The 121,478-nt window shown below is 60.0% G+C and overlaps 4 protein-coding genes and 2 non-coding genes across 21 annotated transcripts; 5 read left to right on the forward strand and 1 right to left on the reverse strand.

The window, feature by feature from the left end:
* The first annotated feature begins 1,960 nt into the window (after positions 1–1,960).
* Positions 1,961–27,227, forward strand: PFKL (phosphofructokinase, liver type). 2 transcript variants are annotated; one of them, XM_045776355.2, is made up of 22 exons: positions 1,961–2,109; positions 7,642–7,715; positions 10,613–10,690; positions 12,430–12,619; positions 13,190–13,355; positions 13,853–13,897; positions 14,151–14,259; positions 16,243–16,338; positions 17,245–17,337; positions 18,975–19,100; positions 19,394–19,458; positions 20,071–20,134; positions 21,401–21,547; positions 21,899–21,969; positions 22,478–22,565; positions 23,296–23,448; positions 24,841–25,005; positions 25,281–25,342; positions 25,600–25,711; positions 26,257–26,356; positions 26,456–26,561; positions 26,789–27,227. In XM_045776355.2, the coding sequence occupies exons 1-22, from the start codon at positions 2,025–2,027 to the stop codon at positions 26,934–26,936; spliced, it is 2,343 nt and encodes a 780-aa protein (XP_045632311.2). In that variant the 5' UTR covers positions 1,961–2,024; the 3' UTR covers positions 26,937–27,227. The 2 variants fall into 2 exon arrangements, with proteins under 2 accessions (XP_045632311.2, XP_045632312.2); XM_045776356.2 differs by lacking the exon at positions 7,642–7,715 and having other exon boundaries at positions 1,979–2,109.
* A 4,777-nt stretch (positions 27,228–32,004) lies between these two features.
* CFAP410 (cilia and flagella associated protein 410) lies at positions 32,005–42,073 on the reverse strand. 2 transcript variants are annotated; one of them, XM_045776376.2, is made up of 8 exons: positions 41,831–42,073; positions 40,534–40,552; positions 39,431–39,543; positions 39,125–39,171; positions 36,560–36,789; positions 35,497–35,668; positions 34,532–34,622; positions 32,005–32,446 (listed from the first exon to the last, which is right to left on the reverse strand). In XM_045776376.2, exons 1-8 carry the CDS (start codon positions 42,071–42,073, stop codon positions 32,315–32,317), a joined length of 1,047 nt encoding a protein of 348 aa, XP_045632332.2. In that variant the 3' UTR covers positions 32,005–32,314. The 2 variants fall into 2 exon arrangements, with proteins under 2 accessions (XP_045632332.2, XP_045632331.1); XM_045776375.2 differs by lacking the exon at positions 39,431–39,543 and having other exon boundaries at positions 41,831–42,031.
* A 9,070-nt stretch (positions 42,074–51,143) lies between these two features.
* On the forward strand, positions 51,144–106,044 carry TRPM2 (transient receptor potential cation channel subfamily M member 2). Of its 14 annotated transcripts, XM_045776363.2 has the most exons (34): positions 51,950–52,041; positions 52,655–52,723; positions 54,835–55,107; positions 55,801–55,889; positions 64,448–64,616; positions 65,198–65,378; positions 67,036–67,202; positions 69,542–69,722; positions 70,885–70,946; positions 71,930–72,130; positions 75,831–75,933; positions 79,091–79,212; positions 79,432–79,785; positions 81,931–82,068; positions 83,380–83,509; positions 83,661–83,806; positions 84,295–84,407; positions 84,969–85,182; positions 85,945–86,063; positions 86,660–86,792; positions 87,218–87,389; positions 91,594–91,777; positions 93,023–93,204; positions 93,377–93,509; positions 95,179–95,266; positions 97,128–97,215; positions 97,895–98,052; positions 98,683–98,759; positions 98,965–99,114; positions 100,384–100,470; positions 101,030–101,135; positions 102,740–102,841; positions 104,366–104,482; positions 105,064–106,044. In XM_045776363.2, exons 3-34 carry the CDS (start codon positions 54,943–54,945, stop codon positions 105,187–105,189), a joined length of 4,557 nt encoding a protein of 1,518 aa, XP_045632319.1. In that variant the 5' UTR covers positions 51,950–52,041; positions 52,655–52,723; positions 54,835–54,942; the 3' UTR covers positions 105,190–106,044. The 14 variants fall into 14 exon arrangements, 12 of the variants coding, with proteins under 12 accessions (XP_045632322.1, XP_045632317.1, XP_045632321.1 ...); XM_045776366.2 differs by lacking the exons at positions 51,950–52,041; positions 52,655–52,723 and adding an exon at positions 51,144–51,488; XM_045776361.2 differs by lacking the exons at positions 51,950–52,041; positions 52,655–52,723 and adding an exon at positions 51,144–51,441.
* Positions 101,089–101,185, forward strand: LOC123778790 (Z6 small nucleolar RNA). Its single transcript, XR_006776011.1, has one exon. It is a non-coding gene; the product is annotated as a Z6 small nucleolar RNA (small nucleolar RNA).
* On the forward strand, positions 102,739–102,779 carry LOC123778789 (Z6 small nucleolar RNA). The gene has a single exon (XR_006776010.1). It is a non-coding gene; the product is annotated as a Z6 small nucleolar RNA (small nucleolar RNA).
* Positions 106,045–116,307: 10,263 nt separating the features above from the next.
* On the forward strand, positions 116,308–119,849 carry LRRC3 (leucine rich repeat containing 3). The gene is made up of 2 exons (XM_045776357.2): positions 116,308–116,455; positions 117,172–119,849. Exon 2 carries the CDS (start codon positions 117,333–117,335, stop codon positions 118,104–118,106), a length of 774 nt encoding a protein of 257 aa, XP_045632313.2. The 5' UTR covers positions 116,308–116,455; positions 117,172–117,332; the 3' UTR covers positions 118,107–119,849.
* Positions 119,850–121,478: the final 1,629 nt, after the last annotated feature.

Genomic DNA, 121,478 nt, shown 5'->3' on the forward strand with positions numbered 1-121,478 from the left:
CAGATGATGCAGCCACCCTCATGGGAGATCCTGCACCGGAACCCCCAGCAGAGCCACTCTCTAAGCCCTCAGAAACCATGAGATTGTAAGTGGGTGTTGCTTTACAAGCCTCCACATTTGGGGGTACACGGCGACAGCATCTCACGATGCCCGCTCTCAGGGAGACCCGGAGAGCATTCCGTTTCTGCGAATCCAACAGTGGCAGCAGGGGCCTTTCCTTGCCCGGTGACCTTTGTGTTTGCCACTTGCAGCTAAACCATGTGTTTTTAAGCACACGCACGCACAGGCACACATACACATGTGTAAAACTAGAAGAAAAGCAAGAAAATGGTGAACGACGACACCGGCATATTGGTTACCCCCGAGGGAACATCCGGTGTCTAGTTCACACGCTACCCTGGACACAGCACTTGCTGCGTCCTTACTCTCTGTGGTTAAATAGGATGCACGGTCTGTGTTCACACCGCTCCCTGCTCCCGGCCCCCGGCCCCCCGCCCCCTGCCAATCCCAAACCTCTACTCTTTCCCAATATTCCACACAATGGAATGGTGTTTTTTTTGGAAAAAATTTTAAATGTTGTTAGTTACCCTCTTTATTCATTATTATCATCATTATTTATGATAAAAAGACCTAGCATAAGTTTTTTTTTTTTTAAGATTTTATTTGTTTATTGGAGAGAAAGCATGCACTGGGGTGGGGGGGAGGGGTAGAGGGGAGGGAGAGGGAGAATCCCAAGCAGATTCCAGGCTAAGCATGGCGCCTGACGTGGGGCTCAGTCCCACCACCCTGAGATCATGACCTGAGCTAAGACCAAGAGTCAGCTGCTCGGCCGACTGCGCCATGAGGCACCCCAGCCGGAGCTTTCAGGGTTCACTGCAGCACCGTGAGCGGGTGCCCTGCAGGACAGTGGAGCGTACTCATTCACCCTGCAGAACAGACCTCTGCCCCCCTTTGGCTAATACCTCCCGTTTCTCCCACCCCAACAATGGAATATTTTCAGGCAAACCTTTTATCAGAACATAACACATATAAAGAACCTGCACAAATCACAGGCGATCAGCATGCTGACTTTGCATAAAGCGAACAGGCCGCGTCTCCGCTCAGCTCGGGAGACAGAACGTTACCCGCATCCCGGGACTCCTCGAGGCTGTCTGGGCCTTCCCAGTCGCCAGTTCTGGGTCCGGGCTCCTGCGGGATGGGCACTTTTCTGGGGAGCCCTTGATTTGTTTCACAGGAATTCTGGGGACCAGCCTCCCTGAGGGCGGGGGCCAGGCTGTTCTGCTGTCCCTGCTGGTCCCTGCTTCTGGGGTCCTGGCTCACAAGAGGGGCTCCATCATTCCACCTGACTGACCCATGGACCAGGCAAGGTAGAGGCCATTATCCGGATCCAGGTCCCACCCCCCACGTGACGTTGGTGTGCAAGTTTTCCAAGGGTCCAGCACATACTCCCTGAAGCTGGTTTAAATGAACACGTGGAGGCTGGCTGGTTGTGCTCTAACCCCCCTCGGCATCTTCATCAGGCGGCCGCACCCGCTCGGTGGGCCCTTGGCTAAAACCTGACGGCCCTCTCTGGGTGCTGAGTAAGAGGGAGGGGTACTCGGGCTCCTGCAACCAACTTCTTGAAAAGCAAAGCTAAAACAGACAGGCGGGCCTACAGCTGCAGATACTTGGCGGGGCTCGGCAGGGGAGCGGCCGTCTGTAGCGCACTTGGAGAGCTTGGCTGCAGGTCGGGCTTAGTAGCCCCTGCACTGCTGGCACGGGCTGTCCATTACTGCGCCGCGTTTGCTGAACTGAAACAACGTGGCCCGGTGGGACCGAGGTCGCAGACTCCCTCGCGGTGGGGATGCCGCCCCGTGTCATCGGACCGGGGCCGGGAATCGCCTCGCGGCCGCACTGCCCGCCCCTGCCCGCGCCCCCGACCGGTGACCTCACACGTGGCGCGGGGCGGGGACAGCGGCGCGGGGCGGGCCCGGCGACAGTGCGCGGCCCCGGCGGGAGCGAGCGCGGCCCGTCTCGGCGCCGCCATGGCCACCGTGGACCTGGAGAAGCTGCGAATGTCCGGGGCCGGCAAGGCCATCGGCGTGCTGACCAGCGGCGGGGATGCTCAAGGTGGGCGGGGGCGCGGGGCCCATCGCTGGGCGGCGGGACGGGGGGGGGAGGAACGGGGAAATCTGCCTGTCCCTGGGCCCCTCCGGCGCGCCCGCCCCCTCGGCCACGACCCGGGAGCTCGCGGCCGGCCGGCCCTGCGCTCCATCCTGCGCCCCCAGTGCCGCTCCCCCGGCCGCATGCGGGCCCCTGTCCGCGCCGGTGCCCGCCCCCTCCCCGCCAGACGCGCCCCAGCCGCCGGCGGACGTGCCGCCGGCCACGGCCTCCGTGCCCCGCCCCCGGCCGCCCGGGGGTGTGTCTGCGCGGCCGCGGTGGCGGGACGCGCGCGCGTGGCGGCGTCACACCGGCGCCCTCGCCCCTCCGGTCGGCCCCGGAGCTCCCCGCGCCCCTTTCCGGGCAGCACATGTCAGGACCCCGTTTCCTGGAGGTCACGCTGAACGGAGGTCGCCCGGGGCTGGGCAGGTTCCTTTCCGTAGGCCCGGGAGCCCTGCTCTTCCTGGTTTAGACACAGCTACCTGGGGCCGTCGTGCATCCCCAACCACCGTCTCCCAGCCTTCAGGCTGCGCCCCTTCCCTGTCCCGTCCTCCCTCCGGGCCGGCAGGGCTGGGAGTGGCAGACGGACCCAGAACAGCCCTTCTGTTTTGAGGCCTAGGTGGGGAAGAGGGCTGGATGGGAGGTGCGCTGGTTGGGGCTTGGGGAACTGTCTTGCGCTTGGACCTGTTCTCACCCCCTTTGTACAGGGGAAGCCAGCTTCCTGGTGGCCTGCTCCCCGGGGGCTCCCGCAGCAGGGGCCTGGCAGAGCTGGGCCAGTGTCTCTCCCCGCAGCCTCGTCTCTTCGTGACTGCTGCTCTCCAGTGCCTCTGGCCTGGGGTGGCCAGCGCAGCCATGCTGCGTACCCTGAGCCCCAGGAGCGACCTCAAGTAGACCAGAAGCAGGCTGCTGCAGGGACAGGTGGGGTTGGCCTCCTTCCAGGTCAGGAAGTGCAGACACACATCTCTGCTTCCATCTCAGGCCCCCGACTCCCCATTCCCCGTTCAGAAGCAGGGAAGAGGTAGGAGGAAGAGGCCTTCACGAGCCCAGGAGGGCCGAAAGAGCTGCTGTCCGCGTGCTGCCCCTGCACAGGGGCCCTCTTGCAATTTGTGCCGTGCCCTCTGGGCCTGGCGTGGCCGGCGGGCAGCGTGCCCTGCTGCACGTCCGCAGCCCCTGGTGGCCAGAGCCCTTGTTCGTGTTGGCTGGGCAGTGGCAGCTCCCTGGAGCACCCAGGGCAAGGGGAGCGGCCTTGGCAGGTGGCCCTGGGGAGGCATCGTCCCAGATCAGACCATGGGGAAGGCCAGGTGTAGGCGAGGGTAGGCACATCCCCAGACTCCCCAGCTCCTGCAGGCACAGCTGTCTCCACCTCACGCCCCCGTGCGCACAGAGGAGACTGCAGCACCTGAAGGGCTGGAGAGGGTGAAGCAGTGCGCACTTAGGAACGGTGCAAAGCCGTGTGGGTGGCATGACCCTGCCCTCTCCTGGCGCAGACCAGGCAGAGGATGGGGGGTCAGGGCGGTGGCTGAAGGGTCAGGGAGGAAGGGGTCTGGCCATCAGGGTGCTGCCAGCGCAGACAGGTGGGCCAGGTAAGAGCAAAACCTGTGTGAGCTGTGGGTCTCCACGTGGCCAGCGTGGCCCTGGAGTCTCGCCCAGAACGGGCTGTGCTTCTTAGATGTGGCTGGAATGTGGCTGAGCCCCGCCGCCTCGCGCCTTTCTCTGCAAGTGTCTTCACTTCCCAGGACCCCTGGCAGTTCAGCTCCTCTCTCTCACGTAGAGACAGGCTAACCTTGGAGCTGCCACGGAGGGTGACTGCACAACCTTCCCAGCTCGGGGCTCAGGGCCGATGCTGGAAGGAAGATGCAGGGGCCAGCTGGTATTCTGGGGGAAAGCAGAGCCTTCCTGGTGTGTGATTCCTGCAGGCCCTGGGCTGGCTCGCCCTCTTGCCTGCTCTGCCTCCACGCCCTGACTCCCGAGGGTGGGTTCTCCGTTTAGGGGGCCCCGTTGCCTTCGGAAGAAAGGCTGAGCTCACGGGGACCCGATGACACGTGCCCTCCGGTGCGGGTGCCGGGCTGTGGGGTGCGTTTCCTCCCGGATGCTAAGTCTGCATTTGTTGGGATGCGCGAAAACCACCCCCTCACGGAGCGGAGGGCCGACCTGTCATGACCTGCTTGCTGACTTGACCCAAGCACTTCCCTGGGCCGTGGTTTCCCCTTCAGTGAACAAAGGGGAGGGGGCAGAGCAGCCTCTGCAGCCTCACCCTTCCTGTCGTTCCCCCTCCCCCCCCAACGGGAAGGCAGCAGGGGGTGGACTTGGTGCAAAAGTAACAGAAGACCATGAAGTGGTGGGACCTGCCCCCCGTCCCCACCCGGGCTCCCACTCTTGAGGCTCTGCAGGCGGTGCTGAGCTCGCCCCCCGCCCGCACCGCCTGTTGTCCCAGCTGGGCTCCCAGCCTACAATTAAAGTGGTTCCTCTGAGCCCAGTGTCACTGCATGGCCACCACTTTCTCACACATTTGTTTTTCTGGGAGCGGATGAGGAAAAGTCACGTGAGGAACAGCCGCGTGGACTTCAGACAGCCCTTCGGTTGCTGTCTCCGTGGCCCATTGCAGGGTCGAGGGTCGAGGGTCAGAGCTCAGGGGTCGGGGGTGCTGGGGTGGTCGGGCAGCTGGGAGGCCGAAGCTCCTCTTCTGCCTGCTCTCCTGACCCTGCCCAGGGCCTGGGGCTTGTGGCTGCCGCCTAGGGTTTATTTTGAGAAAGAAAAGCAGATTAAAGGACAATGAAAAGGCTCTTTGAAGAAGCAGCTTACAGTGAGCTGTATAGGGAAAGCCAGCCCTCGCTGTCCCCACGGCAGCTGGGACAGCCCTGTTCTGAAATTCACGCTGTCCCACAACATGGTCTGAAGAGGGTAGCATGAGCCTGGGGCCCCTCTGCTGTCTGGGGCCCCTGACAAGCCCGCTGTGGGCTGGGGAGATGGTCATTACCCCGGGGCTGGCCTGCCCTGCGGCACACACAGCTGGGGGCGACCAGACAGACCTCTGGTCGGACGGTGGGCCTGGGTCCCTGGCTACTGCCCTCCCACTCCACCAGTCCCCACCTGTGCCCTCTGTCCTCACCTCCCGGGCCAGAGGTGGGGCTTGGACCTTGAGTCTGCAGTGGTCCAGAGTGGCCTTGCCCCAAGATAGGAGAGAGTGGAAAGCCTGGGCTGGCTGGGGCCCGGGGGCGGGGTGGGGGTGCAGGGGTGGGGGCGGGGGAGGCTTTGCTGCTATCTTATCTCCCTCCCCACCCCCACCGTGGGCTGGGCGCTGGGCTCCTGGGGCGTCCGGCTGGCGCGTGCGCTGCCCTCTGGGCTCCTGCCTGAACTTCATTCTCTGCAACCCGCTTCTCCCCCTTTGGGGGTCACGACACATTTATGATTTCTCCAGCAACGGGATTCTCTTGCTGAAGTCGAGAGTGTAAGCCCCGAGTGGCCAGCTCAGGTCCCGGCTGGCCTCTGTGCTCTGTCCCCGCGACGTCTGCTGGGCCTGCCCCTGGAACCCCTGGCATCGGACCTCGGCAGCAGGACCCTTGGCAGCTGGGTGGGGACAAGGAGGGGTCGGGGTCCATCCTGCCACTGCCCTCCCCCATTGGGGCTCCAGCAGGTCCCCTGCACTCCCTGTGGGACCTCAGCTTCTCATCTGCGGGGACAGTGGCACATGCACCATCTGCTCTCCCGGGAGCCCCATGCTTTGAGCCCATGCATGGAGACGCTGTCTGCTGGGCCCCTGCTCAGGTGCTCGGTGCAGCCCTGGTTGTCTGTGACCTGCTCTGTCCCCCTGGGCCCTGCCCTCCCAGCCTGCAGACCTGGGAGACTTGTGTCACCAGGGTAGAGGCCCAGAGTCCTCCCGTCGGGGTCCCCAGGTGCAGCACACGCGCGGTGAGGGACCCGGAGGCCATGCGTTCCTGCGGGACACCGGAGCCGATAGGCCCTGCCTCCTCCCCCAGCTCAGGGAGACCAGAGGGCGGGGGGGGGGGTGAGGGGGGTGCGGTCAGCCTTCCAGGGAGAAGGCTCCGTAAGCCTGCGACAGAGCACAGGATGTGCGTGTGCGCTCCCAGGCCGGGCCTGCCAGGAAGGCAGGCAAGAGGAGCAGGTGGTGGTCCTCTGGGGGAGACAAACGTAGGGCACCTCTGCGATCTGGCCCTCCAGACCCAGCGTCAGAAGATAGGACCCAGCACGGGTGGCACTGGGGCCACTGACCAGGGTACATGACCTGGCGGCGGCTCTGCCGTCTGGCTGCTTGGAGGCTCGCTCCCTGGGCAAGGTCCTCCCGTCAGAAAGCAGCAGCAGGGGACCGCTGTGCAGGCCGCTGGCACGCCGTGTCTCTCACGGGGCCGCCCTGGAGGGCTTGGTTCAGGCCTGTCTCATGAGCACCTACTGTGTGCCATGTCCCCGAGGACAGGGCGGGGACCTCAAGCAGACACCTTTGCCCTCTGTGGGCTGCAGTCTCAGAAGCAGCCGTGAAGAAGGGGGCTGAGGCTCCTCCAGGCTTGGAGCGTTCCCGCACACTGCCCCTTCTCCTGCCCCGCGAGGGCTCGTCTTTCCAGGGTGGCTGCTAGGGCCTGGGGCTGGGCGACCTGCTGGCGTCTGGTGGCTTCTGTTGGCGTGTGTGGGCTGGAGGGCAGGTGCCGGAGCCCACCCGAGCTGCGCTGCCTGAGGCTGCCACTCCCCCCTGTAGCTGCTGGCCCTGGGGGGCACCGTCTTCTGTCCCACAGCGCCCTCCCTTGAGGGTGGGGGAGCACGGGGCTCAGGCCTCGGCCAGAGGGCACTGTCCGCAGTGTGCTTCCTGAGCTGCCCCTGGTGTCGTGGCCTGGGAGTCGGCCGCAGAGGGTGAGAGGTGGGTTTGGAAGGTGCTGCCCCCGCGGGCCCCCCTTTTCTTTTTTTTTTTTTTAAAGATTTTATTTTTATTTATTTGACAGAGATAGAGACAGCCAGCGAGAGAGGGAACACAGCAGGGGGAGTGGGAGAGGAAGAAGCAGGCTCACAGCAGAAGAGCCTGATGTGGGGCTCTATCCCATAACGCCGGGATCACGCCCTGAGCCGAAGGCAGACGCTTGACCGCTGTGCCACCCACGCACCCCGTGGGCCCCCCTTTTCTATCTTGGGCCAAGCACTCAGCTCCTCATTCTCGTCCCCTGCGGGGCAGGGTGGGGGCTCTGCTGAGCAGCCGGGGCTGCACGGGGAGCAGCGTGCAGCGGATGAGGCCGTAAAGGGCCTGGAACATTTGCACACGCCTGGTCCCAGGCTCAGGCCAACGCAGGCCGGGCGTGGGTGCTCCTGGTTTAACCCTAGGGGCACCTTATTTCTGAATGCTCAGAAGCTGAAGCAGCCCTGTGCTGGTTCACCCTGTGCCTGACCGGTCCCCCGGGGTTGGACCTCGAACTCCTGGCTCGGTGCCCCCTGAGCTGCAGGGGGTCCCGGGTCCCAACACGTGTGTGCCTCCACTGATGGGTGTTGCCCCGCCCCTCGCAGGTATGAATGCGGCTGTCAGAGCTGTGACGCGCATGGGCCTTTATGTGGGAGCCAAAGTCTTCCTCATCTACGAGGTAAGGCACGGGGTGGGGTCGCAGGCCCCCCACATGGCGGCTAGGTGGGCAGTGTGCCGGGGCCCGCGAGGTGGGGAGGGAGGACGGACACCTGACCGCTGCTCATGGTTCAGACAGCAGGGATGGGGACATGGAGGCCGGTCAGGATGTGATGGGCGGGGAGGGGCTGGGCCCCGGCTCTGGGGTGCGGGTGGGGAGCCCACCCTGGGTGCTTGTGGGGCCGGCCACGGCCCTTGAGGTGCAGGACGGGGGGGAAGCTGTGGCCCTCGGAGGCCCAGGACCTCATCCCCTCCCATTGTCCTTCCAGCCCCGTCCTCCTTGGACCCCAGCCCTCCTGCACCGTGCCGCACAGGGGTGATGGTGTCCGAAGTACCCACAATAACAGTGGGGCGACGGCATTCTCGCTGTCTTGTTCTGGCTGAATGCTGCCCCCTTAGCCTTGCCCCCCACCCCATCCCCGTTTCAGATTGAGGCTGACCTCCAGCCTGCGGGTTCCCGCACCCACACGTGGACACCAGCTCACACACACTTGTGCAATGTTGCCATGTGGGTTTTTGGCTGTTGTGTTACTTTGTTTTCACTTCTGACAGTCTGTAGCGAAGTCCAGTCTGCTTCCCCAGCTCCTCTTGCCTGAGGCTGTCCCTGTCCCGTCAGCCTGGCCCCAGCTCAGGCCGGTGTGCACCCGGCCCTTGGCTGCGGGGGATGTGTGACTGGATGAACCAGTGAGCAGGTGGGCAGGCCCCCCTCCCAGCAGGCTTGCAGAGTCTCAGGAGCTGGACAAGTGGGGCCCACACCTGGTAATGGTCTAGAATCTTCTAGGGGACAGGGGAAGAGTCTCCAGGGACTGGCTAGTTCCATGGGCAGGGAGGGGTGGGTCCCGCCCGGGCTCCCTGAGCTTACATACGTGTGCCGGCTGTGTCCTTCACCTCTGGGACCGTGACCTCTGTTTCTTCTGCTAAGCGGGGATGTTAGGGCACATGAGCTATTGCAACATCGTGAGTGAAAGCACTTTTCACAGTCCTGATACCCGGAGGGTCAGGAAGCGGGCCTGCTGACGCAGAATCGGCCCGGGAGCCAGCACCGGACCTCTGCGCTCAGAGGTGACACTGGGAGCTGCCGCAGGGCTGGGCCTGCGTGAGGGGCTGGAGAGGGAGAAGGGTTGGGGGGGTGCAGGGGGACACACCATGGGTAGAAGTATGCAAAGACATTCTAGAAGTTTCCAAGGCTAGGAAAGGAGGGCTGTGCCTGTCAGACTTCTACTCCAGCTGAGCTGACCGGCCACGGCCGGGTCTCCGGGGATGATGGATGGCAGTGGGGCAGGGGCCAGGCCGGCACTGTGCTTGGGCTCTGCGCCCAGTCCTGGGCGTCCGCAGACGGAGAGCTGCCTGTTTGTAGCTGCTTGCTTTGGGCAGTGTCTGCTGTGGGTTTTCAGGTCATTTTCTTGCTTTTTCTGGTGCCTGGGTTGGGGGGAGGGACTGGCTTGTGTCCTAGTAGCAGAAAATTCCTGAGGGAGGCGGGGAGGGGAGAGGGGAGAGGATCCCGACCAGACCTAAGCGGGAGAAAGCGGCCTGGTGGTCCCTCCGGTCCCCCTGCAGCCCCGAGAACCCTCATCTAGTTCCAGTTCCTGGCAGGGTAGGCACCTGCCCTCCCACCTCCACCGCCAGGAGTGGGAGCCTTTGCCCTGCCTGCCCCAGGGCCTTGCCACCCAGGACTCTGCAGGCCCAGGTGATGGACAACAAGGGTGAACTGACCCAAGGGGCGGAGGCAGAGCGGGGGAGCAGATATCCAGAGCCAAGCCGGGCTCCCGCCCCAGGCAGGACAGTGGCTCATTCACTGCTTCACTGGCGGGGCTGGGAGGGCTGCAAGGAGGAGGCAGCCTTGCTCCTCTGCACGGTGGTGCCATGTCTTTTCACTGTTTATAAATGCACATGCTTTGTGTCCAGACTATATGAAGAACCCCTACAGTTAAGAAAGGGGTAGGCCACATGGTGGGAGAATGGGCAAAATGCTGGAACCCGCCTCCTCCAGAGGCCATCCAGGTGGCCTATGTTTTAGGGAAATTCCAGTTAGAACCACCTGCAGGGACCGACACACCCCCGGGAGGGAGACTGGCATGGCCCAGCGCTGTGGGAGGCGAGCGCCCAGAAATCCCAGCCACGTTGCCGGTGGGCAGGGAGGTGGCCATGAGCACATGGGGCACTGTCAGCGGCTCACACACTCAGTGACTGTGGAGCCCCTGCTCGGACACTGTGTGTTCTTAACAGCATTATTTGTAAGCTTCAAGCTGGAGACTGCACAAACGTCCATCAGCAGTGGACAGATCGCAAGCCGGTGGGGCCGCCTGATGACTGTGGCACAGCAGCGGCCACGCACCCCTGCATGTGGCCGCGTGGGGCCCCGCAGACCCCGGGCTGGGCCAGACACAGAGCAGACACTCTGGCGTCTTTTCCACGTCTGGTCAGCACCCTTACGAGGCAGGACAGCAGCTTCCTTGGCGGGAGCCTCCTGGGCCGAGGGCCGCTGGGCGCTGGGCGCTGGGCGCTGGGCTGGTTGTGTTTCTGTCTCAGCGACCTGGCGCGTGTGCCTCGGGGACTCATCAAGCAGGGGCCTGCGAGCTCTGCCATATGCAAGCTCTGTAGTAAATAGGGTCCCAAGCCCTGCAGAAGGTCATCTGAAAGGGCCAGTGGGGGGCCCTGGGCCTCTCCCTCTGATAGCCCGTGACCGCTGGCCAAGCCCAGCTCTGTCACCCAAGGCCCTGGGCGTGGGTGAGCCTCGGCGGTCGGGACCCTCGGGCGGGCTTCCAGCCAGATGGGGTTTGGGCAGAATGTCCAAGTGCCCTGCTCGCAGCCGACAGTGCTGTGGGCGCCTGGCTCACGCCTGTCCCCCTCTGGTTTCAGGGCTATGAGGGTCTCGTGGAAGGAGGCGAGAACATCAAGCAGGCCAATTGGCTCAGTGTCTCCAACATCATCCAGCTGGTAAGGCCCGCGGTGGGGCGGCCCTTCGTGCCTGTGAGCGTGTGTATGCACACATGCACACACACACACAGAAATACACACAAACACCGTCCCACAGCGGGCGGGCTCCAGGCTGACCCGGCCATGGGCTGCTCCGGGTCATGGGGACACGATGGCTCCAGGATGTCTCTGCTACGAGGTCACTCTCAGTCTTCAGTCGTCAGGATGGGTAGGGAGGACGAGACCCTTTCGGAAAGGTGTGCCACGGCCTCCGAGTGGCCTCTCCCACCCTCCCTCCGCCTGGTTTCCCCTCGGTCATCACGCTGTGCTTTCCAGTGACTGAGGCAGCCGGCAAGCTGGTGTCTTTCTCCAGCTTGCAGGGGGCAGGGGCGGAGCACCTTGCTCGGCCGGGCTTCTTAGGAGACGGGGTCTTGGAACCTCGCCTTCCCCCAGCGCCGGGTCGTGTGGGCACTTGTCACCTGTTTATCCCGGCCACCAGCTGATGCCCTGTTTGTTCAAGTGGCCGGTCATCACTGTAAGCCCCCGATGGGTCAGCGAGAGCAGTGGGGGGTGCCCAGGCACGGCCGACCCTGTGGGTGCTGCCCCCTCCTCCTGCCCAGGGCAGGCGTTCCTGATGGACCCCGCTCCCCCAGGCGCCTGTGGGATAGGGCCACTTTGCTGTCCCTGTTCTGGTCAGTCCACTGGGACATGGATGACCCTCCTTCGTGGGCTTCACTAGACCCTCCCCACCGTGTCCTGGAGTGGGGCTGTGACCTGGTCACTACCTTGTCCTCCACCCCAGGGGGTCTAGGGAGGCGTCCCTCAGGCTGCAGACCCCGATCTGGCCATTTGCTCTGCTCTACCCCTGTGTCTGAGGATGGTGGTGGCCTCTCTGTTCTGAGCGAGTGGCCCTGGCGAAGGGGCTTTGGGCCACGTCCTAAGCTGGGCCGTGAGGCAGCATGGAAGGTAGGCAGGTGCAGCGACCCAGAAAGAGCTGGCGTTTGGGGAGGAGTGGGGAGCCCGAGCATGGAGGCAGGAGGAGGAGGAGGGGACAGAGGGGCAGGAGGGGCCCGGGGAGGAGAGCTGAGCATTTTCCTGAGGGCCACCGCGAGGCCCCCTGCCGTCCCCCCTCCCCGGCCCTGGAGGCGCTGTGGGGGGCAGAGGAGGGAGGATTTGGTCCCGGCCTCCAGGGTGGTGCCGCTGCGCCAGGCCCACTAAGTCTGGGGCCCGGGGCCCGGCCTAGCAGGTCTCACGAGCAGCGTGGCGGGACACAGCACTGTGCTGTCCAGGTCTGGCCGGAGCACAGTGGGCTTGCGGGTGTGTGCCGTGGGCCGCGTTCTCAGGGAGCCCCAGACCCAAGCTGGCCGGGGCCGAGCTGCTGAAGGCATGCTTCTCTGGCGGCTCAGGGAGCCGCCTGCGCTGGCGGCTGGCCTGTGTGCGTGCGTGCGTGTGCACGTGGGTGTGTATGTGTGCACACACACGGGTATGTGCGTGCGTGTGCGTGCGTGTACGTGTGCACGCACATGGCAGGTTCCGGAGCCTTCTCTCTGCAGCACCTTGTTTGAACTTCCTGAGCCTGACACGAGGGCATTCTTTTCCTCGTTGTAAGTGCAAGGAGGACCCCAAGAGGTGGGGACACCTCCCAGGCATCCAGAGAAGCCCCTGGACTCCTTTCTCTCTCTCGGGTCTGCGAGGTCCGCTGGTCCCGGGGTCCCCCTGGTGCCCCCGCGTACACCAAGGCTCCCGTCTCGTCCGTGCAGGGTGGCACCGTCATCGGCAGCGCGCGCTGCAAGGCCTTCACCACTCGGGAGGGACGCCTGGCAGCGGCCTACAACCTCGTACAGCGTGGCATCACCAACCTGTGCGTCATCGGCGGGGACGGCAGCCTCACGGGCGCCAACATCTTCCGTAGCGAGTGGGGCAGCCTGCTGGAGGAGCTGGTGGGGGCAGGTGGGTCGGGGGCCCGGCGGGAACAGGCAGGATGAGGTCGTGGGGACCTGAGGATGTGGGATGCGTCTGGCCGCTGGCGGGGAGGAGTGGGCCTGGCCCAGCCCAAGGTCAGGGCATCCCTGGCCGTCTCCCGGAGCGCTAGGCGGGTGTGGCTAGTAGTGAGGACGTTGGTGTTTGAGCCCAAGGCCTCTGGGGACACAGCGTCAGGGACCCCCAGGCAGCTCCGTGCTCCTGATGGTGGACAGCAGTTCCCGGGTGACATCCTGCACCGCGTGGACACGTCCTATCTGTAATTGATTCCCGGACATGGGTTAAGGACCTTGTCACATTGAAAATGCGGAGTCCCAGTGTTGCCAGTTGGAAACTGACCTCTTGGACCTGGAGAGGAGAGGTGCACTCTCCCAGGCTCCCCGGGAGTCTCTGGGGCTCAGCCTCTGCGGGTGAGCCGCCCCACCCCTGCTGTAGGACCTGGGGACTGAGCCTGGGACCTGCTGGGGCCCCATACCTGGGGGCTGGGGGCCAAGGGAGCATGGCCGGCCGACGGGGCCTCAGGGCTGCCTCCTCTCCCAGGCAAGATCTCGGAGAGCACGGCACAGACGTACTCGCATCTGAGCATCGCGGGGCTGGTGGGCTCCATCGACAATGACTTCTGCGGCACTGACATGACCATCGGCACGGACTCGGCCCTGCACCGCATCATGGAGGTCATTGACGCCATCACCACCACTGCCCAGAGGTGAGCGAGGCTGTGAGCCCCCCCCCGACCAGGCAAGCGGCTCCCAGGGCTGAGGCCGCTGCTGCGCGGGGTTGGCAGGGACCCTAGCTTTGTATGCGGTCTTTGTTAGGCTGCCCGCCGGCCCCGGGGTAGGGGTGCACCCCTCAGGAGTCGCTCAGACTCCTGGCCAGGGACCGCCAGACCCAGGCAAGGTGAGTGGCCCTCAGCCGTGGGAGCAGATCCGTGGAAACCGGCCCAAAGGCTGGGGGTGAACCCGGGGGGGGGGGTGGCCTTTCGTGCAGAGACCCGGCCGCCCTGGGAGTGGGATGGGCTGTCTGTCCCTCGGCTGCTCCTGAGTCTGTTGGGTCGCCAGGGCATTTCCATGGCAGGGCTGGGGCCGTGGGCAGCGTGGCCCTGCTCCCATGCCCCGAGGCTGCTTGTGCTAGGCCGGGCCGGGCCGTGCAGACAGCTCCCCGGGGTGCAGCACTGACGCCTTCCTCCCCGTTCCGTGTCCACAGCCACCAGAGGACCTTTGTGCTGGAGGTGATGGGACGGCACTGCGGGTAAGGGGGGCTGCCCTGGTCAGTGGGGGAGGGGCTGTTGGGGCGTAGCCGTGGGGGTGTGGCCCCTCCACGGAGCCTGGAACGTAGCAGATGCTGACCTCATGCTGTAGAATTGAGAGTTCGGGGTGTGGCGAGGCCTGGTTTTGGGGCTGGATGTGGCTCAGAGCTGTACCTCACATGAGCCAGGTTTGGATCGTGGTGCAGGGCTGCACCCCACCGCCCACTGTAGCCCCTGACCCTCCTGCTTTTCCAGGTACCTGGCGCTGGTGTCCGCCCTGGCCTCAGGGGCCGACTGGCTGTTCATCCCTGAGGCGCCCCCCGAGGATGGCTGGGAGAACTTCATGTGCGAGCGGCTGGGGGAGGTGAGTGCAGACGGCCTTCTTGCGGGGGTCCCTGGCGCGAGCCGCTCGGACGCACGGGGCCGGTGTCCCCCAGGGCGCATCCTTGGGCAGAGGAGGCAGAGGGGGCCGATGCTCGGGACGGTGCCCTGGGCTCAGCTCCTCGTGGTCAGTGCTGACGTGGGGAGCGGGCAGTGGGTCATGGTCATGCTGGCTTCCCGGGGGCCGAGGCCACTGAGCCTGAGCCAACGGAGGTGTCCCTTGAAGATGGGTGGATGGGACACGGGGCAGTGGCCCCAGAAGATGAGGCCCCCAGCGGGCCGTGGAGGCAGGAGAGGATGGAGAGGCAGCTGGGGGCTGAGGCCTTGTCTGGGGGATGAGCGGAGTGCCTGGGATGCAACTCTGGGCCCCTCAGGGTGGAGTCGGGGTGTTGATGCAGACCAGGCAGACACTGTGCTGGGGACCCCCAAGATGCCCCAGCCAGCACAGGTTGGCCCCCCGGCCAGGCCGGGGCTCAGAGGTGGACAAGAGGGCCCTGAGGTCGGGAGGGGGCCTTCAGATCAAGAGGCTGTGGTCTGGATTTAAGGTGGGGGTCCCTGAGATTGAGCCCCAAAGTTTACACTCAGGCTGGGGCTGCGCCCCCAGGGTAAGCACTGAGGCTGTCCAGAGGCTTGGCGCTTTCTTCAGTTCCGAAGCCCTGGGGCGTCAGTGCCCAGGCCCTCAGGCCTCTCGGGGACAGGTGGGTGGGCTTGGGGCTGGCGCTCAGTGTCCCTGTCCCCATGGGGTGGTGGCAGCATCAGTCCATCCGCTGCCCATGCGCCTGCCCGCCCCTTGCACTGCATCTGTGCCCAGGCCAGCGAGGCCAAGGGCAGGGCCACGTGGAGCCCAGCGGGCAGGGCTGGCCAGAGGCCATGTTCTGTCCTTGGGTGGAGTCCTTTCCTTCAGCGGGGGCCCCGTGGCCTTGACCATGTGGAGCGGGGCTTGGTAGCGTGGTCCCTGGCTGATCTTGGCCTTGGCTCACTCGCTGCGAACCTGGGGCCGGGCCTTTCTGGAAGTGGCCTGCACTCAGGGTCTTTCCTGCTCTGTGTGAGACCCTTGGACGCTCCCTCAGCTTCCCTGAGCCTCAGATTCCTCACCTGTGAGGTGCAGAGGTTACCCACTCTCTGCACCCCCCCCCCCGGCTCTTCTCCATTTGCAGCCCTGTCTCAGATCATCTGCAGCAGTGTCCCCTCCTTCAGGCAGCCCTCCACTTCCACCTTGCCCTCCCACTGCACTGGGGCTCACAGGAGCTGCTCTGGCCCTCTTTCTCTCTGAGGCTCTTTGGATGCTGCGGGGCAAACACGGCTTGTGGGCCAGAGTGAATAGTTTGAATATTTTTGAATAAATAAATGACTGGAAAGGGCTTTCCCCAGAGAGCTTTGGGTTTGCGATGATTAGTCCTATCCAGGGCTGGTGCAGGTGGTCCCTTCGGCGCCACCTTCGACCCTCATGGCCTGGGGAGGAGAGGGGGTCTCACTCCAGGGGTGCGGGGCATCCAGGAAGCCCTGGCTGGGGGCCAGCACTGTGAGGTCACCCCATTCTAAGGATAAGGAAACTGAGGCTCGGAGGTGACCTCAGGGTCCCAGGTTAGTCGCTGGCAGGGTGGGCTCGGATAGCTACGTCGAGGGCCCCTCTGCCCCTCCGTCCCTGCCGGCAGCCTGAGTCCTGGGGAGGCCGCAGCGCCACGTGGCCTCCTGCCGTGACTGCTTTCACGGGAGCACCTGCACCAAATCCCCGCCGCGCCATCTGCCGGTGCCCGCTCCCCTGCCGCACCCCACTCGCCAGCCCTCCTCCAGCCCCTCCCCACCCACAGGAGGGGCAGCAGGGGCCCCTCCTCTCAGTCCACCCCTCACCCCTGTTCGTGTGGACGGTGGGCCCCTTGGCGTGGACCCCGGGACGTGTGTGGATTGCAGCATCGGGGGCAGGCGACCGCAGGCTGGCGGCTGAGCCCTGCGGTCTCTAACCTAGACTCGGAGCAGGGGGTCCCGACTCAACATCATCATCATCGCCGAGGGCGCCATTGACCGCAACGGGAAGCCCATCTCCTCCCGCTATGTGAAGGATGTGAGTTTTGGGGAGGGGGTTGGGTCACATGGGATGGGTGGGGCCTCGGTGGGGGCGGACACCCCTTTATCTCCAGTCCGCAAGTGCTCTTGCTGGGGCCCATGGACAGCAGGCTCCTGGAGCCTGCTTCCTCGTTCCCGATGATAGCCAGATGTGGGGTGGGCATGCCGGGGGACTCCCCGAGTGGGCTGGGCCCCCACGTCTGTTGGGAGCCACCAACCCCCCCGGGTTCTAGTCTTTGTTCAGAATATGTTCCCTGCAGGGCAGGCCCACCCCCCATCCCCAAGGCCGAGTCCAGGCCCCACCAACATCGTTGTGACAGGGCCCCGCCCCTGCTGTCCCCTTGGTGACAGTGACCCCCACCCAGTGCCGGACTCACAGCCGAATAACTGACTCTGTGGGGAGTCCTTCTTCCTGTGACCTCCACCCACTTGCTGTGCTCCACCCCAGGGCCCTGGGCCCCTGGCCTCCTGATAGGGCACAGCCCCGGGAGCCTCTGTACCCTTTCTTAGGCTGTCCAGCCTGTGTGTCCCTAGTCAGGAGCCAGCCCGTCCACTGAGTCTGCACCGAGGGCCCAGAGTCATAGGCCTGGCGAAGCCTGACCCGATGGGTTAAACCATGACAAGCGGCGGCAGCCAGGACCCCAGGCTGCAGGGATGCCCACACTCACTCACACGGCCGTGCACGTCCACACTCACTCACACGGCCGTGCACGTCCACACTCACTCACACGGCTGCACACGTCCACACTCACTGTGGGCCTGAATCCTGAGCTGGCTCTGCAGGGACCCCGGGGGAGCTGACACCCCAGCATCCCTGAGGATGGGGAGGGGCGAGGACCAGGGTGGGGGGCCCGTGGGGTGGGCACTGAACCCACGGGCCCCCCGACTCTCTCCCGACGAGCAGCTGGTTGTCCAGAGGCTGGGTTTCGACACACGTGTGACTGTGCTGGGCCACGTGCAGAGGGGAGGGACCCCTTCGGCGTTCGACCGCATCCTGGTAGGTGGGGCCTGGCCCTGGCCCTGGGTGTGGCCCTGGGCTTGGGGGTGAGTGTGGTGGGCATTTCCTCGCCGCTGTCGCTCTCACAGAGGAGACCGACGCGTGGCCCATTTCTCTGCGTGGTGGGAAACGCGGGGCGGGGGTCCTGTGTCTCGATGGCACCCATCCCCGCTGCCTCAGCAACCTCGGCTCCCAGCCCCCCGGCAATGGCTTTCGGCAGGTCTCTAGGAAAGGGGGGGCTGCACAGAGGGCAAGGTGCACGGCTCAGCCCTTCTAGGGTCTGACGTCGGTTGGTTCTGAGTCCGGTTCCGCAGCTCTTAGGGCCTGGGGAGGCGCTGGGGGTGCAGAGGCCTGGAGTGTGGCCTCAGCGCCATCACCGTCCTCATCACTGCTGGGTCCCACCTGGTCTTCTGCCAAGTGGGAATCCTGTGCCACCAGTGGAGACAGGGTCTGGGGGTCCGGAAAGGCCCCAGGGGGGGTAAAGTGCCCACCCAGGAGGGCTGGTCGCGCTGGGCCTGGGGCCTGCGGCGAGCTGCACCTGCCTTCCCCAGGAGGCCCCCAGGTGGTGTCCCCCCCCAGTCCCACACGGAGCAGCAGGGACACTGGTCCACCCGGCTGGGTGCTTTCTGCCCCCTCATCTGCAGGTGAGGCTGCAGGGGTGCGCTCAGGAGAGCCTCCTGAGGGCCAAGCACTGGCCTTCCACCGAGCCTGGGAGCAGAGGTGTGCGGGGACGGCTCTCAGTCTCCCCTCCCTGCAGGACAGCAGGCTGGGCTGCCAGTCTGTAGAAGCTGGTGGACGGCGCGAGACGCCTGGGTCGGAGACCGAGGATGGGCAGGGCGGCAGCATTCTGTGCTGGTCCCGAGCCCCGTGCCCACAGGGCCACTCCTGCACACGGCGGGCGGCACCGCAGGCGCGGAGCCTGAGCTCAGGGACCCCGGATCTCCCCAACGAGCTGTCTGTGCCGTGCTCCTGAGAGCACGGGAGCTTGCTTCCCCGGGTGTTCCTGACGCAGACCCGAGCAGTCGGTGCCTCCCCTCGCAAGGCGCAGACAGCCTCGGAGCCCAGGAGCACTGTCCGCGGGTGCAGCTGAGGCAGGGTGGTGCCCGCCTTGCTCACTGGGCAGGCCACTGTGACCATGGGCCTTGCTTTCTCGTGCATTGTCTGTTCCCGTTGGCTGTGCCGGGGTCTGCCTGTGTGATTTGTCCCCAAGGAGGGCCGTTCCTACGTGTTCTGGCTAGCCTGGCTCCTCAGCCCATCTCCATAACATGGAGGCCCAAGCGAGAAGCCTTGTTATACCGGAAAGAGCCCTGGAAACAGGCTCCGGCTTCCACCTGCTGCTGTCAGGCTGTGACTGTGGGGGGGACGAGCCTGCCTCCCAGGGCTGTCCGAGCCCCCGGCAGTGCTCTTGTGAGTGGTGGTCATATGATGTCCTTTCTGGTGCCACCTGTTCTAGAAGCTTTGACCAGTGTGTGTGTGTTGGGGGCGGGGCCTTTGAAAGCTGAGGGTGAAGGGACGTTGGGTGCATGGCGTGGGGGCCGGCTCAGTGTGGCCCCAGAGCCGAGAAGGGTCATGCGCTCGTGGCTCAGGGAGGGGCTACACCTGCTTGAGACCGCCGGCCTGCCCCTCTCCCCGCTCAGAGCAGCAAGATGGGCATGGAGGCGGTCATGGCGCTGCTGGAGGCCACACCGGACACGCAGGCCTGCGTGGTCAGCCTCTCGGGGAACCAGTCCGTGCGGCTGCCCCTCATGGAGTGTGTGCAGGTGGTAAGTTCTGCCCTGCCCCAGGGGGCCAGGTGGGGCTCCCAAGAGAGGCAGCCCTGCTCTGCGCTGCTGGGTCCCGTTCCCCACAGGCCCACCTGTCCCTCCAGGGCCTCTCGGGGCCCCACCCAGTGGGCCTGCTGCACAAGTCCCTCCCACCCTGTCTCCCTGGGTCCTGCTGCTCCTGTTACCTGCGGCCACCTCCTGTCGTGGCCTCGGGGTGTCGGAGGCTATGGGTCGGGCGGCCGCTGTGAGTGTGCACCAGGCCTCCTGCAGTCTGGGTTTCTTGTTTCGTTTAGACAAAGGAGGTGCAGAAGGCCATGGATGAGAAGAGGTTCGACGAGGCCATCCAGCTCCGCGGCAGGTGAGGGCCTCGCAGGGCCTGGAGCCGGAGCGGCGGTGTGTTCGGCGGGCCCACGGCAGACTCCCGCGTGGCTCGCACACGGCTGTGCCTGGAGATGTGGAGGTGCACGTCTCCTGAGACCCTTCCTGCTGAGTGTGTGGCCAAGCAGCATGGAGTGGAACAGCAGGAACGGGGGCTCAGCGGTCCCTGCGACTGGGAAGCTGGCGGGCTGTGGGCAGGAGCTGCCGTGCAGGGCGGAGCGGAGAGGCCGTCCGGTGGGGTCGTCAGAAGGAAGCAGTGGGAGCAGGCCTGGCCTGGCGGCGCCGGCGCTGGGGGACTGGACCTGCAGCTGTGACTTCCCTAGCCCTGCCTCCTGCGCCCTCCGGGCCACCGACCCGGCACAGGCTGGGTGTGGGGCACTCGCTTTTGCTGAGGGGGCGAGTGGGCCCCGCGTTCTGCAGGGCTGTTCTGCCACCCGGCGACGGTGCCCAGCCAGCGATTGTAGCCACAGAGTGGGGTGGCGGGCGGCGCCCGTGCCCAGCTTCTCCGTGGCTGAGCGGCAGGCCATGGGCTGTGCTGAGCGTGTGGCCGTGGGCTGTGGGCTGCATGATGCATGACCGGCTTCCTTTGCAGGAGCTTTGAGAACAACTGGAACATTTACAAGCTGCTTGCACACCAGAAGGTCTCCAAAGAGAAGGTGAGGTGGTGTGAGCCGCGGGACCCTCGGTCACTCACCGTCACCGCCTCGAGCCCGCCCCCGCTGCCGGGGGCTGCCCACCTGCGGGGTCAGGGTGCGCCCAGGAAGCAGGGAGCTCGGAGCTGGCCCAGGGAGCCCGGGGACCCTCTGTCTGTCTGGGGTCTGAGCTGTGAGCTGAGAGGCATGGCTGTCGCTTGACCAGCCCGCCCAAACAGCCGGCGTCTGGGCCCGGGGGGGACCTTGGCCGCTTGCTGAGCCAACAGCTGAAGGAAATTGAGTCAGGCCCACAGGTTTAAGTCAGGACAGAGCAGATTGAGCTCTTATGAAATGTTCTAAAGTAGCTGAAAGCCTCGTGAAAGGGGCTTTTTTCAAAATAAGGATGATAGCAGGACTTGTTTCTGAAACCCTGGGGCCAAGGGAAGGGTCCCACTGAGACCGTCCCGGACAGTGGGGTCCTGGCCGCCATTGGTCCCAGGAGCTAGTCAGGGATGGGCCGCACCCCCAGTCCGGCAGAGTGCTCTCCCCTCCTGGAACCGCTGCGGTGTGACCGCGTCTGGGGCGGCAGGGCTGTGTTCCCAGACCCGCTAGAGCCACGCTGCCTGGCAGAGCTGCTGGCCGGCCACATGTCACGGAGCACTCGGGATGCAGCTGCCCAGCACATGCTGGGCTCTGGGGACACGGTCTGGAAAGCGGGTCTGAGAGCCCATGGGGAGTTTCTCATGCTGATCTGAGGTTGAGGTGATATTTTGGTTTGTCACGTTAAACCAAACCTACTACTAAAACTACTGTCACCAGCTTCCTTGCACTTTATTAACGTGGCTCCTAGAGAGCTTCCGCGACATCCGTGGCCCCTTCGCTGTGCATCTGTGCTGCTCACCAGGCACTTGGGGCTCCGGCTGCCCTGAGCCCGGAGTGCGGGGTGATTGCTGGACGCTTCCAGACAGGCGCTGACTCTGGCTGCACCCGCACCGCCAAGCCGCGCTTGGCTGAGGGCCACCAAAGTCCTGCTGACGCCTTTGGCCAAGGCCCTGGCAGGTCATGAGCCGAGCTTGCTCCATGGCTCCTCTGGGTCTTGGCCACACACTCGTGGAAGTTGTAGGGCTGACATATGTCGTTCCTAGGGGAGTCCACTCGCGGGACAGTGCAGGCAGCCTCGAGACCCTGGGCCCGGTTCCGGAAGCTGCGCGCTCACTGACTCCCGTCTGGGTCCGCTGGTTGCTCCCTGGCCCCGTGCTCACCTTCCTGTCCCCTTTGTCTTCTCTGAAGACCAACTTCTCCCTGGCCATCCTGAACGTGGGGGCCCCGGCGGCTGGCATGAACGCGGCGGTGCGCTCGGCGGTGCGGTCCGGCATCTCCCAGGGCCACACAGTGTATGTCGTGCACGATGGCTTCGAAGGCCTGGCCAAGGGTCAGGTAGGTGCGGCTGTGCCGGCAGCGGGGACGTGGCCCGGCGCCTGCCGTGGTGGCGCGTGTGTGTCGTGGTGTGACCCACCCCCAGCTTGCTCACAGCGAACAAGGACCAGGGGCTCACGGTATGAGGTCCCAGGCGATGGCCCAGGTCAGGTCCACAAAGAAGGCAGATAACAGGCCCTCAGGAGAGGGGCCAGCCCCCGTGGCATCTACAGTGCACTGGTCAGCGCCCGGCACAGCCTCTATCCCCTCTCGGATGTACTCGCACTGAGCACAGGGCTGTCACCTGAGGAAGAATGGGTGAGTGCCCCTGGCCTGTCCCCCTGAGGCTGCACCCTCCTCCCGCCCCCACAGGTACAAGAAGTTAGTTGGCATGACGTGGCTGGCTGGCTTGGCCGCGGCGGCTCCATGCTGGGGACCAAGAGGTGAGCTGCTGGCCGAGCGCCCTGGCTTGCTGGCCACCGTGGGCAGCTGGGGTGGGAAACCCAGAGAGCAGGCTCAGGAGGGGTGGGAGCTACAAGGGGACACCCACCCCACGGCCCTGGACTGGGTCCCCGCTTCTGGCTGGTGGCCTGCCCAGAGCGGGCTGCAGACCTCCTGCCTGCCCCTTTGTGGCTGGGAGCTCGCTGAGGTCACCTGTGCAGAGGAAAGCTGCCCGGGTGGCCCCATGCCAGCGGAGAGCATCGTCTCGGGCAGGAAGTGGGCTTCCGGGCGGGCAGGAGGAGAGCACCCCACCCCACCCCTCGCCGGTGCTCAGGCCTCCCCGTCCCACTGCTGGCCCCACATGTCCGCTGGCACTGAGCCTCTGCCACCACCTCTGAAGGGAATCACACCCCGTCCAGGGCCCGCTGTCCCCGCGTCGGCTGCCGTGTGGACGCAGGTCCTTGCGGCCTGGCGTTCTGCCTGCGTTCATCCGGTCTGTGCCCACTGCAGGACGCTGCCCAAGAGCTACATGGAGAAAATCGTGGGAAACATCCGTACCCACAATATCCACGCCCTGCTGGTCATCGGTGGCTTTGAGGTGAGGGCCCTGCAGGGGACCAGGGCGGGGCGAGGACTCCGGAGTGTCTGCTCTGCTGGAAACCCCGTGTGCAGGGAAGTCCACGGGCCAGCCGGACGCATGGGGGCCACGGGGTTCAGTGTAGCTTCACAGAGTTTAATGATGCCGGCAACTGGGTGCTGGTGGGGGGGCCGCAGGGGGATGGAGGGGAGAGGCAGGTGAGGCGCCACGCCTCCTGGTGGGGGTGGGCAGCCTGGGGCGGCGAGTCCCATGGCTGCCTTGTGTGTTCCCTCGCTGCTCTGGCCTGTCCCCTTCCTGTGAGGTGGGGTCCCTGGTGCAGCTTGTGGCGGCGTTCTGAGCATCTCCGTCCACCCCTGGGGTGACACTGGTGCTCGGTCAGCCCCCGTAAATGACACCTGCTCGTTCTTGCCCTTTCCCGGTGCGGGGGGCAGCCCCCTGCCGCCTGCCCCAGTGGATGGGGTCACAGCAGGGTGGGCCTCCTTCCTGTCCTTGGAGTCCGGCCTCCCTGGCTGACGGCGGCACAGCTAGCTGGGCGGGGTCCACCTGGTCACGGCCCGGGGGCGGGAGCAGGTGGGTCCCGGCACCCCACCCCAGGCACATGGCGGGTCAGCAGGGGAGGAGGGCCGAGGGCGCCTGGCCTGGGAGCCCGCTCCTCCTGGTCCTGCCTCCTCCGGGTCCCAGCCCAGTGTGGCGGGCAGCCCTGAGCCCCTGCCCGCCCGTGCACCCCCAGGCCTACGAGGGGGTGCTGCAGCTGGTGGAGGCGCGCGGGCGCTACGAGGAGCTGTGCATTGTCATGTGCGTCATCCCCGCCACCATCAGCAACAACGTCCCGGGCACCGACTATAGCCTGGGTTCCGACACCGCCGTCAACGCCGCCATGGAGGTAGGACGCCAGGCCCCGCTGCCGCACTTGGGTAGGACATGGGCGGGCCTGGGGCGGCCCTGGGAGCAAGGGGCACAGTGGCGAGCTCCCCGAGGGGCTGCCGCGGGGGGTGAGGCCTTGTGGGTGGCAGGCAGGGCTGTGGCTCTGGGGTCACCGTGGCGTGAGGACCTGGGCTGTCTGGGCCGGAACCGACGCAGCGGGGCTAATGCCCGTGTGGACGGCAGGCCACGGTTCTGCCCAGCGAACAGCCACACGTGGACACGGGAGAGCCCAGGCCCCCGGCTGGGACATGGAAGGGTGGGTGCCCGTGTGGGGCTCATTGGGGGCCTCCCCATGGCTCTCCCACCCCGCCTGTGACCCCACGTGAGCCCACTGCCCCCAAGGGGTCAGCACCTCTGTGAGTGGGGGCCTCAGGAGCTGAACCTAGCAGCCTCTGCGTGATGCTAGAGAAAGGAGAAAATACGAGTAGGACAAATGAGACTTCGGGAGACCCCCCCCAATCTGCTGACCCGGAGACCCCATGATCGTACAGCCCCACCCCTCCCATCTCACTGGCTGTGGGCCGCCCGAGGCTCCTCTGAAACTGCCCCTGACCCTCCTGGGCACCAGCACGGCCCTGTTTTCTTTGTCTCGACGGGAAGAACGATGCTGTGTGTAGTTTACAGCTCGAATTCCTGGTGAAGTTGAACTTTTTTCTTTATTGCCAATTTGAGGGTTTTATGGAAAATCACCTTTTCCTGTTTTTGCCCGTTTTTCTCCCGGTGAGTTTGTTGTCTGTGAGTGCTGTTTACATATGTAGGGCATTGATCCTTCGGCAAACAGTGGAGCAGTTTCCTCCACTTGCCGGTTGTCTCTTACTTGGGGTTTAACCTTATGGCTCAGACCCCAGTAACCTGCTGGTCTCATTTCTCTTTTCTCAAGTCTTTAATGCTATAATTTCTTTTCAAACTCTGAACCTTTTGGGTTAGAACTATCCTGTGTCACATCATTGTTGGCATCTGCAGAATGTGGACTTCATGTCACCCGGTCCCCTGTTCCCGTGACCCTGCGGCAGCCGGAGTGTCGCTTGCCCGGTGACAGATGAGAAAATGAAGGCCCAGTGTTTCCCTGGCCTGACCTCAGAGCCTCTTAGCCCCATCCCTGGCCTGCACCCACCAGGTGCTGGAGACACCCTGCTGTCCCGCGGGCACACAGTGGCCCCGGGGGAAGACCCTGAGTCAGAGGGCTCTGTGCGGAGCACACAGGGAGGACCGTGACCCCCTGGGCACGGCGGGGCACGGGGCTGTCCTGGCCTCTGCCCCTCCACTGTCTGCTCCGGGGAGAGTCCTGGGTCCCCGGGCTGCAGTGGCCCCCTGTGGCCCAGGGAAGGCCCTGACTGCCCCCGTCCCCCAGAGCTGTGACCGCATCAAGCAGTCGGCCTCGGGGACTAAGCGCCGTGTGTTCATTGTGGAGACCATGGGGGGCTACTGCGGCTACCTGGCCACGGTGACCGGCATCGCGGTGGGCGCCGACGCCGCCTACGTCTTTGAGGACCCTTTCAATATCCAAGACTTAAAAGTGAGCTGAGCCCCCAGCCCGTCTCCCACTGCAGACCCCCCCAGCGGGGCACACACAGGAGCCGGCCTGGGGCCCACGCGGTCCCCCCACTCCGTGTCTGTGTTGTGGCCACCATGGCCTCCTGCGCCGTCAATGGGGCCCTGCCACGAGCTGCAGCCTGCAGGCTTCCCCGCGGCCCCCGGGTCACATGGGCTCCAGGGTGGGTCAGTCTGGGGGTTTCCTGCCCACACAGCCGGCTGACTGCGGCTCACACTGCATGTCCCCCGCGCCCTCAGGCCAACGTGGAGCACATGACAGAGAAGATGAAGACGGAGATCCAGAGGGGCCTCGTGCTCCGGTGAGGCCGCCAGGCGAGCCTGGGCCAGCGGGAGGGGCTCTGCCTGAGCCACGCTGGGGCTTCGGGACCGGGCTGTGGGGCAGCTGGGCGGAGCCAGGCCTGACGGGCCTCGCCAGGGGCGGATGGGGCTGGGCTTTCACCAGGGGCGCCATGCCCTCCTCCAGGACCGGTCTGTGGCCTGGCCCGGCGGGGGCTCCGTGTCCAGGACGAGAGCCCAGCCGGCTGCCACTTAACCCAGGCCTGGTCCCTCCTTGCAGAAACGAGAAGTGCCACGAACACTACACCACGGAGTTCCTGTATAACCTGTACTCCTCCGAGGGGAAGGGCGTGTTTGACTGTCGCACCAACGTCCTGGGCCACCTGCAGCAGGTCCGGGGTGGGCAGCGTGGGTTCTGGCCTCTGCTTCCATCTCTAGCTGGGCTGAGGGGTCCGGGAGGAGGTGGCAGGATGAGGGCCCCTTCCTGTGCACGGCCTCATGGGGCACGCGGTCGCGGGGCACCGCCGCCCCATGCTCATCACTCCTCAGTGCAGGTGAGGAGGGCGAGACTCCCGTCCTGCTGAGTCCTCAGCACTAGGAAGGGACAGGCCCGGTCCCCTCCCTTCTTGGCCTCCTGGTGGGCCTGCAGGGAGCCCGAGCTGTGTGGTTTCCCAGCCGGAGGGCTCCGCTCTGGGGGAGTACGTGCTCACCGGTGCTGGGCCGCGCCTGCCGGATGCGGGGGCCCACAGAGGCCAGCCTCTGGAGACGGTTCTCAGGCCGGACTGGGGTGGAGGAGGAGGGGACAGACTGGAAATACGGGGTGGGAAGGGATGGGCTGTCAGATGCTGCCCGGGAGGGCTCAGCTGAGGTCGCAGTGGGGCCAGACTGCTGGGCTCCTGGCAGCACGCACCTGCCACCTCACCCGTGGCGTTTCCAGGGCGGGGCTCCGACCCCCTTTGACCGGAACTATGGGACCAAGCTCGGGGTGAAGGCCATGCTCTGGATGTCGGAGAAGCTGCGGGCGGTCTACCGCAATGGTGCGTGGCGGGGCGGGGTGGGGTGGTGGCCCTGGGCCTGACCTCGCCCTCTGCCAGGGCCCGGGGTTCAGGGCTGCCAACGAGAGTCTGTGTCCACAGGGCGTGTGTTTGCCAACGCCCCCGATTCGGCCTGCGTCATCGGCCTGCAGAAGAAGGCGGTGGCCTTCAGCCCCGTCACCGAGCTCAAGAAGGACACGGACTTTGAGTGAGTGCCCCTGAAGAGAGGGGTGGACTGCCCTGAGCTCACAAGGCTGCCCCGTCCCCACGCCCAGGGCCATCCCCGTGCCTCCCTCACCCAGCTGGCCTGTGCCGAGCCTGTCCTGGGGGCAGGCGCGGGAGGGACGGGCCCGCTGCCACCGCCACCGCCAGGCTGCACTCCAGGGCGGGGTCCCCAGGGGGCTGCCCCTGAGCCCTGCCCCCGCCCCGCCGCAGGCACCGCATGCCCCGGGAGCAGTGGTGGCTGAACCTGCGGCTCATGCTGAAGATGCTGGCGCATTACCGCATCAGCATGGCCGACTACGTGTCCGGGGAGCTGGAGCACGTCACCCGCCGCAGCCTCAGCATCGACAAGGGCTTCTGAAGCCGCGGCCGCACCCGCCTCTCCCGGCCCCTCTCCTCCCTCCCTGGAGCCTGCGGGCGGGCGGGGGGCTGGGCGGGGGCTGCACGGGGGCTGCGGCCCCCTCGGTCTGGCTGCACCCCCGCTGCCTCCTGGGCTCTCCTCCAACACGGAGCCCCCTGGACACCCACCTCCTGGCCCCGGGGGCGTGGGGGCACCCGTGTGGTGGTGCCCTGCACGCTCCTGTGTGCGCTGGCCACCGTGCAGCCCCGAGCTTGCCACCTTTTCTAGAAATAAAATCACGCTGACTGTGGAGTGCGGCCAGTCTCTGGACACAGGCCCTGTGGAGCCTCCCAGGAGGCTGGGCGGTCGCTGGGAGCCCCCGACCTGCACACACGGGCCTGGCCTCCCCCAGTCTCAGGAGGGTCTCTGAGCCTGGTTCCAGGCTCTGAGTCTAACACTGCCTGGACTGGGGTCTCAGAAACAGCAAAGATCCTGGGGCAAGTGGCTGCTCTCGGCGAGCACTGCAGGGAGACCCTGGTGGGGGGAGGGCGATGGGGGAGGCCGTCAGAAACACCACCCCTGGGAGCCGAGGGCCAGTCCGCCACCAGTTGTGGGGGTGACACAGCCTTGCTCGGCAGTGTGGTGGTGACACCAGGGTCCCCAGGAGGACGAGCTGAACCTCAACCCAGCTGCCCTCTCCGAGGGACCCTGTCCGTCCTGTGCTCGCTGCACAGTCCACTTCTGTTCCCACCGTGGTTACCTGGGCACTCGGTCCCAGGCTGCTCCTGGCCTGCGCTCCTGCCCTCAGCACCTGCGGACGCTCAGGGGGAGGGTCTGGGACCCATGAGGTTTTGTGGAGCCCCTGGCCTTGGACGCTCACAGGCCACATCGGGGGCTCCTGGCAGGGGTCTCCTGGTTGGGCCTAGGGACCAGGCTGGGGCCCTCTGTCCCTCCAGCTGTCTTCACGTCTCCAAGAGCTTGCCAGGGTGCCTCGGTCACTCCAGGGGAGCAGCAGGCATGGTGGGGGCCCAGGCCAGGGGACCACACCCTCCTCACTGCGTGCGCCCCAGAGCCTGAGGGCCCCTCTGGTCTACTCTGCCTGCCATGAGTGTGGGTGCTCCTGGGGCAGGCCGAGGAGGGGACAGTTCCCCAAGGAGAGGGTCCCAAGTGTCTGAACCTTGAGACCAGGGACCAGTTCTGAGTCCCAGAAAGCTGAGTGGCGGCCCGAGATAGCTGGAAGCGGCCTCTGCGTTTCCCAGCGTGTGTGTGCGTGGGCCTCTGAGCATGACCCCGGAAGGCTCTGGACAAATGCTGGAGGCGTCTGTGTCCGACAGTACGGACGCTGTGTGGAGTCTGCTCGGGAGGACACACAGCCAAAGGCTTGATGTGTCTGCCTGTGAGCCCGGTGCGCACAACGTGGATGGAAGGGAGCCCACGGCAGGTCCCTGCTGTGCGGAGATGGGGGCGGGCATGCAGCGGGCCATGCCCGGGACGGGGCTGCTGGCAGGTGGCAGGGGCTCCGGGGTAGGCTGGAGTTCCCAAGGACTCTGTCCCCACAAGGAGACTGTGCTGGTTTCCTGAGAGCCACCGCAAACAGCATGTTCCAACACCCCCATCTGTGACCTCACAGCTCAGGAGTGTGCGCACAGCCGGGTCCTTGGCTCACCAACGGCCGTGACTGAGGCGTCCACCAGTCATGGGCTCCCCTGGACCTCAGGCCCTTCTGAGCTGCCTGGTGGCAGAATTCTGGGGGCAGCAGTGGGCGTCTGCTGCTTCTAGTCTCTGAGCTCAGGGAAAGAAGGCCCAAGCCCTCTTCAGCCCTAATTGGTTGGTACCTGTAAAGGAGGGCTGAGGGGGCTCCCTGATTAGGCCAGGCCCACCCAGACCAATCTCCCCTCTGATTAACTCAGGGAGCTGGTTAGAGACCTTAAGTACCTCTCTGAAGCTCCTTCACCTTGGCCATATATGCAGGGTATCCATCATATTCACAGAGCCCCCGACTTGGGGGTGGGGGTCATAAGGGGCGTGCACACCAGGGGTCTGGGACCTTGGGGCCACCTGAGAATCCCACAGACAGCAAGTCCCGGCCTCAGTTGCAGGAAAGTGTGTGCCGAGGGGGTTCTCAGAACAGGGTGGGGGGTGAAACCAAACACAGGCCTCGGGAGCGTGGCTGGGGAACGGGGTGCTGTAAGCCCCAGGAACGTGGTGAGCAAGGGAGTGGGCATTGCTCTCTGGCTGCCTGAGGCGGGCGCAGGGTGCTGGGAAGGGCCGGTGGGGTCTGCTGCAGCGTGGGCGCTGGGCAGGTGTCCACACAGTCCAGAGAGCAGAGCCGTAATTCCCCCTGCCTTGTGAAGCAGCCCCACCCCCATGGCTCCCCAGCCCCTGTTCAGCCCCCTGGGCTGAGGCTGGCCTGCTGGGAAGCAGGGGGAGCGCCTGAACCCAGGGCCAGCTCTGCACCTGGACGGCTGTCCCCAAGGTGCAGGGCGGCCCTGGAGGGCAGCTCCCCGAAGCCCCTGTCCCTCGTGTGGAGGAGGGTGCCGTCCCCCCCCAGCTCCCTGAGCCCCTGGCTGCCGGAGGCTCTGGGACCAGGTGACCACAAATGCATCCTTCCTCCGTCATTCCCGCATCCTGTGCCGTTATGCACAGACGATCTCAGGCCCTGGAGAATACGAGTACTTCTAGGAGCTTTGCAGGGAATGAAGCCCATGAGTAAATCTTACTGGGTAACGGGACCCCAAGAAGCACCCACCGAAGCAGGAGGCCTGTGTCTGGCAGCCTGAACACTTCCTACAATTCTGCTGCTGACAGGGTCTGGGGAGCGCTGGGAAGCGTTTCTGGGAAACCGCCCAGAGGCTCGTGCACACAGGTGTGCTCACGGCAGGAGCCGTAGGAGAGGCTCTCCTGAGGGCCTGCATGCCAGGAGGGGGTGGGCAGCAGCAGGCATCAGGGCGCCGTCCCAGCCCCCCAACCTGGCCCCCCCAGTGTGCTCGGTCCCCCGGCTCAGTAAAGACGCTCACCACGGGGACCCGCGGCTGTTGGGCACGTGCGCGCAGCGTAGTGAACCGCAGTGTCCCGGTTTTCCTGCTTGAGGACATCCTGAAGGGAAGGGTGATGTGGACGCTACACCAGCGGCCTGGGTAGTGTTCACAGGTTTCTCCCAACCCTGTCCCCACCCCCGCACCCCCCGCCAGCCCCTGGGGAGGGGAGGGCACAGGTGGGGCTCCCCGGGTGAGAACCGTGGCCACCAGCCCCCGGAGAGTGCCGCCGCGACGGGCAGCTCAGCCCTTTACACACAAGCAGTATTCCTCCTCACACGAAACCTGACAGCCCTGCAGGACTTGAACAGCCAACCTCCCGGGAAACGTCTAAGATCCGGCTACGTGATGTGGGAGCACAGCACCCAGCAAGTGTGGGGTCCATGTGCCCACGCTGGTCACGGCCTGGCCGAGCGCGCACTAGAAATGCAGGGGTGCGGGTGGCGTGGGCCAGCAAAGTCCCCTTGCAGGACGTGGATGCCCAGCTCCGCTCGACTCTGCGCGGCCACTGTGGGGTCCACTCCCAGCCAGGCCAGCGCTCCCTCAGCTGGACAGAACTCCCCAAATGTGTGCTGACAGCCCATTTCACAAGCCCGGGCTGCCCCCAGGCTCTGGCGGGGCCCCCCAGGACCCCGGGCTCCCCAGGGCACCCCTGGAGCCCGTGTGTCTGTTCTTGGAGAATGCCAGCAGCAAAGACCCCTGGTCTCGTCTCTAATTTCCCCAACTGATTTGACTCGAGAACCCCCACGGGGGACCAGCGAGCATTTCTCAGCCCCCTATGGGGGGACGGAGGCTTCCGTGGACGCCTTCTTGGAGCACAAGCACCGGAGAGAACCACCGGCCACCCGGAAGACTCCTTCCCCAGCCTGGTCCTCCTGCACATCGCCCCCAGTCACCAAGATCAAAGGACACCTCGAAGTGCATCTTCCCCCAAACTCAGAGCTCCCTGGACACCCTGTGGGAGCAGAGGCGGGAGGGTCTCTGGCTCAGCAGAGCTGTGGGGTGCTCGGGGCCCAAGGTCCCCAACTGGGGTGCAGCTGGTGATGGCGCAGGCTGGAAGTCGGTGTGAGCCCCGCCAGGTGGGTGGGGAAGGGCGGGCATTCTCAATTTGACAGAAGCACCCCCAGCTCGCTCTAACAGAATGCTTTATTGAGAGTCCGACAACTGTCCACATGTACAGCAGAGAGCGCACGGTGGCTCTGCGGCCACTCCTCCCGGACGCCCCCACGCGGTGACGCCTTGCCTCTGCCGCTCGTGCACCACAGACTGCAGAGAACCAGAGACGTCCCAGACAGAAACCCCCGCCAGGCACCCAGCGGCTGCTCTGGGCCCCGGGCAGTTTGAAACCCACTGGCCTGAGTGCAGCCTCCCCTTCAAGGGGAGCGCCGTCTCCCGGGCACTGTCGCCCCGTCTGGATGCTTGCACACGGTGCGCAAGTCACCCCTCTGCTTGCACAGTGACGGACATGTTACAGAGACTGGGTCCCCATCACCCGGAGTGGGGGCGGAGGGAACCTCCTCTCTTGTCCCAGCCACATCAGCACCAGCGGCTACGGGCTCAGACACCACGCCGCTCCCCGGACCGTGGAGGCATCGTCAGCTGCTGGGGGGGCACTAGGAAGGCCCCCCAGCCTGCAGCACTACCAGTCAGGGCCTGTGCGTCAGAGCAAGGCCCGCGGCCCTCCGCACGGGTGTCTTCCCCCACCCAGCTGCCTCTCCCTCGGCTGCACCTGGATCCGACCGCCCCGGGCCTCTCCCCGCCCTCCCCACAACCCTCTGCACCCTGCGGGCTCTTGAAGCGGCAGAGAGAAGAGGAAGGTGCGTTCTCCAACCCTGCTGGTCCCACAAAATGCCCCCGTGGCAGCCGGCAGCGGTGGGGGCCGGCTGATGCGAAACCGCTCTGAGGGCTGCACCATTCTGGAAGTCGGCCGTGGCGGACAGTCTACCCCACAACTGGGTCAGAGAACTGACAGGGGAAACGCACGTGAGCAACCGCCCTCACCTTCACAACGACATCAAGGTCACGTCTGTCCCCAGGAAACGCCTGCTTCCAGATCGGACTTGGAAAGATATTTATTAGGGACCGTGGCAGCCAAGCCCAGGTTGCCCCCTGCGCAGGCCAGCATGCACCTGGGCCCCGCGGGGGAGGCACCCAGCAAGGTGGCCGACGCCCTTCCTGCTTTTGCTGGGGCGCCCTCCACACTGAGGGCTTGGCTTCCTCAGGCAGGCCTGAGCTTCCTGGGACACAGTCCGCATGTCCGGACTCGGCTGGGGTCCAGAGGAGGCGTGGCTGTGGCAGGGACCCACATCTCCGGGTGCTTGGGCACGGGGTCGCGGGAGGAAGGCGTGGCAGCCCAGGTGGCGGTCACTCCACATCCTCCTGCAGCTCCTGCCTGTGCAGGGCCTGGAGCCGGCTGACCACGGTCTGGTGCACGGCCTCCAGCCCCTCGGCGTCCAGCTCCCGCAGCAGCAGCAGGACGGCGGTCAGCACGTTGCTCTGGGGGCAGAGAGTCACTGGCTGAGCGCCCCCACCCTGACGGGGATATCATGGCGAGTGGCCTGCCAGGCAACCCAGGGCAGAACGGACAGAGACTCAGGCAGACGGAGCTGCAGCTGAATGCAGGGACTGCCCAGAGAGGCTAAGCAACTGGCCCTCCGTCACACAGCAGGGATGAGAAGGGGCTGAGTGGTCCAGGACAGCGCTCAGGAACATGCGATCATACACACACACACACACACACACACACACACACACGTGCACGCGCTTATGCGTGTTAATGCATGTGCATGGGGTTTTTGTCTGCACTGGAGCAAGAAAGGACTGTGCACGTGGGAGCCACTCGAGCTGGCTCTTCTCGTGAGGTGACAGGAGAGCTGGGTGTGAGCTGGGGCACACAGCAGCAATGTGACATCTGCTCAGAAGGTCACACCGGGGCTTGGCAACAGAGCCCCTGCCCACCCCACAGCGCTAAACCCCAAGGGTCCTGCTCCCCCCACACCCCTACACCGGGGTGGCCTCCCTGGCCATCTACATCCTCCCACTCAGGCTTGCAGGACCTTCCGTGGGAGGACTGAGCCACATTCCACATTCAATGTAGAGCCAGGGCCTTCCTTTCTGTGGCCGGAAGCAGCTGTGCCCGCTCCAGTGGGTTCGACGATTTTCGGTTTGCGTGTATGGCAGGCACCGAGCTGGATCAGTGACTCAATCTCGGGGCCACCCCCCACCCCTGGTGCTCTGCAGAGGAGGGAGCTTCGGGCCTCGCCCTGCCGGCAGAGGCTGACCTGCTCCAGGGGCTGTGTAGGGGGGCGCTTCCTGAAAGGTGCTGGGGAAGCATGTGCACGGACCTTGCAGGGGACGGTGACCTGTGCAGGGAACGGGCCACAGGCCCAGTTACCGCTGCCGAGACTGGCCTGCAGCCTGCAGTCACTTCCGTCAGCGGCTCTCGGGGGACGCTTTTCCCAGAGGGCAGGCTGGCCCTCCCCAAGGACAGGGCCTCCGTCCATCCCCCTCCGTGCCTCCCACAAGCTTATCAAGTTCCTCAAGGGGGTGCTGGCAGCTCCCAGGCCCGACTGTGGAGCCCTTCCCACGTGAGTCTCACTGGTCCCATGGCTCTAGTCGGGCCCTGCAGCCGGGGGTTGGGAGCAGGCTTCCCTCCCTCACCGACGCCGGCTCTGCTCAGGCCGCCCCCCTCCCATCAGGAGGCAAAGTACCCACTGGGCCAAGCTAATGGTGGTGACACCGTTCTTCTGGCCAACGACTGGCTCACACTCAGGACGTAAGCAATTCCAGCTGATGAAGCCAGTCCTGCTGGCTGGGGGGTCCACAGGGAATCTGCTCTTCCTGTTCCATGAGATCACACATGGGAAGAAACGGCCCCTGTCCTCTTGGGTGTGAGGCAGGATCAGACAGCCAACCCAGTGACCAGGAGTGAACAAGCCCCAGGACAGACCAGAATATGACATAGGAGGCAGACACTTGGAAAGGTCCAGCATCCTTGACAGAGCTGCCCACATAACCCACTTCTTGAACCTGTTACTCCTTAGGGACCAACAGGAGCCACAGTGCCACGGAAACTGCCCCGCCACGACAGGGAGGCCTCCCCGCCAGCAGCGCCCCACTGCAGCGTCAGGTGCCTCCGGAGCCACCTTCCCGCCCCCGGGCCAGATGCCGGGAGGACCCAGGCTTCCTCCTGCAGCTCAGCCTGCTCGGCCTGCACGGTCCAGCCCCCGCATGCTGCGCCGAGCTGCTTGTGGGCTGTGGGGTGGGGGGTGTCTCCTCTCTCCCCGGGCCGCTACTGCTCTGTACCCAGGGCAGACCCAGGCCCGTGCTGCGCCGAGTTGCCTGCAGGCTGCGGGGTGGGGGGTGTCTCCTCTCTCCCCGGGCTGTTACTTCTCTGCTGGCGCAGACGCCTCCTCTAGTGCATCACTTCTAGTGCAGGTCAGAGCCAGCTTCCCACCCTCTGGGGCCCGGCTCGGTAAGTCCCTGGGTGTCCGCAGCCTGTCCCCCCCACCCGCACTCTCCACGTTCTGGGCAGAGGGAGTGGCGGCCGCCTCCAGCCAGGGCTGTCTGCATCACACTCACCCTGTTCTTGGGACTGCTCGCGGCGTCCCTCTGGGAGAAGGAAGGAAACCGGTCCCGGGAATGTGGCTTCAGACCGAGCTGGCTCTGGACGCTGCAGGTAGGAGGGGGAGCACAGGGCGGGTGAGGCCTGACCTGCTCGGGGCCCCGTCTCTGACCCCAGAGCCTCAAAGCACAGTGAGGAAGGCAAACCGCCGCTTGGTGACGATGCTTCTGGAGGAAGGGAGCACTGCACAAGCAGGCGGGATGAAGGATTTCTGGCCTAGCACATCTCTCTCTGGCCCCCCAGGGGCCCCCTCGCTGCAACTGTGCTCCCACCAGGGTTGGGGGCACTGAACACACAAATGGGAACGCAGAGCGGTGGGCAGCACCCGGACGGCCTCCTGCACTGGCGGCAAACAGAACAGCTGGCTTGGCCGCCAAGCAGATGCAGCCTCACAGCTCCACTGGGCTCCACTATTTCTACAACATTCCCTGTGCTCCACAGCCGCTCAGAAACATCCATGAGAGTCTGCAGCCTGCCCCCAGAGGCTGCTTCAGCCACGTCTGCAGTGCTGTGGGCAGGGAGGGCCCCTCCTCGGGGCCACACACTCCTCCCTGCCCCATGGCAGCTCAACTGGCCACGGCCACGTGGCTTTCCCAAGGGGGACTGCAGTGCTGGGCCCAGCAGTGCCCACAGGCCCGCTGGCCCACGTCACCCGCCCCACCTCCAGCCATGTGGGCCAGCTTCATACCCACACAAGCCCCAGCTCCTGCTCTAGCCACAAGGGCCAGCTCCATACCCACACAAGCCCCGGGCCCTGAGCCTTCCAGACGCAGAGCTGAAAGCGGGCTGGGGGTGACTGAGAGCCACAGACGGCAAAGAACCACCGTGGGCAGCTCCTTTCCCTCCGTCCCCAGGAAGGTCCACCGACTCCACAGGAGGACCCCAGGGACAGGCCGTCAGCCCCCGCCCCTGCCAAGCTCACCTGGTCTCCTCCTCGCCACAGCTCAGCGAGGCCTGCTGGGTCCCAGCAGCGGTGTCCATGGCGCTCAGGGCGTAGGACAGCTCAGGCCCGCCGTTCCCCGTGCCCTCTCCGCTGGGGGCTGTGACCTCCTCTCCCTCCATCAATGCACGGGACAGCTCCTCCTCGGTCACAGCTTCAGAGTGGGGGGGGCAACAGCATGAGAGCAGACTCGCCCCCACAGAAGCCCCCCGGACCGCGGTTCTGCCATCGCGGCCACACCCGGCACATCTGCTGTAGACGAAAGGCGTGCGTCTGTCCGCAAGGCTGGCCAGCCCCTTGAGAGCAGGGCCGGGATCCGCCTGTCACCTCCCTGTCCTGGCACATGCTGAACATATCTGAATTCCAGCCCCCACTACAAGCAAGTGTTCATAAAATGCCGAATTAAGGCTAGTGTTAAAAAGGAACACAGTACACAATGTGAGTCTGTTTCACTCCCATATGGCTTCATTTCTCTGTGCTAACTTACATTACACCTGTTTACTGGGGGAAAGAGCTGTGCACGTGTGACCAGGGCCAGGGACTGGCGCAGCGATGCCAGTGGCCTCGCAGAACCCAGCACAGCCCCTGGAGAACAGGTGGGGAAGGAGTGGGTCAGAGCTGCAGGAAGGCGCCCTCGGGCCTCCAACAGGAAGAGGCAAACAGCAGGGGACCAGCGCTGGGAGGGCAGGGGGCCACGGGGGCGCCCTGACCTGCGCAGGGCCACAGGGGCCAGCACGGACGTTGCCAGCCCGCCCGGACCCGCTCACACGCTCACCAGGCCACTCGAAGTGTCTGGAGCAGAGTCCTGAGCAGGAACAAAGCAGAGGCGGCAACCGTGTGTCCAGACAGGAGGCGGGTGAGGAGTGCGAGGCCCACCCGAGATCCCGCGCCCTGCGTGGGGCCGTGCCCGGGGCGTCACTATCCGGTCACACTCTTGAAACGAGGAGCAGCCCGGGGACTCCCCGCGCAGAGACCATAGGGCGGGCGCCCCTGCGCATCTGGAAGGACCAGGAACGCGCAGGGTGTGGGCGGCGCTGACGCCTACCCTGATTGTCCAGTTTCTGCAGGTGCGGCAGGTTGCGCAGGACGGTCATGCGGTAGAGGTGGGGGTCGGTGCCACAGCACGGGTTCTCCGCCAGCCAGAGCACGCGCAGGCGCGGCAGGCCCTTGAGGTAGAAGAGCTCCGCCAGGCTGGGGATGCGGTTCTTCCGCAGATAGAGCTCGCTCAGCTGCCGGCACTGGCTCACCGGCTCCAGCGTGGACACGCTGTTGACGCTGCACGGGGACGGCACAGTTAGCACCCTGCTGCTGAGGGCGGCACCCCTCCACACCACGCCTCTCGGCTCAGCTGCGAACACGGGGGAAGAGCACCCCGGGTCGGGCCCATTCTGCCGTCTCCTTGGAAGGGGGTCAGAACCGGCAGGAGCGAGTCAAGGTCAACAAGACCCCCCTCCCCCCCCCCGCCCCGGGGCCAAGGAGACAGTGTAAGGACGGAAAGCCCCTCAGGAGGGAAACACGAGCAGCATCCTGGCCTCCTGCTCAGCTCGGGCCTCGTGGGGTCAACTGGAAATTGGAGGTCTCAGTTTCCCTCGCGGGATGGGAAACCAGCCACCAAGGAACATCCCTGTGCCCCGACGTCGGCAGTGGCCAGAAGAACCCACAGCAAGCAAGCTCCACGTCAGGCAGAACTGAGCGCCCAACCTCCCCAACCCCACGCTTAGGGAGAAACAGACTATGTGGGTTTAAATTTTGCTCCTCAGAACTGTGAACACTCCAAGACAGAAAATCGTCCGGGCCTCCAGGCAGAGACCCTCCAGGTTTACACGGACACAAGCAGAAACCGTCCCACCTCCACGAAGGCAGAAGGACCGCAAACGCATGCTCAGCTCGAGGGCAGGTGCCCAGGACTGCGATGCCCGGTGGGAGCCCCGCACAGGCCGGGACAGTCCTCCTCCGCAGCCCTGGGGACACTGAGGCCCCCTGCACGCTGGAGGGCATGGCGGGGGGGGGGGGCACTCCAAGCAACACTGCCCGAGGGGCCAGACCTATCTAGACCATTCTTTGCTGGAGGCTGCACTGGTGTGGGCAGCCACGTCCTAATTCCTCCCTAGGGACGGCACTGCAGCGGTGGCCCCACTTACTAATGCGGTTGCCAGTCTGCAGCACTGCGCTCGGCACGCAGCTTGCTTCACTCGAGAGCCGGGCATGCAGTGGGCACCCAGAGCAGGACTTAGGCTTTGCCATCTCCAAGTCTGAGGAAGCTGTCCGAGGCACAGGCTGGGGTGTAACGTGAAGGCCCGAGCCTGCGCCCAGCCTGCTGTCCTCTGGCTGGTCCACTGGGCTAACTGTTGCTGCATGAGTATGTGTCCCCCCAAACTCCTATGGGGAAACCTAACCCCTAAGGTGACGGGGTTTGGAGGAGCCGGGGAGCTGTCATCCTGCACCAGTGTCCTCACGGAAGAGCCCCCGAGCTCCCTCGCCCTTCCCCCACGCAAGGCCCCAGTGGGAAGAGGGCTCCCCAGACACTGAAAATGCCAACACCTTCACCTTCGACTTGCAGCTCCAGGTACAGGAGACACAAAGTCTACCGTCCACAGGCTGCCCGGTCTGCAGGATTCTGTGACAGCGGCCAGAACAGAAGGAAACAGCCCACCTACAGGCGAGGCTCTGAGACCCAAGGGAAGTGACTGCACCCCAGGAAAGGACTTGGCGCCCTGCGTTCACGCAGCGATCTACACGGGTTCCAACGCAGCCAGCCACACGGGCACGGGGCACCTGAGCTCCGTCAACAACACTGGGCCTCCCGTCCTTTCTCTGAGCTGTGAGCATGACAGATCCTGCAGCGCGGGGAGGCCCAGCGACTTGCCCCAAATCACTCCAAGCAGGGCGGAGCCAGGGCTCTGGCTACACCTATTTTCAGGAATGAAAGGCAATCCTTTTACTCGTCAGGGAAGGCTCTCTGGGCTCAAATCTCAGCGTCACTGATAATCCTAACAAGTCAGTGACACACAGACAGCTGACACATGCATGCTCGCCAAGCGCTCTGTTTCCCTGCCTGCACCCACTCCTCGCTGCCCGCATGTGGGCAGGTGCTGGTACTATGTCCGTATTACAGAGAGGGAAACCGAGGCCCAGAGAGCTGAGCCTTACCCAAGGTGGAAGAGCCAGCAAATGGCAAGCAGTGGCGACTCCCAGGCTCCCTCCTTCAGTCCCCAGGGGGCAGGAGGGAGTTCAAGGGCAGAGGACGATGCTCCCTCCCCCGACTCTCCAAACTGTCCAGCTGCCAGAAATCCTAACGGCCGCATTTGGTTCGTGCACGGTTTCCCGAGTCTGTTAAGATGCCAACGCCCCCGGCAGAGGTAGCTATCATCAACGAAAGACCATGGGACACAGAGACATGGGCAGAGCTCCTGGCAGCGCCACAACCAGACAGCAGAAGTGGTGGGGGCGCTGGGGGCAGACACGGCCGCCATCACGTGGGGGCTGTTACCCATGATCGCAGTGGGGGTGGGCAAGGACACAGCAGCGTGTTCGAGTGGGACAGCCAGGCACCCCTGCAGACGGGCAGGCAGACCAGCCCCGTGACAGAGCACAGCAGGCACACACGTACCTGAGGGTGATCACTTCCAGGCTGGGCATCTCCCGGCAGATGGAGACCTAGGAAGGAAGGAGGCTGATGGGGCGCACTCCGCCGGGCACTCCCTGCCAGCCCAGCGCAGACCCGGGGTGCGCCACACACGGCCCCGCCTCCCCCGCCGAAGCTGAGCCTCGCCCGCGCCTCACTGGGGCTGCCACACGCAAGAGCACGCGGGCTCCGCATGATACTCAGTTTACTGCACTGTCCTCGGGTTCCCGCCACCCGAAGCAGAAACATGCGCACTCTCTCGCTGCCATCAAACGCAGCCGGAATCCCTACCCTCGATGCCCTCAGAAGACGTTCAGGTAAGGGGACCTCTGTGGCTGCTAGGCTGGACAGAGAACCTTTGTCTTGCTGTCCCTGAGGCACAGGAGAGGGCTTGGCCAACAGAGCTGGGCCAAAAGAGAGACAGGATTGAGACTGGATCTCATACCATTTTAATACTGTCAATTCAGGGGAACAGACCAACAAGGTGCTTGGCTTGGTCCACAATGGCTCCCTAACCTGTGAGGCCCATGGCGGGGCCGTCCCCAAGTGTCTCTGCACCTGCCACGCCAGGCATCGAGCCAGACGAGGCCCTTGACCTCAACAGGCTCACGCTCTGCTCAGAATGCTTCACACGTGCAAAGGATTTGTTTTCTGTTACGGTGGCATTTTTGCTTTTTTAGGGTTGTTTTTGGCTGCTTGGACAGGCTGCATTTTGGTTACAGCAGGAGGTGGAGTCAAGCCCAGTGTCTCAGCAGCATTTCTGGCTCTGGTTTCAAGGAAAGGTACAGTTCGAGTGACAAAAGTAAAGAAAGAAAGAAGACAGGTACACGATCCCTGTCTAAGTCAGGGACATTCATTCTAGGAGCGAGAGAAAGGGAAAGAAATCTGTTCACAGACCCATAGCTCAGTGCAGGGCTCTTCTCCCTGACCCCCACCCCGGGCCCCATCCCCTCCTGCCACGCCCTGGAGGTGGCGGGGAGCACACCACTGGATCCCAGCAAGAGCAGGAGCTGGAAGTGAGCAGCCTCAGTGACCCGCAGCCCAGGAACCCGTGAGAAAAGCCTCCCAGCACAGCACACTTCTCCTGAAGTAAGGTCGGCCCTCTGGCATCCCTCCCCAGCTGAACTTTGGATCTGCTCCCTCCTCTGTGACACCTGGGACATGCAGCCTTTCGTTGGCAGGAGAACACTTGAAGGAACTCGGAAAGAAACCTGGGCATTTGGAATATCTCTTTCCTTCGTCGTTCCACATTACAGAACTGCTAAATGAACCAAGTACCAGATTAGCGGCTGAACTGAATGTGCGCAGTTCTGCAAATTTAGCGATCCTCTTGGGGGGGCAGGATACAACTTTGGGACCAGAGAGCATTAGGAGATGACCAGCGTAATACTTACATCTGTGAGGCGGCTGCCCCTAGGGAAAGGAAAGACATACGTACTTTAATTTTTTTAAAGTTGAGTAAAAAAATATTAGAAACAAAAATTCCAAAAATTAATGACAAACGTCTACAAACTAAAACTCTATGATATCAATGACAAAGTCAGGGACAGCCTGTCCAGATGACAGACAAAGGTGTCAAAACTTGTTGCAGGACTATTTGCAACAAAACTCTCTATGCTCAGGGCTCGAGGGACGCTTCTCAGACTGCGGAGTGGGCGAGCCAGTCCACTTGGAGGACACAAAGATCCACTCATTCCCAGGCTGTGGCGAGGCGCGACAATGTCCCTCACTGATGTAAGTGAACAAGCAAGTCCTTGTGAGGGGCCAAGTTCAAAGGCTGAACATGCAGCTCACGAAACAAACGCTGGAGAGCCTGCATCAGGGCCCTTGTCTCTCCCTGATCAGACAAAGCCTGGCCGCCTCATGCAAAACAAAGAGCAGCTTTATTGGGAACAAGTGTCAGGGCCAAATGTCAGAAGTGCCACAGGCAGAGCTCTCTGCAGTCCATCTGCCGACACTTCCCGGGAGGAAGGCCGGGCTCAGGACTGAGCTCCCCACACCCCAGCTCCACTGCCCAGTGTACAGGGATGCGTGAAGCCTTGAGTCCCCAGTGAACACCTGTAGATCTTTCAGGAGTTCCTGAAGTGCGTCCGTCCTTCCTTGGCCCAGCCAGACCTGGCCGCCGACCCACAAGCTCCTGTATCCTGTCCTGTCGCCTCCCCCAGACAGTGAGGCACCTGGGGACAGCCCCTCCCCGGCAGGACTCAGTTACAGAAATGTTACTCTGGAGTCTCAGTTCTCTATCTTCCCCACTAGGACCCGTGCTAATCACCTCCATCTCCCACCTTATTAGTAGGCTTGGCTCCCAATGACCCGCAATGTCAGAAAACAGACCCTTCCAGAAGGGAACCGTTTGCCTCACTAATGCTATCTAGAAGGCCGACAGGGAGACTTCTAGACAATCCCCACTGTTTCAAGCAAAGACAGCATGTTTGGAGCCTGCGTCTGAAACACAACCCAGAGCGGGTAAACATTCTGGAATGATCTTTGGCAATGGCCACCTGGGTTTGTGCAGCACGTCCCGCCGGCTGTGGGGCCCTGGCGCCTGCTCCCTTCCACCCCGAACCGCCCTGTGGCTCCTTCGCAGGCCCTTCCCGCCCCCCAGCCCAGAGCGGAGGTGCGGGTCCGGGGCCGCTCCACCCGGGCGCGAGCGCCGGGCGGCGGGGACGGCCCCGGCCTCTGGGTCCTTACCAGCAGTTGAGCTTCCGCACGCTGTGCAGCTCCGAGGCCTTGGCCCGGGACAGGACCATCTTCCGAGTCAGCTTCATGGCGGAGCGCCGCGGGGAACCGAGACCCCCGCCCGGCCCCGCCCCCGCCCCAGACCCCGACACGGACCCAGACCCACCGCCAGCTAGGCAGGAGGATCTCCGCTCCTCGGCGGCCGTCTCCAGGGGGCGGTGCCCGCGTCGTCAGGGGCGGGTCCTGCGAGCCCATTGGTCACCCGTGAGGGGCCGGAGCGGCGCGAGCGCAGTGAGGCCACTAAAGCTTGCGCTCCGAGCGTTGGCTCCGCCCCTCCTGCTCCGCCCCGCCCCGCCCCGCCCCTCGGGCTGTGCGCCTAGTCCTGCGCATGTGCAGCGTGGGGACCGGCCTCGACGCGGTTCTCCTGCGACGGGGTGAGGAACTTCTTCCCGACCGAGCTCCCGAGCCCCCGAGCCCCCGAGCCCCCGAGCCCCCGAGCCCCCGCAGTCCCGAGCTCCCCAGCCCCGATCCCTCGAGGACCCCAGCCCCCAGCCTTTGAGCCCCCGAGCCCCGAACCCCCAAGCCTGGAGGATAGAGGTGACAGTTTCTTGACTCCCTGAGTAACCGCGATTTAAACTGTTGGATAAACTATCGGGGACAGTCCTAGGGCTGTGTGGATTCCCTCCCTCCCCTTGAACATTTAAGGAAAGGTGGCGTTTCAAGTATTAAGCCTTTTAGAAATCAAAGGTTATCAAGGGTGCAGATTACATTGACAAGCATTTGGGATCTCGGAGCTGGTAGACGTGACAAGACCCCGCTTGAGTCGTCCTCCTCTGATAGCTTTTCCACTAAGCCCCTTCCCGCCTGTGGCCTGCCCAGCCCAGTCTCAGCAAAGCCTGCTGAGTTGCCCCCACCCCTGATGTCTGATCACCCCCACTAGCTCATTAAGTTCCTCATCCCCCAAGTGGGGTCTGATCATCCTGGCGTGCCTTTAGCAAGACCCCCTCCCCGTGACATCTCAGTACTTTTCCATCCACTGGCCCCCCAACCCTGCTCCTTGGCTGTAAACCCCACTTGTCCTCTTTGTATTTGGAGTTGAAGCCAGCCTCTCTCCCTTATTGCAGTAGTCTTGAGTAAAGTCTGCCTTACCATTTGAAGGGGTGTCAGAATAATGTTTTCTTGAACAGAGGTCAGACAGAGGTTTCTTTCCCAGGGCACTTGAGATTGGTGGAGGACCAGGCTGGACAAGGGCCCTGTGGCATGATGAGACGTGGAGACTGAGTGGGGGAGAGCAGGATTTTACTGCAGGATCTCCTGTCCCGCTCAGCCCTGCCCCTTGGATTACAAAGACAACATGGGGAATTCCACACACAGTAGTTTAACAGTTGCTGCTGCTTTGAGTTGTGTCCTCGTGCTGTATTTTGCCAGGCCACCGGCCATGGCATGCCATGAGTGGTTTATCAGTCAGATTCTTGTCCTGAGCTCTCTTACCAAGGCATGGGTGAGGGGGCCCCCCAAAACAGTGTGAGTCTCCTCAGGCAACAGAGAACTTTGGTGTTCTTCGAGGAGAAAGAAGACTCACAAACAGGGCCAGTCAGAGCTCTCAAACCGACACTGGCTTTGGTAGCAGCCCCTGGGGACCGTCCAGGTCTCAGGGCAGGACAGAACATCTCTCATGGTGGAATCCTGCAGTCACAAGGTTTGGGTAGTGGCCTGCAGGGGCACTGTGGGGCCATCCCATGGAAGAAACAGTTCAGGAATAGGATGGTCAGGAGGCTGGGGAATGAGGGAGGGTGCTCAGGGTGGCCATGATTGAGTCAGTGTAAGATTTGGGAGCATAGGGGTTTCAGAGCAGCGCATTCTGAGTTCTTAGCCTTCGAGCAGGCAGAGAATGATGTAACCAATGAGGCTTGACCTAAGAGAAATGTAGACACGAGTTCAGCCTCACTGAGTGGCAGGAAGCTTCCAGGAGGCCCGGGCTATGGGAGCTTGCAGAGGGCTTTTGGCTGTCCCAACTTGAAAGCCACATCAGGTGACAGGGACAAAGCAGGGGCTGCCAGGAGCTGTGAAGAGCAGGCTGAGCCAAGAGGTGTGTAGAAGCACCCAGAGAGTCTGCCCACGCTGTGGACGACGGTGCTGCCGCCAGACAGAAGCAAGTGTCCGCAGAAACTGGTTCTGGGGAAGATTGAGTGGGCTCGCGGCTGTATGTTGTATCTTGTGGCTGTGAGCCAGTGGCTGACGGGAAGGGGGCTTGGGAGTTGCTGGCCCTGCTGGCCCCCACCTGGCTGGGGTGGCCCCTCCCCCTCCTACCCGGACCAGTATGGTCCATGCAAAGGGACCAGTCCAGGTGGGGTGTGAGCCATGCCAGGTAGGGCTGTGAGACAGACCCCGGCTCTCAGGACAGGGCTGCACCTGGAGTTTTCTGTAGCTGATAGGGGTGATGGGGGAAAGAGGTGTGGAGACCCTGCGAGTCTGCCTGGAGTAGGTCAAGGCCCTCAGGTTCAGGGTGGTGTGGATTTCCCTGCACCAATCACTGGGGAACAGGAAGCACTTGTCCCTGAGTCCAGGCAGCCTGGGCCTCTGGCAGGAGACCTCTCAGCTGAAGGGGAGGAGCGGCACCTGTCGGGCACCCTCACAGAGGGAAAGGGGGCGAACTGTGCTTACAGCTCTCTAGCCTCTGGGGGCCTCTTCAGCCCCTGCCACCTCTGTTTGGCTGTTCAAAAGGGTGACTGGGGTGTGAGCCAGTTGACAATCCCGGTGACTCAGGTGACACTTGTAAGGTGAAGATTTGATAAGTAGAAGTGTGGTGGTTTGGGTTGTGTCATGGTGCATTCCCAGAATTCCCTTCCCTGTGTAGCTCGAGGCAGGACTGGACTCCAAGACATTCACATGCACTTTGGAAGGTGGAAGAGGAGCAGAGAAGGCCGTCCTGTGCAGAAATGGAGAGAGATGGATGGATGCAGAAGAATGGGGTTGAGGGTCAGGGGTCTTCCCCGAAGTGTGTCTCTTCTTCCCGACAGTGGCCCTACCCGCCACCAGCATCCTTTGTTGCAAACTCACAGTGGCAGAGCTCTGAAGGGGCCACTGCTTTCCACGGACCTCTCCATCCACCCCCCTTGTGGTCCCACTTGCAGAGCTGGACCTGCCCAGCTCCCCAGCTTCCCTGCAAGCTCCCTCCTTGGCACCTGCCTCCCTGGGGAGGGCTGCTTATTGCCCCCCCCCACTGCATTTCTCCGGCTTTTCCTGGATTTCCATGTCCCTAGCTCCCTTCCACAATTGTGTAAAGTTGTGACACATTTCATATTTCCTCATGCTCATAGGGCTTTTGCTTCTTGGAATGAACCTGACAGGCAGAAATGCAACACAAACTTGCTTAAACCGAAAACGAAACGTTGGTTCATGTGACCAAGAAGCCAAGGGGAGTGGCTTCAAGCGGGGCTGGATCCAGGACCTCAGTCTTCGTTACCACCCTCCCAGCCCTCAGTTGCCCATGTCGGATGCCGTCTACCCTCTGCTCAAGTCCAGCAGCCAGAAAGCTTTCTCCCAGTGACTTGGGTGCATGTTTGGGTATCGGCCTGGCATTGCCCTGTGCTACCGTGATCCCAACTACGCCTGGCTCTGCAAGGCAGACTGCTGGCCTGAGCCACATGCCCGAGGCATGATGGGAGGGTGCATGATGGGAGGGGAGGTAACCCAGAGGAACACCCGAGAAAAAGAGAACCTGCTGCTTCGGGCTGGTGGTGCCGCGGGAAAGATGACAGCCTGCATGCACTTTGCCTTTGGCTGGTCACCACATCCTTCCTCGTGTCCCCTGCACACACTTCCTTATTCCTGGGGAAACTCCCGTCTCTCAGTGGTCTGTCTGGGGTCTGCTCACAGGGTGGTCACGCAGCTGGTGTCCTGGGGTTGTCATGGTGGCCCCAGCTACAAGAGCACAGTCTCCTCCCTCCACCCCCCTTCCCTCTTGTTCTAGCTGAGCTGAGTTCTGAACTTCGTTTCCGCCAGTACTGTATGCCAGGCCCACGTGGCTCTCCCAGAACTCCCGCAAGCTGCCTTTCTGGTACCCACAGCGACAGCGCCTCCTCCTTAGGGCTCTTTGAAGTCCTCGGCTGGAGGGGAATGGGAGGGCCTTCCAGGGGCTGGAAGTGCGGTCATCCCTCTGCCTGGGTCCTGGGGCCCTGTGAAGTTTTGGGGATGGCACTCCTCTAGCAGGGGTGACTAGGACCCAGGGTAGGGGCCTGCTCTCCTCTCTACAGCCCGACAGCTCAGGCTTCTTCCAGGGGCCTGCCCCACAGTGGGTAGGGACTGAGGCGCAGGGGAAAGTTTGGGGCACTTGGGCTGGACCATGGGGCAGAGAGGAAGGTCCTGGGGTGTGGAGGGTGGAATGTCCTCTAGGCATGAGCTCTGCTTCTCCAATGGCAGCAGAAACTCACTAGTGAACAAGGTGACCCTGGGGTGGACAGTCCCCAGGCCTGCCTGTTCTCCTCCTGCCCGGTTTTATGTTGGAGACTCACCCCCTCTGTATTTCAGCCACTCTGCCTCCAGACTGCCCTCAGCTGAGACCCTCCCAGGAACTGGCCCTCTGCAGGGGAGCTGCCCCGCCCCAGGGCATGGGCCCTGGCCTATCACTGGTGGGGGGTCCAGAGGCAGACCCCTGGGGCTCAGGTGCACAGCTGGAGGGCCACCGGCCTCAGAGCTCCCTGTGGGCCCCACTCCCGGGAGAGCACAGGACTCAGCCTGGCCCAGAGCTGCTGCCCAGTCTCCCGGGGGCGCTGTCCAGCACTCCCTGCTGTGGGGAGTCACCCGCTGGTGTGGGCAGGGCTGCCTCTCACGAGTACTGCTGAGGGCAACAAGCTGCTGTCTGTGCTCTCCTCGATGCCCTGGGAGGGAGACTGCATGCTGGGCCCGCTGGCCACGGTGTTCTGACCACACAGGGCCTAGGTGATGACCCAGACCTGCCCCAGGCTCTGCCCCAGCTTCCCCTGCCCTCCGTCTGCCCTCCCCCGGTTCCACCATCGAACCTTTCCAGCTGTATCGGTTACCGTGGCTGCATAACAAACAGCCCCAGATGTAGCAGCTCACAGCTGTAGAGGTTACCATCTTACCGCTCCCGAGGGGTGGGGGTCTGGGAGCCGCTGGGGGCCTGGCTTGGGGCCTCTGCAGAGGTCAAGCTGTGGGTCAGGGCTGCCACCTCTGGTGACCCAAGCGGGGTTTTCCAAGCTTGTTCACGAGGCTGTGGGCAGGAAGCTTCACTTACCACACGGCCTCCGGGGAGTGAGTGGTGAGAGAGGGGGAGAAATTCAACACAAACTCAGGGATGGAAGCCTGGGCACCGTAGCCCGTCCCCTTGGAGGCGACCCGCCGTCCGTCATGCACAGGGGACAGCACGGCAGGACCAGTGGGGGCCCCCTTGAGCCGCTGCCCCATGCCAGGCACTGCCCTCAACTCCACATGGCTCTGGGCTCCTAAGCTGGGGGTGCCCTGAGCCACCCCGCCAGAGGCTCCTGTGGGAAACAGCTTCTCCCCGGCTTCTGGGTGTGCTGGGGCCACAGCCCTCAGGTGCAGGCTCCTTGGGGTGGCCTTCCAGGGGCCGCCCCCTCCAGTGACGGACTGATCAACGTGGGGCATCAAGGCCTAGCCCCTCACTCGACTTGGGGGCCTCTGGGGTGCAGGCAGCCTGCTGTGTGGGCCATACAGAGGTGGAGGGAGGGTAATAAGCCTCAGTAGGAAAAACACCCCACAGTGTTCTGGAGCAAGTCTGTGCCATCTGAGTGGGGGCTATCCACACTTTGGAAGCCCTGGTAGACACTGTGACCAGGCGGCCAGCCCCATCGTGCCTGGGTGTGCATGAGGCCCAAGGTGGACCAGCTCCCCCCACGGAGCACCAGCTTCTCTGCTCTGTGGGGGAGGGGACGAGCACTGACATCAGAGCATGTGTGGAATCATGGCTGGAATGGTCTGATGCTCTGGTGGGGGCCCAAGGGGAGGAAGACTGGAAAACCAGGGGCAAGGGGATCTGGAAGAGACACTGGGAGTGGGCAGCAGGGCGGAGATCCTCCTACCCCCCGTTAAGGCCCACCAGGGCATCCACCGTGGACGAGGTGCTGGACAGCTCGGGAGGGAAAGTCCTTGGCCAGTTGGTGTCCATCAGCATCTGTCCTGAGCCGGGTCTGGGCTGTGGGTGGATCAGGAAGGGCATAGCCACGAAGGCCCAGACAGAGGCCACACACCACAGCAAGGAACAGGACGGCAATGCTTTCCCACAGAACGGACACATTCTGGGTCTGAGCTTGCCCTTCCTGCCTGTGGGGCCTCAGCCAGCACTGTGGTCTGAGGGCCCATGGTGGTTTGACCCACCAGCACAGGGTCCCAAACAACATTGTGTCAGAGAAAGGGACCTGCTTCCCAGCCAGGAGGCCCTTCAAGGTCTGGCCCCTGCTTTTGCCTCCCCTCATCTCCTGCCATAGTCCCCCGGCACACTCTGCTGGCCATGGTGGCCTTCCTGTTCCTCAAACACACAGACTTGAGTTCACCTCAGGGCCTTTGCACCTGCTCTTCCCTGACATTGACTCCCCTTATTCCCCAGCTCCTGCCCTGCTGAGTTCATCAGATTTTATGACACACAACCTGAAGCTGTCGATGCCACTCTCCCGTAGAGACCTGGGCTCCCGTTCTTCCAGAGCCCGTGCCCCTAAACAGGATCTGGGCACCATAAGGCTTCAGGAGATGCCTGGGGATGGGCTGAGCAAGATGAACGCTGGGTCTGCAGGTGCCTTTGGACCCTGTCAGGGGTCCTTGGAATGGTCCTTAGTTTCCCCGAGTCACAGATCCCTCATCAGGGAATGGGCATGAGAAGGTTTCCTGGCACGTCACATTGTGAGGACCGCAAATGTGCATGGGGCGCGTGGTGTGGTTCTTGGCACGGAGGGTGCACGCTAAGTGAATAAGCCTCGCTGACCCCTCTGCTGGAGGGTGCCCCCGGCTGGTGCTGAGAGAGGTCAGGAAGGACGGGCCGCAGGCATGTTTCAGATCCCCGCGGCTAACCACAGAAGATGCTGGCAGAAAGAAGAGTGGCCTGTGTGTGTTCATCTCATGCGGTGACCGGAGAGGTCCTGTGGGGCCCGGGGTCATCTCCAGCTCGGTCCCCATCACTGTTTGCTCAGAAACACCCAGGCTGCTCTGGCTCTCGGGGAGGGCTGCAGAGACCAGGAGGGCCGCGGCCGCGCTCCTTACTTGCAGAGTATCTGCCCGCGCACCCTGGCTCCCAGTTCACCTTCGCATCTCATGGGGAGCTCTTTTCCAGGAGCGTTTGGGAGTGCAGCTGGTCTGTTGTCCTCAGACACGAAGAGGTGAAGGAAAACAACGGTGTTCCCAGCAGGAAACCCACCTCTCTCCGTGCTTGCTCTAGACCAGGGGTCTGGAAACGCAGCCGCTGCCTGTTTTTGTCAATAAAGTTTTATTGGCACACAGCCACACCCATCCATTTACCTGCGGCCAATGGCTGCTTTCCGGCTGCAGGGGCCAGAGTTGAGCAGTTAAGAGGAGATCCTGGGCCGAAAAGGCCTGAAATCTTTACCAGGTGGCCGGACAGAAATTTGCAGCCCCTGCCCTAGACCCTGGCCGTGTTGTCTCCCCAGCCCTCGGAGCCGCGCCAGGAGCCCGCAGCTGAGCTGCTCTGCTCCTGTGTATTATTCATGACCAGAGCAAGCCGATGCCAAGCGGTCAGGCTGCTCCCTTTTTCACGGATTGCGGTTTTCTTTCTGCTGCTGGAGGTTTTATCTCGGACATGTTGTCCATGTCGGAAAAAGTCCTCTGCTTTGCATTTCCTTTATCTGAACTTGAGACAATGCGCAATCAACATCACTCACCCTTGCAGGGCTCCTGCTTTATGGTCAAATGCCTTTTTATTTTTACGGGAAGGATGTTTCATAAGTGCTCTTGCAATGGCGTCCTGGCAGATGGAACGTGGCCTTCTTGTGAAATGTGTGGTTTCTCTTTAGAAGGGAAGGAGCCACATGGGGGACAGCACGAGCACAGATGTCGGGTCAGCAGCCCATTCGTGAACGACTTCCCCTCAGCGACGTTCCCACAGAGGCCCTGGGATACTTGGAAGCACACGGCAGTCCGTCCGTGCCGCCCGCCAGACTCGGCAATCGCGACTGTGTCATGAAATATTAACACACACCCATGCACGCACACACACACACCGCGTGCTTTTAGTCCATGAGATGGCTCGCAGGCCCGACGGCACCCGGGGAAGGAGCGGCGGACGGGGCTCTGGACACAGCCGCACACGCTGGTGGGTCTCTGCTTCCTCTGCTGGTTACCTGGGGCCTGAGACCCCTCTCCAGGGCAGCGGCAGCTGTCAAATGCCTGAGCTGGCTGGCTCGGAGTGCCACAGTGACAGGCGGGCTGGCCTCCGCAGGTGTCTCGGGCCCGTGGCGGCCACGCTCGCTGCTGTCCGCTCTCCGCCTCCGCGGTGCTCAGCTTCGGGGAGCAGGTCTGTCAGCGCCCTGAGAAATCCCTCAAGTGCCGGCCTATATGAGCGGCTCTGGTGGGTTCTGACACCTTCTCCAAGCTGCACAGAGACCTCCAGAGGGTGGGACAGTGAGACGGGGTCCCGTGGACCCACAGCACTGTGGCTGGTTCCGTCGTGGAGACGCAGGGGTAGATAAAGGCCAGGGGTCTTCCAGTACAGGGTGTTGCGGGCAGGAATTTGGACACTAGGTCAGCACGGCCGGGGAGGAAGTGAGGGGGTGGCCAGTCAGCCAGGGGTCAGCCGGCAGTCCCCCGCCCCTTGGTCAGAGAGGCCCAGGGCCTGGGAGTGGCTGCGGGACACTGTGGGCTGGTGGCTGGAAAGGAGAGGGCAGTGGCCTTTGTGAGGTGAGAGCCCTGTGAGGATGGTGTGGACCTTTAGGAAAGCTGCTATCAGCTTTTTTTTGGTGGGGGGGGGGTTCAGAATTCCTTGTCGTTCCTCCAGTCAGGAGGACTGAGAAGGGCCAGGGCAACCAGGGTGGAGTTCAGACATCTGTGGGGCCCCGTGGCCGGCACCTGCCACATGGGTGCTCTGTGGTTCAAGCTTTCGGGCTCTTCCTGCCCTCCTGGGTCCTGCCTTACTGGGAATGATCTACTGGCTTTGGGTCCTGCCGGGAGGACTGGGGGGAGGGTAGCGTCTGGAAGCTTGGTGGAGGAGGTTCTGAGGCCTGTAGGGAGGTGGCTCACCCAGGCCCCAGGCCCACTTGGGTCTCCTGCCTTGCCTACCACCTGTGCCCCCCACCCCCGCCTCCCCTCCCAGCCCAGCGTGGTTTAGGGCTTGGGGAGAATTGCTGCCGGCCAGCCTTTCAAGGAGAAGCTGGCCCCTCAGGAGGCAAGCACCTGCCTAAGAGCCGGGTCTAGGGGTCTCTGGGAAGGCAGAACCCTGCAGACAGGGCGTCTCTGAGTCCCCATGTCCTTGGCTCTCTTGCTGGCGCGGGACTCTGCAGGCTGAGCTCTCTGGGCCAGTGACGCAGAGCGTGCTGCGCGGGGCGCAGGCTCAGCCCGAGATGCGGGCGGCCCCACGGGGCCAGCTGGCGGTCGTGCACAGCGGCGCAAGTGAGGTGGGGACAGGGACCCGCTCCCAGCAGGTACGCATTCCCTTGCCGGGACGGACGACACCGGGGTGCGGAGACAGGTAGCAGGACTGGCGCAGGCGGGTGGAGGGGAGCGCGGGCGGGGGGAGGGGAGCGTGCGCGGGTTGGGAGGAGGGTATCCCAGGATCCAAGGGCGCGGATCGGGCTGCAGGCACTAGCAGAGCGCAGGCTAGGATGCGTGCGCCACCGGCTGCGGGGAGCTGGTGCGGGCGCGGGGCCCAAGCTGGGGTGCCGCGGGGATGCGGGGTCGAGGGCAAGCTCCGGGGAGGGGATGCAGGCCTGGGCGCGGGCAGGAGCGTGGAGTGCAGGGACCCAGGCTGCAGGCGGGGTGCGGGCCCCCGCTGGGCTGCGGCAAGGCCAGGGCGGTCTGTGGGGGGCGACTTACCCGGCCTGGGAGATCCGCAACTTGGCCCATCTGGGACTTAGGCTCTGACCACAACTTCCCCACCCCCATCCCCCAAGGCTATGGGGCCCAGGGCTGTTGGCTGGCACTTCCTTCGTCCTTCATCCAGTGTATGGCTGTTTTTAGTCTTCGAAGTGTTTTCACAGCCTGGATTTCAGCGGGCCGCTGACCTGGGGAGCTGCAGGGAACAGGTACACGGTCTAGAAAGAGAAGTAGAGAGGCGGGTGGTGGGGGCCCCTGGCCAGCCTGTCCTCATAGCCTCACCGATGAAGTCTGTTGGTTGAGCCTTTCGGGCTGGGGTGGGTGGGTGTGAGGAGGAGACCCTGTTTCGGTGATTTCCCACGGTCCCGGCCCCAGGTGGCCGCTCTAAGCCGCGGTCCTCAGTACTTTCACTCCGTTTGGACCTGGTGTCTCCTCCTGATGCCACCAGGGGCACCGTCTTTCAGGGCACCCCCTGGACCGCGGGAGCCGGGGGATGAGGGGCGCTGCCGTGGGGCTCCCTCCCCGTGCACCTGTGCTTGTGGCCCACGGCCCCATCTGAGGATTGCTTGTGGCAGGGCTCAGATTTGGACATCGGCCCAGCTCGGCCCGGACCGTTCAGGCCCGCTCGCTCCGTGGCGACAGCTTCGCGTTCCATCTGGGGGCTGGTACCAAATGACATTTATAGAGGTGCTTTTTGTGCATTTCAGAAACATTTATATAGCTACCCTGATTCCATATATTTATTAGAATTAGTGTTTATACCATGATGTTCTACTTTTTGAGTCCATTGATTGTGTTTGGGATGTTTTCCTACTTTTTAAGGAAACACTTCCAAACTTTCAGCAAAGTGAAGTTTTACCGCGAGCACCTGCACGTGCACTTCGTGCCACAGTAAGTGCAGCCCGTGCGCTGACACCATCTGTGTCGTCCCGCGTCTGCGCGCCTGCCTTCTTGGAAGTCCTTTCCCTTCAAAGTGTTCTTAACACCCCCTGTGCTGTTGTGCATGGAGAATCAGACTGCGAACCAGGGTGACCACAGCTGCTTTCGGGGGAAATGTGAAGAAAGACTGATGGGCGGATTTGGGGGAGAACCTCAGAGAAGGCTGGAGGGGGGACTCTGTAAGGTCATGGTCAGCCCTGGGTTTCCAGACTCTTCCAGGGCTCAGACTGTGGGGTGGGGGAGGGGGGAGGAGAGGTGGGGAGGAGAGGGAGGGTCGGGCCACTGTCACCAGGCGCAAGCGAGGCGGGGGGGGGGGGGGAGGCTGCCCAGGGCCCTTCGAGTCTGACGGGTGCTGGGCAGGGGGCTGGTGTCGATCAGTTCTTGGGGTCTGAGGGCAGCTGGGGTTTGGGAAAGTCTGCACGGGACCCCAGGGGGAGTCTCACAAAGGGCCTGTGGAGGGAGCGGCCGAGAGTGTCTTCACGCGGAGGCCTTCACAGCACGAGCCCGCAGTCTGAGCACCGGGCACCCTATCTGGAGGCGGGAAGCCCCTTTGGTTCAGGTCCCTGCAGACTAGCGGGCGGACCGAGATTTCCGAGCCTCGCTCTCCTCTTCGGTCACTAGGAACATTTCTCGCTTAACTGCTTCCCTTGGAAGCTGGTTGTGGGGCCCGGTGAGCTCCTCTTTAGGACTGCCGATGGCCCTGTGGAGGCCACGCTCGGGTGAGGCATGGTAGCCACCGCGAGGGCTGGCCAGAGGCCCCGGGAGGGACGGCGGCCTATTGCGGCTTGGCTCAGCGGTGTGTCCGTCTGGGCTGCTGTACCCACAGGACCGGCAGCTGGTGAATGACAGTTCATTCTCACAGTGCTGGAGGCCCAAGTCTGAGATCAGGGTGCCAGCACAGGTGGTGGGGACCCCCTTCTGGGCCCTCACAGTGGGGAAGGGGCAGGAGGGCTCCCTGGGGTCTCCTTCCTAAGGGCACTCACCCCCATTATGAGGGCTCCCCCTCCTGCCCTAATCACCTCCCAAAGGCCCAGCCACCTCCTGCCATCACCTTTGGGGCTCGCCGTCAGCCTATGAACTTCAGGGGAGCACATTCAGACCCTAGCATCCCACTCCTGGCCCCCCCAAAGTCATGTCCTTCCGCATGAGAAATACATTCACTCCATCCCAACAGCCCGAGTTTTAACTCATTCCAGCCTCGACTCCAAAGTCTGAGTTGGAGTCCGATCTAAATCTCGTCTAAGTCAGGTGGGGGAGACCCCAGGTACGTTCGTGCAGGGGCAGACTCCGCTCCAGCTGCGAGGCTGTCCCGAATGCAACGGTGGGGCCCGGGACAGACATTCCCATCCCCAAGGGGAGTAACTGGGAGGAAGGATGGGGTGACGGGGCTGACCAAACCAGAAACATGAAGGCCTTTGGCCTGGTGGTCCTGCCAGACGTCTTGCTGGACATAGCCCCCTGCAGCCCCCACCTGCTGGTGGTTCTACTGGTTTGGGGTCGTCCCACCCCACCGCTCCACTGGGCATTGCCCCAACAGTGGCCTTCTCCCTGGATCATGTGCCCAAGGCTCCGGGTGGCCCCATCCTTTAAAGTCTGGGTGGAGGTGGCCGTGATGGTACATGGTGCCAGGTGCCACCAACCTGGGCCACAAGGGGCCCGCTGGGGCGGCACCTGGGACTCTTGCATGGCTCGCTGCTGGAATCAGAGAAGCGAGCCCAAGATGGGAGGGGTGCAGGGCAGCTGCGGCTCCTCCTTCGAAATCGTTCTGCCCCCTCCCCCGCCGAACTCTGGGCCCGTGCAGGAGGGCAGCCCCATGATCTCCATGCTAGGAGCAGCAGGGGTGGGGAAACAGTTTTTTCTTGGGACCTTCGTGGTGACCTGAAGTCACTACCATTACAGATGGGCACCTGGGCCCTGGGCTCGTGCGAGTGCTTCCAGACCGCCCAGGGATCCCAGCTGGGGGACAGAGCGTGGGCGACAGGATAAGTGTGCAGACCCATGAGGGGAGACACATGCCTGCTCCTCTCAGACACCTGCCTCATTTCCTCTCTGACCTATTCCAGCAGCCGTCCATGATGTCCTTCCAGAATCTTCAGCCTCGTGAGCTGGAGGAAAGGCTGTCCTGACGGGGACAGGAGACCGAGGAAGCTGGAGTGGGAGCAGGCCACAGGATGGAGCCCCCAACCCTGAGGAAAGCCGGCTCCAAGCAGGAGGAGGGCTTTGGGGTGCAGCCCAGCAGCATGGCTGACCTGGGCATGGTCCCCAGTCTCCGGCGCAGCAACAGCAGTCTCTCCAAGACCAGGAGGTTGCATCACTTGTTCAGCAACAGTGCAAAGGTAGGCTTCTGGGGGTTAGCTGGTCCCCCTCGTGCAGGTCCACCAGAGCCCTGTGGGGCACCGTGACCACCAAAGAGGGCTGTGTTTCCCACCTGGGCAGAGGCTCAGCGGAGCTGGGGGGAGGGGGCCTGGAGAGAATGGTAAGCGGCCAGGTCTGTCCCCTCCCATGGACGGCACGACCCCTCCATGTTCTTGGTCTGGTTGGGAGGGTGCTGGGTAAGCACTTCGGTCCTGTCCGGGGCCAGACTCACGGGAAGCCGTCACCCCTGACCTCCCTGATTTGACTGGGAGGGCCCTGAACACTACCTAAGTCCTGGATCAGATTCCTGGAGGCCTGGGACAGAACTGTGCACAAGGGCGCCTTTGACATGTGCAGCCCCTGGTCATATCGGCTTGCTGTGTCGCCAGGACGGAGGCAGGTGTCCAGACGCTTTCTGCCGCATGGCTCTGTTCTCGAGGAAGGCAGTGTTGACAGAGAAACTGAAGTTCTGGGATACTCGAGTGGGGCTCGGGATGAAGTGGTCCCCCTGTCAGCACCCACACCTGAGAGCCTCGGCCAGCGCCCCCACCCCCGGGAAGAGGCCCCCGAAGCTGGACAGGGAGCTCAGCAGTGTCTGGGAGCAGCGTAGGGTGTGCTCCCCCGAATAGTGCTGTGATTGCTCAGAGGTCTCAAAGTGCCCTTTTCATCCTCAGCAAGAAAATCTCAGCTCGTGGGTCCCGCAAAGTATCAAGAAGAAGGAGTGTGTGTACTTTGTGGAGAGCTCCAAACTGTCCGACGCCGGGTGAGTGGCCTGGCACAGTCGTGTCTGTGTGGCTTGGGTGCCCGCGGCATTTCCGCCTACCCCTGGAGCTCGCTGTGGGGGCGCAGTGTTGCCCCATCCTGTGCACAGAGGAAGCACAGAGGGCTTAAGTGACCCGTCCGGGGTCCTAATGGGGCCACCCTGCGGTGGTGCTTGGACTCGGATCCAGTTGTTTGGGCACCACGGGGCACGCCTCTAGAATGTTCGTTTCCCCCTGGAGTAGAGGGTGTCACAGGGTTCGGGGACTGTAAGGGGACTCGGGGAAGGCCCACAGCCCGGGCCCCTCACTGGGGAGGGTGCTGAATCCAGACAGGGCCCCCCTCACCCCAAAGCCCCACTGCACCACCGTTGTCGCTCCTTCCCATGGAGGCTGTGGCTCGGTGCGGCCTCCACGACTACCTCCACGGGCAGCAGCGGACATGTTGCCTCCACGCTGCGGGACATTTCACTCCTAAGCCCCTGGCTTCCCGGTGGGGCCCCCCACAAGTCAGGGGGAGCGTGCGGGCGGCTTCACAGGAACCTCCCGGAGGTGTGGCGTGTCTTGAGGACGTGCTTCCCCTCCAGCCACACTCTAGTGCGTGCTGTGCCACAGACAGGCCACGTTCTTCCTTACTTCTTCCACTCCTTCCTTGTCACCGGCTGAACTCTGGTGGCCCACGCTGCCTCTGCTGAGCAGCCCTCCCTGACTGCACTGGGAAGGACCCTCTCCCTCCCCCCCATCCAGGTACTTGTCTTTTATTCCAGTCGGTTGCACACGGTTGTGTGGCTCTGTGGGGCAGAGTCACTTTCTCAGTTCCCACCGTGGACAAGTAGCGTCCAGCTCACATGTGTCGCCTGAGGAGGGAGGAGCAGCCCCTGTGGGGGGTCCTGTGTGGGGAAGGTGGAGAGATGATGACATGGAGTCAGGCAGGAGTGGCCCCCACGATGGTGCCGTTCCCGGGGTCCTGTGGCACGCCCCGGTGTCATCACACCCCACGCACGTGTGGCGGTTCACGCCCCTGCTTGGCCCCACTTCAGAGAAGAGTCCTCACGTCTCAGTGCTGGGAGCAGATCCCCAAGCCAGAGGGCTGCCGGCATGTTCCAGAGCACGGGGACCTCTAATACACGCGGTGGGGGGTTTCCAGGCCACACCGCTCTGTCTGACAACATACAGAGAGAACTTTGCGTTGAGGTTTCCGGTGTTAGTTATGCTAAAACAGGCTCATGAACAGCCTCAGAGACACCTAGAGCCACCCGAAGTCCCCGTACAGGACTCACAGGCCGCAGAGGCTTCTGAGACCTACCACGCCTGGTTTCCATCTTGCGGGGGCTCCGGGCGCCCCCGATGGAACCCCGGAGCCCTTCTTTGCTCTGAGTTACGACCCCTGGAGAATGTTGACAGGGGTCAGAGAGGGCTGGGGGACACAGCTTGGGTTTGAGGTACTCCTTTTGTACCCCTTTCCCCACTTTGGAGAAAAGGGCTCAGGATGTGTTTGGTACTGGAAATTTCCAGAAGCACCTTTACTAGCATCGGGTTTAATGCCGGGCGTGCCACAGGGAGATAGCAGGTGGAATGGCTTGTTCACTCGGGTGTTACGTTGAGGCCTGGGGGCCACGGGACCCAGGGAGGGCCAGAAAGATGGGGGACACCGAGAGGTATTTTACTGTGAGGACGTGTCAGTGTAATTGGTTCATAGCAACTAGAGTGAGCAAGTCCACCGTTTCCTGATTGGCCACGACTTATTAACGTAGTTCCCTAAATTGTGTTTCAGAAGCTTTAAATGAGTGTGAACTCGGGGAGAGGGTTTATAGCTGGAAAGGGGAAGCAGGCTTCTGGAGGTCCTGGGGAGAGTGCCAGAGCCCGGGGCATCAGGAACCTCAGGGAGGGTGGGAAGCTTGGCGAGGCGCAGCTGCGGGAGATTTTCCGTCCTCCGCTAACTGGGAACTCACCAGGCACGTTGGGTGCCCTGGCAGCGGCCAGGGTCTGGGTCATCGCCCGGAAGCACCTGTGGCCCTCAGACTGTGGGCTAGAGCCCATTTATTGAAGAAGAGGGCACCCTTATGATCTCCTAGTTTCCTTCTCGAAGATTTGGGACCACACGTGGCAAGAGTGGGGTCTGCGGAGTGGTGGGGTGCCTGTGGTTGGGGCCGTGCGGCTGCCTGGCACCCTGGTAAGCATGCAGGAAACAGCGTGTCACAGCCTACTGCTCGTCCGTGTGCTTCCCACAAGGAGGTGCTCCCTGCGGGTGGGCAGGCCCCAGGGAGGAAGGGGGGCTGATTCCAGGCAGAGGTGGGCGGTGGAGGCTGGTTTCCGGGGGTCCTCGAGGCCGCCCTACGTGTTCAGTGATTTGCTAAGACTTCTAGGACCCAGCGACAGGCTGTCACTGCACAAGGACACACACCAGGCTCAGCAAGGGAAAACACAGGAGCAGGGTCCAGAGACCCCCACGTGCAGGCTTGTGACGCTCTCCCCCTCCTGAGGGGCATGCCCAGAGGGAGAAGGGCTGCAAGCCATGCGGCGGGTCTCTGCCCTGCAAAGCCGTTGGGGACTCCGTGCCCGGGGTTAGCCCTGTGAGCTGGTCCCATAGGCGGCTCTGCCTAGCACCCCCCAAATTCCAGGACCCGAGGGAAAGCAAGTGTTCCGCACAGATCCCAGCGTTTGCGCGGTCGGGGCCCAGGGCAGAGCCCACGGGTCGGGGACAGCAGAGCGCTCTGAAAGCCGGTCGGCAGGGGCCGGCAGGGGCCAGCCGTGTGACCAGGCCCCTCTGGAGCCGGCAGCGTCAGGCCTGCTGGGAGCGCGTCCTGCACAGAGCCCTTGTCATCTGGCCCATCAGACCGGTCCCTCCAGCGGATGGCAAGAGGGCGTGGAGGACTTGGTCCTCCCCGTCACAGACGGAGCTTCAAAACAGATGTATTTCTAGACTTTAAACATTTCCATCAAATGCGCTAGGGTCTCCCCCACCCTCTTCCAGACCCGAACCCCCTGCCCCCCACCATCTCTGGTTAGTCCCACGTCCTGAGGGTCCTCCTCGGCTCTGTCCTTCCCTCCGCTGCCGCCCCGGACTGTCCCCGTATTCTGTCACGTTTACGTCACGGCCTTGGCGTATTGGTTCTCTTCTCTGGAACACCAAATCCTCCTCCATCAAACGCAGAGACTGAAGTGGATGCTTCGGAAACTTCTCTCAGGACGAGGCGAGCGCGCCCAGTGAGACAAGGCGCCTCTCCAGACCGCAGGGAGGGACGCAGACGGAGAGACCGCGCCTCTGCGGGGTCCGTCCTCCCACCGGGGCTGGTGCTGGTGCTCCCGTTTATGCCTGTCTGGGCCACGACCTCCACAGAAACTCTGATTCTGTAATCCTGGGCCAGTGGACTGGGTGCCGTTTCCTGCCCCGGGTCAGCCTGGGGAGCCGCATAGATGAAGGTCCAGCAGAGGGGCCGGCGCAGGGACCAGCTAAGGAGCTGACCCATCACAGCCTGTTAGAGACTGAGGAGGTCTGGGGCAGCACTGGGCCAAGACGAAGAGCTGGGTCCTCATCCTGGCGGCTCCATCCCTGCCGTGGACCATAGGTCGAGGAGGTCACACAGCACACTCACGTGCACCCCGAGATCACAGCAGGTGTGAGAGTGCCTTGCGTCTGTCTTAAGGGGTCTGTGGAGGGGGTCGGAGGGCACGCCCTGAGCTCACCACAGGTGGGCCCTTGTGCTCCGAGCACTGGAGGCCCCTGTGTCACTACACACAGCAGGAGGGGCAGCCCTGAAGGAGCCCAGGAGCACGGGGAATAGGCAGGCTGTGAGTCTCTTTTAATTTTTTATTTAAATTCAATGTAGTTAACACATAGTGTTATTATTAGTTTCAGGGATAGTATTTAGTGATTCATCAGTTGCATGTAGCACCCAGTGCTCATTACATCACGTGCCCTCCTTAATGTCCATCACCCAGTTACCCCACCCCCCTTCCCTCCAGCAGCACTCCTTTGTTTCCTAGAGTTAAGAGTCTCTCATGGTTTGTCTCCCTCTCTGATTTCATCTTGTTTTATTTTCCTCTTCCTTCCCCTGTGATCCTCTGTTTTGTTTCTTAAATTCCACATAGGAGTGAAATCATATAATTGTCTTTCTCTGACTTATTTCGCTTAGCATAATACCCTCTAGTTCAATTTGTGTCATTGCAAATGGCAAAATTTCATTTTCTGATGGCTGAGTAATATTCCATCGTATATATGGACCACATCTTTATCCGTTCAGCTGTGGATGGACAGCTGGGCTCTTTCCACACTTTGGCTGTTGTGGACATTGTTGCTGTGAACATTGGGGTGCAGGGGCCCCTTCGGATCACTCCATGTGTATCTTTGGGGTAAATACCTAGTAGTGCAATTGCTGGGTCGTAGGGGAGCTCTATTTTTAACTTTTTGAGGACCCTCCATACTGTTTTCCCAGTGGCTGCACCAGCTTGCATTCCCACCAGCAGTGCACGAGGGCTCCCCTTTCTCCACATCCTCACCAACACCTGTCATTTCCTTCCTTGTTGATTTTAGCCATTCTGACAGGTGTGAGGTGGGATCTCTTTGTGGTTTGGATTTGTATTTCCCTGATGCCGAGTGATGTTAAGCATTTTTTCATGTGTCTGTTGGCCATTTGTACGTCTTCTTTGGAGAAATGTCTGTTCATGTCTTCTGCCCATTTCTTGACTGGATTATTTGTTTTTTGGGTGTTGAGCTTGATAAGGTCTTTATAGATTTTGGATACTAACCCTTTATCTGATAAAACATTTGCAAATATCTCCTCCCATTCTGTTGGTTGTCTTTTGGTTTTGTCGACTGTTTCTTTGCTGTTCAGAAGCTTTTTATCTTGATAAAGTCCCAATAGTTCATTTTTAGCTTTGTTTCCCTTGCCTTTGGAGACATGTCTAACAAGAAGTCACTGTGGCCGATGTCAAAGAGGTTGCTGTCTGTGTTCTCCTCTAGGATTTTGATGGGTTCCTGTCTCACATTTAGGTCTTTCACCTATTTTGAGTTTATTTCTGTGTACGAAGTAAGAGGCTGTGGGTCTCTTAACCTATCCTTGGTGCTCTGCAAGGTCAATTGTTTTGCACTAATTTTATAAATTATTTCTAGGGGCACCTGGGTGGCTCAATCGGTTGGGCATCTGACTTTGACTCAGGTCATGATCTTGGAATCCTGGGATCGAGCCCTGCATTGGGCTCTGTGCTCTGCTGGGAACCTGCTTGTCACTCTGCCCCTCCCCCAGCTCATGTGCTCTCTTTTTCTCTCTCAAATAAATAAAATCTTAAAAAAAAAAAACTATTTCTAGAACCTTGTTTGACCCGCAAAGCAATTTTGAGGGTGGGGTTTTCCCCATCTACCAGTAGAGAAATGGAGAGCCAGAGCATCTGAGACTATGCACTGGGTAAGTGGCAGGGCAGCCCAGCCATCCTTCCCCTGTGCCACCTGGCCCAGGTCTCACCTCGCTCCGGTCTCACCTGGCCTTGGACTGGTTGTTCTGTCTCATCTGGATCTTGTCTTTCAGGTCACTCGATACAACCAAAAAGTCAGAACCTAAAAATTCATAATTTCCAGTTAAATGAGGTATAAAGAGCACATTTATCTCCTCTCCCTCCTGAAGCCCCAGTGAATAGCAGTGAAGGAATAAAAAGTCTCAACCCATGAACATGAAGGAAATAAGAGAGGAGGTCATAGCTGACAAGAGGTGTTGGTGCATTCTTGCGTGGAAAGAAGAAACCAGAGCGGGGTGTCCCGGAGATGGGCTTCTCCTGTAGCAGCTCCCGGCTTAGGCCAGCTGGGCCCCGGGCCAGGCTGCAGGGTGGGGCCTTGTGCACCCTGCTGGCCCTGTGTCTAGAAGGTGCTGCTTGGAGCCTGCACTACATGCGGGTTTTTAACTTTTTTATTTCGGAATAATTACAGAGTTTGGGAAGTTGCAGAGATACAACAGGTATCTCCCCTGGTTCCACCACGGGCTCCGCGCCCGTGTCCTCTGTCCCCGTCACCCAAACCCCTGGCAACCATGAATCTGTTCTTCATCTCTGTAACGTTCTGACCTCGAGAATGTCACATGAGGACTCCTACCCTACACGATCTTTTCAGTTTTTTGCTCAGTGCAATGCCGTCAAGATCCACCGGGTCGTTGGGTGTGTCCAGTCTGCTCCTCTTCATTGCTGAATGGTCTGGTCACTTCCAGTCACTTCCAGTTTGCCTCCATCATTACACTGGAAGTGAGATTTTTGAAGAAAACAAATAATTAGGTCTTATTTTTTTTAACCCACTCTCCCAATCTGTGTTTTTTTTTAAACTGGCGTATTTAGGACATTATATTTAATGTAATTATCGATATGTTAGGATTTAAGTCTGGTGCTGCATTTTTCTGTTTTCAGTTTGTTTTTTTCATTTTTCTCTTTCTGCACTTCTGGGGGACTTGAACATTTCTTTGGAGTCCTGTTTACCCTTCCTATTGCTTTCTTCTTTTCTGATATTCAACAATTCCACCTGCTATCACTCCATTTCTGTTTAGAGCACATCCTTTATCCATCCTTTTTGGGTAGCTCTGCTGGTGATTCTCTTAATTTTCCTGCATCTGAAGATGTCCAACTTCTGCCTTCCGTGTGAATGATGTGTTTGCTGAGTAGAGAATTCTGGGTTGGTAGGTTCTGGTTTTATTTGCCACTTCCTCCTTGCACTTCTTTCTGGTTTCTGATGAGAAGTTGTTTGTTATCTGAGTTAGTTTCCCCCAATAGATAAGGTGTAATTTCTGTCTTGCTGTGTTTAAGATTTTTGTTTTGTCTTTAGTTTATAGAAGTTTGATTTCATGTCTCCTGGTATACATCTCTGTGGGTTTATCGTATTTGGTGTTCCCTTAGATTCTTGAATCTGTGAGTTTATGTCTTCTTTCCAAATGCAGGAGATTTTGGCCATTTTTTATTTTTGTTTGCTATTATAGGTATTATTTTGTTTTGATTTTAATTTCTAATTGTTTGTTACTACCAAATAGACATAGAATTGATTTATTTCTGTTGATGTTGTACCCCATAAACGTGTTAGACTTATTGTCAGTCTAATAGCTTTTTATAGATTCCTTGGGATTTTCTACACACAGAATTATCTCATCTGTGAATAAAGATAGTTTTACTTCTTTCCCTATATGTGTGCCTTTTTTTCTTTTTTCTTTCTTTTCTTTCCCTCCTTCCCTTCCTCCTCTCTCTCCTCTCCTCTCCTCTCCTCTCCTCTCCTCTCCTCTCCTCTCCTCTCCTCCTCTTTTCTTTTCTTTCTGCCATTCTGCTAGCTAGGACCTCCAGTGCCTTGCTGCACAGTGGAGTTGAGGGTCGACACCACTGTCTTGTCCCCAGTCTTCATGATGAGATCTCAGCCTTTCATCCTTGAGTATGATGTTAGCAGTAGGATTTTCACAGATGCTTTTTCACCAGGTTGAGAAAGTTCCCCTCCATTCTTACTTTGTTGAGAGTTGCTATTATAAACAGGTGTTGAATTTGGTAAAACACTTTATGCACCCAAACAAATGATCATTAGACTTTTCTTCCTTATTCTGTTAATATGATAACCCAAACTTGCATTCCTGGGAAAGCTCCCATTTGGTCATAATTTTTTTATTAAGTGTTAAATTTTAATTTCAGCGTAATGTACAGTGTTATATTGGTTTCAGGTGTATAATATAATGATTCAACACTTCCATACATAACTCAGTGCTCATTGTGATTGGTCATAGTTTCTTTACATGCTTTTCCAGCCCTGCCTCCTTTCTCTCTTTCTTCTGGGACTCTGGGGACACACGTTTGCTCTTCTGTCATAGTTCCACTAGTCCTAGAGTCTTCTCACTTGGTTGTTTATTTAGGTCTGTTTTCTCTCTGGTGTTTGTATTGGGTTATTTCTATGTTCTATCTTCAAGTTCATGGATTCTCTCCTCTGCCACCTTCATTCATTGGCTGAGTTCACCCACTGATTTTTTTTTTTAAATTTTGGTTGGTTAGTGCATTTTTTACTTCTAAATTTCCATTTGATGTACCTTCTATTTTTTTGCTGAAACTATATTTTTTCATTTTTTTCAAGTGTGTTCATGATTCCTTGGTAAAGCATTTTTATTAGAGCTGCCATAAAATCCTTGTCAGATAATCCTAACATCTGTATCACCTTGACATTGGTAGTTGCTGTCTTTTCTCATTCTGGCGGAGATTTTCCTGGTGCCTGGTATGACTAGTGATTTTCAATTTGAAACCATGATATTTTGGATATTATGTATAAGATTCTGCATCTTGCGTTTTAGCAGGTCCCTATGACATATCTATGGGGGAGGGAGACACCGCCTCATTATTGTTATGTGGGGATGGAAGTCCAAGCCCCTCTCAGCCGGAGTTGATACCTGGCAGGGAGGGACTTCTTATTCCTGTGGTTGTGGGAGGGATGCTTAGCTCCCCACTGGGCCTCCACTAACACTGTTGCTGGGGGTGACTCATCATTGCTGGGGGGTGAAAGTCCTGACACCCTGGAGGAGAGCACAGAGGCAGCTTGCTTCCTCCAGTGACTGTGTGGTCTTTGCAGGAAGGTGGTGTGTGAGTGTGGATACACACGCCAGCAACACTTGGAGGAGGCTACCAGGCCCCACACTTTGCAGAGCAAAGATTGGGACCCCAAAAAACATGTCCAGGAGATGCCAACAGATGCTTTTGGTGACATTGTTTTCACAGGCCTGGGCCAGAAGGTGGGAAAGGTTGGTCTTCATCCCTCCATTGTTCCCACTGTGGACTCGCATCAACTTTCCATGATCTGAGGTGGCCAGGACTTCCTGGCATGGGAGAGAGAGGCTGGCTGAAACTCGAGGCATCCAGCCTGCCAGCACTAGGGGAGGGGTGGGCGGGGGCTCCACAAGGCTCACAGGAGACCCCCAGTACTCTCAGAGTTCTGGGTCACCACAGAACAGGATTGGCCTTGGGCTGGTGTGTCCTACAGCAGAGAAGCAGGGTGGGGAGGGTGCTGTGGCCACAGGGCTGTGCTGAGGGGGTTGGGAAGATGGGAACTGGTCTCCTCAGGGTGGCCGGTCATCCCCCTGGGCCTTGCTTCTGGGCCTTTGCCACGTCCCCCTTCCTTTCAATCTGTGTCCTGCTTGGACGTGGCCACTTTTACTCACTGGATCTGGATCCATGGTGGGAGGTGTCCATCCACCTGGCTGGGGCTCTCAGGCATGGCCTGGTGTGGGGGTGCCCATTGCCCCAGCTGCACTGCCATCTCTGGGGCGGGGCTGGCCACCCACTGACACAGGGTGTCCTCTGCTGTCCTCTGACTTCCCTGCAGTACGTTCGCCTCTCCCAGGACACACCCCCCAGCGTGATATACCACCTCATGACCCAGTACTGGGGCCTGGACGTCCCCAACCTCCTCATTTCGGTGACAGGCGGGGCCAAGGACTTCAACATGAAGCCCAGGCTGAAGAGTGTCTTCCGAAGAGGCCTGGTCAAGGTGGCCCAGACCACAGGTAGCACTTGGGGTTGGGAGCCATGGGCGGGCTGAGCAGACAGCATCAGGGGTGTTAGGACTGGAGCGGCCCTCAGGGGTCACTGAGGCCATGCCCCCCCAGGTCAGACTCACCTGGCCCTTGCTGGCCTGCAGCGGCTTCTGCTTGGCTTGCTCATGGGACAGACATAGCCCTAGCGAGCTGCTGAGAGCGCCACCCGGCTCTGCAGCCACAGACGGCCTGAGTCAACTGTGAGCTGCTGTGGTGGCCGGTGGAGTGGCTAGAGGTGGTCGTGTTAGCTGTGGGGATCTTAGTGAAGGTCTCTGTGAACCAAATCCCTGTTCCCTAATCCATCCGTCCACATCTGGGAAGGATGGACTGCCCTGTGAAGAGACTGCCTCAGGGGTTCCATGTCCCTAAGGCCACACCTCCAGTGAGCACAGGGCAGGGCCCAAGGCTGCATGAGCGCCACGGGAGGCGGCCCTTGGTGCTCTCTCAGAGTGATGCCATGGTGCCCGTGGCCTCCAACAGGGCTACGCTGGGTAGGTTAACAGCAGGAGAGCAAGGGTTCTGGGTCCAGGTGAGACTGGGGCACCCAGGGGACACTGACCCTCTTTCTAGGACCTGGTTTTAGCAATGTAGGAGGGCCACGCCCCTGTTTGGTCCTTGCCCTGAAACAGAGGCTCAGTGTGAGTCCTCCTGGCCCGAGTCTCTTGGAGTCTCCTCAGCACGTGGGACTTGACCGTTCGCCAGGCACACTCATGACCTTGGCTGTGAACCCGTTAGGTGCTCACCTGTCCCCCAGGTCATCACAGGTGACAGTGTGACCATGTCTTGATGGTTATCTTTTTAGCATTCAGTGGCAAAGCCCTTGCTGCCACGTCCCGGCCCCAAAGCCGTGCCACGTGTTTAAGCTTGTTCCTTATGGTGATGCCACACATAACTGACTTCCAGGCACTGGTTTCCGTGCCGTGGTCGGCATGGCCCCGGGAACAGGCGTCCCCCACAGCAATGAGCTTTGCCTTCGCCTGCGTTCCGTGGAGGCAGCTGCAGGTCTGTGGCTGCAGCTCTCCCCGTGTCCCCCCTCATCCGGGACACAGGTTAGGGGAGGAGACCCCACGGGGGAGAGGTGCAGCAAAAACAGCTGTGGCACAAATCCGCAGCGCCCAGGCCTGGTGGTCCTGCTCCTTGCCTGTGTGGGGTGACCGGAGCCGGTCCCCGGGTCAGGCCGGACGGTGGGTGGGAAGGGAGTGCCAATGTGCAGCACGGCGGGGTGGGAGGTCAGGAGCAGGGGTTCAGTCCACCACACTCGGGCCCAGGAACTGAGGGGAAGAAGGGACATTCACGCCTTGGAGTAGAAGAATTCAGACAAACGTGTTCCCGAGTCCAGGACAGAGAAGAAGCAGCGGGCAGGTGGGGAGAGAGGCCTGCAGTCCCCGTCCCTGTGCCCATGCCCTACATGAGCAGGTGGGAAGCCTTGGCCCCTAGAGCCACACCGTGAAGACAGAATCACAGTGTGGCTTCCTCCGTGGTCCTGGTTCTGAGACTTACGCTTGATGATGAGTTAGGGAGCCCTTGAGGAGGGACCCCGCAGATGAAGGGAGTGAGCATCGAAGGACACAGGGCCCTCGGCGTCAGGCTTGTGGGTGGCAGGTGCACACCTCGCTCCTCTCCCCAGGGGCCTGGATTATCACCGGCGGGTCCCACACGGGCGTGATGAAGCAGGTGGGCGAGGCGGTGCGGGACTTCACCCTAAGCAGCAGCTGCAATGAAGGAGAAGTCGTCACGGTCGGAATTGCCACGTGGGGCACCGTGCACAACCGGGAAGGCCTGATCCACCCCTCGGTGAGCTCGGCGACCTCCCCTGGGGGGGGCACAGGAGGTGAGGGCCTGATCCCATTAGCACCACAGTGGACAGACCGCCGTCTGGACACCGGGGTAAAGGGGAGGGAGGAGCCTGGACGGGAGCCCTGGAGACGGGGGCTCATGCCCAGCCGCACCGCAGACCCTGATGACTGGGTCAAGCAGCTAGTTCGGCTGGACCCCCTTCCAACCACAGGACAGGTCCACGTAGGAGTCGCCTCAGAACTACCACAGGTCATCGGGACAGACACTCCGATGAGACATGGATTTCGCAGAGGGCAGGGCGCGCCTGGGTGGGGTGACCCTATGCTGTCTGATCCCAAAGTCTGAGCCCTTTGAACCCGCACCGAGTGGTGGCTTCAGCCCAGCACGGCTTCTGGCGTCAGCACCACACAGGCATGTAGAGGACGGGGCAGCAGGAGATGCCATCGTGCGAACACAGAGACTTGCGTTGGAAAAGATCAGATTCATTCAACGAAATTTTTACAGGACACAGTGGATTTGGCCCAATGAGCGCACGGGCACTTAATTCACACGGTCGAGGACATTCCAGGAGCACGCTGGCCCACGACTGGCCCGTGAGTGGTGGTTTATGAATGGGCCTCCCGTCCGCCACGGTGCCTCCTGTTACAACACGGTTGCTGGTGAGGTGGCCAGCCTGCCCCCCAACCTTTGTCCTCCTGCGCCCGACGGGACTGGTTCCACCTTGCTAGCTCATTCCAGGGAGTGGAAGTCCGAGGCTGAGAGAGATGGGGTGACTTCTGAGACCCCTCTTGACCTTCTCCCCGTGACAGCTCCCTGATGTCCTCTGTGGACGACAGGGGATGTGTGTGCTGGCCCCACAGCCATCCCTCCTGCATCAGTGTCCAGGGGCTGCTGGCACAAGTGATGGCAAACGCGGCGGCTGAAAGCAGCAGAAATGCGTTCTCCCACTTCTGGAGGCCAGAGGTCTGGAATGAGCCTCCCTCACCACAGTCGAGATGCGGACAGGCTGTCGTCCCTCTAGAGGCTCTGGGGGAGGCTGCTTCTCCCTCCCACAGACTCTGCCGGCCGCTGGGCCTTCCTTGGCTTGGGGTCCTGAGTCTTTGGATGACAGCAGCTCAGCCCGCTGCAGGCTACCCTTGACCCCCAAAGAGTCACGTCCGTCCCACATGCAAAGTATATTCACCCCATCCCTAGACTCCCCACATTACCAACCCATCACAGCATCCGCACAGCCAAAAGTCCCCGACCTCATCATCTGAATCATCCAGTCCGGGCTCGGACGACACTCTGCGTGTGATCCATCTGGGGACAGCACTCCTCCTCGTGTGTGGACATGTGACGCTGGAAAACAAGTTACTTTCTTCCAGAATACAGTAATGGGACGGGCGTCCCAGGGTAGCTGCACGTTCTCATCCCAAAAGGGGGAATGTGGCAGGAATAAAGGGGTCCGGGTCCCCTTCAATTCCAAGCCCAGCAGGGAAATCGTTAGGTCACTGAACTCTGGACTCTCTGTGACTTGAGGCTCCGGCTGCGGCCTGGTCCCTGCCCCCGCCCCAGGGATGATCGGGCCGTCTTCTTGAAGGTGACCTGCCTGTTTCCCGCCTGTAGAGGTTTGGGAGTCCGACGTCCCGTGTCCCTTTGGTCCAGGTTAGCAGTGCTGCTGACACAATATCCTGTCTTCCCAGCATGTGTCCCGAGGGGCATGCCCCAGACACGGAGCCCGTCCTCAGGGCTTTCGCGGATAATGCCACCTCTGTTCTAGGCTCCCGCCGAGGTGGCCAAGCCCACAACCACCCGCCACCTCTCCCACCCCAGCAAAGGTCCAGCTGCGCCTGAGAGCTGGCCTCCTGTCCGCGACCCGGGAGGTTGCAGGCAGGCTTCGCAATCTGGATGGGCTGTGTCCCAAGTCCTCAAGTCCCCGACCCCTCAGTGTGTCCCCCTCCTCAGCAAGAAGCAGCGAGGCGGGGCCTGCACTGCTGCTCGGACAGCCCCTGGCGCTGCGTCCCCGCCCACCGCTTACACTCGCCCCACGCAGCTTAGCTCCGCTTCCTGCTCAGAGAGCAATGGTCGCCCTCCTCCCGTTTCCAATGCCGTGGTCCTCGTGCCCCTCCTGTCCCTCTGGGCCCCGCCCAGCAGCCCCTCAGCGTCCGTCCATACCTCCATACCGCCAGGGACGCTCTGCCGCTGGAAGACGACGACGGCTCGCTCCACCCGCTCCTCACTCCCTCTGGTGGCGCCCTCAGCACCTGCGCTCCCAGCGCTATCTGTTCCTCTTCTACCACGTGCCCTGTGCACTTTCCGTCTGTCTGTATCTGAGCTTCTCTGGCTGTCTCCAGGGTGGCTTTCCTGCTGAATACATCATGGATGAGGAAGGCCAAGGGCACCTGACCTGCCTGGACAGTAACCACTCCCACTTCATCCTTGTGGACGACGGGACGCACGGCCGCTACGGGGTCGAGATTGCCCTGAGGACGAAGCTGGAGAAGTTCATATCGGAGCAGACAAAGGAAAGAGGAGGCGAGTGGAGCGCATTTTTGAGGGCTATCGGGACAGAGGGGAGCCAGCTGGTCAAGGGGTCTGGGACACAGCCGGCCATGAGCAGGACGTCCAACAGGTGGGGTGCTCAGGGTGCCACGGGACACAGCTGGACTTCTTCCCACCATCTCTTCACCCTTGTTCAGTGGGGACATCTTCCCTCAGCCCGTTTAACTGGTGGAGGGAGGTGGGGGCGAGCCCCAGCTTTTCTGCTCTCTCGCAGGTCGTAGACCACCTGCAATCACTCTACAGCAACGGGCTCAGTTTAGAAATAAGACATCCTTTCCCTTGTGGGTGACATGGGGTTGGTTCTAGGACATGGAAAGGGCAGACACACAGGAATTCGTGCACGATTTGAGGGGTAGAGAGGGGACCCTGAATAGCAGGGGGTGCCAGCTCTCTGTAGCAGGCTGGGCAGCCGCCTTTAGAGCAGGGAGCAGTGGTGTCAAGCTTGGCTTCGCGTCAGAGTCCCTGGAGGACCGGTGTGCAGGCCCCTGAGTGCGGGCGGGTGGAGACACCTTGCCTTTCTCCGTCCTCGGGTGAGGCTAACGCTACTGGCCCAGGACCACAACTTAGAGCCCTGCTTTGCCTGCGGGGGCCCGGGCGGGGGTGGGCGGAAGAGCCACCATGGCACCTGGAGGCAAAGTTTGCTGCCTGGGAGAGATTTCTAAAGTCCTCACCGGGCCCCGGACCGCTGGAATGGATGGAAGGCTCAGGGCAGGGGCGCACGGTGGACAGCGGACGGAGGTCCCACACTGTGCTCCCCGGCCTTGACGGTGCCTTACGCCCCTGGGCTGGGTGTGTCCCCATGGTGTGCCCAGATTTGAGGTGCCATAAAAGGGCCGGTGAGAAAAGCAGGCTGGTCATGGTGACTGGCCAGGCAGACGGCCCTGCCTCCCCTCCCGCCCCAGAACGGGAGCAGAAGTACACAGTGGAGGAGCCCTCTCAGGGCCTCAGGTCTGCTGTCGTTACACAGAACCAGCCGTCATCCTCGGACTGCAGAGGACTGCGTCCTTACCACGCATCTCCCATCGGATGCGTCTGCTGTGATTAGGCTGGAGCTGGGGGGAGACGGGCAAGAGTGCCCAGGTAGAGGGTCTGAGCCTCCATGTTCCCTAAATCGAGGATCCGTGCTTCATCCTAGGTGTGGCCATCAAGATCCCTGTCGTCTGTGTGGTGCTGGAAGGGGGGCCCGGCACCCTGCACGTGAGTACTGGTGGGGTGTGGGACTCTGGGGGTCCAAGGTCTGCCGCAGGTGGGACTGCTGGCCCAAAGCCCCCTGACCAGCATCCACGGGGCCATCGTTGGGGGGCCAGGAGAAAGGGAGGGGCTGTGTGGCAGGGCCCTTCCAGGCGTGGTGGGAAGGTGGCCTTCGAGGAGGTGCCCTGCTGTGGGAGGGGCATGCTGGCTCTGGCCCTGGGTGGCTGGCCAGGAAGAGGGGTCCCAGGGGGACTGTAGCAAGGACAGAGTCAGATGGTCCCCCGCTTCCAGGACCCCCGGGAGTGTTCTCGAAATTGCTGCCCTCAGGCCCCACCCCAGCCCCACGGGACCACAGCTGAGTGTGAAGTAGGCTCCCACGGAGAACACAGTCCACGGCGTGTGGTTGGCCCTGCTGCTGGAGCACTGGCTGCAGGGACAGGATAATATTATAGCCTGCACATTGGGGGCAGGAGCAAGGACCATGGGAAATGTCTCGCAGGAGGACTTCCGGGGGGATGGGAGTGTGCCTGGTGCCCCACGCCCTCCCCACGTGGAGCGCTCTGCACGGGGGCCCCACAGATGGCACCCAGACCTGCCTCCCCGGCCCAGAGGGTGTCCTTCCCGCAGGGTGTCCGAGGTCCTTCCTGAAGCTGACCTCGCCCTGGATGTCTGGGGATTTTCCCTGGTGGTCCTGGTCTCGCCCTGGGCCTTCCTGAGGGACAGGCCAGGCCGCACCCTCTCCCATGACACCGATCAATGGGCCAAAATGTCGCCGGGGTTCTGTTTCGGTGCTCCCGGTCCACCTGAGCAGTGGGCCTCAAGGAGCTGGTCTGTCAGGATTTTCCCCTCCGGGCAGAGGAATGCTACCAAACTCCATGTTTTCGGTACATTTCTCAGGAGCCCCTTAGCCCTGGTCCTGAGCCAGCACCACGGGGAGAAGTCCCCAGTTCGGCGTCAGCGTGGGACTCACGGGGGCCCCTGCCTTGCAGACCATCTACAACGCCATCACCAACGGCACCCCGTGTGTGGTCATGGAGGGCTCAGGCCGCGTGGCCGACGTTATCGCCCAGGTGGCCGGCCTGCCCGTGTCTGAGATCACCATCTCCAGGATTCAGCAGACGCTCAGCCTGTTCTCCCAGGAGATGTTCGAGACCCTCAGCGAGAGCAGGATTGTCGAGTGGACCAAAAAGGTGAGCAGACGGGCCCGTGGGTCGGGAGGCACGCCGCCAGCTCCCAGACACCGTTAGCCTGGAAACAGGACCCCAGCGGGCCTGGAGGGGCGTGGCGTGCTCTGTGGAGGGTGGGGGTTTTGTGAGGAGCAGGCAGGGGCCCAGGGTGGGTGGGAAGCCTTCAGGAGGTCATGTCTTAAACCTCTTGTCCCTGGAAGTTCAGGCCTGTGCTGGGGAACGTTGGGGGCTGACAGTGCAGCTGTTTTGGAAGAGGGGTCTACTGGGTTGGGGGGCAGGAGGCTGCCGTGGAGACCAGGGCAGGGGCAGAGGGGTGGGGAGCCGAGATCTAGGCAGCAGGGATGCTGCCAGGTGACCGCCACAGGCAGCAGGGTCCGGCATAGCCTGCAAGCCTGGTGAGCTCCAGCACCCCCCACTCGGGGCAGGTGAATGGAGGCATCTGAGGGCCGGCAAGGCAGGGAGGCAGGTGAGGGGCAGGGGCCCGTGCAGCATCTGGAAGGGGCATCATGGGCACCCCTCAGCTAGAGACATCTGCGGGGAGAGGGGCCCTCCTGGGGATCTGCAGGTGCCGGTCGTGTTCCAGGGGACTCCCTGGTCTCCAGGAGGACACCCGCAGGGGCACCACGGCAGGACGTCCTGAGTGGACACTGGGAGTTTGGAGATAGGGCCCTGAAGCTAACACCCCAGCGCAGGCCGCGGGAGGGCCGGGCCTGGCCCTCGGCTGCTGGGCTCGGCCTGTTTCCAGTGTCGTGCGGCTGCTCTCGTGCTCTTTTTATCCTGGAATAATTTCAGCATTGTAGAATAGCCGCAAGGATAGAGGGTTTCTATCCACGCTTCACCCACGCTCTCCTGACGCTGGCGTCCTGCGGGGCGCAGCGCACTGTCACGGCTGAGATCAACTTCGGTTCCTCGCTGCTGGCTGAATGCAGAACCCGCCCTCCCTCCCCTCCTTTCTTAGCAGAGATGTTATGTGCCTCGTACCTCGCTGCCAGATGACAAAGGTTTTCTGGAGCCACCGTAAGCTCTGCAGGAGGGTGGGCTGCTCTGGCCGTGGGGCAGGCTGGGGGCTGTGGTGCCCCACTTTCCACCCCTGTCCTCAGCTCCAGAGCTGTGAGCCTAGTCGGCACCCCACAATCTCTGTGTGGACCTTCTCCGCCCCTGACCCACTTCTCCAAGACCAGGCCAGTCACAGCACTGACATAATTGCTCTGTGTTTCAGTAATTTTGCTTTTTTTTTTCTTTTTAAAGATTTTATTTATTTATTTGACACAGAGACAGCCAGCAAGAGAGGGAACACAGCAGGGGGAGCGGGAGAGGAAGAAGCAGGCTCCCAGCGGAGGAGCCTGATGTGGGGCTCGATCCCAGAACACCGGGATCACGCCCTGAGCCGAAGGCAGACGCTTAACGCGCCCCAGTAATTTTGCTGTTAAATGCGTCATTACTTCACTCTTTTATGCCTAAGGGGGCAGATGACATTGTTCACAGACCGGGAAGAGTGGGGCCCTCGCAGGCGGGGTGGGGGTGAGCGTGAAGGAGTGTGGCTGCGGGGGGTCGGCCCTTGCTGACGCACACAGCCCAGGGGCAGCCCAGGGGAGCTCGAGCGGGGAATCCCCACACCTCCCCGCTCCAGCGGTCATGCGGACGCTGCTGTCCCCGCTGCTCTCCGAACTGGGCTCAGGGCCCATCTGTCTGGAGTCACCCAACCTCCGTCTCATAGCCGGATCCTGGGGGGGCAGTTGGTGCTTCTCGGACCCTGGGTTTCCCCAATAGGAAGCTCGGTCTGTGTGCTTCACCAAGGCAACAAGCCAGCTTGTAAAAACTCCTACAAACCCAGAGTTTCAGTGCCTGACAGACGCTTTCCGGGCAAGTGTGTAGATCTGCTCAGCTCCTCGGACGATGTCGAACTTCGAGCCACGTGGACAGTCTGTGCCCAGCAGCCAGGACCACAGGGACAGCCGTGGTCGGCCAAGTGGAGGGGGATGCAGGCCTCGGGCGGGTTGGGGACCTGGCGGGGGCAGCCCGGGCTCACTCGAAGGGGGCAGGTGCAGGTTTTCCGGGGCTTGTGGGTAGCACAGAGCCTCGTTCTCGTGTGCGCGTACTGTGATCTGCAGGACCGTGGGGGAGCCGCGTGTTCTGTGAGATGGTTTCGCCCTGAGCGCCGGCTCGGTCTGTGAAGACGCCAAGGTCCGGTGGTGAGCGTCTGCTCGGTCCCGATGTAGCCGTGGGGCGTTGGCAGGCACGCCTTTGGGGCCTTTCCCCAGTCAGTTTATGAATTATTCAGGCAATTCTTGGAACTGAATCTAACTCGCTATTGTCCAAAGTTGCCTGCTTCGATCCACTCTCCAGGGCTGGCTCAAAGCCCTAAAAGTGGTCTCGTCCAAATCCGTCTCAAGCCTTGCCATTCATCATCATTCTTGTCTGGTGGGGAAGGGACCCTTAGCTGCAGATTCATGATCCGATATTCATTCAACAAACCTCAGAGTGTTGGTCTACACCGTGGGTGGCGGTGTAGGAGGGTCTTGTTCCCTCCGGTGTTGCCGCTGGCGGGCATGGACATCCACTGTGGGGGGGGCTCATTGCAAGGGCTTGCAGCCAACACCAGAGAGCCGCGTGTCAAAAGGAGATTGTTTGCTCTCTCTGAGCATTGCTTTTCTTGTCCTTAAAATAGGGATAATTATCACTGTAAACTCCGAGGGTAGACAGAGCAGCCACACGAAGTGCTTGGTACTGTGTCCGCACATATGAGCGCAAAAACGGGCAGCTACTCTCATTCAGTCAAGGGCTGGGTAAACTCAGGAGCCGTTATTTTAGCTGGGGGGGGAGGGTAGGTTTGGGGAGGGAGACCGGGGGGTATTTTAGGGTCAACTTGGAAGGTAGATGGGCGGGATGGGGAAGGTTGGGGTCTCAGACGTGGAGGTGGGGCGAATGAGGCTGGCCCCTAGGTGGGGAGTAGGGCCAGGCTGGGAGCGGAGGCGGGGGTGGGGGCAGGCAAGGCAGGGCATGGCGTGGCAGGCTGGGGAGCTAGGGAGAGAAGCTGGGAGCCCACGGGAGCCGCGGTGAGATGTGTTTGTGAGAGGCTCACCCTGCCTCAGCGTGAAGAGCCTGTGGGGAGCAGTGCCTGGCAGCAGCTGTGGCAGATAGATGGGTGGTAGATACATGGATGGACGGATGGACAGAGGGGTGGACAGATGGGTGGACGGACGGGTGGATATAGTGGGTGGCTGGATATATAGATGGGTCAATGTGTAGATAGGTAGGTAGGATGGGTTGATGGATAGGTACGTGGACAGGTAGGTAGGTCGGTGGGTGGATGATGGGATGGCTGGGTGGGTGGGCAGGCAGGAGGGCAGGCAGGCAAGGTGAGGAGTGGCAGGGCCCAGGCAGGAGGACCGGGGAGAAGTCTCAAGTTCAGTGGTGTCGGGCACTTGGCAGACACTGTCTCGTGGCAGGGTGAGATTCCTTACCCTTGGGTTGTGTCTCCACCGGCAGACCACTCAGGAACATCGTGTGTTTGGTCCCTACGCGTCTTCGTCGTCACTGCTGGGGTGCGGGGAGGCCAGGCGGTGGCCCGGGCCACACGGGCAGGCAGGACTCATGCCTGGGCTCGGCTGTGCGTCTGGCGTCTCGATTCTGCAACTGCCCTTGGAGGAGGCAGGGGGCCTGCGTGTCGCCCCAAACCTCACTCGGGTGATGTTCGTTGCAGATCCAAGACATTGTCCGGAAGCGGCAGCTGCTGACCATCTTCCGGGAAGGCAAGGACGGCCAGGAGGACATGGACGTGGCCATCCTGCAGGCCTTGCTGAAAGGTGAGGGTCAGGCAAAGTGGGGCGAGAGGGAGAAACGGAACGAGGGGGCTCGGGACCCTGAGTTTGCACGAGATAAAAAAACGACCTCTGGGTCAGATGCACTGGTCAGAGGGCAGCTGGCGGTGGACCGCGCTGGGGCCCACCTCACTGTCCTGCAGGCAGGGGGATGCCCCGCAGCCGGTGTTGGGGGTTCGGGCTCCTTTCTCCAACTTCTCTGCTTCACTGGAGCTCGAAAGCAGCCACACTAAGATGGCCCTGCGGGCATCACGGTCGCACCTACGAATCCAGGTCTCCGAAGGCCTGCTCCTGACCCATGTGTCCTCCCACGCCTGCACTCCTCCGGCCCCACACAGCAGGGACCCCCGGACAATAAAGCTCCCGCGGTGGCCTGGCTTGGGCCAGCCCCTTGGTCTGCCCTCTGCCCCACACTTTCCCGTCCTCCCCCTCCTGGGGGAGAGCAGATGCCCCCGTCTCACCCGCTGGCTCCCACGGGGCCGCAGACATCCCTGATGCCAGGAAGCCTGTGCTCTGCCCACTGGCCGCTCCTCATCCTCGAGGGACCGGGCAGCAGGGCCGGAAGCTGTGACGGGAGAAGTTCAAACCCGGGCTTTGTTCCACGCCCTCCTCCTGACGTAAAACCTCACAGAACCAGCGAGATGGTTAAAACCAGGACCAGGGCTCCCATTTAAAGACCTCTGTCTGGGGAGACAGAAGAGCCAGGAGTTGCTGGTTGAATAGAATCAGAGCAACTGTGGAGGACGACGGTGGGGCAAGCAGAAGCTGGGACGCCACCATGGACCCCATGGACCCCTGTCCCCCACCAGCAAGGACACGGGGGGCCGGAAGGCCGGAGTGAATGACCGAGTGACGACAGGGTTTTGACAGTCTTGCTTTGGGGCACCCAACCCTTCTGTTCACAGACGGGGCTATGAGGATATCTGTCCCTTCCTTTTCTTCCCTGAAGTGGCCGAATGACCGAGAAGAGGGACACCAGGCCGCCTGTGTCTGGTAAATCCCCTCAAAGGCAGTGACGGGGGCCCCCGGGGCCCTGAGTGTGGCCATCCATGCATAATGCTGGAGAGGGAAGGACCTCCGGCCACGGCCAGGATGGACCCCAACATCTGCTCTCCAAGTGCTCTCGGGGCATCAAGAGCCAGCGAGGCCGGCACTGTGAATCGTGGTTTCTCCTCGGGCACACTGAGTGGGGAGGGCGGGCCGGAGCCTCTGGGGTGTTGGAAATTTCCATTCTTGGTCGTGGTGGTGGTTACACGGTCGTCGAGCTGCACATCTAAGGCTGTGCTCTTTAGAAGCATGTCGCCCTCTGCGAGGAGTTAGGGAAAGCTGGTTTGGTACCAGCTCCGTGTTGTCCAGCACCCCGTGGACAGTGCCTCCGAGCCCCAGCCCAGGGAGAGCGGGGTCGCGGGGAGCAACAGAGGTGCATTTGTTCCTGGAAGCAACACAGTGCGACAGGCTGTAATTGGTTGTTCAGGAGAAAGGCAGCGGGACTCTGAGACAGGGGGACCCTGTTGTGTGACTATAAATGAGAGAAGAGAAACACACACACATATGGTTCCGCAGTGACAACCCCTTCACAAACCAGCTTTATGGAGGCACAGCTTACATACAGCTACAGCCCCCCTCCCGGGTTTACTGCCGCGTGCATGTGAACAGGCACGCCCCACCGTGTACCCACCCAGCCAGACACGGGACACTTCCCCCACCCCCCAAGGCTCCCTGTGCCTCTGTGGGCCTCGGGCAACCACTTAACTGCTTTCCGTCCATATAGTCGGGCTTCCCCTGTGCTGGAGCCCCCCGTAAACGGGACCACGCGCCGTGCTCTCTGCGTCTGCTTCTCCGGCTCCCTGCCACATTTTGAGATTCTTCCGCATGTCGCACGTCTCAGAACTCCGTGCCTTTCTGCCGCGAGTGGTCCTCCACCGCGGGGGTACCGTCGCCCGTTTCCCGCTCTGTGTGGCTGGACACGCGGGCTGCCGCTGGTGTGGGGCTGTCACAGCGACAGCTGCTCTTTGTTCCCGTTTCTCTCGGGTCCGCATCTAGGAATGTGGAATTCCTGGTTCTTCATGGTAAGCGTATGTTTAACTTGGTAAGAAAACGCCAAACTGTTTTCCAACAAGATCGGCCCTCTGTACCCCGCCGCCAGGCGTGGACGTGGGCTGCCGTGGCTCGGCGTCGTCACCGTCACTCGGCGCGGTCCGCCCTCCGGGGGTGTGTGCAGTGACAGCTCGGTGCAGTTTGAATTTGCAACTCCCCGATGGCCGGCGACATCCTGGGTTCGTGGGCCGTGTGCATCATCCGGTGACGAGCCTTTCGGGTCTTCTGTCCGCGTTTATTTGGTTTGTTGTCTCCTTTTGAGTTGTCGAGGTCTTGATGGACTCGGATACAGACCCTCTGTTCGGTACACGCCTGGGGGTGTTTTCTCTTGGGTCCTGGCCCCCTTTCCTAGTTCCTTCAAGGTGTCTTTGGCGAGTGGAAGGCTTGGGTTTTACTGGAGCTTAATCGATCCGTGTTGTCCGTACGGCTCCTGTTCTCTACCCCCCGCGGCTGCAGGCTTCGCTGCGGCAGCTCTGCGGACACAGCCTTTCCGCTCCGGTCTCCACGCTCAGGTGTCCACGCTGCCCCTCACCTTGCTTCTGTGTGTGCTGTGAGGAGAAGTTCCTGTTTCCTTCTCCAAATAACGACCCGTTAGGATGTAGAGCCAGCAAGAGAGAGCAGGACCTCGCTGGCAGAGTGCCCGCAGTGAGAGCCTGGCTGAGCTCTGCTGTTGGTCAAGGCGGGAGAGGGAAGGGACCGCATGTGCAGGTGTAACGTTTGAATGTTCCTGCAGAAACGCCTGCCTGTCCGAGACTGTTTTCTTTAAGCTTGGGGGCCGAGGGGCTTGACCGGGCGAGGGGCGGGGGTGAGCCAGAGCGATGCCCCAAACCCAGACAGTCTGTTTCCAGCACTGAAAGGAAACGTGTCTTCGTGAAGGTGGGGGGAGGGGGTGGGGGATTTTGCGGCTGGGCATGCTCTTCAGTCAAAGTCGCGGAGAGACCAGGGTTGGTGACAGGTGCCTCCCTGTCTGACTTTATTGAATGGCAGGGACTGGCTTTGAGGCCCAGACCGGTGCCCCCTTGATGCGAGTCCCTTCTACCTGCAGCCTCTCGGAGCCATGACTACTTTGGCCACGAGAACTGGGACCACCAGCTGAAGTTAGCGGTGGCGTGGAACCGCGTGGACATCGCCCGGAGCGAGATCTTCTCCGATGAGCGGCAGTGGAAGGTAGGGCTTCTGGGCGGCCCCGTGGAGGGTCTTGTTGGCCCGCAAGAGCAAGGACAGGCCCTGGAGGGTGGCCTCTGTCTAGACCCCGGCCCTTGCCCTGGTGGAGAGCACTCCGGGCCACTTCCTCCCTTCCCGAATCGGAGACACCGGCACTCCGTGTCTCCAGCGGCCCCGCGATCAGGGTGTGCGAGGCATGCGCCCCATGGTGCTCTCCCTCAGCCTTCAGAGCTGCACCCCGTGATGATGGCAGCCCTCATCTCCAACAAGCCCGAATTCGTGAAGCTCTTCCTGGAGAACGGGGTGCGGCTGAAGGAGCTTGTCACGTGGGACACCCTCCTCTACCTGTACCAGCACCTGGACCCCTCCTGCCTGTTCCACAGCAAGCTCCAGAAGGTGCTGGCTGAGGAGCCCGAGCGGCCGGCGTGCGGGCCCACGGCCCCCCGCGTGCAAATGCACCACGTGGCCCAGGTGCTCCGGGAGCTCCTGGGGGACTTCACGCAGCCGCTGTACCCCCGGCCCCGGACCGGCGACCGGCCCCGGCTCCTGCTCCCCGTGCCAAACATCAAGCTCAACGTGCGTGCTGGTGATGTGCCCCCCCCGCCTCTCCCTCCCACCCCCCCACGCCTGGCCTGGGTGCTGGGCCGCTGCTAGGTCCTAGCGCTTCTGTTTAAAAAAATGATCCTTTATTTTTACTGGAAAAGAAATATGCTCCCTATCATCACAAAATACATAGACCGTGCGGCTTAAACAACAGACGTTTAGTCTCTCACAGTCTGGAGGCTGAAGTCCGCGGTCGGGGCGTCAGTGGGGTTTTTTCTAGTGGGGCCTCTCTTCTTGGCTGGAGGACGGCCGCCTTCTTGCCACGTCCACATGTGGTCTTTGTTCGGTGGGCACGTCGAGAGTTACAGGGGGCAAACACCGGTCCTAGCAGATCAGGGCCACAACCTACGACCCAGATCACCTCCTGAGACGCCCTGTCTCCAAATACAGTCACTCGGGAGCTGGGGCTTCGACATGCAAATTCTGGGGACATGTTTCAGTCCATCCTTTTCCCTTCCTAAAAATCTCAGTACAAAAGGTTATGCAGGGAAAATGGTCCCCCTCGTGCCTTGTACCCCAGTCCTGGCCAGCATGTAGTCAGGTCAGCAGGATTCCACGGCACCACTGTGAGGGTGCCCAGCACGTGCACTGAAGCAGGGGAGAAGTCATTTTCTAGTCTCTGCCCATATTTGATGGGACTCCCGCAGCATCTCAGCGCGAAGTGTGAGGCCAGCTTTTGCATCATGTTAGCGAGTATCCGCCTGCCTGGTTCTTGAAGCTTTTACAAACGAAGCCCAAGTGCTGAGTTCGTCAGCTGCCTTTTGAGAATTTGAACTGTTGTTCTTCTTTCCCCTATGACTTTGCTGAATTATTTTAATAGATTTCCCGATAGCAAAACATTTTTATTGCTGTTTTGATCTCAACTTGATCGCAGTGTGACATGTGTTTAGTATGATGCTGGATAACGTTGCCAATGTTTTCACAGTTTTTGCCTTGGAATATTCGAGCCTTTGATTGTGGTTTTATTTGGGAAGCTCTCTTTGTCGGGGTCTAGGATCAGCTTTATGTTATCCTTGCGGAAACCACTGGGAAACCTTCCTTCTTTCTTTGCTCTGGAACAGTCTATGTGGCTGGAATTCACTGTTCTTACGAGCTCGGCAGGCCCTTCTGTGAGCCCCTCAGGGCTCAGGGCCTTTTTGGGTAGTAGCTCTGAGAACTTTCTCAGTTTCTTTTCTGATAATTTCTCAGTTTAGGTTTTCTATGTGTTCTACGATCAGATTTGGTTTTTATTTCTGGTAGAAAATTTTCCACTTCTTCAGGTTTTCAAATTCATCCGTTGTCCCAGGTGAGCCGTGTCTGACCGCTGAGGAAGGTGTGGTTGTGGCTTTGGGTTGTGTGTTCACGATTCTGCTCTTCTCGATTCCGGCGTGTGGACGAGACCCTTTGAGAAGGGCCAGAGTGGAAGCTCACAGTTAACCACGTCTGTAATTTATTTAGTTTATCAACTAATTTCTTTTAATATAAAGTCAAGCCTTCAGGAAATTTCTAAAGTCACTTACAGAAAGTGGAATTTTGCATGTGCTGTGGGGAATGTGTTCTCACTTCTGGAAATTGCTTCCAGACTGTCTGAGTCGGTGTTTTCTGATCGATGGGCAGGAAGCTGGATTCCCGTGTCACTGTGTAAACCGAGTGTGTCTGGGGGAGGTGCCCTCCTGCACACGTGTAATCCTTGTCTGTCCGGCCCTTTCGTGTCGGACTTCTCTGCGGGAGACGCGGGGTAGATTCCCTCGAGGAGCTCACAGCCACGCATCTGCAGCACACTCTGTGCCAGAAGTTGGCCTCACAAAAGGGCTTTGATGCCATCAGACGAGACTAAGGAAACTTGAGGTGCCTGGTGTGTAAACAAGAGGCTACAGTCGTTGGTAACGGAGTTAGCTGGGTTATTCCACTTTATGAATGTTTCCACATGTCTCCAGGGTGATGGTTTTACAACTCCAGCGTGCATGAGATCGGTCTAAGGTGTTGCTGGAAATGCAGGTTGCAGGGCTCACCCTCCAGGGACAGTGGTTCTGGGAAGGTGTGGGGCTGGGCTCAGGACCTGCACCCTCCACAGGCCCGCCGGGGATACTGATGCTAGTGAGGACCTAGGAGAGGTTCTGAATGTCCATTGCTCACCAGATGCAGGGAGTGAGTCTCCGGTCCCTCTACAAGCGTTCATCAGGACATGTGGGCTTCACCATGGACCCGGTCCGTGATCTTCTCATTTGGGCCATCATCCAGAACCGTCGGGAGCTGGCAGAAATCATCTGGGCGCAGGTAACTAGACCTGTTTCTCAAGACGCATGGCTGTGTGTGGACCGGTGACAGGGCTCCAGCCAGAAAACCCTATGCCAACAGCGAGGAGAGGAGCATGTGGCTTTGGAGGGAGGGCGGCAGGCGTTCATGACCCCAGAAGGGACCCAGGGTGCCCAGTGTTGGAGAACAGACAGCCTGGCTCAGGCAAGGAAAGCATTTTAGGGAAGTGTGCTGTCTGGGCGGAGGCTCAGCATGCAGGCCCCGCGGGGGCAGCCACCCTCCGTGGCCCACATGGTGGGTTCCGGTGGGTCGGCACCTGCGGCGTGGCCAGCCTGCTGGGTGGAGACTCTGCAGGCAGGTGGCAACCCTGGAGGGGCTGCATCTCCTTCCACCGACCATTAGGTCTCGACAGAGACAGTCTGTTACTGCGATGGGAGCCAGCCCCGCACGTGCCTGCCCCGAGCCGCTTGGTGGGCTGTTCGGGGACACCAGCCCTCAGCTCCCTCGTCACTAGGCTGTGGGCAGCTTCGTGGTCATGATGGAGGACATGCCAGGCCCAAGTCCCCCACACGTTGTTCTCCTTTACTTCAAGCAGATTCTCTTCTTAAAAGAAATTAAAGTGTCTTTTTTCTCAGAGAGACCCCTTACTTCTCAGCGCTGGCATTTCCAAATTGCTTTTGTGGAGTCGGCCCCCTCCCCAGTGGGACCTGCAGAGGCACTGGGGCTTCTGCCCTCTCCATGGTTCTGGGAGGCTGGTCCTCTCCCAAGGCTCACGGTGGGTCAGGGGCAGAGCTGGGCCTGACTGGGGCCTCGGGTGTGCTCTGTGGGGCTCGGTGCACGGGAGGACCAAAGATTTCCAGGTTCTGCTACCAGCCCCTTGTCCTGGGCCAGACAGTGCCTCTGGGCTGTGCTTTGAGAGCCTCCCTTGAGATTTTCTCAGTATCCCCGTGCCTGGGACTGGCAGAGCCAATGAGGCAGGTTGCCCAGAGCCTGAGGGGGACTTGTGTGGACCTGGTCCCATTTCTGCCCTTTAGCCCCATGCCTGGGGTCGGCCAGATGCCCAGGCAGTGCCGGGACTCATGCCGTCAGGGCCGTGCTCTGGGTGGGCAAGCAGACCCCTCCCACTGGCCAGTGCGGGAGACTGGGCCACCAGCTCAGGCTCACCTACTGATCTGGGGCAACCCAAGTGGTTTATACGGACAGGGGTGTGACTAGTAGTCACCAGCGGCTCGTGCTGCTGTGAGGCCTCTGCTCTCATCAGCCCCGGGCAGTGTGTCTGGGTTTCCTGGGCTGGACCGTCCGGGTCCTCATGGTGGCTTCCCTGGTGCCCAGAGCCAGGACTGCATTGTGGCAGCCTTGGCCTGCAGCAAGATCCTGAAGGAGCTGTCCAAGGAGGAGGAGGACACGGACAGCTTGGAGGAGATGCTGGCGCTTGCTGACGAGTATGAGCACAGAGCCGTTGGTGAGTTCACAGGCGGTGGCCTCGGACCGCGGCTCAGCCCCTCCCACATGGCCCCAGAGTCCTCGTCCCTGGTCCTGCCCGGACCGTGGCATCTGGAGGAACCACGCCCTGACGCTGTCCCCGGATCGGACATGGATCTTCCTTCTGCCAGGGGTGTTCACCGAGTGCTATCGGAAGGACGAGGAGAGAGCTCAGAAACTGCTGACCCGTGTGTCGGAGGCCTGGGGGAAGACCACCTGCCTGCAGCTGGCCCTGGAGGCCAAGGACATGAAGTTCGTGTCTCACGGAGGCATCCAGGTGACCTTCTGAGACTCGCTTCCAGGAAGAGCTCCCCATGGGGCTGCAGGCGCGGACACAGCCTCCCACTCACGTACAGGCACACAGGTCACTGTGCTGTGGCCCCCGGGGACCCAGGGACAGGGCCTGGCCCATGGTCGTGTGCTCCCCTCCCATTTTGCAGGTCAGGAAACTGACGCTAAGAGAGAGTGGGTGGTGGGTTGTGAAGCTCACCCCCACAGGGGTGTTCCTGCCTGGGAGCCTGCAGTCCTCCGGGTGGCCCCAGCTCACACCTCTGGGAGAGGCTGGCCCGGCCCTGCCCACCGGGAGCCTCTTCCTCAGCCGGCAGATGACGGTGTCTGTCCTGCACTGCCCACCACGTGGCGTGGCCGGGGGCTCAGAGCACTGTGCTAGGGAGCATGCTGGCACTTCGCACGGAGCGGGCACGTCGTTCACCCTCGGGGGGGCCCGGGTGCCCACTATTCTGGAGCTGCCTCCTCTGTCCACAGGCCTTTCTCACCAAGGTGTGGTGGGGTCAGCTGTGCGTGGACAACGGGCTCTGGCGGGTGATCCTGTGCATGCTGGCCTTCCCGCTGCTCTACACCAACCTCATCTCCTTCAGGTACCAGCCTGGCCACTGGGCTGTGGGCAGGGGCCTGGGCCTCACACCCTCCTTCCCGATGTGCTTGCAGGGGGCAGGTCATGCCTGTCCCGATGGCTGCCACCGGGTCCTACAGTGGTAGACAGGCATGCGGGCAGGAAGCAGAGAGAGGGTCCCCACCTGTGTGAAGCACCCACTGTGTGCTGAGCACCTGCTGTGACAAAGCACCCATCATGGGCTCAGCACCTGCCCTGTGCCGTCACCCACCTGACACCGCACACCTGCCCTGCCCTGGGCACCCACTATAGCCATGCATTTCGTTTCAGTCCTAGCGAAACCAGAGCCAAAGGGCTCTTTCAGGGTCCTCCCTTACGTGGAGCCGTCTGGTGGAGTCCTGTACGTGGCTGCGTATGCAGGGCCAGTGGGCTGCATGGACCCAGGCTGTGTCCCAGCGCTTCTGTCTCCGCCATGTGATGTGAACACATGAGCACTTTGGCCCCACCCCTTGGGGAGGCAGAGGTCCTTCGGGCTCTCAGGTCCCTCACAGCCCCGCCATCCCCCCCCCCGGCATCTGCCCTGCAGGGAGAGGAAGCTGCAGGCCAGGAGGGGCCTGCTTCGGGTCCGCGCCTTCTTCAACGCGCCCGTGGTCATCTTCCACCTCAACGTCCTGTCCTACTTTGTGTTCCTGTGCCTCTTCGCCTATGTGCTCATGGTGGACTTCCGGCCCACGCCCTCATGGTGCGAGTACCTCATCTACGTCTGGCTCTTCTCCCTGGTGTGTGAGGAGCTGCGGCAGGTGCGCCCACCCGCCCCCTTCCCACTTCCCCACATCCCCAACCCACGTGGACTGTCCTCTGGTCCCTGCCGCCACCTGGGAGCGCCTGGCCCTGGGACCCGCAGCCGGGTCACTTTCATGGGTGGGCTCACAGTGGGCTCACCAAGCACCCAGACTCCACTGCCAGGGCCTGGGGTGGCATCAGAGTTCCTGGGAGGCAGGTGCAGGGGCAGGTGCGGGAAGCAGGTGCGGGGCAGTGCTATCCCGCTGCCCTCTCCCCGGCTTTCCTCTGGCTGCACAGCCTCCTGAAGCCAGACCGCCTCCCAGAGGCAAAGCCCCAGCCTCAAAGGTGGCAGCCCCAGAATGGAGGTCACATGTGTCCTCCTCCCTGAGTCTGACCCTCTCCAGAAGGGACCCATGGGGCCGTCTGCCCAACCCGCCTGGCTGCCAGGGTCCAGGGCTGCCATGGTCCCACCCTTCTCGGGGTCCTGGTGTCTGGTGGGAGCTGGTGGGCTCCTGACAGAGGACAGACTGCCCCAAGAACACACATGCATCTGCGGGTTGAGCAGGGCTGTGGTCGATCAGATGGCGGGCTCAGGGCGGCCCAGCAACATCTCTGCCTGAGGCTCCTCTCCCACTCCTCCTCGACCCGGGGGCCCAGGGATGGAGGACATCCGTCACCTCCCTGGCAAGCCTCGCTGTCTGGGAAGGAGCAAGTGCCCTTTTGCTCTGGTGACGATGGTGACGCCAGCCAGGCCCCTAACGAGCCGTGTCTTTGCTCAGCTCTTCTACGACCCCGACGAGTTTGGGCTCACGAAGGTGGCGTTCCTGTACTTCAGCGACTTCTGGAATAAACTGGACATCGGTGCCATCTTGCTCTTCATAGCGGGACTGACCTGCAGGTGAGTGGCCCCCTCTGGGCCTCCCCGTTTGCGGCCGCAGCCCCGCGGGCTCAGGCCCCCGGACATGTTTGCTGTCTGTCTGGTGGGCGGAACCCACCCTGGGACTGTTGGAGGAGCAATGGAGGAGGTGCCCCCCAGGTGGCTCCGTATCTGCAGCCCAGTGCCCCCCCGGGCCACTCCACTGCCCACCGGGGCCACGTGCATCCCCGCCATCGTCCCTTTCTCCACGAAGCAAGAAGGACCAGCCACGCTGTTTCCCAAGAGGTCTGCATGGCCTCCCCACCCTGCCCAAGGCTGGGCTTCCGGATGTTTCTGGAGAACACACCTCCTTGGAGCTCTGGCCCATGAGCTCATACCCCATTTTTAGTACTTTGGGGTCCAGAGGCCTCCAGAGCCACATGTGGGCTTGGGCAGGTGGGCGGGCAGCTGGGGGCCGGCTCCGGGAGCAGCGAGCTGAGGGGCCTTGGGCAGGTGGGCGGGCAGCTGGGGGCCGGCTCCGGGAGCAGCGAGCTGAGGGACCTTGGGCAGGTGGGCGGGCAGCTGGGGGCTGGCTCTGGGAGCAGTGAGCTGAGGGGCCTTGATTCCACCTCGGGCAGGCTCATCCCCGGGCTGCTGTACTCCGGGCGCGTCATCCTCTCTCTGGACTTCATCATGTTCTGCCTCCGGCTGATGCACATTTTTACCATCAGTAAGACGCTGGGGCCCAAGATAATCATCGTGAAGCGGATGGTAAGGGGATGAGCGGGTCCTGCACCGGCTGCAAGTGAGGTGCCCAGGGCTGGAGCACACCGCCAGGTTCCCACGTCCCTGCTTTGCCCTCGGGCTCCCAACCCCAGCATGCTTGTCTCAGGTCCTTTTCTGTATGTCACCTCTTCCAGGCAGCCTTTCCTGATCTCCACAGCTCATTCTTTATCCCTGTCACAGCTCCTGCCACTCCCCTCCGTGGGTCACAGTCGCATCCAGCCCCTCCTATGCATCATGTGGTGCCCAGAGCTCTGTTAGGACATGGGGGCAGGCCCAGGACTGTGGGCCCCTGCGTCCCTGCCCTGGGCATCGGCGGCTCTGCACATTACTGCAGAGCGTACAACCCGGGGGTGGGGGGAGGGGGCGCGTGTGGGTGCGCGGCTGCAGCTGGGGCCACCCTGTCTCTGCAGATGAAGGACGTCTTCTTTTTCCTCTTCCTGTTGGCGGTGTGGGTGGTGTCTTTCGGGGTGGCCAAGCAGGCCATCCTCATCCACAACGAGAGCCGGGTGGACTGGATCTTCCGGGGGGTCGTCTACCAGTCGTACCTCACCATCTTCGGGCAGATGCCGGCTTACATTGACGGTAGGACACGGGGCGCTGACACCTCCAGCAGGGGCGCCTGCAAAGCTCACAGAAGGATGGAGGCAGGGGGACGGGGGTGGCAGCTCCCCAAGTGACCACGTGGCAGAGAGACAGGTGCACGCGATGCTTGGTTGAGGGGGGTTGGCATCAGTGGGGTGGGGGGAGACTGAGCTCTACCTCGAAGCTGTGCTGAGATCCCAGGCGGGCCAAGGGTGTGGCCGGGGGCTCTGGGGCGCCAGCTGACACTCCTCCCCCATACTGCGTGCCAGGCTATCCCTCCTCCTCTAGACGGGGAGAATCCTTTCTGTATACTAAGTTTTTTCTTTTCAACAGCCTCATTGAGATATAATTCACATACTGTGAAGCTCACGTGTATAAAATGTGGGCTTTAGTGGTTTTTAGTGTACTTACAGGATCTAATTTTAGAACATTTGCATCACCCACCGAAGACACCCATTAGCAGTCACTCCCCATCCCCCCAGCCTTTGGCAACCTCTAATGTATTTTCCATCTGTACAATTTGTCTTTGCTGGACATTTCATATAAATTGGATAATATAATATATAATCTTTGTGTCTTGTTTTTTCTTAGTGTAACATTTTCAAGACTCACCTGTATTGTAGCCTGCATCAGTATTTAATTCCCTTTTATTGCTAAATAATACTCCATCATATGGATAGACCTCATTTTTTTATGCATTTATAAGTTGGTGAACATGCATTGTTTCTACTTTTTGGCTGTTATGAATAACATTGCTATGAACAGTTACTTATAAGTTTTTTTGTAAGTTTTTGTGTGGGTGTATGTTTTCATCTCTCTTGGATATATATCTGGGACTGGAATGTATACCTGTTGGGTTATATGCTAAGTCTGTGTTTAACTTTTTGAGAACCATCCAAACTATTTTCTATGGCAGCTGCCCTGTATTTTATGCCCCCACCAGCAACTTACACGAGGACTCCAATTTCCACATTCTCTCTGGATTGCCATCGTCTTTCTTTCTGCTTCTAGCCATCCCAGTGGGTGTGAAGTGCATTTCATTGTGGCTCTGATTTGCATTTCCCTAATGGCGAATGATGTGGAACATCTCTTCACGTGCCTGCAGAGCCGTTCGGATGTCTTCTCTGAAGAAATGTCTACTCTTCTCATTGGCCCATTTCTCAAGTGGATTATTTTCTTTCTTATTGAGTTATGAGAATTCTTTACATATAGACACCAGTCCCTTCTCATATATATGATTTACTGATATATTCTGCGGGTCATCTTGTCACTTTCTTGATCGTGTCCTTCGAAGCACAAAGGTTTCTAATTTTGATGAAGTCCACCTTATCAATCGCTTTTATCATTTGTGTTTTGGTGTTGACTCTCAGAACCGATGCCTGACCCAAAGTCATGAAGACTTATGTCTGTGCTGTTATTCCAGAAGTAATAGCTTTCATTCTTACTTTTGGCCTTTGAGCTACTTAAACTAATTTTTTATACAGTGTGAGGTAAGGGCCATTCTTTTGCCTGCAAATTTCCAGTTGTTCAACACCATGTGTTGAAAAGACGATATCTCCCCATTGAATTGTCTTGGCCTCCTTGTCGAAAATCAACTGACCATTAATGAAAGAGTTTATCTATAGACTCTCAACTCTATTCTGTTGATCTGTATTTCTGCTCTTGTGCCAGCTCCAGACGGTCTTGGTGACTGTAACTTTGTAGTAAGTTTCACAATCAGGACATGTGAGTTCTTCAGCTTTGTTCTTCTTTTTCAAGGTAGCTTTGGCCTCTGGGTCCCTTGGAGCCACATGAATTTTTGGATCAGCATCTCCAAGAAGGCATCTAAGATTTTGACTGTGAGCATGGGTTGGCTCTCTGCTTATCTAGATCTTTAATTTCTTTCAACAATGTTTAATATTTTTCAGTGTGTAAGTCACGCTCCTTTTAAGTTTATTCTTAAGATTTTTATTCTTTTTCATGTTACTGTAGATAGGATTATATAATTAATTTCATTTTTGGATCTTCTATTGCTAGTGTATAGAAATACGCTATATCTGCATGTTGATCTCGTACCCTGAAACCACGCTGAACTTCTTTACAGCTCTCATAGCTTTTTAGTGGATTCCTCGGGATTTACTATATACGAGATCACGTCCTCCGCAAACAGAGATGATTTTACTTGTTCATTTCCCACCCGATACCTTTATTTCTTTTTCTTGCTTCATTATCCTAGCTAGAACTCCTGGTAGAACATTTAATGGAAGAGTCCAGAACAAACATCTTTATGTTGTTCCTGATCTTAGAGGGCAAAGCCTTCATTCTTTCACTATGAAGTACGATATTCACTTGTGGGGATTTTTGTAAATGTCCTTCATTAGAGTGAAGAAGCACACTTCTATCCCCGGTTTTTTGAGTGCTTTTATTGTAAAAGCATATAAAATTGTGTCAGACACTTTTCCTGCACCTGTTGAAATGTTTACATGATTTTTGCTCTTCATGCTACTACTATGGTGCGTTATATTAACTGATTTCCAGATGTAAGGCCAGCTCTGCATTCCTGGGCCCTATCTCACTCGGCCACGGTGTGTAATTCTTGTCATGTGTTGCTGGATTCAGTTTGCTGGCATTTTGGGGAGAGTTTTTGCCTCTATGTTCATAAAGGGCATTGGTCGTAGTTTTGTCTTTGTCTGGTTTTGGTATCAGGGCGATACTGGCCTCATAGAACGAGTTAGCAGTATTCCCTCCTTCATATTTTGGGAAAGTTTGTGAAGGATTGGTTTTAATTCTTCAAACATTCAGTAGAATTCACAAGTGAGGGCGCCTGGGTGGCGCAGCGGTTAAGCGCCTGCCTTCGGCTCAGGGTGTGATCCCGGCGTTATGGGATCGAGCCCCGCATCAGGCTCCTCCGCTGGGAGCCTGCTTCTTCCTCTCCCACTCCCCCTGCTTGTGTTCCCTCTCTCGCTGGCTGTCTCTACCTCTGTCAAATAAATAAATAAAATCTTTAAAAAAAAAAAAATTCACAAGTGAAGCCATCTGGGCCTGAACTACTCTTTGTTTGAAATCTTAAATTATTACTTCAATCTTTTTGCCTGTTATAGGTCTGTTTGTACTTGCCATTTCTTCGTCAGTCACTTCTGGCACTTGGTCTCTTTCTCGGGGTTCGCCCATTTCTCTACGCCGTCTACTTTGCTGGCACACAGTTCTGCAGTATAGCCTTACAGTTCTTTTTATTTTTGTCAGGTTGGTAATGTTTTCTCTTTCGATTATAACTTGAGCAATTTGAAACTTTCCCCTTGATCAGTCTAGGAAGAGGATTGTAATCTTCTTAATCTTTTCCAAGAACCAAATTTTGGTTTTATTGATTTTCTTTATTGTTTTGTATTCTCTCTTTAATTTATGTGCGTTCTGATCTTTCCTATTTCCTTCCTTCTGCTTGCGTTGGGTTCAGTTTGCTTTCCTTTCTTTCGGTTTGCTAAGGTGGAAGGTTATGTTACGGATTTGGGCTCTTTCCTCTCCTTACCAGTGCATGCTTGTGGGGGGGGGAGGGGATTGGCAAAATGAGTACAGGGCAGTGGACGGTCAGACTTCCAGTTTTTAACAAATAGTGCATGCTCATTGTTGAAAAAATGTGAAATCCAAAATAAGCATAAAGAATAACATTGTCTGTAATCCCATTTCCAGGGTTAACTGCCATTAACTGCCACTAGGCACGCCTCCTTGGGAGTTTTTTGATGTACCAGCTGGACATATATTTATGTTTTATTATCTTCTGTACCCTTCACTTTGCTACAAATGTGGGACTACACTTCGGTTTGCACCCCTGTGTTGAGTAGGTCAGCACGTGGCAGGTGCCACCTGGTTCCCTCCCCCTGCCTCCCTTCTCATTATGATAGTTGTTTATTTTCTCAGTTTGAATTCTCTCTCAGGGCCCCGGGCTCTCGTGGCTGGGGCCTGCGTCACCCGTCCTGGGGCTGGCTCCTGCCCAGGGTCCAGGATGTGCCCTGGAGGGGTCGGCTGGGTGCTGGGCAGGGGCCTGAGTTAGGCTGGAGCGTAGGTCTGGCTTCAGGGGCTTCCGGCCCACGGAGGACACTTGGGTGTAGACGGACGCCTCTCTCTGGGCCTGAGCTGACAGCTGAGGTCCGCCAGCTGTGGGGGCGTCCAGGCCCGAGGACTCTCGTGACTCTGTGGTTTCTTTGTTCCCTGCCCCCCCGCCCCCGCCCAGGTGTGAATTTCAGCCTGGAGCAGTGCAGTCCCAATGGCACAGACCCCTACAAGCCCAAGTGCCCTGAGAGCGACGCCGTGCGGCACGAGCCTGCCTTCCCCGAGTGGCTGACGGTCACCCTGCTCTGCCTTTACCTGCTCTTCACCAACATCCTGCTGCTAAACCTTCTCATCGCCATGTTCAAGTGAGTTCAGGCCGCCGTGTGGATGGAGTGCTCCGGGGCACGTCGCTCAGCCCAGTGCACCACCTGTCTCCTGGTCCCTGCTGGGCAGAGGCCGCCCGCGGGCTGGGGGCTCACAGGGAAGCGAGCCTCCTGCGGGCCCGGGGCACAGCCGCGTACGGGGCGTAGCTCAGATTCCCACCCGGGGCTCTCAGGAAACACCCGAGCCTTGCTCGGCTTCTGTCCTGGTGGAGAAAATACGACATCACAGGGTGTGGAAACGAGTAAAATCCAGAGGACAAAAGCTTTCTGTGCAGACCTTTTCTTTCTTTCTTTCTTTCTTTCTTTCTTTCTTTCTTTCTTTCTTACTTACTTTCTTTCTTTCTTTCTCTCTCTCTCTTTCTTTCTTTCTTTCTTTTCTTTCTTTCGATTTTATTTATTTATTTGAGGGAGAGAGAGCACAAGCAGAGGGAACAGCAGGGAGAGGGAGAAGCAGACTCCCTGCTGAGCAGGGAGCCCGATGCAGGACTCGGTCCCAGGACCCTGAGATCATGACCTGAGCCGAAGGCAGACGTGTCACCGACTGAAACCCCCAGACGACCCCTGTGCAGACCTTTCATTTTGCAAACAGGGGAGCTGGGCGTGGGAGCCAGGCGGCCTGGCCGAGGTCACCTCTCGATGCGGAGGAGCGCGGGCCAGCACTTACTAAGAACGCGGCCCTTCCGATATGGGATGACCTGTATTCGTCCTCTGTGTACAAAGCCCAAACAGGAGCCGAGGGGGGTCAGCCACGGGATCCCTTGCGTTCCTGGTCTGGGTGGGTATCTTTGTCTCCCGCCCAGTCGGGGGCTCCCCTGGCATTGGGCAGTCCGCCAAGGCCTGTCGGCTAGACGACAAGTGTGTGGAGATGAACCACGTCCGCCCTTGAAGATCCTGTCCCTTCTCTGTGTTAGATTCAACAGATGAAGTGGTTTAGACTTAGTCAAATGCCAGGACACTGTCCTCTCCGCAACAGTCCTCTGCCTTGTTTTGTCCGCGAACAAGGTTTGTAGCGTCTGAAATCCAGGTCTTCGTCCTTCTGACCACGGCTCCTGGGAAGCTCAGAGCCCTGAGGCTGGTCTCCATCTGCACTGGGCACTGCCCTCCTGGGTGCTGTGTGTTTGCTTTTCATGGGATGCCCGCCCCCGGCCCCCGCCCAGGGCGGTGCTGCGGGCGATTCCGGGGGTCCCGCAGGCCCTCCTGTGACCCGCGCTCCTTGCCTCCTGCCAGCTACACGTTCCAGCAGGTGCAGGAGCACACGGACCAGATCTGGAAGTTCCAGCGGCACGACCTCATAGAGGAGTACCACAGCCGGCCCCCCGCGCCGCCCCCTTTCATCCTCCTCAGCCACCTGCACCTGGTCATCAAGAGGGTGGTCCTCAAGATTCCTGCCAAGAGGCACAAGCAGCTCAGTGAGCACGCCCCCCGCCGTCCCCGGACCGCGCTCTCGGGTGCAGTCGGGACCCTGCTGGAAGCTCCGCGGGCCTCCGACTTCCCCCAGCCCCTCGGGTGGGTGTGGGGTGGGCTCCCCCTGCCCTTCCTCCCCCCCACACAGCGATCGGTCCGTCTGTCTGCCCCCCCCAGAGAGCAAGCTGGAGAAGAACGAGGAATCTGCCCTCTTGTCCTGGGAGACCTACCTGAAGGACAACTACCTGCAGAACCAGCAGTGCCAGCACAAGCAGAGGCCCGAGCGGCAGATTCAAGACATCGGCAATAGGTACGAGGCCGGCGGGAAACCGCTACTGCTCCAGGTCGCACTGGGGCTGCAGCCCACCTGGGCCAGGCCCCTGGGGCGGGACACCTGTGTCCTCCGGCTGACCCCCGGCCTTCTCTCTGGGTCCTTGGAAGACTGGGCCCCACGGTGGGGAGGAGGGTGAAGGTCACCTGAGCTGAAGGAGGGGTGCAGGCCAGGGGAGGCCCACTTGGCCTGGGGGGTGAGCTCAGTGAGCTTGTGGGTACACAGCCTTGCTGCAGCTTCTTGGGGCCGTGGTGGCCGGGCCTGGAGCTCAGGCTCACGAGGCATTGTCCCCCTGCCCCCAGTATCTCCCTCCCCCCCTTCTTCCTGGTGTGAGATCGCTGCTGCTGCCCTCTGTCCACCTCACTCCTCGGCCCTGATGGGGGGAGGAGTTGGTCCTGCGGTCTGGGGGTGCCTGGCCGTGGGCCAGGAGGAGGAAGGGGACATGTGCCCTGTCGCTATGCCAGCTCCTGCCCCTGGTGCAGTCCCCTGGGCCGTGCATGGAGAGGGGCTCCCTGGGGCCTTGAGCATGTAGGGTGGGTGCCCTACAGCCCGGCTGAGCGCACCTCTCCTTAGAGCCGTGCACCTGTGAGTCTCTGGGCTCCTCTGCGAATGGAGCCAGTGATGGCAGCCGTCGCCCGGCACGGTTTCTGGGACACACGGGAGGGAGCACATGTGTAAGGCAGGAGCACGTCCTGGCTGGGGACACAGGGGACGATGCTGCCTTGCACTGGCCGCCTTCCCTCCCTGGGTCGGGGGGAGGTATCCAAGGCCCAGGGAGGCCGCATGGCGTGCCGAGGCCCCGCAGCCCTGGGGCTGAGCTGGGCCGACCCCTCTCCACCCACAGAGCGGGGAGGGGGTTTGTTGATGAGGTGGGGTCTCTGACAAGCTTGTCGTGGTGACGGAGTCATAGGGGTCCGCGTACTCACGGCTGGCTGGGGGCATGGGAGCAAGCGGTTCGGGGCTTTTGTGAGGTTGGGGAACACGTAGAGAGGGAAGGGTAGACGCCTGGGCCCTCAGTGAGATAGTTTCCTCCCCTTTCCCTGGAGAACCATTCAAAGTGGGTCACCAGCCGAGCTCAGATCACTCACTGATCACTGACGTGGGGGCTGAATTTCTTACAGAAAAGCGTCCCCTGCAGGCAGTACTGGGTGCCCTAGGCACAGCCAGACAGGGAGTCTGGACCGTGTAAACGTGGCAGGCCAAAGCTGGAGAAACGGCCACGTTGTAGCAAAATCAGACGAAAGCAGACAGACGTTCCCCGAACAGCGGCACGGCCCCCTCCCCCGCCCGGTGCTGCTAGAGCAGCTCTGAACCTCCCAGCAGCCTGCGGGCCAACCAAGGCGAGGAGCGCCTCGCACACCTGCGTCTCTCCCCCAGGGAGGCTCCTGCAGGTGTCACAAGGGCTGTGTGAGCGGAGGCATCCACTCGCTACAAGATCCTCCCCTTTGGGGCAGGAGGCAGTGTTCATTCTGCACAGAGACGTATGTTATAAATACTTTCAGACTGAGGGGAAGAGGCCTGAACTTACAGCAGGAGAGGCCAGGGGCTGGGGCTGGCAGGGACCTCCCCCTGCAGCCTAGCGCTGTATTTCGTCCACATCCGGGCCCCTGAGCCCGGCCTGGCTGGGCTCAGCTGTGTGCTCTTTCAGGGTCAACACCGTGGTGGACCTGCTGGAAAGGGAAAGTCTGAAGCGGTCAGGCTCCATGGAGCAGAGGCTGGCCTCCCTGGAGGCACAGGTAGGTTCTGGGCCAGGGCTTCCTTTTCTGGGTCGTGCATCGCACAGGCCTGGGCACCAGTCTTTGAGAAGGAGTACACTGGGGAAACGACCCCGAGGAGTTGTTGGGGAATGTTGGGGCAACCGTTGCAACCAGAAGCGCCTTCTTTGTCCTCCAGAAAATTCTGCCAAACGCTTCCCCACAGAGTGCCACCCCACTGCACTGGAAGGTGTCTACACCAGGGGCTGGTCTGAGGGAACCGCTCTTGTCCCCTCTCAGAGATGTCCCCTCTGAGATGACCGCTCTGCAGGACTCCACATCCAGATGCTGTGGGAATTCCAGACACCGTCGGCGGCTTTCCCAGGCTGCCTGGGGATGCTAGGAGGGAGGGAGGGTCCCAGGGGGTGCAAGATGCATCTGCATGTCTGTGTGGAGCACTGAGCTGAGAGGCAACACCTGAAAGCAGCATGTGGATGACTCAGAGCAGCCCCAGATGGTTGGGATGTGGGGTCAAGGTCTTGATGCTTCTGCACGCGGGGCGATTGTTCCTTACAAGAGGCCGCTCAGAGGATATTGTCAACAGGCAGCTGGCAACAGGTGAACAGCCTCTTTGCCACTCATCCCCCATCAATGAATACTGATGGTCCCCCTACCAGTTGAGCCACACTCACTGGGCTCCAAGCCTTGGGCCTGAGACAGGCAGCCCTGAGTAGCCTCGCAGGCCAGCTGAGCTCAAGTGCCTGAACGTTCATTCACCCATCCATCCATCTATTCATTCATCCATCCATCCCTCCCTCCCTCCATCCATCCATCCTTCTATCCCCATCCATCCATCATCCAACCATCCCCCATCCATCCACCCTTTCATCCATCCATCCATACATCCATCCTTCCTTCCATTCATCATCCATCCATCCCCCCCCCCATCCATCCATCCATCCATCCATCAATTCATGTTTCCTGTGCTTCTCCTCTGTGCCAATTCCAGGGCTGGCCTGAGGAATGTCAAGGTGAACAGGCATTGTCTTTCCCTCAGAGGTTTCCAGTCTGGGTGGCACAGACATAAATGTCCATTGTCACAGTGTGGTTTAATACGCACAGCAATGAAGGCGAATGTAGGGGCTGGCAGTCAGGGAGGCCTCCAGCATCCAGGATAAGAAGGGGTGGGCTGGATTCAGGTTGGGTCCCTGCCTTTCTGTGCCCCTCTTGCTGGGGGCACAGAGGATCTGTGCTTTCTTGTGAAAGCCCCCGTTGCCCACAACAGCCTCCCAGCAGACAGCACCTGAGCCCCCCATGCTGTCACTGGAGTCTTGCCTCTTCTCAGCTTTGCTGTGTCAGGCGGGGGCAAGCTGCTTGGCCCCTGTGCTGGCAGGGTGCCACTGTCATCCAGCCCCGGGGACCGCTGCATGTGGGGTCTGCCCAGACTGCCTTCTCCCCCGTGGGTCCGTGCCTTGCTTGACACCTTCTAAAATGGGTGCAGCTGCTGCTGAGCTGTGTTCTCCTGGTCCCTATTCATCACATGGCTCCTACCGTCACCTGTAGTTGAGTATGTTTGGCTTCCAGAAGTTTCTTTTCTCTGGGAGGAGCAGAAGCCATGGGAAGCTTCCATGGGTCATCGTGCCCCACCTTCCTGTGGCTCAGAGCTGTATTCCTGGGGCTTCAGCATGGTTCATTGGCCTCTGATGTGTCCAGTTCCAGTGGCCATTGTGTCTCCCCGGTGGGCACTGCTGGTGACCGAGGGAAGCAGGGTGGGCTTGGATGCCGGTGGGGTAACTGCAGCAGGATGGGCCTCCCAGCAGTGCCCTTGTGGCTTCAGTGGAGGGGTGGGGGTGCTGTATGGGGGCAGGTGCTGACCACATCTTGTTTGGGATATGCCTTCCAGGTGGCCCAGACGTCCAGAGCATTGCACTGGATCATGACGGCGCTGAGGGACAGTGGCTTTGGCTCAGAGGAGGGCGTCCCCACCCTGGGTGAGTGGGGGGCCACGCCAGCAGCCGGGCTCTACTGGCCTGTGTTCTTTTGAGTCTGGGGGTCCGTGGGGAGGAGAGGCAGTAGGCAGGGCTCTCGCTGGGCCTGGAGGTAAGCTGACTGAGCTGTTCCCAAGCCCCAGGGCCCAGCGGGAGCGTAGCTTGGCCCAGGGAAGCAGAGGCCCAGCACAGCCGAGCCCCCGACGTGACCAGCTGGGGGACTTTGAGGGGAGGCCTGGCCCACGTCCCTGTCCTCCCCCTGTGCATCGGGACACAAAGGAAGGGGGCTCCAGAAGGTGCTGGAGGCAGAAAGCAAAGTCTGTGTTTCTACGTTTGCGGCCAGCCAAGAAATGGGCGTGACTAACCACCCCCCACCCCCCCACCCCCTCCCCCGCCGGCCGCTGGGAGTTGCTGGCCCTCCTTAACTGGACGGGCTCTGGGGAAGCCACACAAGGAGGCAGGTGCTGGCTGGGGGCACACTGCCTGACCCCAGATCCCGGTCCTCCCAGACCATGTGCTGGGGCCCTGAGCTGGGGTCCCCTTCAGGGCTGGGAGTGTTCACTCTGGGCTCAGGGAGGTGAAGGCCCAGTTGGGGGAAAGGGCCATAGAGGACGCCCCTGTCCCATGGGCCAGGTGCCTGAGCCGGGCCGCTTTGCCCATGGCTCCCTGTGGCTGTTCCCAGCACCCCAGAAGGCCTCGGAGGGGCAGGACCACGAGCTGGACAGCAGGCAGAAGGCAGATGCTGTGGGCGACACCCACCATGTGAACGCCCGGCACCTCCTGTACCCCAACTCCCACGTCACCCGTTTCCCCGTGCCCAACGAGAAGGTGCCCTGGGACGTAAGTGCCAGCCTTGGCCGGAGGCACCTGGGGTTCTGGGGGGCGGTTCTGCCCCGTGCCCTGCGACACAGCTGGGCACCAGGTAGACTCGCCCAAGGCAGCCCCCCCCCGGGGATGTGCTGGATGGAGGCGGTAGAGCTGGGATCGGACCCGCACGGGGAGCAGACTGTCCCACTACCTCCAGCCACCTCGCTTCTCCTGGACCCCGGCATCTCCGGGGAGCAGTTGCTGCCCCTTTTGTGAGTGGCAGCTGAGTGAAAGCGTCAAAGGGAGAGGAAGGGGTGACAGCCTTGCATGCCCTCGCTGCCCCACAGGCTTTCTCTCTGGCCTTTCCGAAACGTTCCAGGCTGTGGCTTCCATTCCTTCTCCCCATTCTCTGCCAGCGGGAGTCCTCCTCACTCCTGGAGTCCCCGCCCCATCCTGGGGGCTCCCCTAGACCAGCAGTGCCATTGCCGCCCCCTCAGCTGGGTCCCCTGATCTCAGAGCACCATGTGCACTCGGGGACGATCTCAGGGTCCTTGGCTGTGGGCACTTGGAGGAAGAAGAGCCACCGCCGGTCATCCTGGGGTCCCGGGCCCTAGCCGTGGTCTGGGGTAATAGTCTGAGGGCAGAACCCCCGTGTTTATGCAGACGGAGTTTCTCATCTACGACCCGCCCTTTTACACGGACGACAGGAAGGACAAGGGCTTGGTAGACCCCGTGGGAAAGTGAGTGTGCACATCCTCGGACCCGGGCGGGAGGGTGGGCGAGGGACCGGCTGGGCACTCCAGGGGGACCGCCAAAACCGGCTCGGGGCAAGGGTCTGCTTCCTGCCTGGACAGGGTGCCCTGGTCTCCCCAAGGGCTGGGACATGCCAGGAGGCACGTGGCTAGAGGCACCTGCGGCCGCGGGCTCACTGATGGCCCGGTCCAGGGCATCACTCTCTCTTCTTGGGGACGTGACTTCTCCGCTTGCTCCCAGCGCCCTGGAAGCCTTGGCTGGGATCAGCTACAACGCCGTGGACGGACCCATAGACCGGCGGAGCTTCCACGGGCTCTACGCGGTTCAGGAAGCGCTCCCTCTGTGAGTGCAGCCGCCTGTCATCCCGCATCACCCCGACCCTGGTGGGGGGCCTTTGGGGGCTTGCTTCTGGGCTCAGCTGTCCTGTCTTGGCAAACTAGCCATTTTTCTGATAAAAATGAACAAAATACAGAAGAAGAGACACACTGACATAAAACGTTTCCTTAGCACCTCCTCTCTGCTCCTCCCCCTGGCCTTGGGTGCTTTGCCTTCATCCCTGAGTAACCTTGGGGGCTTCCATTCTTCCCCGTAAAATGGGGATGACCGTCCCGCCGTCTCCATGGAATTCTGAGAAAGAGCGGACTTCCCCTGAGGGCTTGTGACCACAGGGAAGCAGTTGAGGGGCAGTGGGGTCGCGTCAGGAGATGCCAGTGTTTCCCAGCATCTGTCCTCTGCGGGGACGGGCGCTGTGTCCCATCGTATGTTGAGCACGTCCGGGTCCAGCTGTCGAGGGACCGGTGACATCATGCCCAGCAGTCTGTGGGGATCAGCTTCGTGTGTCAGCCTGGGGCTCTGGAGGTGAAGGCCCCTCCAGTGCACAAGGTCGCTGGGGAGGTGGCAGCTCTAGGGGCCTGAGAACGAGGAAAGTGCCGTCAGAATTAGGGGAGGGACAGCAGTTGCTGGGTTACCGTGAGCCCCGCGGAGCAGACGGGACCTGGCTTGAGAGAGGTGGGGGGGTGGGGCAGGCCTTTCAGAAAGGTCTTGGAACAGGAGGGGGCGACTGTGTCGGGAAGCGGTGGGAAACGGGCCCCCGCTGCGGTGACAGGAGGCCATGTGGGGCCGTGGCACGGGAAGAGAGCAGGCTGGCACGTCACAGGACCCGCCGGCCTTGCCCTGGCGCGGGCGAGGCCTTCGGATGCAGACGTGTGCCGTGTGGCGAGATGGGCCAGTCGCGCTCTGGGGGCGGAATGTGCACTCTAACACGGCTGCGTCCACCGGGCGGCTGGACACTGCTTTTCCAGCCAGCTCCAAGGGGACCTGGAGCTCCTGCCTCACCCCTCGGAGTCCCTCAGGGACAGTGTTTGTCCCCAGGTGGATGGTCCTAGGTGGGAGGGGTGGGGGGCCAGTGGATCTGGGGTCCCGTCAGCTCCTCCACACGCCGGCTCTTTCCCTGCCTCCCGCTGAGGTGAGCTGCCTGGGCTCTGAAAATCCAGGGCCAGGGAAGGTCCAGGAGGAACCGGCACGCTCCCCTGTGCATGGCCCCTGCCCACTGCCCGGTTCCGGTCCTCCCAGAGGCAAGCGGCGATCTAAGCAGACCCCCATCCACCCCAGGAACCCCATGGGCCGCACAGGACTGCGCGGGCGAGGAAGCCTTGGTTGGTTCGGACCCAACCACACGCTGCAGCCTGTGATCACCCGGTGAGTACGCCCCTGACAAGGCCACCCAGTTGCCCACGGGCCCCTCCTCATGTCCATTCCATCCGCTGACCCTCGGGCACACCCGGGACACAGGGTGGGAGTGTCCATGCACCCTGGGAAAACCCAGGCCCATCCCCACACCCTGGAGGCTGCCCTTGCTTCCCTTGGGTCCCGGGCCCTGGCGTGCCTCTGGGAGATGGGCAAAGCCATGGCCAAGGCCCAGGACCGCAGACAAAACGAAAATACATATAATCCCACCCGGCATTTCCAGAGTGAGCAGTGGGACAGCTGGGGCCAGTGCGTGTGCTTCTTTGAGGCTTTTGATAGAAAACTATTTTCCTGAAAGCTGGGCCCATTCTAGTCCTCCCAGCAGCGTTGAAGTGGGAAAGACACCCCCTAATGGTCCCCACCCCGTTCTTCCCCTGGAGGAGGTGCTCGGCAAGGAGACAGGGTCGGCCCCGGGAGGGCAGGGGCACAGGGGTGGGGCCCCCCGTGGCCTCCCCTGGGGCCGGGAGGGTTGTGCGGACATCAGGACCCCCGTGAGCGGCCCCCTCTGCAGGTGGAGGCGGAATCAGGATGGAGCCATCTGCAGGAAGAGCATAAAGAAAATGCTGGAAGTGCTGGTCGTGAAGCACCCCCTCTCGGAATCCTGGGCCCTGCCGGGGGTGAGCCAGTGCGAGCTGTCTGTCCATCCATCCCACCCTCCGACCCAGCACCTGTCCCTGCAGTCACCGCCCCGCTGTTCTGGACTCTGTCCCTGGTGCTGAAGGACAAACTGGTACTGGGCTTTGTAGCAGGAACTGCCTGTCCTGTTGGCTCATTTTGCAGTTGTGAAAACAGGTTTGGAGACTCTGATGTGTGAGAGTCTAACTGATACCCGCTGTGTCTGAGCACAGGCTTGGGGCTGGGGCTGCATCAGAGCCCGGGCTGGGCCTCCTTGTGGAACTCCTGGCCTCGGGGGCAGCCACAGCTCCTCATGCAGGTGTCTCGGGGGGGCACCTGCCCCTCGGGGTGCAGCCCTGAGCTGAGCTCTAAGGACAGGACAGTGTTCAGGGCTGTGGGGAGGCAGGGAGTGGCAGCTGGTTGTAGGGCTGAAGGCTGGAGTGCACCGCAAGGCCTTGTGGAGACAAACCTAATTGGGGTGCAGAAGACCTTGGGCTGAACTGCTCAGATCAGTCTGCTCTCCCCAGCCCCCATCCTTGTAGGTCAGCCAACAGGCTCTAAGCTGGTGTGCAGCATCTGGGATGTGGCCCCATTCGGGGGCCTCTCCTCTGAGCCTGTTCCCGGGACGTCCACGATCTACCCCAGCTCAGCACCTGCCTGTGGCCCAGTGGCTGCTCTGCTGGGGATGGCCAGGTCCTCAGGCTGCAAAAAGGAGTTTGGGGTGCTGGGCAGCTCTTGCCCCTGCAGCCAGGACCCCCGTATCCCCAGCTGAGGGAGCACCACACTAAAACAGGGGTCAGCTTACGGCCAGCCCCTCTCGCCCTGGGGTTTCTCTAGCATGATTCACCCTCCCTCTTGGGCACTTCGGTCTCTCCGGGCAGGACACTGGCCCAGCCCTCACGTGGTTCCTACCAATTGGCATCTTCTGAGAAGCATGCCTGCAGCCCCCACCTCCAACGGCATGACTGCAGCCCCCTGCAGCCCCCTCAGTGGCATGCCTGTAGACCCCCAGCAGCCCCCCCCCCAGCAGCGTGCCTGCAGCTCCGAGCCTGCAGGGGTCCCCACATTGCAGCTTTCAAGGGGGCAGGCGTGTCTCAAGGGCCAAAGCAGGATGTCAGTGATGTGGACTTGGGGGGGATTTCAATAACAAACAGGGTCTCCTAGATGGGCGAGGGCCGGGCAGTGCAGGATCCGGGTCCCCAGGGCAGGTGGCATCGGGAGTGGACGGGAGCCCAGCCTGGGGGAGCAGAGGTGAGAGGTGGCATCCGAGGAAAGCAAACGATGAAAACATGCCCTCCTGCTGGTGGGCAGAGTGGTGGAGGGCAGGGCGCTGGTCACCTTATGGGGGCCTGAGAGAGACCCCGGTGCCCGCATGCACCCCTCAGAGGTGGTGCCTTTGGCCTGACTCACCCCCGCTCCCGTCACACGCTGACGTGGACAGCGGGCTCTGGGCAATGTCACTCCAGCCCCGAGACAGGCAAGCTGCCAGACTCTCCCTTGCCTGTGGCTCCGGGGGGCTGGCTGGCTGCCCACACTGGGCAGGTGGCCAGTGGAGGTGGGTCTCTGGATGGCCTCGAAGACCTGCCCCTGCCTCCTTTCTGCTCAGGGCTCCCGGGAACCAGGAGAGATGCTGCCCCGGAAGCTGAAGCGGGTCCTCCGTCGAGAGTTCTGGTCTTCCTTCCAGAACTTGCTGGTTCAGGGCACTGAGGTAAGGTGGCCTTTCTGCTTCGATCCCATGTATGCGTCCTGGCCCCCGTGGTATGCTGGTGGTGAGGGCTGCAGGGGAAGCAGGATGGGACACTGGAGGCCCTGCTCCCGACCCTCACTTCGCAGCTCCTAGAGGAAGGAGCGGGAAGCAGGAGGCGTGGCCGCCGTGGCGTTGGGCCTTGGGCACCTGCTCTTCCTCTCCGTCCCCTTCTCTCTAAATCAGGGCACAGGCCCTCCCTCCCACACTCGCTCTTGCCCTGAGCGCACCCGGGTGCTCGGGACCACAGGGCCTGTGTCTCCCTGGGCAGGAGGCTGCTGGGACGCCAGCCCCCAGCTCCCCAGGCCCTGGCCCGGGAGGCGCAGCGGGGCCCGTGCACCTCTGTCAGGCCTGTGTTCTTCATTGAATTTTTTCGTCCTTCCGGAAGCAGTCGGCGATTACTGTCACACACCCACCTCCACTCTCGCCCACGGGGCCACCTGTAGAGCCCCCTCCAGGCTCTCTGTTGACCCCTGTGCACGCCCACGTGGGGCTCCGGCGCCCGCGACCTCTGCACGTGAACACCACACACACTTGACAGAAATGGGGCCCCATGGCACACGTTTCTCTGTAAACTTTTTCACTTAATTCACGATGGTCATATTTTTAAGCCCTGATTCACAAATTCTCCTGCCCTTTCCTGCGGCCGCGGGAGGCTTTGCGCCATGATTCGTTGAACGTCCTCTGTAGACATCTGAGTCGTTCCCGCCCATGTTTCTGGCCCAGCTCAGGGCAGAACAGGCAAGGGCTGGTGTTTAGAGTTTTGACCTATGGAGCCAGTCCTTTCACGAGGGCCGTCCCGGGCAGTGCCAGGGGAGACACCGCCGTCTCTTTTCTGTACTTTGTAAGAAGAATTAAGTAGTTTATTTATTGAGCAGAAATCCATGTAACATAAAATTAACCATTTCAAAGTGAGCAGGTCAGCGGCCTCGAGTGTCCTGGCCGTGCCTGCGACTATCACCTCTGCCTGTTCCAGAACATTCCCACCAGCCCAAGCGTTCGCTGCCACACCCACCAGCGCTCCCTGGCCCCCCGCCCCACCCCGGGCACTGGTCTGCTGGTCTGCTCCCCTCCCGTCTCTGCGGCCCTGCCTGCACCGAACGCCGCCCGTTAGTGGAATCACAGAGTGCGGCCTTTGGCGTCTGGCTTCTTTCACTTAGCGTCATGTTTTTGAGGTCCGCCATCCCGTTTCAGTCCTTCCAAGGACAGCGGAGGAGGGTCTGGCTGCCAGGCCAGGACGGGGAGGGAGCTGAGTGAGGCGTGGGCCCCGCCATGGGCCAGGCACACTGGGGCCGTGGTGGGGAGTAGGCTGCCCTGGGCAGGGAGAGAGCCAAGGGGGGCCCTGGGGCAGCGGGCAGCTGTGCCAAGAGCGTCCCAGGGCCTGGAGGGAGCACAGGACACGCGTGGGGCCCCTCCCTCTGGAAGCACGCTGGGGTGGGGCTCAGCGCTCTGATGGGCAGAGCATCTCACCCCGGTGCTGCCACCCAGGTGTACAAGGGGTACGTGGACGACCCAAGGAACACGGACAATGCCTGGATTGAGACAGTGGCCGTCAGCATCCACTTCCCAGACCAGAGTGACATGGATCTGAAGAGGCTGAACTCTGTATGGGGCTTGGGCTAGAGGCTCCCAGGAGGGGGAGACGTGGGGCGAGCATGCTCTGGGGGGACCTCCAGGCCTCCAGGAGGGGTCTGCCCAGGTTCCCAGGCAGCCAGAGTTGGCTAAGAGCAGAGAGTGGGGGCTTCAGGGAGTAGGGGGCTCCAAGAGGCACCTGGAGAGGCCAGAGCAGAGTCAGAGTGGGACCTCCTGGGAGGGGGGATTCACGTGCCTTCATGGGGATAGCGTCCCCCAGACTTACATCAGTCTGGAGCTGGGACCACGGAGGCCCGGGGAGCAGGCCTGGGGCTGGGTTTGCAGGACAGAATGCCTGAGAATAAGGCCACCTGCTTTTTTCTCATGAAGGATTTTCAGGGCTGGGCAGGAGTTCTCTGAGTCGTGTGTAAAGTAGCTGTTCTCACTCCCCTTTGCTGGAAGAGCACAGTGAGCCAGCCGTAGGCCGGGCCTGTAGCGGGGCCAGAGACCAGGGCCGTGGAGTCCCCGCAGCCTTCTGCAGCTGAAGTTTTGGGGTGTCTGGGCAGAGGCGGGGATGGCTCAGGAGGAGTCAGGATCTCCGTTTGCCCTTGCAGCACCTGCACACCTGTGACCCCGGGATGTCCGTCCAGTGGCAGGTCGTGGACAAGCGCATCCCGCTGTATGCCAACCACAAGACCATCCTCCAGAAGGTGGCCGCTCTGTTTGGGGCTTTCTACTGACCCAGGGACTCCGGCCGGGCCCTGCTGCCAGGGGCAGGCGAGGCTAGTCTGCCCCAGTCCCCGTGGAGGCTTGGGCTGCCCGGCACACGGGCTGACACCGGCTGCCTGAACCACACGCCGCCCTGGACCTCGAGAGGGCCAGGGGCTGCTGCGGGGGCACCATGTGGTGTGGCGTGGGCATCTGCCACCTCTCACAGCCACCTCGAGTCGCCAACCAGATGAACCTGTGAATTGGAGGGCGTCGGGGGCCCCGAGAGGAGAGCCAAGGCAGGGGACAGCTGGCTCTGGTTACACAGCCATTCCTCAGGATGTGGCCCCTGGGACCCCGCCAGCCGTCCTTGCCCCTGGCCTCTGCAGCCCTCAGCCAGAGTGATTCCCTCCTGGTCACATCATGAGCAGCTGGTCCATGACCAGACGTGCATTGGCCCAAGGCCTGCATTTCCTGGACAGTCGGGGCTCCCCAGTGGCTTTCTCCTAGGGTTCACACCCCAGAGATGGTGTCCACCTGACCTTACTTGGACCCTCGCTGGCTCTGGGGTGGGGCATCCTGGCCTCAGTTCACTGCCCCGGGCGCTCAGGGCTGAGCCCGGGCGCGAGGGGGGGGGGGCCACGCAAGCACACGCCTGCTCTGGAGATCCAAGGGTGTTTGCCTTTGTGCCACCCTGGGGACTCGGGCGGGGTTCTCCAGACACGGCACCCCTCCCCCCGCTCCCTGTGAGCCCAGGGAGGGGCAGGCGGTGGGCATAGATGGCGGGGAAGCCACTCTGCTCCGGGTCAGTGGCTCCGGTCAGCATAAACCGGGAGCCGTCAGGAATATTGTAAAACTCAACATTAAATGTGCTGCCCAAAGCAGCCTGCGTGCATCCTCTGTGCTTCCTACACGTCAAGGTCAGACACACGGCGGGCAGGGGCTGTGTCTGGGCCACCAGAACCTCCTCCAACCCATAGCCAAGCCACCCGTGGCCCGAGGGCGTCTCCTGTGGCCATCTCCTATGGCTCCTCCCCACGGATATCTTGCAGGCCCCTGAGCCCAAACTCTCCGTTTCCTCTTGGATCCCTGCCAGCTCCCCGCGCTTTACTCTCTGAGACCCGGCCCCCAGCTGCGGCCCCCAGCGCCCAGGCTGGGACCCCGCCACCTCAAGCCTTTTCCATGGCTCCCCCCACGCAGGTGCTCGGGTGCTGTGGGGCCTTGGTCCTTTGCCTGGACGCACGCACCTACCCAAGCTAGCGTTCAGCCGGCAGGACCAAACGCAGCCACTGTAGAGTTGTGAAGACTCAGAAATGTGTTACTCACGCATCCTTTCTGAAAGATTTTCCCTAAGATGCCTTTCAGAAAAGCAGACACCGACTTAGCTTGGCTTCTGTAACAAAATTCCAGACGGGGCGGCCCACACGGCGGACGGTTATTTCCAGTCTCGGAGGCTGGAGGTGGGAGATGGAGGTGCCAGCGAGGTTGGTTGCGGGGGGATCTCCCTTCAGGCCTTGTAGACGGCTGTCTCTCCCCACCCTGCTCACACGCTGGTCCTTGCTGCTCGCACGGGGAGGGAGTGAGGGCTCCGCCGTCTCTCCTTACAAGGACCCTAACCCTGTCACCTAGGGCTTCGCTCGTCTGTCTCCTTTAACGTTAATTACATCCTGAGAGGCCCCACCTGCAAATACAGCCATGCTGGGAGTTAGGGCTCCGACATACGAATTGGAGGGGGGACACAAACATTCAGTCCTCAACACACGCCCACGCACACCCCCACGCAGGCACGCAGACTGAGCTCTGTGCCGAGCAAAGAAACCATTAAAACGTATGGCTAAGTCTCGTAACTCTTGAGGCATACTGTAAAAAGAAATTGATACCAGCTTAGCTGGTCTCCCCGGAGCTGGCGGGGGAGACATGCGGGTGATCCTGGCGGAATGGTCTCCTCTCTCTCGGGAGGAGGAAGGAGATGTCTGCCGCGTGGCCGGTGGGGCTCCCAGATGCTGGGCCACGGAATGGTGACGGGGCTGGCGGCCGCGGGTGGGGCAGAGACAGGAAGAACCGTGCACCACCAGAGGAATTAAGTGGGAAGGACAAGATGCCGGGAAGTCGGTGACCCGCAGCGGACGGTTACCATGAAGTAACCTGGTGAGGAACCCTCGAAGTGAGCTGTAATTATGACGCGTATAAATCGGGATTTTCATACCGGGATAAAGAAATGACACAACTCACTTGTCTTGTTTTCTACGTATTTTTCTGTATCACCTAAGACAGAGAGACATGTGATAGCTGACGACGTGGAGAAGTCGTGCTGGGCAACGGCTGTCAGAGAGGAAGGTATGGACGAGTCCGGGCAGGACCCCAGACGCGGGCTGCTCCGCAGGTTCCTGGAAGGAGCCAGGACAGGTGTCTGGTTACGTGAAGGTCTTCAGCTGTTGAGAACGTACCACTTTCAGGACCTGTTACCCACCCAACACCGCAGCTTTTTAAACGTGTAAAGCAAACTTGATAGAAATTCAAGGAGAAATTGGCAAATTCACAGTAATATTTGAGATATTTTCTCAGAAATCAGGGACTCAAGAAGCAAAAGGACAACAGGGCAGAATTTGAATAATGCACCGATAAGACTGAGGTCCTTCTGTGTGTGTTGCATAGGGTGTGTGTGTGTGTGCACCTTCATACGTGTGTGTGTTTGCATATAAACATCTGTATGTATGATATACACATACAGTATGTCTAATTTATATGTAAATTCATTTACATATAAATTAGAGGCGTGATATACATGCATTTATCTCTATATAATATGAGATACATATATTTGTGTACTAACTTCTGTGTCACATAAGCGCACGGACACAGCACATACATAAACATACATGACTCACGCGTGTGTGTATATGATTCTGCACCCACCCCAACAGCAAGAACCGGAGGCCCAGAGGAGACACATGGGACAGTCACAAAAACCAAACGTGTGTCACACCATTGAGGAGGTCTCAGCAGCGTTGCGAAGGCCCAGGACGGGGCCACACTCTCTGGCCGTAGGGGAGTCTGCCTTCAGCTCAGGCCCCCGTGATCCAGCCCCGCATCACATCGCTTCCTTCAGCGGGGAGCCTGCTTCCCCCTCTCCCTCTGCCCCTCCTCCTGCTCTCTCTCAAATAAATAAATAAATAAAATCTTAAAAAAGAAAAAAAAAGAACAGTAACGTTAGAACGAGAACACATGCTAGAAGGGACGGAAAGTACACCCGGTGGTTCCAGGAGCCTACGCGTGGGACGGGGAGTGGCCGGTGCCCTGACCAGCTCGGAGGGACAGGAGGTGGTGTCCCGGGCAAGGCACTGCTGGGTGATGCGCCGTCTGCCCTCCGTCCTCCCTGGAGGGGCTTTGGCCCTGTTTCCCGGGCAAGAGCACTAATGAGGAAAGCAGTGCCTGTGTCGGGAGAGCAGACGCTGTCCTTGCAACGCTGGCCGGCGCTCGGCCCCAGGGCCACCCGCAGCCTCCCGGGGAAGGACAAGCAACGACCTGAGCTGGGCCTTGTCCAGGGAAAGCCCAGGGGGGCCACCGTGCCTGCCACCTCCCTGCCTGCGACCTGCCCCTTTAGTGGGGAGAAAACCAATGCAAGACAGTGAGGGGTTCATGTTACAACCTGTGGGATGTGGCTGGAGTGTCTCAAGAGGAAGCTTGATAACCTCAGATGCGCTAGTTAGAAAATCAAAGACTGAAAGTGAATTATCTGAGGTTATAACTTAAGAAGCTCGAGAGATGGCGGTAACATACATGCAGGGGCAGAGAAGTCGGGATTTACGGACGAGGAAGAAATAGAATCGGCAAAATGAATACATGAAAACATCGGTTCTTGGAAAAGACGGACGAAGCAGACAGAACGCGGCAGTCCGTCAGCCGGTGAGGCTCGGGGAGAGCCCGCGGGTTCCCCGGCCCTGCCTGCTCGGCCTCCCCATCGGCTGTCCTTGGTCCCCTCCCTCTGTGCTGCTCCAGCCCCTCGTGGGAGCCAGCTGTTTCCAACGGTGCCTGCCGGGCCTTCGGTCTGGGGGTCCCCATGGCTGGGCCAGGCAGGAGCTAGGGCCTAGTGGGACCAGTGTGGAGGCCGGGGCAGAGAGGGCTGAACGTGCCCCAGGAAGGGCGGGGCGGGATGAGCACGCACCCAGACACCCCAAGGAGGGGCGGTCTCCCTGATGGAGGGCAGCACGCTGGCCTCACCGAGATGTTTACTCGCTGGCCTGGTTTCATCCTGGCCCCTGTGGATGCCACGGGCTCAGCTCCTCCATGCTGGTCCCCAGAGAGACGCTCTCGAACCTTGCCTAGCAAAACCACCTTCCTGCCGGGGAAGCAATTAAGCCTCCGGAGCAGCTGTCTCGTGTCCCTGGGGCCCGCGAGCCTGGATTCCGGGTGGATAAATGGGTTAGATAATCAGCCCTGAGCCCAGTTACAGTCGGAAGGGCAGCTACAGCTGGCAGACCACGTGGCCGGGAGAACATTAGGAGGTTTCTGGTGGTTTTGAGAGCATAGGTTCATGGTCTGGAGTGGACGGAGAGCCAGACTCTCGCAGGGCTCTGTGGGCTGGGCCTGGCCCATGGCCAGTGCCCCCCGCAAGGCTGGCCACGCGACCGGGAAGACCGCTCACCGCACAGCTTTACACGAGCGCCCTGAATCGATCTGTCTGTCCACCCATCGGTGCAGAGTCGCCCGAGAATAGCAGACCTGTGTGGCATGGTCCTGTTTTCTGTTGTCGAGGCAGAACACACTGAGTCATCCAGGCAAATCTGAACCGGGAGCAACCAGCTCTCAGATCCAGCTCCCGCACACACAGCCCCAGAAGCCCCTACTGCCCCATCCCTGCTTTCTGTCTGTGGATTCTGCCGCACTGCCACTGTGGCTTGGGGTAGCAACCCCATTTAACGTGTTTAATTTGAATATTCAAATATTCCTTAATCTGGGGGCTCCCTCTGGGCATGTGTTTGATTTGCCACAGACTGGTGGGCCCACAGTTTCAAGCCTCATATTATTTTAATCTCTAAAGGGAGAGTTGGCTGTTGAAAGCAGAAATGATCACGTGTTGTGCAGTTCCCACACACGAGGACGTACACCGCTGCATGGGCCGTGGCCAAACGTGGCCTGAAGGACCACCGTGGTAAGTAGGGACAGCTGGATGTAACACCGTAGCAGCCACTGAAATCACACGGTAAAGAGTCACAGCTGGGGGTCAACTCAGGACAAAAGGCACAATTACAAAAAACCCTCTCTCCAAAGGAAGGCAGGGAAAGGGGAAGAGGGAGCAGCGCAGAGGAAGACAGACTGGAGCCCGAGCCCGGAGTGTGGGTTCTCGCAGCCAGGACAGCATGGCCAGCAAACACTGTGGCCTGGCTCTCGTCCTGTCTTCCCCCCATGTCCTTGCCTGTCCGGGACCCTCGCAGCTAGCTCTGCTCTCTCCTCGGTTTGCTCCGATCTGTAACACAGATCCAGTCTTTTCTTCCTTGTCTTTTATGAACTGCACTGATCAGTCACTTGTAACGTTCTTTCAGTTTGGGTGTGTCTGAAGAGCTCTTACGAGTGCAGTGAGATTATGTATTTTTGGCAAGAACGTCACAGAAGTGCTGTTGTGCGTTTCTTGGCCCATTGCATCAAAGGCTAAGTGACACTCATTTCTTATTACTGATGATATTAACCCTGGTCCCATAGGTAGGGTGGCTTCTGCTATGTTTCTCCACTGTAAAATTATTATTTTCACCTTTTGTAGTTAATAAATATATGGAGGAAGATACTTTGGTGCTATAGAAACCCTGTAGGGAGCAAAGTGTAAAGATACAAGCGTGAGGATGGAACTAGACACCCATGCTGACACAGTCGCAAGGAGGCGGCGTGGCTATGCTAGTGCCAGACAAATCGAGGTCAAGGGAAACAATCTGGGGGTGAAGAGTGTTATCCCATAATGACAAAGGGCCAATTTATAAAGAAGACATCATAATCTGAATAAAGGACTTCAAAATACGTGAAGCAAAAGCTGATAGAAGTGCAAGGAAGAGCAGACAAGTCTACAACCACAGTCAGAGACGTCAACACCCCTCTCTCAATAATTAATAGACCAAATAGAAGATCAGCAATAATGTACAAGGCTAGACTCACACTATCAGCACTCTTGATCTCATCAACACTTCTAGAACATTCCACGGAGCAACCATACAACACATTTAAGTACACATACAACAGTTATTAATACAGGCCACTTTCTGTGTCATTCATAAAATGAGTCAGTAAGTTTAAAAGGACCCAAAGCATACAGAGTATGTTCTCTGACAATGAATTTAAATTAATAATCAAAACCAGAAAGAGCTCTGGAAAATTCCCAAGTATCTGGAAACAAAACACTTCTAAATCCATGAGACAAAAAAGAAATCAAAGGGTAAATTAGAAAGCATTTCAAACTTAATGAATTTCATTAAGAATTTCTAGGATGCAGCTAAAGCAGGACTTGGAGGGAAATTTATAGCACTAAAATGCCTACACTAGAGAAGAAGAAAAGTCTCAAACCAGTGAGCTCAGCTTTCACCTTAAGAAACAAAAAAAAAAAAGAGAGAGAGAGAGAGAGAATTAAACCTAATGTAAGCAAAAGATTAATTGAGAAATACAAAAGAAAAACAATAAAGAAATCAATGAAACTAAAAACTGGCTCTTTGAAAATGTCAATAAAATTGGTAGACTTCTATCCTGGCTAATGACTAATAGAAGAAAGAAGATGCAGTTTACCCATATCAGGAATGAATTAACATCACTTCACACTCCATATTGAAAAGATAACTAGGGGACATTATGGATAACTTTATGCTCATAAATTCAACAATTCAAATGAAACAGACAATTCCTTTTTTCATTTATTTAAATCCAATTAACTAACATACAGTGTATTATTAGTTTCAGAGGTAAGTTCAGGGATTCATCAGTTGCATACAACACACAGTGCTTATTACATCCCGTGCCCTCCTTGATGCCCATCACCCAGTTTCCCCATCTCCCCACCCCCCTACCCTCCAGCAACCCTCAGTTTCCTATGATTAAGAGTTTCTTATGGTTTTTCTCCCTCTCTGATTTCATCTTGTTTCATTTTTCCCTTCCTTCCTCTATGCTCCTCTGTTTTGTTTCTTAAATTCCACATATGAGTGAAATCATATAATTGTCTTTGTCTGGTTGACTTATTTCACTTAGCATAATACCCTCTAGTTCCATCCACGTTACTGCAAATGGCAAGATTTCATTCTTTTTGATGGCTTAATAATATTCCACTGTATAATACACCACATCTTCTTTATCCATTCATCTGTGGATGGACATCTTGGCTTTTTCCATAGTTTGGCTATATTGTGGACATTGCTGTTATAAACATTGGGGTGCAGGTGCCCCTTTGGTTCACTACATCTGTATCTTTGGGGTAAATACCTAGTAGTGTAATTGCTGGGTCATAGGGTAGCACTATTTTCAACTTTTTGAGGAACCTCCATACTGTTTTCCACAGTGGCTGCACGAGCTTGCATTCCCACCAACAGTGTAGGAGGGTTCCCCTTTCTCCACACCCTCACCAACATTTGTTGTTTCCTGACTTGTTAACTTTAGCCATTCTGACTGATGTGAGTTGGTATGTCATTGTGGTTTTGATTTGCATTTCCCTAATGCTGAGTGATGTGGTGCATTTTTTCATGTGTCCATTGGCCATTTGAACATCTTCTTTGGAGAAATGTCTGCTCATGTCTTCTGCCCATTTCTTGACTGGATTATTTGTTTTTGGAGTGTTGAGCTTGCTAAGTTCTTTATAGATTTTGAGTACTAACCCTTTATCTGATAAAACATTTGCAAATATCTTCTTCCATTCTGTTGGTTGTCTTTTGGTTTTGTCGACTGTTTCCTTTGCTGTGCAGAAGCTTTTTATCTTGATGAAGTCCCAATAGTTCATTTTCGCCTTTGTTTCCCTTGCTTTTGGAGATGTGTCTAGCAAGAAGTTGCTGAGGCCGAGGTCAAAGAGGTTGCTGCCTGTGTTCTTCTCTAGGATTTTGATGGATTCCTGTCTAACATTTAGGTCTTTCATCCATTTTGAGTTTATTTTTGTGTATGGTGTCCAGTTTCATTCTTCTGCATGTGGCTGTCCAATTTTCCTGACACCATTTGTTGACGAGTCTGTCTTTTTTCCGTCGGCTATTCTTTCCTATTTTTTCTAAGATTAGTTGACCATAGAGTTGAGGGTCCATTTCTGGGTTCTCTATTCTGTTCCATTGATCTACGTGGAAACAGACAATTCCTTGAGAGAGATGAACTACCAACATTTAGTCAAGGAAACATATACCCTCAGCAGCTCTATCTCTTTAAATAATGTAACAACATATAAAAATGATGATACATCATGAACAAGTGGGATTTATTCCAAGGACACAAGGTTAATTCAACACTTGAAAATCAGTTAATATAATCTTCCATAAGAACATATTAATCTTAAAAAAGGTTCTCAATGGGTGATGAAAAGACATTTGACAAAATCTGAAACTCTTCCTGATAAAAACTCTCAGCAAACTAGAAATAGAAGGTGTCAACCTTAAAAATAAAATAACCAGTTATTTTACTAGCAAAATGAATTTATTCAGGAATAGCAGAGGAACTGCAATTTGGAGTGAGGCAAATTATGGTGAGCCACAGGCGGATCCAAAGAGACAAAGGGAAGGTCAGCTTTCATTTGGTTTCAGGAGGAAGTTGGGGAGGGTTGTTTTGAACAGTTTATTGGGGAAAACAAGAGTTCGAGGTTGTGGCATTTCCTCATTGGCAGTAAGTGGTGGTTAGTTAGTGTGTTGTTGCTAGGGCAGGGAGGGATCTTCCTTCCTTTTTTTAAGAGCAGGAGATTAAATTCCTATGGGAAAAATGTCCTTCTTCACCTAGATAATTCTTATCTTCCTTCTCCCTCCTGGTGATGCAGGCCGCAAGGAGTGGTACATGCGTGATGGTGTTTCTTTGGGACTTTCTGACTCCATGTTCAAGAGGTTTCCTCTATTTTCACAAAGGAAACATCCTCTTACTGTTAAGAACAGCTACAAAAAATCTACCATCAACATTACTCTTAAAAAGACTGGATGCTCTCCCTCTAAGATTGGAATGAACAAGGATATATGCTCTCAGTCTTCCCATTCAGTATTGAACTAGAGGCTCGAGCCAAAGCAATTAGACACAGATTGAAGTAAAAGACATCCAGACTGGAAAAAGAAAGAATACTCTTTTTATTTACAGATAGTGTAATTGTATATGTAGAAAATCCTCAGGTATCTATAAAAAAGTTACTAGACCAAATAAGCGATTTTAGCAAAGGTAAGATCAGTATACAAAAATCACTTTTATTTCTATATATTAGCATTTAACAAGCAGAAATTGAAATAAAGATACCATTAACAATATGAAGTTATGAGAAATAAGTCCGACAAGAGATACGCAAGATATGTAAACCAAAAACTACAAAACACGGCTGAAAGAAACAAAAGCAGTTCTAAATAAATGAGAAGATATACCATGTTCATGGACTGAAGGGCTCAATATTGTCAAGATATCAATTCTCTCAAACTGATCTAGAGATTCACTGGAATCCCAAACAAAACCCACCAGGCTTTTTTGCTGGAAGTTGGCAAACTGGTTCTAAACCTCTTGAGGAAGTGCAAAGGATCTAGGATCACCAAAAATAACTTTATGAAAGAACAAAAGTGAAAGGTCACACTACCTGATTTGAGAATCATTATAAAGCTACAGCAATGAAGACAGCTCAGAAAATTGGCATAAAAATAGGCAAATAGAGGGGTGCCTGGGTGGCTCAGTTGATTGAGCACCTGACTCTTGATTTCTGCTCAGGTCATGATCTCAGGGTCAGGAGAGGGAGCCCTTAGTCCAGCTCCATGCTCAGTGGGGATTCAGCTTAAGATTCTCTCCCTCCCTCTCTCTCTGCTTTCTCCTGCCAACTCTCTAAATAAATAAATAAATAAAATCTTTTTAAAAATAGGCAAATAGACCAATGAAACACACAGAGCACAGAAATAGACTCACATATATAGGACCACTGATTTTCAACAGAGGTACAAAGGCAACGCAGAAGAGAAAGGATCATTATTTCAATAAACAGCGTGGAAACTGGATAGCCATAGGCAGAAAAAACAAACTTGAATTATATCTCACACCATATACCAAAACTAATCCAAAATGGATAATAAATGAAAAATATACAAAGTGTGGAACATTCATATAATGCATAACTACGCCGCAGTAAAAGGAATAACTACCATCAACATGAGTAAATTCGAAAATAATCACGCTGAGTGAAATGAACGAGGCAACAAGGGACACGACCTCTACTCCGTTTATATGAATTACAGGAAACACAAGCTGATGTACAATGACCCAGCAGACCGGTACTTGCCTGTGTGGGGGCTGGAGGGAAAGGGGAAACTCTGGGCTCTTTGCTGATTGTGGTGACGGCTTTAAGGGTGTATACAGATGTCAAACACAGCAAATGGAAGTATGAGGTTCTGTGTGTCATTACACCACAATAAGGCTGTTTTCAAAACCCTAAAGATGGTTCCAATCGAGCTTAAATGCTGGACCCCACCCCCACATTCCCTCCCCAGAACACGGGAGGGTGGGGGCTGGAACCAGGGTCCAGGGCAGGACCCAGCCCGGCGGAGACTGAACCCCACTAATCAGCTTGGGTGGGCTCCGGGGCTTGCGGCCCCGCCGGGAAGGCACCGCCCCCAGCCCCAGCCTGAGCCTTACGGGCTGGGGTGGGGTCTGCGGCCCTACGACCCGCCTCCAGCCCCGCCCACAGCCCCTGAGATTCCCCCCGCCCGCCACCCCACCCTCGGTCTAAGAGTGACGCCCCGCTCCCGTCCCACAGAGCCCCACACTCCACCTAGGCCCAGCCCCTGGCTCTCAAGCTCTGCTTCGCCCTGGCCACGCCCCATCCCAGACCCCGCCCAAGCCCCACCCCTCCACCGCCTCAGGCCCCGCCCCGTCTTGCCTCACAGCTCCGCCTCAAGACCTGCCCCGCCCCCAGGCCCCACCCCATCTTTCCCTTGCAACTCCGCCCCCAGGCCCCGTCCCCGCCCCTGACCCCGCCCCGCGGAGCCGCAGGCAGAGCCGCGTGTGTCCCGAGCGGCCGCAGAGGTGGGCGCAGGCCCGGGGTCGCCTCCGCTCCGGGGTGTGGCTCCGGGTCGGGCTCCGAGCGGCCGGCAGCCTCGCGCAGAGCGGCCTCCGGACGCGGCCGCGCAGGTAAAGCCCTCGCCCCGCCCGTCTGCCGCCCGGGGTTGCGGGGTCCCGGGGTCCCGGGGTCTGGGGTCCCAGCCACCCTGCAGGCCCCGCGCGCGGCCCCGTCACTCCACGCCCCAGAGCGGCCGCGCGCCCAGGGTTTGGCTTTTCTCCCTTCTCGTTTTCCTTCTTTCTCCAGCACAACCGAAATGCAAGGCACCGCCCCCGGGGCCGCGTGCCCGTCCCCGCTGGGTTGACAAAGAAGGGCTCTCTCTGTGCTTACAGTTCTGTGAGGGTGTCAGGATGAGCAAAGTGCTAAGCTCCGACAGCCGCCACCCCGGCCACCGCCGCCAGCTCCGCGGCCACGAGCGCGCCCCGCTCGGTTGCCAGTCGTTTGCCCGTCCCTCTGCCCTGCATTCCGCTTTCTTAGGCAAGCCCTGCAGCCCCGCCTTCCTGGTTTCCAGCCTCGGAAGCTCGGAGGGGTGGCCCCTCGTCGGGCTGAGCCAGCCCCCGGTCCCCCTAGGTGTGCCATGGGTGTGTCCAGGGTTCCTGGACCCAGCGAGCGGTCAGCGCGACCTGCCCTTGCTGTTCTGGGTGGCTTTGGGAATCTCTGGAAATAAGTTACAGAGACCCCCGCTGACCAGACGCTTCAATGTGCCGTGACATCTCCCCCAAAGTCAGAGTGCTCCTGGGGTTCCATGTGGGAGGCAGTCAGGATGCTGATTGCCCATCTCTTTTAGAACTGGAGGAGAACACCGCTTTTCCTTGCACAGAAGGAGGGAGCGTGGATGCCTGTGTCTGATGGTCATCTGCACAGCGGCGGCTGGGGGAGTGAGGAAGAACACAGGTCAGCACCCGGTGGGAGGAGATTGCCGTCCACCCGTCCCCAGGTGTGGTCAGCATGGGCCCGGTGGGCAAACAGAGCCCCTCGCCCCTGCCGGTCCCCGCAGGAGGGTCCTGCCTCGTCCTCCTCTTATGCCTGCGCTTGGGCGCGTCCTGCCCGCAGAGCTGCCAGTGCCCCGAACATGCCGGGGCCGTGGCCGTCCACTGCAGTGCGAGGGGCCTGCAGGAGATCCCTAAGGACATCCCTGCCAACGCTGTGCTGCTGAAGCTCGATGCCAACAAACTCACCCACATTCCCAACGGAGCCTTCCAGCACCTGAACCAGCTGAGGGAGCTGGACCTGTCCCAGAACACCATTGAGACCATCGGTCCCGCTGCCTTCTCGGGCCTGGCCGGGGGCCTGCGGCTGCTAGACCTCTCCCATAACCGCATCCGCAGGATTCCGAAGGACGCCCTGGGCAAGCTCAGTGCCAAGATCCGCCTGTCGCACAACCCCCTGCACTGCGAGTGTGCGCTGCAGGAGGCCCTGTGGGAGCTGAAGCTGGACCCCGAATCGGTGGACGAGATCGCCTGCCACACGGCCGCGCAGGAGGAGTTCGTGGGGAAGCCGCTGATCCAGGCTCTGGACTCCGGTGTCAGCCTCTGCAGCGCGCAGCACAAGACCACCGACGTGGCCATGCTGGTCACCATGTTCGGCTGGTTCGCCATGGTGACCGCCTATGTCGTGTGCTACGTGCGCCAGAACCAGGAGGACGCCAGGAGGCACCTGGAGTACTTGAAGTCCCTGCCCAGCGCCCCCGTGTCCAAGGACCCCATCAGCCCCGTGCCCTAGTGCCTGCCTGCGGAAGCGGAGCGCCGCCTACCTGTCCCCCATCACTCTCGTAGCAGGTGGTGGCGGAGCAGCGGATCCTCACAGCCCCCTCCGTGTGGCACTTCGCCCCCACAGAGCCCTCCCTTGCGTTGCACTGAAGACACCGTGCCACACTTCAAGTCCAAAATGTGGCCGTCGGGCCCATTTGACGGGCCAGGAAGCCAAAGCTTGGAGAAATGGCATTGCCCACAACCACACAGTCAGGAGACAACCCAGTCAGGACTTAAAACCAGGCCGTCTGTCATGGCGTTCCATGTCCCTTGTGCTCTGCTGGCCTCGTCCGCGTGGCACCTGTAGGGCGTGAATGGCATTCCGAGAAGAAAGGCTCTTGTCTGTGCGTGTGAGGTCTGCCCCGCAGATGGTGGGGTGTAGTCTCATCTGTGACAAGCAGAGATAATCCTACCCTGCAGAACCAATTTACCTTGTCCCCCTGGTAGTATTTCCTGAACCCATCTGGCCGCAGAACTTTCCAGAGCAAAGTAGTAGAGACCAGGTTTTTCTAGAGAGGTAAGTGAAAAGTGTAGTTCAAACTAACCTTTGAACAACTTTGTTTATTCTCAGAGTGTTGGTTAAGAGTAATGCTTGTGCCAAAATTTCAGTCCGGGGAGAGGGGAAAAAACCCTAAAACCCAAAAACCAAGAAAACCATGGACAGAAACCCGAGAAAGGTCCAGAGTGGATCATCATGGGGGGCAGTGTCCGCACGAGACACGCGTGTCCCTGCCCCAAGTCCCACCACTGTCTGTGCCTGGTCTGGGGGAGGCCGGTCATCCTGGGTCCATAGCGTGCCTTGCTCTCTACTCACTGCCACCTAGAGCCGCTCCTTCTCAAGGACGGGAAGACTGATGTTCCGTGTGTCCAGTGGGATGCTACTTTTCTCCAGCAGCAGGAACTCTCTCCCTCGCTCCCTCCCTGTCTCCCTGTCTCTGTCTGTCCTCACCTCTGCCACCAGGAATCTCAGAGCTAACTCAGCACTCTCTCAGCTGTGTTGCTTTACGTTCAGGGTAGACGTTACCTCCACCTGCGTAACTGTGAGCCGTCTTTCTAGTTTTAGTTTTTGATGTCTTTTTAAAGAGTGTGTATTTGTAAATGGCTTCGGATATTGGGGGGGGGCACAGATAGGACTAAATTGCTCATGAACTTAAGGTATACAGGTTACAAGCCTCGAGAAGCAGATGCTTAGAAAGAAGTAAAATAGAGGGTGCTTTGTACCTGAGAGCATCCTGTGACCTGAAGTGGGCCTTGAACGAGGGGTCCTATCTATGCGTGGACTCAGAGATCCGGCCTCCACCCCACCTAAACGAGGTCCTGATTTTCTCAGTTAAAATGGTGCATTACAAAGAAATGACTGACAGCTCCCAGATACAGTCCCACAGGCAAACACCCCCCCCACCCGTGCCTGCTGCCCAGACCAGGGGTGCAGGGATGGGAGGCAGGGCCCAGCCACGGCCTCCCGCGGCCCGTCGCTCCCAGTGACCCGGGTAAGCACCGCTGCTGGCTGACCAGCAGGACACGGGCTCCTTGGGCGGTTCGGGTCCCCCTGCCCCGCCTGTGCCAGGGCACACACAGTGGGGAGAGGGGTCCTGCCACACAAGGAGCCCACCACCGGTGGGTTTGCCCGAGGGAGGTGACCTGACGGAGGTGTGGTGGGTGCCAGGGTCCTGTGGCTGCCACTCATGTCCTGGGGGTGCCTCTCCTTGCTGTGGGGGAAGCCTTAGCACTGGGGGGGGGGGGCCTGTGCTGTTGCCAGAGAAATCGCCATTTCCTCTTACACCAAAATCAGCCCAGAGCCTGGGTTCCACCCAAATGCGGCTCTTCCAGGGGTGCAAGGGGGTTGGGGTGGGGCTGCCCGTTTCCGAGGACCCTGGACACACCAGAAGGGTCCTCTCTCTGTCACCCTGAGCCCAGCGTCGGGCTGTCGGGCCCTCCTGGCCTTTCTGGGATCCTCAGCCTTCAGGGGGCGTCCCGCAGTGGACACCTCCCCCCGAGGAAGAGCGCCAGGCCCCGAAACCCCAGGACCACGGAGCTCCTTCCTGCTCACGGGAGCTCACGTCCCAGGTACCAGGGAGCCCTCTGCTGTCCCGGGGTACAGCCATCCTCTCTCCTTTCCCTCTCCCTTTCTCTCCCCTTGAGGGAGCCCTTAGGACAACACCCTGCCCGGGCCCACCCCCTTCCTTGCTGCCATGTGTGAGCACATACCATGGATGCCCCCGCGGGCCTTACAGCCGAAGCAGCCCCCACCCCGGCCCCGATGGGCGGCTGCCCTGTCTTAAATCTGCAGATGCTGGGCGGGGTCACGCTGGCTTCCTTGAGAGAATCAGTGTTGACAGTGTCAGGTGCAGGACAAAGGGGGTGCCCCATCTGTCGGGGGCGGTGGGGTCACAGCCATATGGGACATTGGTGGCCCTGGCTCTCACTGTGATCCTAATAGGGACCTTCGGAGCACTTTACACAGATACACGGCCTGGTCCTTTGCCACGGGAGGTAACGCTACGCAGGTCAGGGGTCAGGGGTCAGGGCAGGGTGACTTTGGGGCTCCCCATGGGGCAGAGGGTTGGAACAGCCACCCCAACTTGGGGTAGTGATGAGGCCTCCCTTCCTTCTCGTGGGGGTCGGTGGTGGGGCTCTGGCTTCTAGGGAGGCCTCAGGGCCAGAGGGGTGCAGAGGGCCAGTGAGGGGTTCATGGAACCCTTTGGGAGCCTGGTCGCCCTGCCCAGCTGCTCTGGGTGGCTGCTCCCTTGGTCCCCAGCCTCGCCATGGATGTGCCTTGTTGAACCCAGAGCCCCACCCCTGACCCTGACCCTAGGAGGGGGCATCCTACGCTCGTGGCCTCCTGGCACCCCAGCCTCCCTCCTCTTTGGGGTCTCCGTCGGGGGTCCCAGTGGTGGGGATGGGCCGTCCTGACACTTGGGGCTCTCTGTGCTGGGAGGAGGCTCCCAGCTCCGTGCCAGAAGCCCTTCCCAGGCCTCTGCTGGGAGCTGCCTGCAGGCTGTGGGGGGCGGGACAGGCCCCACCAGGACGGGGTGCACGTAACAGCTTCCCCTGTGCGCGGGACCCAGGGACCTCCTCTCACTGCGAGAGCCTCCAGTCCGCAGCTTGGCCTGCAGTGGGGGTGGATGGCAGTTTTAAATTGGACGTGAGATGACGGAAACCCGGTCTGGATGTATGCTTCTTAATGGACAGTGGCTGCGGGCAGGAGAGGAGCGGAGCCCGGCGGTCAGAAGCAGGGCCTGCACAGCACAGCGCTGTGGCGGCTCGCACTCACTCACACGAGGTCTCACGAAAGTGTGCGGGTGGACTCCGCGCTGGGGGGCTGGAGTGGGGCCAGGCCGAA

Source organism: Ursus americanus, chromosome 4, assembly GCF_024610735.1.
Source record: "Ursus americanus isolate L20-20 chromosome 4, mUrsAme1.1.p, whole genome shotgun sequence".
NCBI classification, from domain to species: Eukaryota; Metazoa; Chordata; class Mammalia; order Carnivora; family Ursidae; genus Ursus; species Ursus americanus.

What these genes read in the sequence shown, in the direction of transcription:
- TRPM2 (XM_045776366.2), top strand. Translation starts at nt 54,943, where the DNA reads ATGGAGCCCCCAACCCTGAGGAAAGCCGGCTCCAAGCAGGAGGAGGGC. An exon ending in GCAGACAAAGGAAAGAGGAG is followed by an intron (nt 69,723 to 70,884) that starts GCGAGTGGAGCG and finishes GCTTCATCCTAG; the next exon opens with GTGTGGCCATCAAGATCCCT. An exon ending in TGCTGGTTCAGGGCACTGAG is followed by an intron (nt 102,842 to 104,365) that starts GTAAGGTGGCCT and finishes GCTGCCACCCAG; the next exon opens with GTGTACAAGGGGTACGTGGA.
- CFAP410 (XM_045776376.2), bottom strand. Translation starts at nt 42,073, where the DNA reads ATGGGCTCGCAGGACCCGCCCCTGACGACGCGGGCACCGCCCCCTGGA. An exon ending in GCAGAAACTGGACAATCAGG is followed by an intron (nt 35,669 to 36,559) that starts GTAGGCGTCAGC and finishes CCCACTCTGAAG; the next exon opens with CTGTGACCGAGGAGGAGCTG. An exon ending in TGTGGCGAGGAGGAGACCAG is followed by an intron (nt 34,623 to 35,496) that starts GTGAGCTTGGCA and finishes TCCTACCTGCAG; the next exon opens with CGTCCAGAGCCAGCTCGGTC.
- PFKL (XM_045776355.2), top strand. Translation starts at nt 2,025, where the DNA reads ATGGCCACCGTGGACCTGGAGAAGCTGCGAATGTCCGGGGCCGGCAAG. An exon ending in TCCATGCTGGGGACCAAGAG is followed by an intron (nt 21,970 to 22,477) that starts GTGAGCTGCTGG and finishes TGCCCACTGCAG; the next exon opens with GACGCTGCCCAAGAGCTACA. An exon ending in TCAATATCCAAGACTTAAAA is followed by an intron (nt 25,006 to 25,280) that starts GTGAGCTGAGCC and finishes CCGCGCCCTCAG; the next exon opens with GCCAACGTGGAGCACATGAC.
- LRRC3 (XM_045776357.2), top strand. Translation starts at nt 117,333, where the DNA reads ATGGGCCCGGTGGGCAAACAGAGCCCCTCGCCCCTGCCGGTCCCCGCA.